At 39.2% G+C, this 121,896-nt stretch overlaps 7 protein-coding genes and 1 long non-coding RNA gene across 8 annotated transcripts; 5 read left to right on the plus strand and 3 right to left on the minus strand.

Moving 5' to 3' along the window:
* Nucleotides 1-12,504: 12,504 nt before the first annotated feature.
* Nucleotides 12,505-24,786, minus strand: LOC128366424 (basic helix-loop-helix transcription factor scleraxis-like). The gene is made up of 3 exons (XM_053327133.1): nt 24,398-24,786; nt 23,907-24,123; nt 12,505-12,650 (listed from the first exon to the last, which is right to left on the minus strand). The coding sequence occupies exons 1-3, from the start codon at nt 24,784-24,786 to the stop codon at nt 12,612-12,614; spliced, it is 645 nt and encodes a 214-aa protein (XP_053183108.1). The 3' UTR covers nt 12,505-12,611.
* Nucleotides 24,787-44,302: 19,516 nt separating this feature from the next.
* Nucleotides 44,303-53,257, plus strand: si:dkey-33i11.1 (B-cell receptor CD22). The gene is made up of 17 exons (XM_053327624.1): nt 44,303-44,351; nt 45,269-45,367; nt 46,017-46,128; nt 46,216-46,361; nt 46,591-46,711; nt 46,828-46,964; nt 47,518-47,640; nt 47,902-48,048; nt 48,698-48,803; nt 49,050-49,213; nt 49,401-49,550; nt 49,721-49,852; nt 51,528-51,609; nt 52,167-52,215; nt 52,365-52,451; nt 52,543-52,676; nt 53,155-53,257. Exons 1-17 carry the CDS (start codon nt 44,303-44,305, stop codon nt 53,255-53,257), a joined length of 1,941 nt encoding a protein of 646 aa, XP_053183599.1.
* Nucleotides 53,258-56,701: 3,444 nt separating this feature from the next.
* LOC128366857 (B-cell receptor CD22-like) lies at nt 56,702-59,461 on the plus strand. Its single transcript, XM_053327625.1, has 4 exons — nt 56,702-56,843; nt 57,367-57,645; nt 58,246-58,554; nt 59,457-59,461. The coding sequence occupies exons 1-4, from the start codon at nt 56,702-56,704 to the stop codon at nt 59,459-59,461; spliced, it is 735 nt and encodes a 244-aa protein (XP_053183600.1).
* Nucleotides 59,462-59,473: 12 nt separating this feature from the next.
* On the plus strand, nt 59,474-60,210 carry LOC128366717 (uncharacterized). The gene is made up of 3 exons (XR_008321882.1): nt 59,474-59,621; nt 59,722-59,831; nt 60,147-60,210. It is a non-coding gene; the product is annotated as an uncharacterized LOC128366717 (long non-coding RNA).
* An 865-nt stretch (nt 60,211-61,075) lies between these two features.
* Nucleotides 61,076-76,079, minus strand: hpn (hepsin). Its single transcript, XM_053326687.1, has 13 exons — nt 75,606-76,079; nt 74,221-74,362; nt 67,209-67,316; nt 66,950-66,991; nt 66,399-66,528; nt 66,195-66,314; nt 66,003-66,043; nt 65,587-65,752; nt 65,094-65,284; nt 64,121-64,216; nt 63,726-63,868; nt 63,416-63,580; nt 61,076-63,042 (listed from the first exon to the last, which is right to left on the minus strand). The coding sequence occupies exons 2-13, from the start codon at nt 74,255-74,257 to the stop codon at nt 62,998-63,000; spliced, it is 1,284 nt and encodes a 427-aa protein (XP_053182662.1). The 5' UTR covers nt 74,258-74,362; nt 75,606-76,079; the 3' UTR covers nt 61,076-62,997.
* Nucleotides 76,080-76,540: 461 nt separating this feature from the next.
* Nucleotides 76,541-81,814, plus strand: LOC128366534 (cell adhesion molecule 4-like). The gene is made up of 8 exons (XM_053327269.1): nt 76,541-76,622; nt 76,993-77,135; nt 77,324-77,418; nt 77,535-77,740; nt 79,787-80,050; nt 80,347-80,655; nt 81,151-81,319; nt 81,636-81,814. Exons 1-8 carry the CDS (start codon nt 76,562-76,564, stop codon nt 81,697-81,699), a joined length of 1,311 nt encoding a protein of 436 aa, XP_053183244.1. The 5' UTR covers nt 76,541-76,561; the 3' UTR covers nt 81,700-81,814.
* Nucleotides 81,815-84,106: 2,292 nt separating this feature from the next.
* Nucleotides 84,107-90,342, minus strand: cd22 (cd22 molecule). The gene is made up of 9 exons (XM_053327626.1): nt 90,255-90,342; nt 90,110-90,179; nt 86,831-86,886; nt 86,005-86,355; nt 85,689-85,910; nt 84,906-85,199; nt 84,479-84,560; nt 84,330-84,363; nt 84,107-84,249 (listed from the first exon to the last, which is right to left on the minus strand). The coding sequence occupies exons 1-9, from the start codon at nt 90,340-90,342 to the stop codon at nt 84,166-84,168; spliced, it is 1,281 nt and encodes a 426-aa protein (XP_053183601.1). The 3' UTR covers nt 84,107-84,165.
* A 17,793-nt stretch (nt 90,343-108,135) lies between these two features.
* LOC128366462 (FXYD domain-containing ion transport regulator 3-like) lies at nt 108,136-120,509 on the plus strand. The gene is made up of 8 exons (XM_053327182.1): nt 108,136-108,264; nt 115,931-115,986; nt 116,834-116,866; nt 117,167-117,190; nt 117,352-117,426; nt 117,554-117,590; nt 117,861-117,904; nt 119,730-120,509. The coding sequence occupies exons 2-8, from the start codon at nt 115,953-115,955 to the stop codon at nt 119,747-119,749; spliced, it is 267 nt and encodes an 88-aa protein (XP_053183157.1). The 5' UTR covers nt 108,136-108,264; nt 115,931-115,952; the 3' UTR covers nt 119,750-120,509.
* Nucleotides 120,510-121,896: the final 1,387 nt, after the last annotated feature.

Below are 121,896 nucleotides of genomic sequence, written 5' to 3' on the forward strand. Positions count from 1 at the left end.
ACAGTAGTGAAGAGTGGGATTCATATGGAACATATTGTTGGTGTTATGAGCAATGGAAGCTGTCCAGCTGCCCACGGAGGAAGAAATGTACAGGATCTTATGCTCGAAAACCACAGCGCTGTTACTCTCCAGCACAGCTAAAGTCTCCCTCGCTCTTGCTTTCTCTCAGTCACACACACACACACACACACACACACACACACACACACACACACACACACACAAATCTCACACATAAACAAATGGATACACACAAGGACGCCCAGCAGGAACACATACAAATCACCCAAACACTAGGCGCACTCGCTCACATGCACGCACAATTAATGCTGATATAAATCAACTGCCCAATTTTTTGTTGGAGAGGGAAACAATTTTTTCCGAAATTCCACAAAATGATCTGCTGTAATTTATGGTGTGTTTTCCACCGAGGGGAGTGATACCGGGTTCTGGGCTGTAAACGTTGCTCCGCCATGTTTATTTTCATTTCATTTAGTTCTGCCTATACTAACACTTTACCTTGGTGATTTAAGGAGGCTGTGAGTGGTTTTGGACTTGAACCAGCTGGCAGTCAGTGAGTGTGTGCGTGTGTGTGTAGGTGTGTGCATGTGTGTGTGTGTTTGTCTGCATGTGCATGTCCTCTAAAGCATTAACCTACTAGCTCTTCTGTTCGACTTCTTTACTCCATTCTGCAGCATGTTTGTAATGTTAAGGTGAGACTGAACAGTTTCACCTGTTGTACTATACACCTGTCATCTCCATGTGCTGTTAAATCTAAGTAAAGCATCAACGTTTTCTCCTGCTCTTAAAGCCTTTGTAAAGGTAAAATTTCAAAAGAGATTTTGACATTTTACATGTTAGAAAATAAATTAAAACATAAAAAGACTGAGAACTATACTGCACTGAACTGTGGAATTAGACTGTTTAACCATTTTTCACCATGGCTGCAACATGATGTAGAGGGGTGACTTTAGACAATACAGTGTGTTGGCAATGGCTGGGTATGTAGGCTGTTGTTCACTGATGACAACTTGCAATATCTTCATTGCAAGCTTAGCCATAGCATCCTGATGTACATTAAGATAGCTGATGAGGAATTAGCCTTAACTTAGCCATTTGTTTACATTTTCTCCTGGTTGGTGCAGCCAGGCTAATACTATTAGCAGTCATTAATGGGGTCATTTCAGTCATTGGCCAACAGTAATCTTAAACCCAGTTGATGAGTGCAGTTGGTGTTAAAGCTCTGGTCTACTAAGAGGAAATATCAATGTCGTATTGCCTGTTTTGCAAATGCTACTCCAGGCCTTCGCCATGACTACAGACATACTCCTGTGGCTACTATATCCACCCCCTGCTGGCGCTTTTCAAAGAAGCGAGTAACATTAACACTGAACTTGATTGAAAAAAATGGACAGTTTAACATTATGCCAATTGTCATGGGTCATTTGTTAACAACTCATTTAAGGTACATTTTTACTAAAATGAGTCCTATAAAATAGGTACTGAACTAAACAGTGGCTCCTACCATTACTTTATTTTTGAGGTATCTTCCATGTTTGTTTGAGGTAGTATGGAACAACCATTGTGATGTTCAGAGGCTCAGACTGTTCAATTGAGGGTCGGTTTTAGCACCTTCAGCAGACATGCCTTCAGCGGACATACCCCCACTGCTTCAGAGCTCAGAACACTACTTGTTTTTCCATCATTTTGAAACCTGATTTTTTTAATAAGTCAAATTTGGCTGGGTGGTTAACAACACATTTTTCTATGGTGAACTCAGAACACATTTATTATTGCTTTACACAGACTTGAGGAGGACACCTCTATAAAGTTGTTGTCACTAACAGATTTTTTATGTTTATAGCTGGTGATCCTGTTCTTCTGTTATGTATCCTCTGTTGGATAAATGGTTTAGCCACAGAAACTCATGCATGTGCTGAATAAACTGTACATACTGTTGTGTAATTTGTATGTTCATATGTAGCTGTGCTAAAGCTAATTTATTCTTGATTTTTTTTGTTTCATTTGAGAAGTTGCCATCCTAAAAATAATTAGGTAGTGTAAGGATGGTGTTATTCTGTATTTGTCTTGTTGTCATGCAAAACAAACAAAACATTGATTTGGGGGCCCTAATCAAACTCAATATAGGGTCTCCTTCATGCCTTATTTTCACCCTTTGTTAATGTTGGCACGGGTAGACACAGTACTCAAAACTTGAAACCATTAATACCCCACTAACAATAGTCTGTTAAAAGTAAAAGTCCTGCACTCAGAAATGTTATGAGCATAATGGACTTACATTTACTTAACATCTGTTTATGGAGTTCATTACTACTTTATATACTGCAGGATAGTAGGATACTTTCTATTTGATCATACAGTACTGTGCAAAAGTCTTAAGCCACCATTAGATTTGTTGTTTTAGCAATGCTATAATGACCATATATAATTATTTCTCAGTCTCCTTAATAGAATACAACCAGAAAATACAGGAAATGTGTATGCAGTATTAAAAAAACAGGAGGGGGGGGGGGGGGGGCAAAGAAAACAGCTTCTATTGGCTAAAGTGGCAAGTATTAAGTGTGAACCTGGCTCTCTTAAACCTAAATGGAAAGGAAAATTAATTAATAATTACTGTTACATTTTGTGTGCATAATTCCTGTATTTCCTGTTTGTATGATGGTGGTGGCTTAAGACTTACTGTATATATATATACATATATAAGTACTGTATATTTTGTGTATAAAATCTTAATCTGTAAAGTCTCCAGTAACAAGCAGTCACATTAATAATAAATAATAATGAATTACATTAATGTAGTAGTACAGTAGTAGAGGTACAGTGTTTCTCCTTGAAATACAAGGAACTGAATCATCCTACTAAAAGCAGTGGAGAAGTTCACAGTTGCATGAAATGGAAATATTGAAGTAAAGTATATGTAACTCATAACTGTAAGCATAATACTTGAGTAAATGTACTTGCTTACTTTTCATCATATGGTATTAAGGAGGTTGATGGTTTCCATAACTTCAGTCTTTAGCCTGGTTTTTCCTCTACTTCTCATGAACTGTTCACTGAACCGGTGAAAAATAACTCAAGTGTTACCCAGGGTACTCATACTTTAGGCTACTGTAATATTTTTCATTTTCTACTTATACTCCGCTACATTTACATGTTGCTTATAAGGTAAAGTGTCTTAAATAATAATAAAAGCAACAAGTCTCATATCTTAAGAAGTTTTATAATGACTGCTTTACTATGTGCACTGTTTCACGGTCTGATGTTGTGTTGAATTTAACGTTACCTCGAAGAGTGTCTGTTACCTTAGCTCATCTAAGTCAGAGAGGCTCATCCTTTTCCTTGAATTAATTAATTGGACAACTAAAAAAGAATAGCTGAGAGGTTTAAGATTCATATCCTATGATGAGAAGTATAGGGTGGAGATATAGATTGAAAAGACAACACGGCTGCTGACTGACCAGTTGTCCACTCAAACCACTCAACATTTATTTCAAATGACTTTTTTTACACAGCAGGTGAAAGAAAGAGCTCATTAATCTCACACACACTGTACGCTGCCAGCTGCCACTCACTCAGTCATTAAGTGTCGCTCATCAGTCAGCCAGTCAATCCCTCATCCTGTCAGCTACGTTAGCCGGCTTGTCAGCACCCAACTAGCCAATCAGTTAGTAAGTTAACCAAACAATCGAGAAAAAAAAAACACATCCAGTCACTCAAATCAGATCCCATCATGCAGGTTAAGACTATTTTTCCTTAAGGAAATCTGATTAAGCATGAAATAGAAAGCAAGAGAAACAGGAGGCTGCATGAGCCATGTCTGGAGTGTCGCATGCACGCAAATGTGTGTGCGAGAGGTTGAGGAAGATATGTATCTGTGTGTGTGTGTGTGTGTGTCTGTGTGTGTGTGTGTGTGTGTGTGTGTGTGTGTGTGGAGGCAGATCCCGGAGTTATTTTCTGTAATACCCCCAGTTTCATTTCAGGTTTGGTTTGGGTCCAGGTGGTTGGCTTTAATGTAGTCCAGATGGGAGACGCAGAGCGGAGAGTGGCCAGATTTTTCCAGAGTTTCGGTCGAACCAGGGCTTTGCTAATAAAAGCAGAGGAGATTTTCACAGTTCCGCAGACAAAACCTCGCATTCTAATTCTCCAGGGAGAACGGAGAGCGAGCGAGACCGCAATGTTATACTTTGTTTTTATTAAAGGGGGTGATTGACAGCTTGGAGGGAATTTTCCAGCATTAAACCAGGGGTCTTATTGGAGAGGACAGAGCAGAGAGCACAGGGACCTGGCGAAGCAAAGCAACGCTCTGGCAAGCTGCTACTGACTGAAGGCTTGGCTTCTCCTCTAATAGTCTCTTTCTTAGCATCTCCTTTCTCTCGGCCTATAGTTGAGGAGTGGATTATTACAGTCTGTACCTGCTCCTCCTCCTCCTTGCCACACCCAACCTCGTCTTCTCTGCTCTCCTCTTCTGTCTTTGACAAAAGTTATCTTTTTTCTTAATCTGGCCTTCATATGCAAGCATAAAACAGTATTGCAAATGGGATCCAAGGCTAGTTCACTCATTCACTTTTGTATCCCTCTCCTCCTTTTACAACTTCCTTTTCTATTTGATTTCTTGTCTTCTGCCTAATAACTGTGTCTAGGGTGCTGAGAGTTTTCACTCTGGGGAGGTTAGCACGTGTTCGTAGTTGGATCTCTACACGCCTGCTTAGAGGCTAATAAAACCTAAAGTGCCTCCTGATTCACACAGCTTGTAAAAGGATGAAACACTTGCAGCTCTGTGTGAGTGCAGGCCTATATACGTGAGTGAGAGCACCATTGGCACCTTAGGGTGTGTCTCGACCTCTATCTATCTCAATATCCATCTACCACCAGAGATCAAGTAGAAAAGCCTGTGTAGGTCACCCAATGTTTCTTACGAATGACAACTTAATGCAGAATGGAGGAAGAATCTCAGGATCACCAGTTACCAAATATTCTGTTTTCTTTTGGTTTCTAAGATTTCACACATCTCCGCTGATTGTCAGCTGGCGGTCATTGAGTCTGTACTTGGTTAAAATCTGGCTCTGTTTTCCATCCCAAACAGCTCAGAGCTGTTATGTCAAATGTAAATCTCTTTAGCACAGTGTAATATTCCCATTTATGTAAGATATGAATTCTTTTTTTCCCTTCAACATTCAAAAAGCCTACTTTCTACTTGACATTATTGTTAATGTTTGAAAAATACCATTGATCAAGATTTGAGTGTGTGGATCAGATTACTGTTGTACAGCTGTACCTGTGCTGGCTCTGGTTTGGCTCAGGATAAGAACTGGTGCCCTTTGGTTCTCCATTACACTGCTGAACATATGAGACCCTGTCCAGATTGCACATGTGAAACTACAGCAACGGCACAGCAGCCAGTTAAAACATCATTAAGAAAATTAACATTTAAGCAATTTATCATTATTATGTAAATCATTAATATCATAAAGTAATTTGTGCTTATTTCAGTCCATTTCCTGTTTCTTCGGTCTCTATCCACCAATTTGCTCATGCTACTATTCTCTTCTTTCGCTTACTCTCCACTCTAGGTGTGTTTGTTACAGTAATATTAGACTGTGTATTAAAAGGATATTTACGTTATTATGTTTCTGTACATCAAACATATTTCCAGAAAGCGGCAATTCAAAGCATAGCATAGATTCGCATATCAAAAGCACCGTTCTGGTAATGGCAACTTGAGCCATCAATGCTCTGCTCACTATTTATTTCTCCTAAACAGATGTACAAGGAAACCTGAAAACTATACTGATATAAGATGATGCTGTTGCAATTTCAACAACATTTCACAAGGTTAAACACCAACAGCCACGGTCGGAGTCTGGTTTGTGCTCATTGTTAAGACCACAACATGAGCTAACATGCTCACAATGAAAATGCTAAAATTATGACATTAAGAAGATTTCTTGATTTAACATTTTAAAAAATATGAAAAAACATTACATATTAACAAACGACAGTACTGGGGTGGATATGGCTCAATTGTCCACTAATCAGAAGGTCAGTGGTTTGATGCCAGCTCCTCCAGTCTGCATGTAGAAGTGTCTTTGAGCGAGTTGCTGAACCCCACATTGCTCCTGAAGGGTGTGCCATTGGTGTGTGAGTGTGTGTGTGAATGAACATTAAAAACTCCTTCTGATGAGCAGGTTGACACCAGCTTCTGCCATCAGTGTATGAATGTGCGTGTGAATGGGCGACTGTCAGCATGTAATGTAAAATGCTTTGCATGGTCAGAAGACAAGAATGGCATTACATAAATACAGTCAATTTAGTATTAATATTTAGACTTGATGGTGGTGCAAGTCCGTTAGTCAGCAAACTTTGAGGTAAATATGTATGACATTTCATGGCAAACCAACAAAAAAATGTCAGCAGCAGTGGCTGAACTCACTCTCTATTTATTATATATTTCCCCTCAAAAAATCCTCAATGGAACAATAAAACTATTGTCCATAGCTGTCCCTACTTTCTTTTAACAGTCCCACAATGCAATGCATCAAATTTTATAGAAACGCAAATCACTGCTGTCGACTCTACAGCTGTTGATTTGTAAGTGACCAAAATGATTATTTACTGGTCATTATTGAGTGAAGTATTGGGTGAGTAATGAATTAGTGATTAAGTGATCAACACACTACAAATGCTGTACATATCACATAATAATCTGTTCAACAAGAATTGATTGACTGAACTATAGTTTGACCATATTCAATCCTACTGCATTGCTTTCATTTTAAAAGGTTTCTGAGCTGAAATGATTAGGCCTACTCAATGTATTGATTAGCCAACTGACGACTGTTGGGATCATTTATCAATAATTTCAGTAATTTTTCAAGTAAAAATGGCAACAACAAAAAAACAACAAAAAAAGCCAAACAAACCGGTTCAAGCTTTTCAAATATGACTGTGAAATAATCATTATTGTTAAATTAATCAATTAATTTAAAGTTTACAGGTAACATGACACTTGTCGTCCTTTGAATATTTGTAGTTGTAGTCTCTTTGTTCATAAGGGTATTTTCCAGACAGACATTCATACTGAGTCTAGACAGTCACTGCAAGCTAACAGTGAGAATTTTTATTAAAGAAAAGTGGGGAAATCCAGAGGAATAACAACAGAGGAGCACAATGGGGAAACAATCACTGGCATGAGAGAGAATGTTGTTACCTGGCCAGATAACTCATCCTGTAACCACAAGCTTCAATGTAAGAAGAGAAACGACCAACCTCTTTAAATTCAGCAAGTAATTAGGAGATAAAATATTCTGCAAGGCCCACAACTGTTCAGATGATGAGAAATTCTGGAGAGCCACAAAGTCATTTCTCCTCATGATTTTGTCATGTAACAGTACCTCTAGTGCAGCCCAACCCACTGCTCTGCTGTCAATTTGGCCTTTTTAAGTGTCACATAAAGTCCTAGAGGCTTCGATGGTGGTGTCCTCATCAGGAGGAAATGTCTTTTTAACAACCAATTAAAGGTGATCCTGGCTGCAAGCTAACAAGAGGAATGTTCGCACAGAGGAGCTGTCAGAGAGAGAGGGGCATAGGGAAAGATTCATCGAGGGTGAGAGAAGAGAGAGATAGAGAGAGAGGGGAGGTAGGAAGAAAGCAGGAGAGGTCGATGGAGAGCTGAACGAGGTAGAGTCCAGGATTTGGCACTTTCACAGGTGTGCACAACAGGGGGTTTGAGGAGGAAGGAGTTTGTGTTCATGCATGTATGTGTGTGTGTGTGTGTGTGTGTGTGTGTGTGTGTGTGTGTGTGTCAAAGTGTGTGCATGAGTGTGTGGAGCTGCCAAACTGGCCACCTGTCTTTCCCTCGTTGTAGTTTTAGTGTTTCCTTTCATCCGGCCCTCAGCAGCACAGCTCCCACTTGGAGCAGTTAGCCTCCTGCCGTGTGTGACTGTGTGTGCGTGCGTGTGTGTGTGAGTGTGTGTGTTTGCGTAGCTCAGATCCCAGTTGGGTTAGAAAGACTAATGTTCCTAAAGGTGCATTTCCCTCTTTCCTCCACTTTTTTATATCTTTGTTCTTTATGTTTTATTGAGACAGTTCGAGTGGAGGCAGGAAGTTGGCCAACAGGCCTACAGAGCAGGAGAGGACACCAGAGGAAACTTCTGCTCCAATGTCAACAGGAGGTCATGCTTCAGGAAAAGCACTGCTACCTATCCATCTTTAATTAATAGACTTATTCAGCTGGGTACCATCTGAGCGCAAAAACTTGGATGACTTGGAAAAAAACAGGAAGTGCTTCTGTCTCCTCCACTGATTCTCATGTTATGACAGTTGAAAAATGTAGAAATAACTCGGACGTTCTTTTGAGAGTAAGTCCGTGGGCCTGTCTGGCCCCATTCATTTAAAATCTGCGTTGCTAAAAGATTTGAGGATTACAAGTTTCCTACTCATCACACTCAACAACTACTCAGTCAGTATATAGGGGGGTCAAGTGAGGAACAAAAATTTTAAATACAAGCCATTTTATTCAAGTGTCCAACAATTTCATAATCTACTGTATGTGGCAACGAACAGCCGAAAAGCAGGCAAGCAAAGAATAAACACATGCTGAACCAAAATATAGTGCAGCTTTGGAAGTGTATTAGAAACAGAAAAGGAAAAAGTATTTGATCAAATAACACTCTTAATTTTAAGGTTTTTAATTAATCAATTTGTGGGAACCACCTCAAAACTGCTAGTGTGCTGTTAACACTGACAGAGCTGGTCATCTTTCTGAACACATTGGTGATAATACAACTATAATAATAAAATGACTTATTTTAAAGGTGTCCTTAAATGTGGTTTTCAAAATCTGATGAATTATGTATTGCATGAATTTGTCAAAACTAAATATAAGAAAGAACATATGATTGATTAACAAGCTTTATTTTAGTCATTTTCTAAGGACAGTTGTATTCTATACTTCTTCACTGTTTACCTGTGAGACATGTTAGCTAGATTGAAAGGTAGCCCACTGTCACCTTCTGCTGTCTCCATCAGTTATCCCAAGCAGGTTGTAATGTTATCAATATAAAGAGTTGAATGAAGTTCAACATTAGCATAATATTGAGAACAAATTTGTGCACAAAGCTTTGTATTACAAATGTGTGTGTCTGCCTCAGTTTCATCCATTAGCCTTTCTTATGGCAGTTTCTACAGAATCACGGCTAGAGTAAAGGTGGGTCAGAGAGAACATAAGATCTTATTATTGGGATTTAATCAGAAAAGAAGTTTGCGTTGCGTTTTCAAAAATGGTTTAATTTATCTAAATTGTTTTCACGCTGCTTCCTGCTCAACTCCCACCCCTCTGCTACCGCCTAGACTCTGTAAATACTCGGATAAAAGCTGCAGCACGTCTTTGACTTGATATTTTATGACTTCAGCTATCAGCAGCCATATGCCAGATTTCCATGGGGGCATCTTCGTCAGAGACCATTATATTGATAATAAGAGCCAGCCGATCGTCCAACCTCCGGTTCACCTAGGTCCAAAACCGCCCACTTAAATACGGCAGTCTGCTCCTCAGCTGATCTGTTTTCATCAATGTAAAATACAGAGATCATTAGACAGCTAAGCTATATCACAGATCCCTCTGCTTAGTGTGTGTGTGTGTGTGTGTGTGTGTGTGTGTGTGTGTGTACGCGCATGTGAGTGTGTGACTACACGAGCATGCATATGTTCATCTATTTTGTGCATATGTAAGTTCATTGGCGCATGAGTGTGTAAATGGTCATCTGTGAGTGTGCTAAATTGTGTGTGTGTAGGCGTAGGGGGAACCTGATCTGGTCTGTGTGGGAGGAACCAGTTCCTTTTTCCCCCCTCTCTGCTGCTCAGACAGACGGCCTGCTAGAGAGATCAGACTCTCAGACTAACTGGACCAGAAGTCATTAGGACACACTAGACACACAGCGCTTTTTCAAAGCTATTGCTTCCTTTTAAAAAACCCTCCACAGTAAGATTATCTACGTCTCATCGGCTCATAATAGAACTGAGATCTTTTAAACAAGGCACACTGCGCTTTTCAAACCTTTGTCTCAGGAACCCGCGAGCAGCAGGGACCACTTACACTGAAACGGTGTCTTGAGATTTAGTCTTTTGTTTCCCTGTGTTAAAGCACTGGCACTTGAGTTTAAAAGGCATTTCAAGCATAATGTGCCAGAACTGCATTGTGTCTTTGGTACTGTATAAGTGATTCTCCAGGAAGGATTTTGCAACTATCTTTATGTTCTTTTTGCTGGACTTCCGAAGCAAAGCTATCAAAATATACATTTTGTCCATTGTATTCTAATTCCAAATTCCAATCTTCACCTTTTCCCACTTCATCACCTTGATGAGCTATTTCATTAAAAAAGTTTCCTCTAGATGACATTACAATGAGGACAAGTCAGACTCATTAACAAACCGCAGGTGTTGGGGAGCTGTTTATAGTTTTAGGGTGTTTGTGAAATTACACACATTTTAAATCAGCTTTGTTTTTTTAGTGCCCCTTCCACTAAAAAATGTGTTTTGGCAGTGCAATCAGGTGACGTTTGAATTTTTGTTGGTTGCTTTTCTTCACCAGGCACTTTGTCATATTCTAGGAAAAAGCTCCATAGTCGTCACCTCAGTTACAGAAACAGCTTATTAGCATTGTTAAAAAATAATTTGGAAACACTAAACTGGTGCAGTGCAGGAATTAGCCTCCATTACTGTAAAGCAATGGCTAGTTTACATTTCACTTAATGGGGGAAAATAGCTTGAGGAATACTGCTTGTGTGGTTTAAAAATGCTGAACTAGAACATTGAAGAGTGGGTATACACTGCATGAATAGATTCCTAATGCTCTAAAGCATTTATACTGATAAAAGTCATCACCACATGATGCAACATTTCCAGCTAACTGCACTGGCTTTGAAGACAGTATCACAGCTCATGGTGTGGGAGAATGGTGTGGAAGTACTTGGGAAGGAAGGTTTAAAGAGAAGAAATCTGTATGTTTACAGTAAAAAAGTAGCGGCGACATTCCACATCAGTAATGTCCTGATCATTTTCCATAAAGGCAGTGGACAGTGGAGAGAAACGGCATACAGGGATATTCAAAGAAAAGGACAGAGGGAGCGATGGAAATAAAGTGGCAGCAGATAGATAGATAGATAGATAGGTAGATAGGTAGATAGATAGATAGATAGGTAGATAGATAGATAGATAGATAGATAGATAGATAGATAGATAGATAGATGAAAGCGAGGTAAGGAGAGGGTAAGTAGTGCGTGGCTAAACACGCTGGAAAGCCATCACCAACCAGACGCTGGCCAGTGGCACTCCAGGGAAAACAGAGGAAGAGCAGAGGAGGAGAGAAGAGAGAAAGAGCATGTGGAAAGGTAAAGAAGAGGACAGCGAGGGGACACAGGCAGATGTCCAAGTAGCCATACCTGCAGATTCAATTCTGCATCCCCCCTAACCCTCCCTTCTCTTCTCTTCGCCTTTCCTCTGCTCCTCAAACCTCTCTTGTCCGCCTCATCTTCTAACCCGCTCTGTCACACTCTGGGAGTGTGTGTGTGTGTATGTGTGAGCAATGGTGAAAGAAAGCCAAAAGTAAAACTAGAAATTAAACTGATGTGAGCAACAGCTGCAGCCACTGTGGAAGCTTCACTTAATGCCCGATGCTCTGTTGCGTCTTTGGTGAAGGGATTTATTTGACACTCTCATAATTGTCTGTCCTCTAGCCGCCTGAATGAGCAAAAGTATGACAAAAAAACGCCATTTGGTATTACTGTAAAATATCTGTATGGCGCAGGAGAGATTCACAGTGGAAACTTTTATAATGTTTATTGGGTGGAACTGGGGAGAATTACGACAAGGTTGAGAGTACAATATGTTCAAAATACAACCAACATATGAATGAAATTTACTTCCAGATATACATAAAATTTATTGGTCATCTTGAGTTATTTTCCAGCATGAGGCACTTTCAAAATGATTAGTTGAAATATCAATAACACATAAGTTCCAACGTTTTTTGTCTGAAACCATCACAAAGAATGCCATAAACTGTGTGAATAGCCAATGTTTTGCATCTTGTCAAGAATGTGATATGCCTGTTAAATAACATATTTTCATTATATAATGTTATGTCACATAAATATACATTTATATTACAGTTTACACATTAATAACACACAGCTTTTGATGAATACAAATTTGTCTTTCATAGGTTTTTGTGTTTTTCGATTATGTGCCATAAGCTCTTTAGACTCTGAATAAACCATTGTTGAGTCTTGGAACAATACAGTAAAAAGCCCCTTATAAGTGTTGGTATAAAGGTTCTTCATGGTCTTGATAAGCATGAGAAAGCCCCTTAAAAGTACCCTTAAAAAGTTCCTGTAAAGCACTGTAAAAAGTCTACACAAAGAATTGCTTTTTAAAGTTTATTTTAAAAGTCCTGGAAGTGCTGAAGAAGTCCATCAAAAGTCTCTGAAACGCATCACAAGTCTGATAAGTCTTCAAGCTGCAGTATTTAAAAAAAAACTGCCAGCGATGTTGAAGTGACGAGCATTTTCTCCATGTGGTGTGTATCTGCGTTGTTAGCTTCTGATGGCTGTCTTCCTGTCTCTGTCTTTATTCTGCAAAAGAGAAGAAACAACATCTCACATCATTAAGAGCAACAATGACATCTTCATAATACACTCAAGATTCACTTACAGGCTTTTTCCACTTTCACCTTTGTGTCATAATACTCTACTTATTTGCTGGAGCAGGACAACTGGATTATGTTTTTATTTTTATAAAAAATAAAACTTTGTTAATTAATGTATTTGCAAAATTATGCTGGCAACATATTGGATTTGTTTTCCTACAGTATCCAGTCTTGCAATACAACACTCATAGTATGGTATGAGGAAGTCTTTTATTTTCATGTTTAGGAAACTCAAAGCATTAAGTTAATGTTAGGGAAAGGTTTTGGCATTACAACAATGTTGTCTTTACCTGGATTTAATCAAAACAATTTTTCCCTGACCAAATGTGAACCTTGATCTTTAGTATAAAATCACTGCTCTCTTTCTACGCCCATGATACAGCCACCACCTCAAATGACTCCTGTGCTGTACATGAGCGTGTCAGCCCTTCCTGCACTAGAAAAGACTATCCGTAACCGTAAACAATCCAAAACCAAAAAACAATGTTCTTCTGTCATTAATGTGATTTTGAAAAGCAGTGACCAAACCTGCATCTAACCGGACGAAAGTTACATTTTCAGGTATGTTTACGTGCTGTTTAATGTTCTACAGCCAAAGAGCTAATAAGACATCTGGCCTAACTGCTAAACAACGTATGCAGTGCAGTTTTCGTTCGTTCAACAAGCTTGGGTGCAGGACAAGTGTGGTCATGTTTGTACGTTAGATAAGAAGGAGACTTTAGCAGGAAAGCTAATGTAGGATGTTGTTGATCTGTGGCTCTTGTGTTGCATAGCGGGATGCTATCTGGCTCAGTGTGACCATCTGCTCTACCTATGACAGAACACAGCATTACTTTCCATACATTTCTCCCTTTTGGTTCCTTTCTTCTTCTTCTATTTTTAATCAAAGGTAAACACAAGACAAGTGATTTATCTAGCAGTAGTGTATGCTGTCGTAAACTAAAAAGATAATTTAATTTCAGTTGGACTTTAATGGAACTTGCACAGGAGACCAAGTACAGAACTTTGCTCACAAAAACGGTCATATGTGGGAGGAGGACTGCAGTCACTAGCTCAATAAATATATGTGGTTTTATATAAACGTCGGTTCTGAAGTTGAAAACAGTGAATGAACCTTGACTTCATGCAGTTAAGTCATACAAACACAGTCTGTACAGTAGATTATATGCACTGGTAGCAGAGATCGCTGATAATTATATTATAGTCTGGACACTGAGCTGATCTATGACAGCAGTGCATGATATGCTTCTCATTTATCTGTGGTATCAGAACAGAGAAGCCTTGATTTCCTGGCTGGTGAGGAGAGTTTCTCTATCTGGCCAGGAAAATAACATCACATTTTCCCCCCTCACCTAACCTCTGCTTAGCTACCATGAGCTCTTCAAGCAACAGTCATCTGTTATCGAACAGCCCACTGAATGATATGCAACGTATGTCATCCCTGCTGATTACTTTTCTGAGCTAATGCTTTCATACTGTTTTCGTACTCATAGTTTACAAAGGATCTAAGGCTGTCATAACCTCATTTGTAGTTTTCTTTCATGGACAAATAAGTCAAAAAAACAACAATCTTTTCATAAATGAACACAGGCAAACTTCATTTCATATGCAGTAGAAATACACACATAGCTAGCTCAAAAGTGTCACTTTAAGTTAGTTTTTCTTCCACCAGTGTTCCTCTGCACTCCTGTCCTCTCGTGACTTTTCTCTTCCCCTCTCATATCGTCTCAACTAACCCTCCCGGCCGCCCCCCTTTGCCTTCCTCTCATCAGCCCAACACCTGTTACACATTTCCTCTCAGACCGTGCATAAGGTGTAGGTGTTTGGAAAAATCTGTATGACTGACATCAACAAAGGTGGGTAGGTGTTTGGAAGGGTATCAGGCGGTAATGAGAGAATGAGATCATAGGATTTGGACAGGAATCGGTCCTCCCACTGATTGAGGTGAGTGTGAGGAGACACAGGAACTATTATTGTCAATTCTTCCTCCAGCTGGATTGAGAGTCCAGGATCATTATTGGATTTCCTTTATCTAAACACGAACCATTACCATTGTCTCGTTGGCTACGTGTGCACACGCTATCATTTTTTCTATTATGTACGCAAAGAACTCTTTTAGCTATCTTTAAATATGCTGCATTTCTTTCGGTGCCATTTAGGTGTATTGCCTTTTTATTTCCAGGTATATTTATGTATGTGATCATATACTGAGATGTTTTAAGCAGTTACAATAACAGAAATATCTACACGATTGGTAAGAAATTATACAGCAAGAAATCTAACAAGGAATCTGCAATCATTCACTGTTATATATCACAATATGAAGTATAGTTCACCGAGTGTCTTTACCACTTTGAAGTTGTTTGCTGTATGAATGTCTAGTGAGAGTTCTTATAACCTACTGTATGTAACAGACCTGTCTCTTAAAAGTCACATCAATGAACTAATTACATGTTCTAAAGAGTGTTCTTGGATTTCTTGGCACCTTTTGTCTTTATTGGACAGTTACTAACCTGACACAGCGAATGGTTTGTTACATCTGAGAAGCCATCCTTGGAAACTCAAAGGACAGGTACTTTCAAAAACTACTCCAGCAGTAGACTGGATTAACTATCTGTCTGTCACTGTGTATCTTACCTTGTGAGGCCGCAGGAGTCATGAGATCATGAGATCACAAGATCATGCAAGAATCTCATGCCGATTGGTCCAAACCATTGTTGGTTCTCGTGATCTCATGATGTCGTGATCTCACAAGGTAAGATAGTAACTGGTAACAGGAAACAAGGGGAGTGAGACATGGGTATTACATGCAAGAAAAATCCCATGCTAGAGTCAAACCAGTGACCAAACCAGACCATTCAGCAACCTGACTACTCCCTGAAGTTGTTTAAACATCACAACAAGGTATGTAGATAAATGTTAATTAAGTACATAAAATATGTTTCATGCTTCAACAATCGTCTTTGCTTTTTCACTGACTTTAACCAAAGTGCTTTGTTGCCTAAAAGTGACAATATGCAGGACTTAAGAGTGCAAACAGCATTGTCAGTTCAAGGTCTGCGCTTTGTACACTCATCTGTCCACCCTGCCTACTCCAGCCAGGAAATCCCTCCAAATGACTCCAAATTGACAAACAAATTAGTGACACATGGAACGGAATGTCTAGGAGACAGGGTTACATATAACAGACTCAAATTATCCCACAGTTCAACCATCACGCATGATAGACAACTATGATATATATGATAGACAAGAAAAAAGTCAATTTTGGCTACCAAATGAGAACAATAATCAGTAGTGTCCAGTCCAAGATTCCCTTGTGAGTAGTGAATGAGTAAATAATTTCAAATACAGCCAGAGACACATTTGGCCTCACTATACTATTGCTCCCATTACTGTTACTGTGCTCTTTACTAACACATACTTTATCGTATGAGTTATGAAACCAACAGCTGGATGACACAATATAGCTGTGTTTATTATAATGCTTTTTTTTTTTTTTTTTAAATTTGGGTATCTATCAGTAAAAATTAAAGTCATTTAGGCAGGTTTGAGAAACTGGGTACATGAGTAAAACTGGGCATGACAATTCGATGATTTACCAAATTACATCAAATTACCATGAAATCACCAGGAATCGTCCCACAGCGTGCTCTGAGTGCTGAGCGATAGTATTAAAAAAAAGGCACAGCTGTAGATGATGAAGGCGGTTCAGCTGGAGTGTAACTGGTTCAGTCAAAACAGGAGGAGGGGGGCGTTAGGGCTGGCCTGGTAGTCAAAACAATCTCCTGAAGACTAATAGAGCATGGTCGGATGACATCTCTGCTCTCTCTCTCTCTTTCTTTCTCCCTCCAAACACACCCACACACACACACACACACAGACATACCACCGGCTTCCCAGGGGGGTGATTTGTCCGACACTAATACGATTACCTGATGATGTTTACTTTAGATACGATATGATGATATTACCACACTGGACCAATATTATTGTTTTATCAAGGTGAAAGAAGCCTGTTTCAACCTTAATGTGAGGGTAGTAAACACTCTCTTTACGGCATCTTATCAACTTTACAAATTCAAACTTTAATATCGTTTTTCCGAAACTCAATCCGGGCCGTTCCTTTACCTATAACTGGATTTTCCATGCACTCGCTCTCTCTTTTCCTGCGTTAAGCCATTCTGTCAAATACAAACATCTAATTTAGTTTCTGGCTGCATGAGGAGAGGAATGACTGGTTGGAAAAAATAATTCCACTTGGGCACTGGCCGACAATCGTATAAGGAGATTGGTATTCAAGCATGAAATGAAAACTGGTAATATCCCTTTAGTTTATCGAGTGAAAATATGTGAATAAGCATCAATGTCTCGAGTGCCTAATAGAAGCTGTAATTACCCTCATAAATGATCAGCGATGACACTGCAGAAAAGTATAGGCATACATTCAAACGGTGCAATAAATAACACATCAGAGTTATCCAGACATTTAAATTAAGCTAACTAGCACACCAAATAAGCCGCAGTCTGCGATTATGTGGCTTGGATACATCAGACATGTACTTCATGCTCACTGTGGTTTGCTAATAAGCATCCTGATGGCTTCTGAAAAACACTTGATTTATCTTAGATTGCCTAATCAGATGTAATTCGCACCAGCCGGCCACACATGCATTTAATTATTCCCACAGTTTAATAATCTGTTATAATGACTCCCTGACTTCATTTTCATCGGCCTCAGATGACTTAATTGTGCTACTTTATGCACTAAACAGCACTTTATCATCGTTGCTAAGATATGCACCTTGCATCAGCCAATATGCCATTAGCTACAATGAATATTGTTTTAAGAAACTGCACAATTTGAAACTGCTCAGGTTTGCTTTTCTGTGTTGTAGATCCCTTTTAGATTTGCTCTGTGCCTGGCTCAGTTGTCTGTATTTTTGTTTTAATTTGCTCAGCGAGCAGCCCTCTCCCCGAAGACGAAATGACAACAGAATGATAGTTTTACTAATAGATTTTGTTAGTTATCTGACCCGACTTCTTCTGTTGGTGTTAAATTAGGGTTTAACTGCTTCCATCTGGGCTGAAAATATACAGACAGGCCCACGCATGACGGCAATCCAGGCTAACACACACACACACCAAACGTGGGCGAGAATATATGTGAAAATTAAATCCAGTATATTAGCCACCTTCGATGCACCTCATTAGCATAGCTGGAAATTAGAAACAAACCGGTGAAGCTTTCACTCATGGGGCACAAAACATTAACTCCACGTCAATAGCAGCATCAGTAAATGAGGGTAATTTAGTTTTCATCTATGACCTTGAAACGTCTACTCCATGCACACAAGTGACGTAATGCTTTTTTCCACTGAAAACAGACTAATAACGAAATGACTGTAAAAACCACAGTCATTAGTGTGCTCCTGCACATGTCCTATCCATGCATTTAAGCTCTCATAGGTACATGGTTCATTTGATCTCTATAAAGAGGCAAAGTGTAGTTTCAGCACAGTCAAAAAACCAACTGTCCAAACTGGAGGATAAATAGCTGAGTTGATTATCCCGCCAAGTCTCTGGCTATTTCTCGCTCTCTCTTTCTCTCCTCTCTCTCTCTCTGTTTCCACAACTTCCTGCACACCATTAGTTTAGAAAGTGTTGAAAGCAGAGTCGTGATCCAGGGCTCCTTAACTGAGTAATCATATATGGTTTCTTTTGGGTGTCTTGAAAGAAGCAATGATCCGCGTCTGGCTGAAAAGACTAGAAAAACCAGAATGACACGATTTCGATAAAAGTCTCTGAGTGTGGTGCTGTATACGAGCGTGTGTGGGTCCATGGTCATGCATGTATTCCAGCGCGTGCTCGTATGTGTGTATATCTGTCATATGTGTGGGTGTGAGTGTGTGTAAGAAGGGAGGGCGTTTCACTGAGAGCGGTTTCCAGGCTTCTTTAAGATCACCATCAAAGCTCAACGTCAATGTGTTTCTAATAGCAGCAGCTGAATTAAACACCGGCTTTACAGGCCTCAGCAGAGGATAAATCATTTACAGAACAATTAGCTCATTTGTTGCTCCGCTCCACACTGCCAATGACTTCCAGACACAGAGAGCCAGCCAGTGTGTCTGTGTGTCTGTGTGTGTGTGTGTGTGACTGTATACATACATAGTTATATACAAAATTTCACTAACTGTGTTACTCACATCCATCTTATACACATCTCTTTCTCTCATATCCACACAAAATGAGTCTCTTTCACTCTTTCACATTGATTCACTCTCTCACACACACGCATGCACGCACGCACACACACACACACACACACACACACACACACACACGTACAAGTAGAGATAAGTCACTCCAATTGCACATTGCAGTTTTAGTGCCACTGTCTTTCCATACGCCCTGCTTTCCAGCCACCCACAGAAATCATCAGGAATAAAATTTTTCCTGCAGTCCAGATGTAAATTAGAGCTGTTTGTATAATTAGGAACACTATACATAATTTGTTATGTTTGCTGTTTCACTCAATTCACACATTTCTTTTTCATTTCTAGAAAATCCAAATAAATACGATTCCTTTAAGTCAGAATTAAATCAGGGTTGTGCCTTTAAATGCTTGTTAACTAAATTTAACCATCTCAAAGGAACAAAAGTCTATTTACAGCAACCGCACTATAAGTATAATAGTAGTTAGATTTTTGCCAGAGTTTTATTTGGTTTCCAAACATATAAATTCTCTTTCAATTCATCAAATGAGCTTCTTTAACTTTTAAATATTGGAAAATGTTTGGCATGAAAGCCCTGTCATATCCAGATTATAAGGAAACATTTCAGCATGACGCTGTTATTGGCAGATGAATTGACATTTCTGTTTATGTTTGCCATTGAATTGAATTGACCCTCTCTTTGCTTCAGGCCAAAAGGAATAAGCCAAAGTTGCGGAGGAAGCTGTAAAAATGCTCCAAGTGTTTAGCCGTCGGATGAAAAAGTACATAGATGAGCACATTTGAGCAAGCTTTCTGTTTTTGTTTTGTATTAGAGAATTATTGAAAATACATCAAATATGGGTCCATGAGTAATATTAATATGGCCAGTTGCAGTTGTTTGTGGCCAGTGTTGCAGTCTGATGTCACCAAACCACTACATCAGATGCACAATTTGTACTACACATTTCAAGGACATTAAAGGTGACTCCTAGCAGAGAAAGGCTGTACATAATAAAGCTGTGATAATTTAAAAAGCCATGATTGTTCAGTGCTGCAGCTGTAGGTTGAGTTCAGGCACCTGACAGTTGCACTGATCAGCAGAGGCAGAGAGGCCTAGCACAGGATATCTGCATCAATCAACCAGACAGCGAAGGGATTTAAGCAAGCCTCAGCACACCTCAATCCTCGATCCTCAGCCCTGTACATCTCATTTACAGATGTAGCCATCATTTTTTAAAACTACATGTATCAAAGGCACCAGCATATGAGGGCTGCGCTCCATGTTTGTCCATACCAGATTGCCGGTGCTCCATAGCAGACTTTTTTTTTTAAAAAGTCAAAAATGTATATGATAAATGTGGATGCTCAAGGCTTGGCTTCTGATAAGATACAGTATGTGGCTCTACCTGATGATGGGAAAGCAAGCTAGCAGCAGTACAGCAGAATAGATTTTTTGTAAGACAGCCTTATTGAATTTCAGCAAAGTAGATATTAAACAGGTCTCTGTACGTAAAAAAAATCTAATATTACTCCAAGCTTACACTGAGAGTTCAAAGGTGACATTTTACCTTCAATATCTGAAAAAAACATCCCACTATAACAAGAAAATAGGACTTCACCATACATCCTTTACCCATATGAAAGACCTCTCCGAATCATGACGACAGTATAATGAAATCACATTACTAATTCCTCTGAATATGTAAAAGTTTCGCACTCAGAGCAGTAGTCATCACTAACAAGACTGTTTGTTTTGAAATAGTTATACTATATGCACACATAATAAGAGGAAATGAGCGTATACTTTTCTCACTTTCACCCTCTCCCACATTGGAAATAGCATAATCGAAGTGGCTGGTCTAACCAGACTTGACAGCTGTGATGAACCTCAATGGCCATAAAAACATACAAAGAGAGTACTCAGGACACAAAGTCTCATTTTACCTTCACAATCGTTTCCTCTCTGTAATCACCAGCACTGATTCTGCCCTTTAGCCCACTTAAACTCACTGTATAGCCACTTTTCCAGAGAAAGTGAAAGGGTCTCGGATTCTGCCAATCATAGTTAACCGTTTAAACACCAGGTGAACCTGGGCTTCCCTTATTTTTCTGCTTAAATATCTTTCAAAGTAATAATATGTGTTTTATTTGGCAGTTGTACATTCAATATGTTCACAGGGGGGATATATGTTTATTATAAAATGTGTCCTTCATTAATGGAATAAAATGAGGAACAAACCAACAATGAATTGATTCTGCATGTCTGTGTAGCAAAAGCGTGATATATCTTATTCCTCTGTGTCATGGAGTTCCATTATTGTCCAAAAATGATTAAAAACTCATAAATGAGCCACACCACTGCACTGGGTGGCACGTTCCTCCATTTCCATAAACATGGGCACTATAGTTTATTTTAAATAAATCCCATATCCACCATCCTGCTGCTGTAAATACTCAGAAGGGCTCCAAATGTGTATTCATCCACCACAGAAAATAGTGCCCAAATTCACTATTTACTCCCGTTTGAGTAACCATGGCTAAAACCTACAGTACTCAGCTGTTTTGGGAAACTACTGAGCTTTATTTTTCTTAATCAAACTGTAGCTGTATTTGTGCTCGTCATTTTAAAGATTTACATCCTCAGCTGAGTTGATTTTCGGCTCCTTTTTTATTTAAATTTTTTACAGTTGTTAATTCATCTAATCTCATATCTTTTCTTGTCGTCTTAGCTCATTTGTCATTAGTGTCAGGAGATAATGTCTTTCATCTGCGCTCAACTCTGCAGTGCACTAAATGAAATCAGTAAATGCACGTTAACAATAAATCATAAAGAACAGAAAAACGGTGAATTGTTATTGAGCTAATAGAAAACAGCTTCATGTGACTTAGTCAAAGTCTCCACGTTTGAGGCTCTTGACACGAGAAAGTTTCACAATTGTTTTTTGCCCAGCGTGCATTTACAGGTCAGTCATGCATCCTGCAGCATAGGTTGACAGCAGCAGATAGTATTACACAGCTCCTACTGACAGCTCTGACCTCCACCAGGCTGATCGATATGTAGACACATAGAGCTGAGGGAGGGGCGGGGGAGCAGTGGAAGCTTGGGGGAAGAGTTGAAGAGGAAAAAGTGAAACTGGGTGAGAGGTAGTTAAATGAGGCAGAGAATAAGAGCAAGGACCAAAGAGAGGACAGAAGCAGAAAGAAAAGGAGACAGAGGAAAGCTGTAGAGAGAACGAGACAGGTTTCAGGCTAGTTATCTCGCAGCCGAGGGTGTCTGGGTTTAGACACCAAGGACGTCTAGGCTTTCACGCACAGAGGTACAGAGGGGAGGCAGGAGGGAGGAGGGGGAGGCACTCACACACTGCTGAGACTCAGGTTATCCCCTAGCTAAAGGGTCTCTGGGTTTAGACACTGAGGAGGGTATTAGCTTTCACACACTGCTGGGGTAACGGGGGAGTCTGCCAGATGTCAGCTCCTTACCCATAAATCCTGCTAAATGGGCAGCAGCTAGGTTAGAGGGGGAAAGTTGAGTGGACGTCACCTCTCTATCATCTTCTCCACAGACTGGCGGTATCCGCAGAAGAGGAGCCGGAGTCGTATAAATTTGATGAGAGAAATTCTTCATTGGCTGTTATTCCTCATCAGACTGACGACTTTCTTATGCTGAGAGTGTTCTCGATTACATCTATTTCCTGCGCTAAATCAATCAAACCTGAGTTGAACCTCGCACTAGATGAAGTTCTCCTTTTCTTTATCTCTATTAAGGAGTTGACTGACAGTGCAGCAGTGAAGGAAGTGTGTAAAAACAGTCAAAATGGCAACAAAAAATGCTATCTCTGTCACTGAAATGAAGAATCAGACAGTTTGTGGCTTTCATCATTAAAGAATGATAGAATAGTTTTTTGCTGTTTTAGTCAACGGACTTTGTTTCTGTATTTTAAAGCTACGGATAAACTTATGAGTAAGTAAAATAATAAAGTGGTTTTGGAAAGGGTCCTTGATACATATAATATGTGGTCAAAGTGCACATATAACATTGTCAGTGGAATAAAGCTACTAATCTTTGTATCTCAGGTCAGTTCTTCAGGAGTTATGATTAAAACCTCATACTCAGGCTGACGTCAATGCATTCTTGAAATTATACACATGGTTTTGGATGGATTTCATGGGCTCCCGGTCATAAATCTCACCCACTGTATAAATACCCTTGTAAACTTTAAATTCATATATTTAAAAAAAGAAAAGAAAGAAATGCCAAAGTTTAGGTTAAGACAGTTTTTACACAACGGTCATGCACATTTTGACGTTGTCACAGTAAAAAAGATTTCACGCTGTTTGACCTTTCACATTTGAGTTTGTGCACCACCTCTCTACCGAGCTCTCTCTTAGGTCCGCTGACCGAAAAACAAACACTTCTATTCACTGTAATGTCCGGCGAGTTGCAGAAATCACCTCAAACTTTCAAGACACCTGCTCGAGTAAAACTAACCCCCAACAGTACAATAACACACAGTCCTTCACCCCAAAAGAGGACTTTAAAGAGTTTCTGCTTTTAATGTCCCTCAGGGCCAATCAGGTTTACAGGCACAGTCACTGATCTCAGGTCAGCTTTAAACATCAAACTGACCCTAAACCACCACACAGTTTCCAGAAAGAAGCCTTTCCGCTACGATTAACTTGTCTTTGACTTGCTTTGGTTCATTTATTTTTCCTTTAATTCTGGGAAAGAAACAGTTTAAGTGGTCTGTTTATAGCATTTGAAAATTACATTAAGAAATGTATTGGTTATAAATGTTGTTGTTTTGCATATTTCCCTGCATTTAATGTGGTATTAAATAAAATGCTGATTATACTATTTATTAGAAGGCTCACTATTTGCATTATTTTTTTTTTTTATTTGACCTTTTTTTCCACCGATGTCTCTCATTTATTTATTGCTTGTTGGATTATTATTTTTGTACGCTCACCATTTTCCTCTGGTTGCTGAGGCAGAAAGTACAGATGTGCTTGGGCTGAGGTGATTGGTCAGATCCTCGGGGAGGGGAGGAGTTAACGTGGAAGAACGGTGGTGAGGGGGTGTGGCAGGGCTGTCCGTCATGAAGCCCCTCGCCCAGGAGCAAGACGTTCCCCAGATGACTGATGTAGCTGCTGGCCAGACGTAGTGTCTCAATCTTTGACAGCTTCCTAAACATGGAATAAGAGTGAGATTTATTGTATTAATAAAAAAAAAATATCAGAATTTGATTAAATTGATCATGCATTGGCACAACATTGTAGCATTAGTAATATATTCAAAATGTCATTTTTAAATATGGATCTAACACTTCCTGGACACCGACTCAAAGACATATAGAAAGATACTGAGAGACTACTTTTTCTTTAATTAGTTACTTAAATTCATTTTCAGTATTGTTTTAGTTATTTTTTGCATCAGATACAGTTTTACTTTGCTTTGTACCTGTCTGCAGGCTCAGTGGGGATGAGCGTGCGCAGCGCTGTGAATGCTGTATTGACAGAATTGGTGCGATCTCTCTCACGAGCATTGGCTGCGGTCCTCTGGCGGACTTCACCAGTGCCAGATGAGCCCGAGGGGCCGATCCTCCCCATAATGTCCCCTATACCTCCGCAACCGCCCACTCCAAGCCCGCACAGCTTCCTCTTCCTGTTCACCTTGATGTGAAAGGCAGATGGGGATGAGGAGGACAGGCGGAAGTTGGAGGAGTTGGTACGGTCCTCTGAGCCTGAACCCTCACTCCCGTTCTCCTCATCATCTTCAGAGAGGAGGGCAATGTCGCCGTACAAGAAGCGGCCTGCGGGAGGTGCCGTGCGCAGCATGGCGAATGTCATCTTCACCGTAGCAACGGTTTGACAGCTACAGGTCAATCTTGGGGAAACTTTCCTGATTGGCTTGCAAGTTTGTTGTTGGAAGCTGCTTAAATAAGTTGATGGTGCTGCCTAAAGATGTCAACCACCAATTGTTTTTTGACCCCCAAGTTTTCTTTTTTTTGTAAAACTTGTTAAGCCAGGTGAGTCATACGTTGAGTGAGGCTTGGTTTATAACCTCCCTTCACTAACAGTAAAGTATCGGCTGGTTGATCCAAAATCAGCAGATAAGAGCGACTTGATCGCAGAGCTGCTGTGTCACAGGTGGCTGCAGGTCCCAGGTTCCTCTTGTCTTTCTCTCTTACTTCATTCACAAAAACACTTCACATCCCCAAAGTTCCTCTGTGAGTTAATCCTTTGGAAGAGAGCAAAATTATAATGGCATGTTGAAGTCAAATGTGGAAGTCAAAGTTTGTCCTCTTTTTCTTCACTTCTCTAAACCACTGTGTTGGTCCTTTGTTTCTATATTTATGTGTTTCGATCCCAATGGCAAAAACGACTTCCAGGCTGTGGCAGCAGTTTGACTCTCTCTCTACTGGTCTCTCTCTGTCCTCCTCTCTCTCTGCCTCTTTGCTACACGTGTGCCTGCTGTCTGAGTGTTTCCGTCTGCCTCTGGGTTTATAGCCGGTGGGAGGGCCAAAAGACTCTTCTGCTCCTCCCTCTGAGCGGTGAGGGTCCCTCGTCTGCTGTCTAGAAGCAGGCCACAGAGACCGGAGGCAAGAGGCAAACCATCACTGGGAGTTTGTTTTGGCTGCACACTGGTGGGTTTCAGGGGAAATCCACCCTAAAACAGAACTTGCATCATCCTGATTTGTTTGGTGGGCTTGGTGACCTTAGAGGCCATAGATCGCTCTGTAAAATACACTTCTATCAGTATGAATATTGTATGCATATAATTCACTTTCTTGGAAGGTTTCTACAAAAGGAAATGAAGCAGTGTTGTCATCTGACAGGAATAATATGTCCATGATCTTGGACGGAACAATGCCTTAATTCTAAATCTGTCTCTGTTTTGGGTTTTGTTGCTGCAAAAAAGACGCCAAAACTTTGTGCACTCCACCTTACTTAATTATTTTTGGAAGCCAGTTGTTCACATAACAATGAACTTGATTAAATCATCTAACATAATTTAATGTCATATTCTTCTAAAATTCTGTGTTTCAAAACATAGATCAATTGTGCAGACATATTAGCAGACGTCTCCTCCAATTGTCCAGTTTTCCATACTGAGTAACTTTTCCTCTCTGCAGATTAATCTGTCGGAGCAGGCTACCAGCAAGAGGTACGACTGGGACTTGGCTTTGCAAAAACGAATGTTTTGTTCAACCATTTTCTTGACAGCAAGAAGCTGAGAAGCTTGAGTGGTGAAGCAAGAGTTTGCCTTTCTCCCTGTGTCTTTTCCTCCCTCACACCCCCCCCCCCCCCCCCTTCTGTGCTGTGTTTGTCCCTGGACAGCAGGCTTGGAGGCGGGCAGCCGCAACGCTGGAAGCTGACGGTTCGGTCTGGGCTTGTGGCTGAAGCCGGGAACTGGGTTTATTCAGCCATGGCTGAAGCCTTTTATGTGTAAAAGCTGTGACGCTGGAGGGCCTGCAAGTAGTTTAGCCTCAAGGGATCGAGATTTTTGGGTGGAGTGTTTTGGTGATGAAGGGGAGGCTCAGGGGTTTGTAGGAGGGGAGCTGCTACTTTACTCACTTACACTCCCTTTAACAATCTGTCTTCCTCTGAAAGAGAACACAAAATGAGATCAGACAGCAAAGGGAGCAAAGACAGAGGAGGCAAGAAAGACACGAGTGGGAGGAGACCAATAAAAGACAGAACATAATGAGATTGATCTATCTATCTATCTATCTATCTATCTATCTATCTATCTATCTATCTATCTATCTATCTATCTATCTATCTATCTATCTATCTATCTATCTATCTATCTATCTATCTATCTATCTATCTATCTATCTATCGAGCAGGATAAAAATTTGTTCTAGCAGATTGAAAATCAAGTTTGTCCTCAGACTCAAGTCTAAATATTATACAGCCTTCATCAAACTCTAATCTGCTTTTCCTACTTAAAGTCTTTGGGATTTTATTAGCCATGATCGTGCAACTTAAATCTTGTTTCCAGGGAACTGACTGACCTGGAATCTTTTTTTCCTGTTCAAATGTATAGTGGTTAAAGGTTGACAGCCTATGTAAAACACAAATATGTAGTCTGTTATCCTCAATAGTACATTACTGAAAACTCTCAACCCAACTGCCATTGCTGGTATGCATCTTTGTGTAGATTGGCAACAGCAAGCTGCTGCTGAAAACTAATAGCACAATGAATAATCTGTCAGTTACACAATGTTACAGTCAGCATTCATCACTCTCTGCCTCCTCTCTTCTGTATCTACCTCTACCCTTCAATCTCAGTTGCAGTGTTTATGCTGTGGTATTGACTGTATGAACACGTGCCAGTGTTAGTTGCAGTGGGTGATTGTAGTACATACAGAAAGTGCTTGGAGCAATCACAATGGAGGAAGCAAACTAATAGGTAGGCTATAGGTGGGGATCATACCACTGTTTAAATACTGTAATAAAAAGGCAGCAAAGTCAAATTCAAAACCTTACCCATGATATAATGCTGTAATTGCCTACTACAAAAAGAAACAGGGATGGGTTTCAATAGCGTCTTTGAGCTGAGCAGCATACGAAATGTATCTGATTTTTTTAAAAAAAAGGTTTGATAAGAGATTTCTTAGAGGTTATTTGGTTGACTGGGAAACAGATGGAAGTGGCTCACCCACTCCTGCTGCTATCACTTGACACTTCCGGTCACTGGATATCAAGCATGTTTGAAAACAGTAGCCTGGCTGTCAACTCTGAACATCTGGGACACAGTCTGGATCACATGACATCATGTCACATCAGACATGGAAACACCCTACCTCAATGTAACCAGTGCCTGAGGTTGTCTACAGTAACCTTTAACATTTAAAACCCTAAAAACAAGTGGACTAAAAATACTTTGATCAATAAATTCCAGACAGTGTTTTGATACTGTACTGTAAATATATTTTTGACTGCCCACTACTCTCTGCTGGCTTCACTGTGGTATAATACACTAAAACCTACTTCAATCACTGTGGTCCATCATTACATGCATTAGCATGATCCTTCTCTGATTTGCATCTCCCATGAGTGTGTGGCTAGTCTCACACAGTATCCATTTCTCTCTGAATTGTTGCCTGCAGGCCAGAAAACATTTGACTGGGTATATTTGTAGACTTTAAGTCTTTTCATAATCACACATGGCTGCATTTGCCAGACGAATGTTGTATGAAAAGGAAATAGCTACATTACAGCACGGTAATAGTGACATTTACATAAAACTACATAAAGTATTGACCTAAGTCCATAACACAGACTCTTTTACCCTAAGAGAGAGAGAGAGAGAGCACTGTCTGTCAAGTAAAGGTTATTCAAGAAATGTACATTAAGTATACACGAGATTGTACCATTTTTTGCTATCTGTTTACAATTCAAATGACTTAAATTGGTAAAAAAGTAGTAAAATAAAACCCCATTGTATGATACCTGCCCACCACCAAATGCCAGAAAGGCTAAGTTAGTAGCTAGATGGTGAATATGGTAGAGTATTTTGCAACTAAAGAATCTGATATTTCCTTCAGCAGTTGGAGGAGAACCAGAGACAAAAGGAAGTTTCATTTCGAAGTTATCATCATGTGACCAGACGACTCTGAATGAATGCAAATGTTGTTTCATATAGACATATAGACAAGCTGGATAGACAACGGTTTGCTAACAATTACCATTTCCCTGGTATGTGGGAAACATACAACTAAAAAGGACATTCAAACTCCTACTTAAATTCACCAGGTCATAAACAATATGCAACCAAATGCTGCACCTTATCTGCTGGCTTTGGAAACACCTTTTTTTTTAGCAAGCTTGCTTTGCTTTTTCTTGTTTTGTCGGTCAATGCAATTTTTAATTGTTGCTTTTTTTTTTTCCATTGTGAGCCCCAGGAAGACAAGCGATCCTTTTTGGAATCTAATGGTTATCTGAAGTAAAGAACGAAAACTTTTATAAAAGTTCACCATATCGACTTAAAGGTTCAGTGTGGAAGAATCTGGAATTCATTTTCCTTAGCGACACCTGTGGCTTTAAACTTGTATGCTTGTGGGCTATTGCAGGTGATGCCTCACCCCCCCCCCCCCCCCCCCCCAAATAAACCGCTGTTTTGTGTTGTTGTATTTCAAGTAGGTGTGCAAAGCTTTAGAATTGATCAAAGGCAACATTGATGTGACTATGTGTAATAAAAGCTATGTGATTAATTACCTTTAATGTGTAATTAGTAATGTATATGACTTTTTCAGTTAGTAATGAGTAATGGGTTACATTTATTATATCTGCAGTTATTGATTTTGTAAATGACACTATGAGAATGGACCAAAACATCTTTGCAGAGTTTAGGTTTCATCACTTTGAGTAAACTAGAAGTAGTCATGTGATCCATTGTTAAAAATATTGACCATAGCAGCTTTAAAGTAACCAGCCAACACTGGTTAGACAGTTGTTGACAGACAAATCAGTCCATTGTAGACCTTCAGTAACTCTTTGTCGGCTACCATGGTCATCCTCTTATCTGCCATCATTTGTATCAGGTTTAAATACCCTCACACATTAGACTAAACTCTCTGTTTGGGAAAGAGTTGTTTCTTTTCACAATGGTGATCATACCATTCCAGAAAACAATAATCACATATGAAAGTTTTCAAAAAGAGAAGTGTTTTTCTTTTAAAGGCGCAGCAGCAGCAGCAGCAGTGGCGGCAGCAGCACAGTAGTAGAACACCATCTGATAGTCATTACCCCTCCCCTCTCCTCCCCCCTCTTCTCTCCTCCTCTTCTCCTCTTGCTCGATACTCTTCTCTCAGCTCAGACGTATTATTCATTAGTCTGATGAAAAACACCCTCCAACAAAGCCAGGCCCAACCTTGCTCTCACACACACACTAACACAAAGACACACAGATGCACACACCACCACCACACCCACAGTCCCAACCCAGCTGAACTGCTCTGGCTCGGGTCAGGTACCTGTCAAAACTCGGAAGCAAGTCTGGACCCGATATGGTACCAGAGAGCAGGCGTCTAGAGGGGGAGAGAAACTGCAAGCAACTGAGCTATTTATCGTAGTCCTTGGACGCTCGTTTTTAGACTGTGCTGAAAGTGATAGAAGGAGGGGAGAGGGGAAAGCGTTTCTGGACTTGTTATGGTGCCACTGAGCAGACGTCTGGAGAGGGTCATTACCAAAAGTAATTGTCTGCTTTCCACGGCGAGCACTGAAAGAAGGACAGCAGGAAGAAGAATAGGAAAAGGAAGAAAAGAAAGGGGGATGGTGGAAAAAGGAGGTGGAAAGAAAGAAAGGAGGCACTAGTTGTGAGACAGAGGAAGAAAAGTAGGATGGAAAGGAAGGAAATGAAGGAGGGAGGGAAAGAAGACGAAGGGGAGAGAGTTCCCGGCGGCCTGCCAGCACTCCAGACTGCATGGTGTATTGCATGGGGAAAATGGTCGGAAGTGCTCGCCCCCCAACTTGCGCCCCCCACCACCACCACCGGCCCCAATTTCAGCCTCATTCAGCCTCAGCTCCAGCCACACTCTACTGTGTTTCCCAAGAGAGCCAGACTCTACAGCTGGCCTTATTAAACCGAGAGAGGCAGAGAGACAGAAAAAAGACGGGGAAGGAAAGAGAGGTCACACAACTGGAAGACATCAGTTGAAACCGTGCTCGCTCTCTTAGCTTTTTCCATTCATATCCCGTTTTATGATAGAGTTTCTCACAAACACGCTCGCGGTGCACTGGGTTCAAACACATAGTTAAAAGCCATTGTTTGATTCGACATCCCTCAGAATGCTGTAAAACAATGAAACAAATGCTGGGAAATTAAAGTCTGTGTGTCTTTTATCTCGTTTGTCTGAGTGTGTCTGAGAGCTGTCGTCATTCATCTGAGCTCTGCCGCATGATGAGGGTGTCTTTTCTAGTTTGTTTGAATCCAGCAGTGTTTGTGAACACAATGGGGCAATAAAAGAAACTTTGAGGGATGGAAGTCTGTTTCTAATCCATTAGCTGGTGTTCATTTATAATTTGCTTCTTGCAGCTTGTCTGAATTCAATTCAGCGTGCAGTTTTACCTCGAAGCCAAGCTCTCTGGTTTAGAAATAACACAATTACGCACATTCATACCTATGCTCACCACATCCACAGACAGCTACTGGCCACTGATCTGCTCTGTTGCGGACAATGAGAGTAAAGTGCATTGCTCAAGAGCTCCTCACCCAAAGAATTACTCATTCATTTTTCGTCTGGGGATTAAAATCAGCAGCACACTAAGAGATAACATACCCATATATGGTTTATCAACACCTTTTCTGAGGTCTGATGAGTGTCAGCATCGGGTGCCTCAACCCGGCGTTCGTTTCATCATGCAGCGCCATGTTCTACTTACCGAAACTGGCCTTCTAGACGGCTCACATTCCATGCCCGACTCCAAGCCAGCGAGCCAGGCTTCTTACCTATTTAAAGTTAACAGAAAACAGTCTTTTAGGCAACCGTGCCTCCTAGAAATGACATTCATATACTACTTAATTGTAAGCAAGGAGTGGGAGGCTGGGGTCTATAACTGTAGAACTTAATTAATTAGAAAAATGTTGCCTGTGAACATTATCCAGGCAGCAATTACATTTGCCAACATAGCTGGAAAAACAATTTATTAGTATATAAGTGTAATTTCAAGGAGACAGGATTGCTTTCAGGTGTCAGTGTGGGCAACGAACTTTGGAAAAGTTTTATTTTTTTCAAATTCTGTCAGCGTAATTGTACAAAATCATGACCAGTAGATGCCATTAAAAGCTGCTGTCACTCCTTAAACTAGATTTTATAGATAATTCAAAGTGGTCAGTTGTCCTGGTGTTTTACTTTGTTGTTGAGCATTGCATTTTACACACTGATCACACCACCACAACATGGATGTATTGTATGATATCCTGCTGTGTCTGACTTTCATTATATTTCCGTGTCGTGTGACTGTCATATTAATGATACTTCATCCACTCAGATGGATGATTGTGGTAAGCAGAGTGTGTGCAGTGGAGGTGGATTTGCCAGATGTGACTCCTGAGCCTCTTTTCAACTTGTTTCATGATATCTTTATATCAGCAGTCCCTAACAATATCAAAAACTTGTTGGAGCATATTGCAGCCTATGTTGACCGATCAAAGTCACTGCAGGGCCCATGTGGTACAGCTGTAACTGCTATAGCCCCAGTGTGTGCACTGAGGTGGCAGAAGCCAGGTACATTGCAGCTGATGTTTAGACTACACTTTAACCGCACCAGATGCATCAGATGTTCAATTGTTTCAGTTTATTGCTGTAATATTGTGTGTCTCACCCTACTTTAAGTCTATAATGCAGTCAATTATGAAGCCCGACCAATTTTTACAGTTGGTTAACTTCAGCATTTTAATCGAGTGTAGTTCTGTAGGTAGATAGGTAGGTCTGGTTCACATCATTGGATATAAAGGCAATAAAAAAATCAAGACATCATTTGCTTCTCTGCAGTCAATCAGAATCCAAGACAGCACTCAAACCTCTAATTTCTCATGTGTATTAGGCTTCTGTTTCTTGTTAAATGAATGTTGGACTCAGAAGATGATTGAGGAGATACATAACAAATGTAGCGATAGGTTAGGGTTGACTGGGCGCCAGTTGGGAAGCATAACTGGTCACTTGTGAGATATTTGCTTTCTTGTAGTATAAACAACTTTGAAAGCTTTCTATAAGCATTAATGTGAGCCATGTCCTCAAGGGAAACTGTTAAAAGCTTTGTTACAGCTAAATCAGCTGGATAGAGCAGCAGGAGGGGAATTACACTAATATAAAAAAAACCCATCTGAGCTGTGATTACTCAGCTCAAGAAAGGCTTCTCCAATCAGAGCAGATGCAGCCTCCTTTTTACTCGCTCTGAGTTATTGACGACATAAAAGCAGCTCCCCAGACTCAGCAGTTTAAGACTCTGGCCAGTAGCAGCTCTACCTCTCTGGTAATAGAGGAGTGGTGGAGCAGTAGTAGCGGACTAAAAGAGAAATCAGCTCTGATGTCATCGCCACTAATGAGGTGGCAGGAGTGATTTGACCACCTGACTCACTCACCACCTCACCTCTCTCTCTGTATTTTTAACTTTCTCTTAAACTTTCCCAATCGCTTTCTCACTCCCTTTTTCTTTTCCCTCCATCTGCCACCAGCTCCACCTACCAGTTATGTGTGTGTGTGTTTTTTTTTCTTCCTGGGCTATCCCCTTATTCCCTGACTGGTTATATGTGCTTCCGCCAGGCTGTCCTCCTCTGGGTGCTGGACCGGTCATTTCCAGAGCCACAGATTGAGCTAAATTGAGCTTTGTGCTTTTGAGTTTACAAGTGTAATTTAAAGGAGCAGTGTGTAAGATTTAGGGGATCTACTAGAAGAATTCTACACATTGGTCCTTTAAATTAAGTTTACTTGAATCCTATTCTTGTGAAAACAGATTCCTTTTGCAAAAATTGGATATCAGCTACAAGACAAAGATAAATAAAAAAAATCACACTATGGCTTTCCAAACTCTTAGGATGTGGGTTGGCTTTAGTGCGCTGTCATGGCTGGCTGCTTCAAATGCCAGGGAACTCACATCACTGAGAGACAGAAACAAATAAGGGGTCAGAGAGAGGTTTGGTACAGAGCTCACTTGCAGAAATCTGAAAAAAGTCTGAAAAATTACAAACTCAGTCCTCGTCCTCCTTCTCGTTATTTCACTGGAAATGCTTTATGATTTATGGTCCTTCATAAAGATTTATGGAGGATCAGTTCTTTTTTGTGTTATGTCTGTTTTTTTAAATGAAGGAAAGAGTGATGGAGAGAAGATCATTCAATAAATATTCTATATGAAACAACAACCCATCTGCTTGCTTGAAACTATACTGTATGTATCTTTGCATCAGTACACAAAGCAGGTCTTCAATATCACAGTGAGAATGACAAACTGTTTCATCCAGTTTGCTATTGTGAAGTCACATCTCCATCCACAGATGTGATGAATGAAAACTGTGCTGAAGAACAGAAACTCACAACTGTCTCCTGAGGCTGGACTTGATGAATTGATCAGCTGTTGATGGACATGTTAAAAAAAACATGTACACTTTACATCTAAAGTTGTATTTAGTGTAACAATAATATAAGCTATACCACAAGACAAACAAAAGCAGATATTAAGTGTTCTTCAGTGGTGAGTCTTTGAGTTTTCCAGTTCTGCAGCAGTTCTCAAACTTGTTTCAGATGTCAATTTTCCCCCTAAAAAAACTTTACTTCTGCTTCCAAAATCTGAAGTGGAGGTGTAATACAAACATTAAAGTGCAATAACAATTTTATTGTCAGGTCATTTCATACTTCATAGTGAATTTTATGACTGTACCACTATGGTGCAGCAGTGAAGCAACTTTCACAGATCAGGCTCTGAGAGGTAAAAGAAGAAAAAAAAACCTTTAAAAGATTTTCCTTCTTGTTTGGCCTGTCCCTGTCCAGTGAGGTCAAAGGTCATGGTCACCTGCAGATCCTCACCTGTTGAACTGATGCTAAATGAATTCTTTTTGTCTTGCGTATCCACCCATATATACTGGAAAACTGACATTTTACTGAGTTTCCAAAAAAAGTAGCGTGAGAGGTAAGATTAGTGGAAGAAGAAAGAAAGAGTTCATTTGATGAACTTGTTAAGGAAGGCCGAGGGTTGAAGTGAAAGATGTGTGAAGTCAAACCTTTGTGTTGAGTTAGTGTGTGTGTATGTGTGTGTTTGATGTTACAGTCTTGTAAAGCAGCAGCTGGAGAGGGCTGTCCCCTGAGAACCACCACAGCCAGCTAGTAAACCACACACACACACCCACACACACACACACACACACACACACACATACATACACACACACACACAGATGCAGTCTTTAATAAAGCTATTGCCAAGGAAACAGACCAGACCCAGCCAATCTGAAGCTCTTTTAAAGCAAGGGTGACACGGTCATACTCACATTCATATAGATTCATATCCTCTCAGCCAGAAGAAATGACGGGTCGCTGCAGAACAGAACCTCATTATTCTGTCTTTAAAACCTACAAGCCAACAACTGAACTGATCAGCCAACAGAAAAATAGAAAGATAAGAAGAAAGAGAGATTAGGCTCTTTTGTGTATGTTTCTTTACGGATGTATGGCATTATAAGTATTTTGTCTGCATATGGTTCTACTGTAAATCTGTACACGTACTGTAAAACTGTCTCGTCCAGATGTGGAGTTAGTAATACAAGCCACAGCAGGGGGGGACACCTAGTGAATGCTATGAAGTCAGTAGCTCAGTGAAACTCATTAGAGAACTGAAACACCTGGAAGACCCCGTGAAATACCAGACTAAGGTACATTTTTCATGTATATACAGTGTTTTGTATTTTTTTTTTTTTTTTACTATTGGGTTCTTTCCACGCTTGGAGACAGAATTTGGGAGGTTATTAGATTGTGATGATTTATTTGTTTTTCTTATTAAACGAAAAGTTTTTTTTTTCTTTTTTCAGCTGTTAATCCTCGGGAGAAAATAAGAGGCAGGTGCATGGGCTCAGGCAACAAGTATTTCTGTTTATGGCAAGTCTCTGTTTAGACAAACATTAGCTGCAGACAGAGTGCCGAATTAGTCTGCACCACAAAAATCTCCATATTTAAGGAAACCACTGTTCTTTGCACATTCACTTGTCATCAAATATCTGTTTTTTTCCTTGATTGTAGGAATTATATTGGATGACATCATGCTGCAGCTGACTGGGAGCAAACACTCCAATTTTAGAGCTGAGGACTGTTTCCAAGGAGATGATATAACACAGTCCAGATGAGTCTCTCCAAGGATTGTCTCATTATCACACAGGCCACAGCTGCACGACCACTGTGTGTATGAGTGTGCGTTTGTGTGTGTGTGTGTGTGTGTGTGTGTGTGTGTGTGTGTGTGCAGTCTGCGTGTGTCTTTTTGTGCGTATGTGTTTGTACGTGTGTCTGTGACCATTTAAACTCTGCTTGCAGTCAATTACCAGAAAATGACTTGTGTGGACCATTTTCCCTCCAGAAAACTGATTATAGGGTTTGGGTTAAGGTTAGGATTGGGGTTGGGTTTGCAGGAAAGGCCTGGAATGAGCTTGTTCCATGTGGACAACGTGAAACCAGGGGTGTAGCCAAAGGACTGCCAGGGCGGGATTGGACACCCTCCAAATCTGATTGCTCCCCCTCTCTGTGCCACCCCAAAGTTTCTAGTATATAATTGGAGATTTGACTGTCTGCACCATTTGATTTCATTGTTTAATGTCACTAAGTTAATAACTTTGATGGAAACAATTTATTTTTGTTGTGTTGAATCAACTCCTCTCTGAATTAAGGTCAAACAAAAATGGAAACAAAACAAGCTTCACAAAGGTACAGGATATAAATACAGCTGTGGTCATAATTCTGTCCTTGCACAGTTCAAACTGTGCTTATGTTACAGTGTTAAACTGTCCCGAAAGCTACAAAACCATGTCTTACCTACAAGTGATAATGTTTTTAAAGCCTTACAAACACTGCATTCTCCAGAAAATAAACTTGACATCAAGTAAAACCCAGAAACTTAGTTACAGAAACATTCAGTGAGTGTCTGCAGCTATTTTGGCTCAAATGAGGAATGTTAATTGCCAAAAAGCCATTTGGCAATTCAGTGAAAAGCCTGTTTTTGAACCACATTTATCATAACATTTTACACCACAGTGTTAACTGAAGTGCTAATGTTGAGGACAATTTAATTACTATTTGTTTTAGCAAAGAAGCAAACACTTAAAAATCAAGTGAGGACTAATGACATGGAAGACAGATTTTGCTTTTTTCAGTCAATAGTCAATTTATTGTGGATTGGGTTTTTTTACACACCTCTGTGAACTCATAGCATAGCTAATATAATTTAATCCTTTGTGACGTTACAACTAAATCCACATGGTGATGCCATTAAGAAGATTTTTGCTGCTAAATTATTTTTTATAACTATGCCGATATGTTTTTTAAGTATCCCAGGTTGTACAGATGAATCAGCTTTTACAGGAAACCATATATGTGTTCTGTATTAATCAAACTGTGCTTTTTTTCCCCTGTCAGGTTTATAAAAACAAGTGTCAGGTGACATCGGTGACGTTCATATTTTGTCTCTTAAAGTTCCTCTTAAGCACAGAGAAACTGAAACTCTACAGCGTCCCTATTACACTCTCCAATAGTTGGATCTTTGTGGAAAAAAAGAGAACTTGTAATAAAATTGATTTAGAATTAGCAGTGGTAAAAACATTTAACATTTTATCTTTTAATTTTTTTTGTTTTCCTAATGATATATAGTACATGTTTTAAAATATGCCCCCATGATTTGGGCTTGAAACGCCAACCATGAACTGCATGAACACGGATTCAAGTCTGGCTAGGGACCTTTTTCTTACTTTTCCCTCCCTCATTTCCTGTTCCTCATATCTCTCTACTGTCTGTCTGTATAAAAAAAAGCACAATGTGGCCATAAAGTAAGTAAAATATATGTGTGTATATACAACATATTAACTTATTGACAATATTTATAACCTGGTTCACACAAATGTCAGATGTAAAAGGTAAAATGAAAAGGAAGAGCAGGAAAAGGAGGAGGAGGTAATAGAGGGAGGGTTTCCGACAGTAGCCCAGACCTGACAGGTTCCTTCATATCCAACTTCAGTCAGTCCCATACAGGGACTCTACACATGGTAAAAGCATCACAGGCGCACATACACAACCACACAGACTCCCACACACTCATTCACATACAAAAGACACACATGGTCTCTCTCGTTCTCAACCAGGAAATGGCTTTTACTCATATTTGAGAACACAAGAAATACAGAGAGAGAGAGACAAATGACAGAGAGTCGTTTGGCTCATGGTAAAAGGTTTGTGCCACTGCAGGCTGAGAAAAAGACCAGCTGGGAGAATCTGGACAGTACAAGTGAACAAGGTGTGCTCTTCTCTTACTCACGATCTCTTGCCTGTGAAGAGTTGAGCAATGATTTTGAAACCGCTCCACAGAAGCTGCTCAGACAAACAGTTGAATGTGCTGTATGAAGTTTTAACAATCCTTTCCAATGGATCCACCATCCTCAGACCCACAATTACATTATTCAGTCACCTATCATTCTACAACCACCTCACCACACACATAAACAGAAACTTTATATTGGATGTTATCTGCTAAACCCTGAATAACAGGTTTGAACGTTCAATTGCGGTGGTTTTCTATTCTTAGACTACTCACACATGTCAACTACAGTATAGCTAAGGCTGCAGAAAGTCAAGAAGTCATGTCTCTATGAGTCTCTATGGCTGGGGTATTGCCCAAAGGTAAAGAGAGAGGAAGAGGAAGGAAACACCCGTGCAGGAAAGTTGGTTGGTTGGATAAACGTAATCCGAAGTATTCTGGTTTAATTTGTCAGCATTTATATGTCAATGTACAGATGGGTGACAAATTGAAGGAAGAAACAACAAAAAGTGTACTATGGAGACCACTCCCATCAGGATAGAAATGTTTCATCATAGCATAAAGGTGATCACTCAAAACTCCTTGTATTGGTTTGTAGTGACTTTTCACTCTAAGGGGGTAAGTGGACCCAAATCATGCCAGTAAAATGCCCCAAACAGGATAACAGAGCCACTGGATTCCCTTACTGTTGGGGTCAAACATTCACACCTATAGTGCTCTCTTGGTGTTGTTGAGAATAAGGTGAAGGATGACTTATCTGACCTCATCACTTTTTTCCACATCTCTGTTGACCAGTGTCTATCATTTTGGCACCACTGAACTCTCAAATGTGGATTCATCTTTGTATTGAGGAGTTTATGCACTGCAACCCTATTGTGGTAAATGGTAAATGAATGTTTTTCCAGTTTTTCTGACCCCTCAAAGTGCTTATACACAACAAGTCACACTCACCTATTCATACACACATTCATACACTGATGGCATTCATACATCTTGCCTAACGACACATCGACATGTGGATTAGAGGAGCAAGGGATCGAACCCCCAATCTTCCCCCAATCTACCTCCTGAGCCACAGTCGCCCCAATATAATTTAATATCCCTCTCTATGTAATTGTCAACAGACTGCTACCACAGTCTGACAACATTTTGCATTGTCACCTGAGTTGCTCCTCCGTTTTTTCCTAAATATCACACTAATGTACAGAATAGTTACATGTAATGGTAATTTTAACAATTACTAATCAGAATTACTAATCAGAATATTGGTTACAAAGGGTTTACATCTGAATATATTATTTTCCGTAAAAAGCTTTTTTGTAGAATATAACATTCATTTTGTTGCTTTGCATTTTTCAAATTTGAGTGCAATACTATCAAGGGTAGGATGGCTTACAAGAAGTTGTCTCTGCATTTAGACAATCTTGATCCATTTGCTGTTGATGCACCAACATTGTGGTCATCAAATGTACACTGCCGTCTACAATTTCCGAACCTTTATAATGATGTCTTTTCCATAGATCTAAATGTCACTTAATTTAACAAGAAAAGTCAAAGCTGATTTAGGTTCGTTTGGAAAGAGAGCATTTAAACTAGATCTCCTCTTATATCTCCCATAGCTCCATCCCAAAGAAAACTGGTTACTACAGTATGAGACTCTGACATACAGCCCAGATTTACATCTGCTAGTCTTTGGTCACCAAATCTGTCAATTATAACTGGTTTGAAGCTTTATGTTTAAAATCAAGACTTTAAGTACTGTAAGACATCTTCTTTTTCTTTGTGTTTAATGTTCAAATGGAAGCAGTTCTGATTGACCTGACATAATGTTAAATCAGCAGCTTATTCTTACAACACTAACCAAAAATGTCTACTTAACTCGTCTAGCCTGGTTAAATTCCAACCTGATCTTAGTCAGTGTGGTTGGAAGAGGCTCAAAAAAAGATGTAATTTTGTCTGCTGCCACTAGACGGGGTGAGAGATGGGGGGAGCCAAACGCCTGCCCATAATAACCACCAGACATGACTCATTCAGCGTGGAATACCACAGCAGCCACAGACAGGTCTCTGGCAGACAAGGAGCAGAAAGCAGAGTTTGTGAATGGGACAAGAATGAGAAAAAGAAAAAACAAAAGAGGGTAAATTTAATGGAGCTCAAATGGGTTTCAAAGGTTTAGATGTTTTAGAAATTCATCAAGAGTATGGTTTGGCTTATTTGTAAAAGTCAAGTGTTTAAGTGGCTGAATATTACGCTTTTTATTGATAAGTTCAACAAAGAAGAAACTCTTCTCTCTCTCTCTCTCTCTTGGTCTCTCTCAATTTCTTTTGTTTCATTCCCCACTGGTTGCATGGATTCTCTTGGCAAAAAACCCGCTCATCAAGTCATCATGTAGAGCGCCTAAAAGACATCACAGAAACAACATATCACCTTGTCAAATATGATTGTAGCTCTGATCATTGTCATTCCTGCCCAGACTTCCCCTGTGGAGAGCACCACTCAATTTGAAGACTAACACATGTTGGACAGTCAAATCATTATTTGCTTATGTGGAGTCCATCCAAAGCTTCAGGGCTTGGAGAGCCAAGAGTCTAATCTGTGGGCATAGGAATAACATAGAAATAACATATTGTACAACTTAAAGTATGGCAGGGGAGCAAACTGTGAGCGGTCATATTACATGAAAACAGCAGGCAGGAAGTGTTTTGCAACAGCGGAAAATCTTCAGGTCCAGTCTGACCACCAGACGGTCACACTTCATCTGGCCTGGAGGCTGCGGTCAGAGGATGGATACCTTCCCTGCCGTAAGGGTTGGATACGCTGTCATACATTTGTCGATGTCTCCCTCTCTTTCTCTCTTCTCTCACTTTTTTTGTTTCCATTTCTCCTCCTCTTTCTCTCCCCTCTGACAAACCTAACACTAATCTTCCTTTAAATCTTTCCTCTGCTTTTATTCTCTTTCTTCCTCCTTTTACTCTTAGCTTTCTCGCTTTTTCTTGCTCACTCTTTTCTTTCTTTCCTCCTTAGCAATCTTACCTCATCATGTTTTTGTCTCTTTTTTCCTCCCCCTCGCCTACCTTCCCCTTCAAACTCATTTCTCCTCCTCTCACTCTCTTTCTCTCTCTGTTTGTGGTCAGTCACACTTAATCTAGCGCCATCCATCTGTTTCTCTTCATTCGTTTAGTCGGGCCTGTTTTTGATTAAGATTACATCAGGCTTTGACCTATTAGTGTGCCGTGATCCTTTTGAAGTCATTCTGTGGTTACAGGTTAAGCTCAAACCCCACCACTCTTCTTACTCAACATAATACAGACAGTATTTGAAGGAGAAAAAAAAACAGTAGGTTCTTAAAACTTTTCAGCCTGGGACCAAAATGACTTTTTTTTCCCCCTGGGTCCATGATCATTAAATCATATGAGCGTTCCTGTCATGTGGAGACCCATAGAGGAGGGCCTGCGACCCATTTTGGGTCCCAACCCAAAATCCAACCTAGCAATCTGTGAACTGGAATATATTGTTCATTTAACCTCATATCCTGAGGATTTTGATTATATTTTGAAGGTAACCTTCCCAACCATAGGATTTCTGTTCCTTATTAGGGTTGCAGTTCAAAGTAAAGCTGAGCTTTCCCACTAAACATGATGCAGATGTCTTGTACAAAATACTGTTTTTAGGACCCAAATGAGGAACGCATTACCTATTAAAATTATACTCATTAAAACCACTAAAACTGCATAATGTTGTTACATGCAGCCCAACCAAAAGTAGGCTTGTGGATCCTAAAATCTAACAGGATATATATCCATGTTTTGTAACTTAAGCACTGATCCTTTATATTGCCCCCCTTCGTCATCTTTGATCACTCAACTAATAAGTAAAACGTCAGCATTTATTTCCAGATGTAGACCAAGATATCATCTGTAATACCTTGAAGTTAACTTCCCTTTTCTTTCTCCAACTTGGATGCCTGTGAATAGAGATTGACTGAAATGTTAAACTGTACATCATCATTACTCCTGGGTCAAAGCTGGGGTAAGTAGCCAATTGGCCGAGTCTTGACGCCGAACTGACATCTATTGGCCAAGTTGTGGCAGGGTAGGATGTTAAAGTCATTTAGACTCATCAGGCTAAGTGGACACAGTTGACTGAGAGGTCTCGAACCTCCCCACGTCTGGTTGCGGGTGGTTTTCTGTGCCAACAATTCTCAATTAGAGCAGTGGATGAGAGGACATCTGGGGTGCTGAGTCTATGATGGTTTGACTTATGTATATTAATGTATGCCAACAGGCCTGATTTCATTTCTTAAATGAACCATACATGTCTGTCTTTTTAGCAAGCACTCAATCATAATGGTCAGCAGCAATGTTGTGACAACATTAGAGTGTCAGAGTGAAGAGCGACTCGCTTTTACAGTGCCACAAGTTTGAACATTGCATTCTTTAAGTCTCTTTATCTGGATGAACATTTAATTAAAGTTGCACTAATCAATATGTTTGTATAAACAATCGGAGAAGTAACTACGTATGATGTTAAAGGTGTCATCAAGTGTGTGCAAACACTTTCAATACTAAGTCGTGTTTTGAGCATTGAAACTAGCTTCCCTGCTGCTGCTGCTGCTACTGCTGCTGCCATTGTGCAGTATGTGAGTGTAAGTGAGTGTGAGAATTCACTTAATAAACATTTTTATGTAACAAACTGTCAGGAATCTTGGACAATAGTAAAATTAAATGCCAATCATTCAAAGGTAATTAAAATCTACTCACCAATGAGTAAGTATGCATTCACCTCATAAATTGTGAAACATGTCATACCGTAGCTCTGCTACATGGTACTACATTATCCACTTTTACTAAGAAGAGCATCTGTTTTATGTTGATGATTCGGACCTTGGTATCAAATCAGAAACAAATATTGTATATAATAAGATGAAAACACATGTGTCTCTTTCTCTCCACAGGGTTTTTTTTAGCACCTTTCAATTCATTGTTTTTGTCTTACAGCTCATAACCTTTCTGTTTTGGATCAGGCTCATCACTCATCAGTGTTGTTTCTATCTGCAGCTATCTTAAAAAAATCTCTGATGAATTCACTTCACAGTACCTGTTCTGATCATCACCAAACAGCAGGCAGCAGTTGATGCTGGGCAGGTTACAGAAACCAAAAAAGTGTTCCATGATTGACACATTTTAATTAATTGATTATACTAAAAAACAAAAGGAGCAAACTACGTGTTTGCCCATAACTTAGAGCAAATTTTAAGCAACACGCAAAAAGTTTGGTTCACTGCCTTTGTTTTTTTAATGTAATCTGTTAATAAAAATGTGTCAATCCTAGTATCCTGGTGTGTTCTGGAATACTCTTTTGATTACAGCCGACAGATGACGTTAGTGTCTAGCTACTGAACACAGTGATGCATGTAGCAGCTAAAGAGCTAGATATTTCCCTCAAGAGTTGACTGAAAATAGATCAAAATGGAGCTAAATGGAGAGTGAAGATTGAACTGACATTCACTGGATGGCCAGAAACACGATTCTTAATGTTGCTCTGTGTCAGCTGGATGTGTGAAGCTGTTACTGTAGCTGTTGGTCACTGCAGCAGCTGTACAAACTGATAATATGTCAATGTTGTGTTAATAGCTTGTCGTTCTACATCCAAGAGGCCAAAAACCTCAATTCATGCAAGTTTAAAGAATTCGTCACTTTTTTTTCCTGAACAGTTGGGCCAACAGCTGATTAATTAATGCTTGTTTGAGACAGTGGGACACATGACACAAATTGGCCAACATTTTCCAAGATAAATGGTCAAGAGTGCTTGATTATGACTTAGGTCACTGGTTGTTTTCAGTATAAATAGACATATAAATAAGACAGACATGACCACATTGTGTCACATTTTCACAGTGAGGCGAGACTAAATAGGAAATCAGTCATCAGATCATTGACCTTAAATACAGGCACAATGATCAGACAGAGAAGTGGAAAATAGAAACTTTTTTTTTTTTTTTTAAAGATAGAAGATGGAGAAAGTCGCTGAAGCAAAAGCACATATACTTCCTCTTCCTCTTCATCCTCCTTCTGCCCCGTCCTCTCCTCCTCCCATCTCATACCACCTGATTCTGATCACTGTGCAGCTCTCATCACTATAAAAATCACCCTCATCACTGTTGGGGTCGCACGCATCACACAAGTCTCAATCTGTATGACTGGCTGAGGTGAATGAAGATACTTTAAGGGGTGAGTGCTTTTTCATTTATTCAGCTAGATGGCGTTTATTCCGATAAATGTTATGTTCACCTCTCTGTCTCCTGCTGCTTGTCTCCTTCTCCGGTGACATTACAGAGCTTGTGTCAGCGGAGATGTTGGCAGGTGCGTTAGTTCTGGGCACCATCCTCTCAGCTTTACCAGGTAGGAGAAACATTCAAATACATTAGAAATTCAAACTTTTTTCATTAATATGTGAAAATCTGAACTGAACAACAACTGCAATTATTTTTATATTAGTTCAGGTGATGAGAGATGAGCTTGAATTGACAGATATTTCTATTTTATTCCAGATTTCTCTATCCAAAATGTTTCACATGCACATACTGTAAAACAAGTGACAACAGTTGTTTGTTTTAAAGATTAACTGACTTATAGGATACATTATGCTCATAAGGCTCTGCAGCCAGGTGCCCTTGCCTTTACACTCAGGTTATTTATAAGTATTGATTGCCTTTTGTGCAAGGTAGTCACCCAGGCAGGCAGTTAGCAGCACAGGATGACACCATGGCTGCACATCAAGCTTCATTCCCACTGCTTCAATTTTATGCGTCGCTTTATGTGAGCAGAACTGCGGTTTGACAAGTTTTTCTCTAAGGGGCCACACTGAAGGAAAGTTTTTCCGTGTGTGCTGTAGAAATGTACAATTTCAGTCTCCAAGTATGTGTTCCTTACAATTTGAGTTGCCTATTTGTCAAGCATTTTGTGAACAGCAAGTCAGTGGTTATATCAATTTGTTTGGAAATCTGAGCTGGTCTTTGATAGAAAAGGCAATGAAAAATGTGAAGATGTGTAGATGATATGTCATTAATCTGCTTGATATGCTTTACGTGGCTTCTATGCCTTATGTGAAACAACAGTTTTAGAGAACAGGTACTGTAGTTACATGTTAATATGTGTTAGTATGAGTCATTTTTAACTTTACATGTGTAGGCCTATACATACATATTTGTCTAGGCATGTCAAGCTTCTTAATGTTTATGATGTTGTGTCCATACTACTCCATGTCACTTTCTGTGCTTCTGCCCAGTCGACTGTAAATATATGTGTCTTGTATGCAGGTATCCAGAGCAGGTGGAGTGTGTCATTTTCTAGAAGAGATATCTGTGTGTGGGCAGGAACAACTGTCACTCTACCCTGCCGATATGACTACCCATCAGGTATCAATGCAATACATATTTATTTATTTATTTATTGCATTTTTTAAATGTATTGTTTGAAAGGAGTGCTCCTCAGATTAAGCATTACATTCCTAAAACACTGATTGACTTGTGGGACTCGTGGTGGACAAGTGGAAAAAAATCTGAATTGATGTAGCAGAATTGGAAATGTCGTCTTGTTTATTCCATGATTTCTTCTTCCTTGTCCAGAGAACTGTGCCTACATTGCCCACAATATAACTCAATTTTATTATTTACCACTGTACTCAAAAACTCAAAATTTATTTTCCATTTTCAAACATGTGGTCTTCAGCATCAACCTCCACTGACTCAAGTGACATCTTTTGAGGCCTATAAACACACTTTGATGTGTAAAAGTTCTCCTTTAAATACCTGACATTATTTTATTACTTGCTGTACTGTTGTACTGTATTTACAGAAACATTTTATGATAAATGAAGATATCAAATGCAGAAAATAGAATATGTATCCAAGCTCCAAGAGCTAAATCCTCATTGTATTCTGTTTACATTTTTACTCATGCTTGATTATTGATTTCCTTTATCATCATGACAATTATTCATGCATTATTATCATTCTGAATGCATTTGAATGGACAGATTGGACATTATTGCCTCTTACTTCACAGGCCACACTGTGAAGTGGGTCATGTGGTTCCGTGTGTCTGCAGAGGGACGCAGAGAGTTCACCCACCACACTGACCCAAACCAGGTCAGCCTGTCATACCGCGGACGCACACGGTGGGAGAAACACACAGTGATTTTTTGGAAGCTGACATAAAAGTGAAATAATGTATAAATGCATGATTAATGAATCCTGGGTTACAGCTACATTGGGGGCAGCTATTCCAGCTGCTCAGTCCAGATTCGGGGTGTCAAGCTGAGTGATGCAGGCCAGTACCACTTCAGATTTGAGACAGACCAACCACAGGGGAGATGGACCTCTCCTGACACCATCACACTTGCTGTAACAGGTATAATAATAATAATAATAATAATAATAATAGGTGTGATTTATATAGCGCCTTTCACAAACCAAAGGACGCTTTACAATGGATAAAACAAACAAACAATATAAAAAAAATGTTTTTAAATCAAGACATGTGTCTGAGCTATGACAACAATAATGTGATGTGGTCCATCCAGTCCTGTACTGGTCCCAGTCAGGGTTTTTATGCAGGTGTGAATGTCTGTGTATTTCAGATCTCCAGGTCCAGGTTCATCCAGCCAGGCCAGCCAACATGTTTGGCTTTGGAGAGACAGTGTTTGTGGGCTGCCAGGCCAGAGGATGTGCTGCTCCAGGAAGGAGCCTTGCTCTGTACAGGTGGGTGAGTTACATGTTAATGTGGTCTGGGACACCAAAAGAGCAGCTCTAAACCTTTTGTATCAGTAAAATTGAAAAAAACCCACTACAGATATGATGTGATGCTCTGCACACAGGAATGGACTAAACCTTGGTTCCTATGAGAAATGGATGATTATCAACCGCTTTGACCTTCAGCATGTTGGAGAGTACACCTGTCGACCAATCCCACCACAGAATGTACAGTCACCGTCTCTTTCTCTGGCGCTGGGACGTGAGTAATCATAATTAATAAATCAAGTCAGACAAAGAGACAGTTTTCACCAAACGTGCTTGCTCATATGTTATTGTCTTCACATGCTTGCAGGAGAGTGCATCTGGAATACTAAATATCACTCTGATGTGCTTTACTGTTGGAAAATAAAACCCTGGAAGCAAATAATGTACATGAATGAGTTAAAAATGTATGGGAGCGCACATGCTTTTTCCAGATGGTAAAGAAAAAGCATATCTGAGAAGAAGGGGTTAATGTACATGATGTATGACAATACAAAACCATGAGTCGCTTAAACTCTGAATGCTGTTTATTTGAAATGTTCCAGTAGGAAATCAGTTTATGAATTATGTCTCGGCAAAATTGATCAGGCTTTGAAGGCCTTAAAATATCAGACAAATTATTTAAATGAATAATATAGCGTGTACTGGATTTTCTTTTTGCATTATTCATATACATCCAAACAAATTGTTGATAATTCTGCTCTCTTTATTCCTTCCTCATACTGTATATATTTCTTTTCTCTCCCTCCCACTCCCACTCTCCTCTCCAGATGGTCCTCGCTCCACCTCCATAGCAGTCTTTCCTGTTGGGGAGGTGTCAGAGGGGGGATCGGTCACTCTGACCTGCAGTAGTGAGGCAGCTCCGCCTGTAGAGAGCTTTGCATGGTTCAAAGGTACAGCACAGCATGTAACCATGGTCTGCTACCAACACAACAACTCTACACTGTACATATTCAGGCACTGTGTTGTAGATGTGAGCTGTAGATTGATAACAATGACACATCATGTGAATTGAAGGTCCTTGAATGAAATCTGAAAAAGCAGGATACAGATTTCTTCAGAGACTCTTCAGATTGTCTCTCACAAGCAATATTTGGTATATGTTGGTAATTTATATGTGTGCTCACCTGCATGTGTATTTGTCGGCTTCTCAGACATGGAGAGTGGCAGCATCCCAGACAGTTTTAGGCCTCAGCTCCTCCTGTCCCAACTCAAATACACAGACAGAGGAGAGTACTTCTGTGTCGCACGCAATTCACTGGGAACCGACCGCTCCAAACCGCTGCTACTCAATGTGACATGTGAGTTTGTTGTGCTATCAGTGGTGTCAAAAGCAGGGTATCTTGAGTCTCAAACGCTCACACAGTAAACTCCTTTTGGGTTCAGTGCCTCTTTATTGGGTCATGTTGTCTCTGTCAGAGGGCAGTCTAGGTTAAACTGGTTAGGCAATAGCTCCTATTTTAAGATGTTGTAATAATGGGAATATTCTGTCATCTGGATTCATCAGGAAGTGAAAGTCAAGGGGAACTGAAGAGATATCTGTCTGCTGATTTTTCACACTTCCGCTTTGCTTAAAACATAATGTAGCATGAAGCTGGTTTAATTGGGCTGGAATCCAATGGAAGAGTATTTAAAATCTAAATCAAAAAATAATAGATAAAATAAAGAAATATGCATACAGTATATACTGTCATCTGGTCATATAATCTTAAACCATGTTTATACTGCAGTTTTGTTATAGATTTAAAATAAATACTGTAATCATTTTCAAAGGTTGTAAACAGAGTGACCTTCAACATATCTTATCAATATTTGTTTATACATAATTTATGAAATATCACAATGTTTTAATTGTTTGTTGAACATAGAAAAAAAACTAAGTTAAGTTGCTCACTTAAAGGGACTGCTGCTGCTCACTGTCACTGTTTTTCTCTCCATCTCTCTGTTTAGACTCTCCAAAATCCACACGTGTGGTGGTGAGCCCTCCTGGTGACATCAGAGAAGGCTCATATGTAAACCTCAGCTGTGTCAGCCACGCCCACCCTCCAGCCAGCAGGTATGAAGATAATATAGCCAATATTGTTACCATTATCATAATTATTGCACAAGTGATTATGATTATTTCTAACTATCTTCTTATTTATCCCATCCTATTATTCCATCTACCCATCTGTGTTTTCTTGTCAATCAGTCTTTCACTATTTTTGAGGTTTTGTAAATTAGGATTCAGTCCTATGAATCATTTTCATCAACATCATCATCATCACTGTCATCATCATCTGCACCATCATCTCTCCTGCAGATATGCTTGGTATCGCATCCTAGGTGACCAGGTGTTGGCTAAAGGAACCATCCAGAACCTGACTTTCCCATCAGTGCGTGCTCACCACGCTGGTCAGTACTACTGCACAGCATGGAACCGACTAGGATACCAAACCTCACATACTGCAACACTCACTGTGCTGTGTAAGTAAGTAGAGGGTCCCACAAACTCCCTCAAACTACAGTTTCTCCAGACATTCACCTTTTCCATTCTCCAGTTTCTTTTTACTTCATCTGAATTATTATCACACTGGAGTTGCAGAACACAATTTACATTTTTTAAAAAGCCTGTATAGAAACAAAACTGTCTTTCTTTTTATTTTCACTCCAGATCCTCCCAAGAACACTTCAGTTCTGGCTCGTCCTTCTAGTGTGGTGGATGCTGGCCGACCTTTGACCTTGACCTGCAGCAGTCAGGCCAACCCAGCAGTAGACAACTTCACATGGCACCGCTTAGCCACGGACGGGGGCTCTATTCAATGTTAGCATCATAAAAATGTGGTTCCACTAAAGGTTAACATTATATACTCTATAACCTGTGGTAAATGTTTGTAGTCAGGAAGGTGTGATGCTCCATCTGTCGGTCTGTATCCTCCAACACTATCTGAAACAGTAAGTGGGTCTCCTCCCTTTTTGTGCTCTATCATGCAGCGTGGGGCACCAGGTCCGTTCCTGTCTTCACGTTCTCTGAGGTCAGCCCTGGAGAGAGCGGTCAGTACTACTGTGAGGCCAGGAATCGAATCGGAGTCCATAGTTCTCCTGTCCTCACTGTACGAGTCAGAGGTACACAAGGATTCATGAATCATGATTCATGACTACTTCTTTTTCTATCAGACTTCTTGTCTGTCTGTCTGTCTGTCTGTCTGTGTGTGTGTTTTAGGAAAATAGGAGAGTCTTTTTTGTTTGTTTCTGTAAATGTCGGCCACTTATCAACTTCAGGCCAAATTAATTTTGTACAGACATTCCTCTAGTTCACTTAGTTTTTGAGTTGCCATGAAATGTGGACTCAGATTGGACTCAAGATGCCATTAAGGAGGGTCTAGTTTTTTGATGATAACCCACAAAACTAATGACAATCTTATTGGCTTATTGAACATTCAGTTTAGCATTAATTAGAAAATGTTAGCATGATAATACATTAAACTAGATGGAAAACATAGGAAACATCTGTCTCCTAAACTTGATGTATTAGCATTGTCATTGTGGCATGTAAGCATGTAGCTCGAAACAATGTTGTACCTAAGTACTGCTAGCAGCTGACTCTTACTGAATGTTTAGCCATGAACGCTATGGTGTTTCCCTTGAAATCATTTGGCAATCAAACAAAATGGACAGTTCTTCACCATATTTTCTGCTGACACCCTTTTTAGGTAAGTAGAAATCTGTGTTTAGCCATGGTGGCTGTTGCTGCTCCTTTTAAGTTGAGTTCTGTCAATTCCAGATGCTGTTATGTAAAATGCATACTCCATGAACACTAGCCAATATTTCCTTGGAAAGATTTACCCTACACTAGGTGGACCAACAGATGAACATAAAACATAAAAACATTTATGAAGCAGTTATGCTGAATGTTCTGCTATCAACAGAAAGTAGCAACATTGGTGTTTGTTTGCATGAAGCTGTAATTGATTTCTACTTTAATAGTGAACTTTTTTGACACTATTTTGACACACAAAATGAGGCGACTTCATGCTGCAGCTGTATAGCAACCTCTGAGACAGAAATGGTTTACAATGGAATTTTTAATGTGGTGATTTTCATGAGTTGTGAAGGTGTCTGAGTTATATTCACACTCAGTCTGGAAGCCATTGTGGTCCATCTTTGCTCACAGCTGTTTTCTGACATTCATTTACTGTAGTGGGTTGTGAAATGACTTTTGAGTCATAATGCATGCCACTGTCACTTTTCAAAGTGTTATTGAAGAGATGAGGTGTCATTGATAAGCTTAGTGAAACACCCCGGCCCCCTTTTTAAAAATCTATGTTTCTGATTATCTCGGACAATGACCAGAAAAATTAAGTTTCAAGTGCTCATCTGAGATTAGAGGAGAGATATTTTTATGAGTCCCTCTGTGTTTAAAATGATGAGTGATGAAACCTCCTTGTCACTATCCCAGCAGGAGGTCTGGGCTCTGGTCTTTATTGTGTATGGTCTCATGATTTTCTGTTTTTCTATGAGTCATGGTGAGTCATGTAAAGCCCTCTCACTATGAGCGAGGAGCTGATGAGGTGTTGTGGAAAACTACTATTTGAGTCTAGACAGCCGAAGAAGTGGAGTTAAGTTTTGAAATCAGAACTGGAAACACAAGACACAAGTCTAGATGCCTACAAGATGATGCACAGCTCTTTTCCCGTTCCTCGTTTTCTCTGCATCTATTTTTATTTCGACTTTGGTCTTTTACATCACTACTTTTCTATTTTTATTGATCTTGTGTATTCTCTCATCCATGATTTCCTAGGTCGTCTTAAGGTGATTGCCTTGGCGTCAGCAGTAGGCGTGTCTGCTGGGCTCATCACTCTGACTGTGGCCATTATGATCAGGTGACAGAAAGCACACTGTGGTATCCTGCTATTTTTGTATTTTTCTACATAATTTTAATGTTAATTTTTGTCATGGATTCAGAAGGAATGTATATTGTAGCTTCATTTTGAACTCAGCGTTATTTCTTTGTTTTCTGGCTCTTTTTATGGAAGATTAAAAAGTCCTTCATTGAAACAAATCAAACACAGAAATAAAGTCAAATACTATACAGGATGCTATATGTATCATTTTCATGTATTTACTGTATTACAATTAAATATAATGTGTAAAAAGGATAATTAATAAGCTAGACCTGCCAGCACTATAAAAAATAGCTATAAAAAATTCATGTCACAATAAAAAAATTGATTATTTTTGGTATTAAAGACTGGAGGCAAGATAATTGTCCATCCTACATACCATTCCTGTTTGATTGTGACACATTAAATGCACACAAAAATATTTTACTTTGTTTCCATGTTGGTGTTTTATTTGGGGTTGATGACTGATCAGCCAGTTGTATGATGGATTTCATCACTAAGTTGTGTTTTTGATCATTTCCTCTGTGCCCTCACAGTAAGAACATGCACAGAGTGGACATGGAGTCTGTAGAAATAGCAAACAAGGTACAGTTATTATTGTTTTATTGTTTCTCATTCATCTTGAAATGACTCAACAGCTTCAGTTTTTTGCTTTATCTGTATATACTGCAGCAGTTCAAAAGACAAAGCAAACACTGATGTGCCATTGTTATTCTCTGTGTGTGTGACCCCAGCGTCCGTCAGTGACAGCTGACACCATGTTCTATGAGTCAGCCCAGCAGACCTTCCCAGTGAGAAAGGGCAAGATGTGCGACATACCAGTAAGCAGCTCAGTACACAATTCGAGACACTTATATAACTGTGTGTGGGGGGAGACAACAACTGGATGTGTTTGTGTTTGTGTGTGTGCAGGAAGAGCCAGATGACTTGAGTGACAGCTCCCACCCCACCATCGTTCCTCTTAAAGATGCTCCACCAATCACAGAAGTTGAAACTCACAGCCCTGCCCCCAACTACATCACTGTCCACTACTCCAGGTTGTCCAGGTACAATCCTCTGCCTCCACCTCCCCTCTCTCTCTTTGACCAATTTTAGCTTATTTTGCTTTCCTTCAGCCATTTTTATTTTTGAACTCTCTTTTCATTCTCTTTTCTTTATTCACACCATCTGTCTCCCTACAGTTCTGTTGACAGCCTCAGCAATATAGTGAAATTTATTTTACAACTATTGTCTTATTACCATCTCCATTCTTCTTTCTTCTCTATTCTCCTGTCGTCACCTTCTCTTGAGTCTCTTTCTTCCCTTGGCTCTGTCCACTCTTCGCCTTTTCCTCTCTTTCTTCTGCGATCTCCATCTCATGTTTACTAGAGGACAATAAAAGTCTTGTTCCAGTTTTGAACATGGAAAACATTTTTACAAAAAAAAAATTAGCGTCTGGAGCCAAATGAAGACCTTATGATTTCATCTGAGTCAGATGTCAAGATGGACTCATGTGGTTGTTGTTTGTCATTGATGTTGATTTAGTGTCGACCAGGTGCAGGTCCACAATCTGCCAGTGGGTGGTGATAAAAAAACAAAGGATTCTTCCAAAGTTGTTTACACTTTACTGCCCCAGACTCGCCACTGACCTGGAGGAAACGACCCCTCAGGTATGACGCTTTGCCGCTTTAACTGTTGTCTCTTTAAAACATTTGAAGTACAATCAGGTCTAGTCTTGTTGCTGCTCTGTATTCTTTTGTTGGACTGGTCTCTAATACAAAGTGTACACAGGCCAAATGTAGGATTGTCCTAATCATCCAATTTTTCATATCTGACACAAACTGACTATGAGGTGATAGAAGGTTCTGATACTTTGCATCCATACAGTAATTTAGCAAAGATGTGCCACTGAATATTACTTAAAATAAAGGAGAAAATAAAATAAGCTGAGTGTGGTGCAACAACAGACTAGTAAGTAAGAAAGGAGCAAGTAAAATTAAACCCAACCAATCACAGATTGCAATAAAATTTTAATACTATTCTTTTCTATTTTTTCCTCTATTCCTCCTTCCTTTTCTGCATGTGACTCAGTCACATTGCTCCTATTCTATCCTCCTATCAGGATTGTGGGACAAGCCCGAGTGAACTCTGAAGATGCCTTACGCTGCTCTGGGTCGGACATGTTGTTATAGGTTGTCCACGGATCACCAGACTGCAAAGGCAACATGCGGTCCTGCTGCTGAACTGTGTTGCATGTCTTTCCCTTTTTTCTATGCGTCTGACCTCAGTTTGCTGCCTGATCAAGTCATATGAAGAAAAAGTTTTAAAAAAATAACATCAACAGTGATAGTCATTTTTGCTTGCATCCCTATCCACAGCAAAATCTATATCTACTGTTGCTTTTTAGATTATAATTGAGTCCAAACTTTCCAAACAACTATATGTGGATTAAACAATATGACTGGTTGCTACAGTGATGCTATAGTAATGATCATTTGCATTCAAATTTCATTGTCTCCCATACAAAACATATTAGTGGGGAAAACATGTAGAGCATTATTTGACATCTATACTGAATATGAACTATTTGACACATCACTGTATTCATAAACCTTCTACTGTACAGTACATAGCTTATGGGCTTTTTTGATGGCTAATGCTAATGCTGAAATCAGTCTTTCCATTTTTATGTAGAATAAGCTAAATCAGCAGTAATGCCAGTTTGTTGCCTTGGTTTGTTACACTGAAGACAAAAATAGCAAACCTTGTAGCTTGAGTGAATGTTGCAAGTTTTATAGTTCACAATCACCAATTAAATTTTAAAAAATGATTTTCAATCAACCAAACATATGCTATACCAACTGATTTCACATCAGTTAATGTGATTTAAATGTTTTGGTATGCTGGACATGTCTAATAAGACAAGGGGTTCTGACAGTATTTGTTTTGTTATTTAGAAAGTTGTTTTTTCCCTGCATTAAATTCATAGCAGACTACTAATTTGAGTATTAAATGTTATCTTTCTCTTGCTTCCCTTATTCTTTTTTGTCATCTTTTGTCATTCTTTTTTGTTTTTCTATTTTACAGGTAATAATAATTATTAATAATTACAGCTAAAAATGATTTGACATTTTTGTAATGCAAATAAATCTATTGCAAAGAATTTACTCCCACAAAAATCTATTTAATCAGCCTGATTATGTCTTTGTATGTTAATGATTATTTCCTCTCCTGTGATTACAAATGACTGTGGGTTACACTGATTCTCTGCGTTTAACAATTCCCACAATGACGCTGATCAGCTCACCAGTGTTTCTACATTGGTCGGTTGGTGTGCTCATCGTCAAATGAATATGACTGCATGTTGGCAATTTCAAATTTCAAAATGATAGTGACTGACATTAACGTTATGAACTGCTGGCAGAAAGGGTTGTCCTTGACAAAAACAATTAGACAGTGATGCTGACTCATCAGCCTAATTCATTATATTTAAATTACATCAATCAATGTCAAACAAATCAATCAAACTTTAACCTTTTTCTTTTTTTGAAATGGTTTCTCTGTTGCTGAGGAAATGTTTGGAGCAATAAATGTGTCAATGTCGCATGTTTTAGTGACATTTCCTGTTAGAGAACGGAACACCTGAGGGAAGTGAGAGTCTCAGAAGTCACAAGTTAATATTAATAGCAACTGTAGTGTAATGGTGCAAAATGCAGCAAAAAATTTCCACAGGTAGTGAGAGTGAAAAATTCAGAGGTCAACACAGTAAGCTAAAACAAGAAACTCACTCATAAAATCATATCATCTACTTAAAAGTGGTGTTTATAAATCAGGCACATTTACAGTATGTAGTAATTTTAATACTCACTAATGATGTGCACTTTTACATCTGATGCACAGTCCAGTAACACCACCCAGTGGACAAAGATGTTGGTGATGACAATGTGAGACAACTGTGTGATGCTGGATACTGAGCATGTGTGTTGTGTATGACCTCACATCCCAGCTACTTTGCATAATCGTGTACATGTGTATGTTCAGGCTCAGATCATTAAAAAAAAAAAAATTCTAAATTTGTGTAATCGAAAGTCTCTGTAATCTATGGGTGACTGGTCGCTGACAGGAACCAGGGAGGAGTCAACCTCCCACTTCTGCTTTTCACTCACTAAAAAATGAACAAAAATTACCTCCTAGAATTTACAAAGGAATAAGTCTGCTTGCTTTAGTCGGTGAGTGCTATTACAATAAACTTTATAAGCAACATATCTGTTTTTTTAACATTTATCTATGTGCTGACTGAACAGTAATGAACTGTGTTACAGGATGAGTTTAATAATAATGGAAAGCTGGATTCTGATTATTCTGGTTGTAATGCCAGGTAAGGAAACACATTTTGTCTTAATAATGCTACTTTAATAATAAAAAATAAATACATTTAATACTGTCTCCTTTGAGTTTTTAGTCATTTGTAGTCACTTTATTACCAAATGTTCAGTAACGTTCTGTAACTCATTCTGATTATAATAATAATGACTGATGATATTGATAAAACACTTATTTTATTTTTCACTAAAGGTGCCTGGAGTGGGAACTGGAGGGTGACCTTCAAAGATCAATGTGCTTTAAGAGGGACATCTGTTGTTATAAAGTGCGAATATGACTATCCTTCAGCTTATATTGTTACTTCATTTTCCTGGTATAAATACCAGCCTGCATCTGGCCATTGGCCGCCTCTTCATCTACTCCCTTCACCCCCAAACCACTTTGAATATGTAGGTGACCGTAGAAGTGACTGTAGTCTGAAGATCAACAATGTGCAATATGATGATGGAGGATGGTACGCTTTTAGTTTTGCGACAAAATTTGGCAGCTGGAACAGCGAAGGGTCTGCTAGATTGGTTGTTACAGGTAAAATCTTTATAAAAACAAAAACACAAACAGCAAAAAAAATCTCTCTCCTGAATTGAAATGATTTGAATAAAATAAATATGTTTCTGTCTCTGGATCAGAGTTGTCCACGGTTGTGAAGCCGAGCACTGTGACAGAAGGAAAAAGTGTCAGACTGACCTGTACCTCAGGTTGTCCCACAGAGATGCCCATTGTCTGGTTCAGAGATGGACAACCAGTAACAAAGTCAGTCTTCCGGGCCAGCAGAGAGGATGCTGGGTGGTACCACTGCGCTTTACAAGGACAGGAGACAATCAGATCTGCCTCTGTGGTTCTGAATGTTCAATGTGAGTACATTACTAATAAAAATAATAAACACTCAACTTTTTGTCCTTTTTCCCAGCAGACATTCCTTTGTTATACTCTAACAGCACATGTGACAGTGAGGCAGTATGTACAATATCAAGACCCTGACTTTTTAAATTTGAATATTTACACCTGTGCTTTTCCTATGGCGACACGTCAGAATGTCTTCAGTGAAAAAGGTCTATTGCTGTATTAGAGGATGCAGATTTCCCATATCTAAAAGTTATCATGAAACTTGTGTCCTCCCTTGTGTTCACATCTCCTTATTAGTATTACCAAGAAAACATTTATTTTCGGGCTGTGTCGTAGAGATGTCACACTATTGTGAGATAAATAATAATAATAATAACAATGAACTCAACAGATAAGTTGGAATACAATTTTGTATTTGTCTTCACACTGGGACATTCTCAAATCACAGCTTGTTTTTCTTTCTCATCACGTTGCTCATCAAAGTGAATTTGCTAATTCTCTGTCTAAACGTGCTTCTCTTCTCTCCATCAGATGCCCCCAGTAATGTAAGATTGTCAGTGAGTCCATCAAGAGAGGTTGTCAATGGAAGCTCAGTGACTTTCAGCTGCAGCAGTGATGCCAACCCACCATTGGCACAGAGTAGATACAGCCTGTTCAGGGACGGACAGTTCGTCAGTTCAGGGCAAAGTCACACCATCGCTGTCATCCAGCCCAGCCACAGCGGACGCTACTACTGTCAGGCCTGGAATAATATCACCCGGGGGCGCGCCAAATTGATTAACTCTGACGTGGTTAACCTTGATGTCCAGTGTGAGTGTGCTGAGATGTTGCACTGAGCAGTCTTGTATGTGTGTGTGTTGACTTGTTTCTCATATTGTGCTGTGAATACCAGCTCAGACAAAAGATTCAGTTTTCATGCTACGTTCAAGATTGATGTCATCAATTTATCAAGACTCAAGGAAAAATACACTGATGTTTCAAAATGTTCACCCATGACAGATTGTGAAAGTTTCAGGGGAAGGAAGTGATACGTCAGAAACATTGCAGGCTAATGAGTGCTCTAAACTTCAAGTGGCTCCTTGTGAGGCCTTAAAATGAAGGAATGTCAAATTGTGATCTTTATTCACAGGCTGTGGCATTTAGTTGCGAGCAGTGTAACCAAATAGTGATTTTCCATGTCTCAGATGCCTCTATTAGAGACAGAAAGCAATATTTCACAAACAAAAACAAAATCCAAGTCTGGAAATGTATATATGTGTGTGTTTTCTTCCTCTTTTACCTTTTCAAACATCTACTTTATTACTCAAGTTTTCATGTGACCCCTAAAATTCACCTTTACTTCTCAACCAGGGGGCTCTTATTGATAGTATTACAAGAATAACTTAATAAAACTGTTGCACTTTTTTTCAGACCTTCCAATGAACATAACAGTTTCAATGGATCCAGCAAATGTTATGGAGGGCAGCAGTGTGAATCTGACGTGCAGCAGTGTTGCTAACCCTGCAGCTGATAGCTATACCTGGTACAAGAGAACAGATTCTCCCACCTCCAGCTCTTCTCCCAGCTCCAGCTCCCAGCTGCTGCAGGTGGGCTCAGGACAGGTGCTGTCTATTCCCTCTGTGGAAACATCCCACACCGGACTCTACCTCTGCCAGGCCAGGAACAGTCTGGGGGAGAACAACGCCCCGGAGGTGCTGCTGACAGTGGGAAAGGACAATGGTTTGTGTCACTTCACTGTCAAAAGTATAATTGGTATACTGTTAATTGTATTTGCATCTCATCTTTATCAACTACTGCTATATCTTAGCAGAACAAGGCAGACGTGCTTATTTATATCACATATTTCCAACCTTCCAACAGTAATCTAACTTTTTATGTGTTTCTTCACAGTCAGCCTGTCTGTCCAAGTCCTGTCTGGCATTGGAGTTGCCCTTTTTATGACTTTTTTTCTCCTTCTTCTTTTCTTCTGGTAAGTCGATGACAAAGAAGAAGTGTGACTGACTGACTGATCATTATGCTGACTTATATGTACTTTCTTTAACATTCTTCCAGATGTGGTGTAACTTTGTTGATCTGTCATGCCTAGTGGTGTCATAGCTACATACTGCATGTAATTCATGATGCTACTTTTATCCACTTCCTCCATGATTAGGCAAAATGCTGACACCTTTTACACAGTGAAAAAGAACTGTGGTTAGTGAAGATACCGAGTGTGGTAACTTCTGTAAAATGTGACGCTGCAAGATTGAGCAACATGTAGGACACTCCACTCTGTTCTCAGTGGGCTCTCTTGTATTTTTTATTCATTTATTTTTGTCATCTTGATAGGATGAAGCAAAAGACCCATGCAGAGAAGAAAGTGAGTACATCCAACTCATGAATGACTCCTTCAGGAATAGCGCAGCACTGACAAAAACCTTTAAATGGGGCATATAAATGGCGATCTTTTTCATTATGACGTATTATTTTTGTTCTGTGGTTATTTCTGTATAATTGATTTTTCATACTAACCTTAATGTTAACCTATTTTGCACAATGATACGATACTGACACTGAGATTCTAGTTGAATTACAAGCACATGTAAAAGAAAACCTGTTGACTTCTGTTGTGTTACCTCCAGGCTGACTCTCAGTTTAGTGGAAGAGGCTCCACCTTATCATCCAGTGAAGAGCCATCAAACAGTGTTCATGTCAACATCCACAGGTTCCCGTCATCTCCTTCACCTGCTCCAGTTGCTCCGGACTTCACTCCTTCTTCATACAGGAACTCAAACAAAGAGGATGATGTAAACGTGGAGCACAAACATGAATACTTAAACTACATCATTTCATTCACAACAATCAAATGTCTGCACATTTTGAATGAATTGACTCATCTTCTCTCAGGTCAACACTTTTCATGAAGCCGAGGCTACCTACTCAACAGTGACCATCAAACCCAGAAACCCCGGTCCTCCACGTCATAGGAAAAACAGCAATGCACCACAGGACTCCAGGTGGGTTTACTGTTCAAATGCTGACCTCATCACAACACTACAGAGTGGCTTAGTAGTGTCACATGTAAAGTACACACTGTATGTTTGAACCATTTTATGAAATAATACCTTTGACCTTCACAGGGGAAAAAAATCCATCTCATTCACTTCCATCTAAAATAAAGTGTGAAACATTTTGAATTATCATCTGAATATCCTCTTGTCATCATTAGGATGGTCACAGGAATGACTCATATAGCAGGGTCCTCAGAGGACGTTGGCACTGCCCGGTTGCAGTTTGATTAATATTCATTAATACTTTCATTTTCTCGTCAGGTCTGCAGCAGGAGAGAACGACAACTCTGTAATCTATTCTACCATCAATAAATCCAGTTGAGTCATGAACACTTTCATCACAGATTAAACCATTTATTGCAACAAATGGAATACAGTTCAACTTGGCGCTGGAGGCTCCACTCTAGATGCTCCCTGGATTAGCCAGCAGCATGCTGAGCTAAAATAGGGAGCGTAATGCGAAACCCCCAAGAGTGGGCTGAACAGGACAAGAAATGCAGATTGACCCGAGAGCCATGGTCAGACCTTGAACCAGAAAGGTGGAGGCTGGGGTGGTGGAGGCAAGTTTTACCAGCAGCAGTGTGAACAATGTTGGAGAGATGTTAGTGTAGGTGGGAGTCATATTTAAATGGTCCGCCTCGAGGTGTGGATGGCTGTGATTGGTGCGAGACTGATGGGGTGTGCTCATTCACTCAGTGGCTGTCAGCTGATTACAGCTGTGGCCTATGACTTTCGTGTCCTGCATGAACTAACGCGTTGCTTCACTTGAGTCTGAGTTCATTATCATCAAGAGAACTATGTTGCTGTATTCTCTCATGTGGCTTCTTTCTCTAAAGACAATAATGCAAGTTCAAAGATGAGTTTTTTATGGGGTTTACATTGCAAACTTTGCCTCCACAAGCATTAAAGGGTTTATTTGTTTATTTATGCTATTTATTACTGTTTTTCAAGTTGTAGTAGTTTGTACAGTAATACTTACTGAACATCAATGTAAATATTTGATTTTACCATAAATATTTTTGATACACAAAAGGTAAAATCCTGTTTTAATGTATTGTTTTCAGCAATTTCTGTCTTTATTTCTTTTCAATGTGTCTTGGTTACTGTATACTACAATATAATTATAGTTTACTGCTGTCTGTACAGTAAATATTACAAATATATAAAATAAATGTGGTGTCTGCACACAATCACTTTGGAAGTCATTTTTTAATTGAGGTTTTATTTCAATACAATACTAAAAGTACAAATTTACATTTTACATATAGCACTACAGTCAGTAAAACTGTTTATTTATCTAGTACACATTGTTGTAAATGTACATACATTCATATTATTTCATTGTTACTGAACAGTATGGGACTTTGTGACTGCATTTACACAACTATAGTTTCTGAGTATTGTTTGAGTCAGATTGGTCAGAATGGACTAAATTTGTGTGGATCCAATAAAAATACTTTAAATTCACTTTTAAGTCATCGTCTTGTAAAACAAAGTATATAGGCCTATTTCATCACAACCATACAAGTAAGCAACAATCCGAAGCTTAACACATTGCTGAAATGATTTTTGTGGTTTGTGTTAAATATGAGGAGGGACAGCACTTCTAATAGGCTATATAATACTATACTCATGGGTGAGTAATTCCAGGTACTGTAAGGGTCTTTTATGAGAGAGTGATTTGGGTTTTTATTGCACTGTTGGCATTTTCAGATTATCTCGACATCTATGACATAACTAACATAAAAACATCCTACATAAAGAAGACATTGACTTATATTTACAAACAACAAAATACTGATTCTGAATATGAGCGTCATCTTCACCAGTTCATCTTAAACATGTGAGGATTTGATAAAGAATGGATAATTATTCATCACAGTCAAGCTATTGCATATAAAAAACATGACATGTATCACACAAGTAAGACTTTAATTATAAAATGCGATACCTACTCTGTGAAAGAATTGTGTGTAATGTGTTGCAATCTTTCAATAAGAACTTGTCAGGATTTGTCATATAATACATAAAGTAGTGATATTTTCATAATTGTCTGAGTGTGTCTTGTATAAGCTAAAAATACTAAAACTGTTCCACATGATTGTGATGTTTATTATAAATTAAAAGAGCAGTCTGCTCTCACAGTGTCTCGTTCTGTGCTCTGGTATCAGGAGGTCTGACACTAAAGTAACTGACTCATGTGGAACTAAATCCTGAAAAATATCTTCATGGTGAGCTTGATTCTCTTACCTTAACAATATGTTGTGTTTTAATGTAGCTCATAATTTATAATGACAGTTATTTGATCTTTGTGAATTTTATGGATATAAATAGTGTCATGACTGCACAACTCTTTTTTTAATCAATATTTAACTTCATACTGTTCAACTCTGTGCTCATGACTTCTCTTTAAGGTGCAATATATGACAGTCAGCCCCAGTAGATGTCGTAATAGCACCAGCATCTCTGACCAAAACAAATGTGTGAGTCGTTTGATCAATAAAGTTAGGGAGAAAACAGTCCCTGAACAGACAGCTCACAGAACTCTGATCAAACTGTGAAACTAGGCAGTTCTGATCAAATATGGATCCACTGGATTAACTGTGAATTGCCTATTTATATTTTATATTTTAAATGTTTTCAGAAACATATTTAGTGTACTGTTTTGAGCAGGCTTGTGACATGGCCACCATGTTGGACATGGGTGCAGAGATCATGGAAGGACTCACATGTACTAATATGCACACGCTGCCAGAGCAGCTATCATAACACAGAACAGATAAGCTGTAATTACAACACACACAGAGGGAGTGTGGCCATTACTCCATCATATCTTTACATAGAAAATAGATGTTTGCTGACATCTAGTGGGGCTAAATGTCATATATTGCAAGGTTATCCATTTAAGGAGTAAGATATTGGTACACTTTTAACAATGGTACAAGAAAGTTAAATCCTCAGTTTTAGGTTAGTGGACGAATCTGGAACCATGATAAGAGGGGGACATCACAGGCTTTCATCCCCCTATTGTTGCACCCCCTGATGACATCTACAGGGTCTGTCCTTATTGTCATCCAAGAGTAGAAAAAATATAAACGTGGCTGTAGGAATCTCATGTCCGAGCCATTTTGTGAACCCCGGGTGAATTGTTATAGTTCTGCAGGAGAGAGATGAGAGCAAAAAAGTCACAAGAAGAAAAGTATAGAAAATCCTGAAGCATGTACATTTGTAACATTAATTTCAGAAATCTGTGCTTCATTCTTTAATAATCATTCCTCTTTCCAAGCTGTATATTACTGTTTTGCCAAAGGTCAAATGCTTTGACTCTACACTGTTGAAGCTAATACACCAGTAAAAAATCTACTTTTAATTGAAATCCAAAGAGGGACTTCTTCACAGCCTGAATATGAATACAGACTGCTTATATTTGAATGTGTCTTAGAAATGTCTAGTGAGGGTTTACACATAACATACAAGAAACTCAGGAATACAATAACAAACAGTCAAATAAAGAGCATCAGGTCTCTCACCCTCATAGCTGTAGATATCCAGGGCAGAAATCGTGACACTCTGGTGTACACACCAGGCTTCTTTGCCATGGCGCAGCCTGTTCCCCAACTCACCACCCCCAGCAGACGATATCGAGTGGTTTTAGACAAGCAGTCGTCTGCCACAAAAGGGCCGCCGCTGTCTCCCTGAAACCACACAGGATTATAGTGGATCACAAATTATCATTAACCATCCACTTTATGTGAGCATTCTCAGAATTAAAATGAACAGGGATGTCATTGATAAACCCATACACATACACTACACACACAAACACAGACACACACTTACCTGGCAGGCATCAGTTCCTCCTTTTTCATAACCAGCACAGAACATACTAGTGGTGATCTGGTTGTCATAGTAATCAGGAGCGTTACAGACAGCGTCACTGATGATAGGGATGTTCGCTTCCTGGAGAACATCAGCTAGATGACCTGAGAGTCAAGAACATCAAAGTAGTTAAAAACAACGACCTGCATTGAGATAGAAGCACAACTTCATGTTAAACTACAGTATGAGCTGTTGTTGTTTGTTGTAATGAGCAGAACACTGATTTCATTAACAACAAAATATAACTACAGCTGGTAAAGGATTTTTTCTTTTCAAATCAAAGAAAGTCAAAGAGTAATCCACAGGTCATTATCTGCAGTGTGTTACAGTAAAGCTGTAATGATACATAAACTCACCATAGTATCCTACGTTTCCCCAGCCAGTTACCGTTCCCATCTGTCCATCTATCAGTCTTTGACCATATGCTGGCAGGCAAATAGGCTGGATGTACTCTACACACAAGCACACATACATTTGCATGAAGCAAACACATGTCTATAAACACCACCACTTGCAAGTCAATGTGGGTCTGTTTGTTTGTGCCACAGAAAGCAAAGAACAGAGTGAGATACAGACAGATAAAGCACCCATTCAACCTTTGACTCTATATCACTGTTTTTCTCCAATAAATGTCATTCTGAGCTTGTAGTTATGAATCCCAACCACTAGAGGTCAGACATGACTGACAGTATACAGTGTATTGCATTTGCAAACTTTATGTTAATCAATTAGCATTTATTCAGCACTAATAAACAATGCATAAACACTAATTACACTATAAAGTATCACCACATTTTCAAAGGTGACAGTAAAACAACTTTCTCTAAATATGTGCTTATAACTCATTTAGAAATGTTTAATGAGTTGTGACTTATTGTAGATATCTATGAAACTCTCTCCGCCCCAAATTAAATCTTAAACTCTGGTGTAGATCACACTTGTAATTCCTATCATCTTTTCCCTTTCATTAACAGATTACAGTAAGATTACAGTGGATGACAGATGGCATTTACAGGAATTACTGTATTGCTCTCATTATTAGAGTGAGGATCCTTTACGAGGGGGGGGGGGGGGCTGAGAGGACAGACAGAGAGCATGAGAGACAAGGGGAACCTGTGGTTATATCCTGTCAGTCCTGATGTATTAATGTTCTTTTGTCCTGTTGACTCTAATCAAAGAAACACGAGACCAAAAGCATGCAAAATACTTTGATGAGTGACTCTCCTTTCCTTTGCTTCCTCATCTGTTATCACAGTCATCATGTTATCAATTACCCTGTGTGTGTGTAGACAATGAATATGTGTGCATGTCTGTGCCACTGGGTCCTACCATTGAAGGTGAGTGGTTGGGTGAGGGCCAGTACAGCAATGTCCCTGCTGTTGTCATCAATGTTAGCATCTACAAAGGGAAGGTAGCTGCTGTGGTAAACGATGGTTTTCACCTCTGCCACGTTGGCATTGACTGGTTTATTGTAGATGGAGCCCAGCAGCACACGCCAGCGATTAACAAACCGATACCGTCTAATATAGAAAGAGGCAATACACAGTGATATTCTGCAAGTTTTAAAGGCTTTTTCAGTTTTTGCACAGACATATTTAAAAATCCACACACATACACCATCCTAAACACAGATGATCATATTTAGACAAGAGCAATCTGATAATGAGTGTTACTGATGATGACAATATGTGTAGCAGAGACAATGATGATATAAATACAGTAATTAACATTAACAACTAACGTAAGATGAATCAAATTTGTCCATTATGTTCTTAAAAGTCAACTTTAGCTTACGTATATAATATCCAGATCAGTCACTTACTCTGGGAAGCAGTGAGCTGCAGAGACAATCCAGCGGTTGGAGATGATGGATCCTCCACATTGATGAACTCCATCATACTGCAAGCTGACCTGCCAGGGCCAGCTGCCCTGCCTGGCATCCACACCGCCAACTATACGGTCTGCCGCAAAACTACGCCTGCCACAATCTGTCAAGGAAGAGAGGTTGAACAGAGATAGGCAGATAAAGCCAAGGCAGATAAAGTAAGAGGGGGAGAGTCAGAGGAGAAAATCACAGAAAGGGAACTAAAGGTAACAGACTTCAGGCTTGTAAAATCACTCAGCACTTCCAAAAAGAAAGAATAAGAAGCACAAATAAGGTATGAATGTAAGGTGGTGAAGTTTAAAGTGTGCCAGTGTGTCAGACAGAGTGAGTGTGGATCTGGGCTCATGTCTTACCTTGGCACAACAGTTTGAGAACCTCCCTGCTCTCACAGTCACTGAAACAAAGACAGACAGAGTTAGCAACAGCCTGACAGAGAAAAGAAAACATCCAAAGATGAGTGAAAGAAAACTAAGAGGAGCAACAGAGAAGACTGTGTAGTGAAAGGTTAGACTGCTTCAAGGATCAAACAGACAGGTGTTTGTTACCATGGGAACAATGAGTCTTTGATTTTCTTGCCGTAGCTGAGCTCTTCCTGTCTGACGCAGAAGAACTCGCCACCGTCTCCACTGGCCTCTGGCACTGATGCGACTGAGAAATTAACCACACTACAACAAACACACACACAGTTAAGTTCTGTATCGCTCTGCGCTGCCTGAAAACACTGTGACAGGATTTTAAAACTATCTCACCTGACAAAGCCCACTTCCTCACAACTGATGCTAGCTAGCAGCTCATTGGCTGACGAGGAACACACCTGACGCCATCGCCTCTGGGCGGAGTCAAAGACTCTGAGACGCTGGTCAGCAGAATTTACCTGGACTGCAAAGGGTAATATCAAGATTTTAGTCCTTTTAATGTTACTTTACATCTCATGTGCAGCTGGACCTCAATCTGCATCATTTCTGCATATTTCTATCATTCAAGTAAGCGCAGCATTTAATAAGGAAAATTATGAAAATCTTTAAAAATTTCTGTCTATTGTTAAGAAATCTTTTTTTATGAACAAAGTTCAGATCAGAACAAAACTAATAATATTCGGCTTACCACTAAACTAATGGAACCAAAATCCTAACTTTTTGTATTGGAGGTAAAATATGTAATTCACAATTAGGTAGCATTTTTCTTATCTTGTTATATTACCACTTTATAAATGTCATGCTGTGAATGATTGTACAGATTATGCTCATGATATATGGCATTTATTACACTCTACACTATTACCCTGTCCACTGTTACTCACCATCATAGAGTCCTGTGTCTTCTTCCATTGTGCAATATGTAACTGCAGAAGGAGAATAAGAAAAACAGCAGCCACTTATTGAGAATAATGCAATGTATGACTGTAAATGATCAAAGATTTTGAAATATGAAATATTGAATTTTTTTTAAATCTTAGATTGTGACAACTGAAAACATTAGAAACATATTTAAATATCAGAAACAAAAATACAAAAATATGACAAAAATGTAAGTGTGTGCAGTCTGACATGTGGTCTGACCTACGGCCCAGGCTGCTGCTCCAATGGCTCCCAGGGTCATCAGCATCACGCACACTCCAATCACACGGCATGGGGTCAACACACAGGTCAGAGAGATTCCCCTGCTCCCTGCACACACACACACACACACACACACACACACACACACACACACACACACACACACACACACACACACACACACACACAAATGTATTTACACACATTTGACACTATGTATACACAGACAGAGACACAAACATACACATGAAAGCATACATGAAGGGCACATAGATTGGCTTTTAAAAGTTAACTATGAATGAATATCTGTCTGTCTATGTATGTATGTATGTATGTATGTATGTATGTATGTATGTATGTATGTATGTGGGTCCTTAGCATATCTGGAGAACTGTTCATCCAATGGGCTTCACACTTGGCAGGTGTATTGCTGTGGAGCCAATAACGTGCAGTGTCAAAGTTTGAATGTGCAACACATTCATATTTTTAATATAATATTAATATGTTCATATTACAGCAGGGCAGGACTCCTACTGTCCCAAATTCCCCCAAAAAAGAAGAACGAGAACAGAGGCAGTAAAACAAGGCCAATAGGTGTGCAGACACTTTTGATTGTCAGCAGAATTAACAAACTGATTAACTGCTTCTATAGTTCAACCTCGGTTTAGTCTCACTAATGAAGTTTCTGTCAGTCCAATTAATTGATCAATACCCTCATATACATATATGGGTTCTTGAGAAATAATAAGCAATTCAGCAGTTCTGAGCAAGCATGTTTGTATCAGGTTCTGCACTAGTTACATAACAACAGAGGAGGCGGTTTAGATGATGAAATTAAAAGAGTAAATATTACTGAAGTAAACTGTGTTCTTCTTCACATTCATACATACCCATGGATGTTTGACAAAATTATGCATGGTAAACATTCAGACAGCTAGTGTTTCATTTGTGCTCTTTTTTTGATAACAAATATCAGCACCATGACCGCTGTCACCACACTGTCCCATGTGAGGGGCATAACAGCACATTTCCTGGCATAGACTGGAAAGTACAAATGACATTGATTAGATCAATAGTCCTAAGTCTAACATTTCTCCACAAAGCCAGAACAAACTCTTAAACTAGGATATAGTACCATGGCTGTCCTGTGTATCATCTGCTCTGAGCAGAGTTTGTCAACTTGACCCAAAATTCAAAAAGTTAATGAACATTTTGCACTGCAGACAATTTGACATATAACTGGAATAGCACAGGTGCAATTAATAACATTAACAATGGTTTAATTCCATCTGGATGTGCCAGCTTCAGGGGCCTGGTGTTGTGCATACTGGCTTACTCACATGGTTTACTGGGAGTTTTTTGATGGTTATGATAGAACAAAACTGTATTTAGTCTTGTTAGATGAGAAGAGAAGATTAGAGAAGAAAAGAGAAGAGAAGAGAAGAGAAGAGAAGAGAAGAGAAGAGAAGAGAAGAGAAGAGAAGAAAAAAATGCCAACGCTACTGAGCAAACACAAATTATCTTTTTATGTGAACTGTCAGCCTGCCAAGCACATCCCGACCCTTATCACTAAACACAGCTTAGCTTATTTCATTAACCATCACCGACCACTTTACACCATCATCATCATCATCATCATCATCATCATCATCATCACTATCAATGTTAGAGCAACAGTGCACACAAAAGCAGGAGGCAGGTGTTGCAACTTTTGACACACCGATTGGGTCAGGTAACATGAAAAGGAACATCATGATATCTGTTGTTTTAATGGGAGAGGGCCAATGTTTTCATTTTGTAAGGCTATATGTCATGTCACACACATGAAATGCAAAAGTGATTACATTGCTGAATATATCCATCATATCCACCCACCCATTTATTGTGGCTGATTAGACTTCTGGCCAAGTTGAGGTTGGGTGAAGCTGCAGTATGATGGGAATTAAGATAGATGAAGGTGTTAGTTGTCTCACCCTAACAGATGCAACACAACAATCAATCAGGTGTTATTGATATCATTAACTATGGCTCTGGTCTATTCAAGTGCGAGTAAGTCATGTGACAGTGTGACAGCATGCATGAATATGAAGCAGATATATGCAATTCAACCATTATTCATTTCATTCTTCACTCCTATGTTGTTCCTGCTTTAACATGTCAAAATATCTTCTGTGAAAAAGACCTGTGTAAGAGATGTCAACCTGTACACACACTCACAAGGTCCTTCTAAAAGATATATTCAAGCAAAATAAGCCTGTGTGAGCGTGGGTCACAGGTAGAAATCACAGATGTTAGTAATAACATTGACAATGCACAATAGCAGGACCCTGGAACTGTAACACCTACATTGAAAGCAGCATCATTAATGTTATTGATCACACCTGTGTCTTTCCAGCTATGACATGTCAAACAGCTGTTGGGGTAACAAGTTGAACCTAGGCCATTCAAGAATTTTTTGGGGCCACATGTTAGCTGTCTTTCCTTCCTAATACATTAAAAAAATGATATAGGCGTTTGTTTCTGTAGTTAATGGTGGTTTAAAAAAAAAAAAAGTAAGAACAGCATGTTCTGTTCTGTCAGTGGATTTTCTGTTCCCTGCAATGCATTAGATAATCACGAATGCAACACTGCTACCATCCATCAGCGTGCCAGGAAACAACTGGAGATACTGTAAGTCTGTAAGCGTCCGCTACCAAGTTGGTCAAAACACTCTGCATGCCCTGTTTCCTTCCTGGCTCTGTTTCCCTCCCACATGTACCCTGCTCTCTTACACTTCCACCTTTCTCACTGACTGACACACGAACTTTAAAGAATTGATTCAAACTAAACTGAAATAAGTTCGTTATAGATTTAAAAGTAATTAATGTAGAAAATAAATTTAAAAAATATATATATCTAACACATTTTTTGTTAATAGATAAGAAATATTTATAATAACTGTTTTTTTACATTTTACCATCATTAAAATGAAATCAATAATGAAAATAATTGTTATTTGCATCCATACTTTCATAGAACTGTGACTACAAGGCCAAAAAAAAATGAAAATGGACATGAGGTGACTGTTGCCTCTCTTCCACACATACAACAACAGCAGTTATTGAGCAGGCATATTTAGATCTGCTTGAAAGCTGGGTGTCTGGATGCAGAACCACAACAATCCTACACAGTTACACATAGTCAGTTTGGCCCACTGGCCTAACCCTAACCCTGATCTGAGGAAGTAAACGGCTCAGGACTGACAAGGACCCAGTGTTGTTCAGAACGCTGCTCTGCATTTCTACTTTATAATCAAAGAAACTTGATAGCTGTGTAGACCTGCTGATCCAGTGACCTTCTTCTCTGCTATCTCTTCACATCTGCTCCCTCCCTCTGCACCAAAACCTCTCACTGACTGCATTTACCTTTTACATGGCTCTCCCTGGTTAACATTTCTCTTCCTGTCTGTGTCTCTTTCCTTTGTTGTGCCTCATTCCTCTTCTTCTTCCGTACCTCTCCTCTCTTTCTCCTACTTCCCTCAGACTTCAAACTTCCAATCAGTACGTTAATGGTATTATTGTTCCTGGGATTGTAAAATTGTGATTACCAACAGCACCCAAAATATGAAAAAAAGACAAAGACAAAGCAAATGCAGACAGAAAGAAGTAAAAACTATGAAATAAGAAGACCTGAATGTGGTTTCTGATCAGACATACTATCAGAGGGACATTCCAGGCTCGTGTTCATTCTTACTGATTGTGGTTTCCAGGAAATACCCCAATCACACTGCAGGACTGAACAAGTGCTCTATTGTATCCACTTCTACCTGAGACCACCTTCCCCTCCCATGTGTGACTCTATTATGAGGTATGGTTCTTCTACAATCACAAGTATTTCATGGTATGGTTTAGGTTGCAGTTTGTGGTATGTGAGGTATCTGAGATTTTAGTGCAGATATAACACCAATTATATTATAGAAAGGTTTGAAAACAGATACTGTTAATTCACCTACAATCGAAGAAAACTAACAAGCATCATATATTCAAGCATTGAGTCACAATGTAGAAGGTGATGTTCTGGGTGACATGATAGTAGGATCAGCTCACATGATTTCTGTAAGACAGGTCCAACACATTTCACCTTTTGCTTCAGTCATAATCTTCTCTTTGAAATCCATTACATGATTGTGTCTGTATGGATATTGCAATTTGAACAGATTACTAGATCAAAACTACTGTGATCTATATATTTTATGTTTAACTAAAAGATTTATTTTCAACAGATATTCATGAAGCAATTGTTGAAATATTTTACAATACAGACCACATGATTGACTGGGTAGTTTGTTGCTATGAGTCATGGGTCGTCGTAAACATGACTGGCATTAGACATAAGAATGAATCATCAGACTTATTTGAACCATTCACCTGATCATAGAGTACACATTTTATTTGTGGGTTATTTCTGTCCTCTTTCTCCATGAGTAAAGTGACCAGCAGGGTGGAAAAAGGGTTACTGTGTCATGACTCATTCTCAGGGATGTTGTGGGATACACTTAACTTTGCACGCATTACGCCTTTCCACAGAAGCACCTCACTGGTGGCCAAAGAGAAGCAGCTGTGTACCAGATGAGACACGCAAGCGCCAAACCAAGCTGGTCAACACAGCCTGTATTTAGAAAACAGTCCCCTTTGGCCGTCCACATCTGCCAAAATTTCTACTAGATTATAATTAATCTGACCTTAAATACGCACAACATACAATATTTCTAGAAATGTAAGCAGGATATTTCTAGACTAAACTACTAGGCTAATATTTGATATATCAGATCTACATAACTGCCAAAAAGTGTTCTGATAAACTGTAACTTCATGAATAAACTTTTCCACAGACTTATAAATAGAAAGAGTGACTCATAGGTCATTTTTTGTTGAGGTAGTCTGTTCCTCTGAAACTATAACGGATAATCCTCTGAAACTATTCGTTATGACACCAGTGCTCGTATGGGTTGATCTGGTAAAATAATTTATACTCAAGGTTTGCGTTCTAGCTTTCCAGAGCTTCCAATCATATCGCACAGTTTTCATCAGTGGACAAAGTTTGCTTTGTTGTCTTGAGATTTGATCTGTGAGCTCAGTAGCTGTTAGAATTTCATCAACAGTGCTTTTAGGACTTCTTGTCCATATTAGGTTAAGAACCCGAGAAAAAATGTTTTTATGTTAGGCTAATGTTTATAAGGTCCCCTGATTCACCTCACACCTCTATGCAGAGTCAGCGTATCATCCTTTGTCCTCTTAGAAAGACAAAGACATTTGAACTTTAGGAAACACATTTCTATATATTGGTCAACTGAAAACAGTGATGTGCTTAAACCAATATCTATGTTAATGTCAACAGGAAAAAGGGGGTTTGAGAATACATACTGAACACTGTTATTCCTGAGTAGACTGAATTGAACGTAGGTGCAGTAAGAAAGGGAATAAAGCAAAGATAAAACTACCGAAAAACAAGGAGACCTCACACACATAGTTGAAGACCCAGCAGAAGCCGTGACTCATACTGTTAGTGGTTGTCATAGCTGAAAAGTAAAAATAAACACATGTACTAGCTTGATTAAACAGATGTGTGTAACAGGAGAGTTTGTGTGTGATCATGTGTATTTGTGTTTCCCTTCTTGTTCGGACATGTATGATGTATAAGCATGTCATGATTAAGGTAAACAGCTTGTTTCTGAAAATAGATGATGTCACACCTAATCTTAGAGCATGCATAAGGTGCACAACATAAGCCACAACATATGAGTCACTCCTGGCTGTTTCTCTTGTAATTATACACACTAAAGACACAGAGTGCTTTATTGCATCTGGGTGGACTCCCTTCAGCCAAGCAACAGAAACTACATAACCAAACATCTAGCAGACCATGTTTAGACACAGAAGCAACAGGGCCCAAAGACCAAGAGGACCTACTGATGAAAACGACAGAAGATATGGGGATGATGTCAATTTGAAGCTGAGGATAATTTCAGTTTACGAGAGACTATTGGCTTCTTCGTTGTGCCAACATTCAACATGTTCCTGATACAAGGTAGGTACAGTAGTCTCTGTACTGTTATCTGGTGGGTTTAGGTGATAAAAACAAATTAAGGATCAGTTAGAATTAGTTAAGTTAGAGTTAGAATTTTAAAGATGTTATTCTGGAGAAAAAAGTTGTAACATTATTTCAAAGGTAGGCACAGGCTCTTCACTCACTACAGGAGTTTTTCAGCATCTTCATATGTTTCACAGTACACACTGACATAAGTGCTCTCTAGCAGCAGTGTGATAATCTTATCTGTAATTCCATAACAGCACGGTATAATTTGCTCATTGGGAGCCATAAAGCTGTGAAACTTTGGCCCATTACTTATCACAACAACACCTCATTACAGCTGATGCCAAGTGTCAGGGAGGCAGACGTGGATTGTCGGGTTTCCTTTTAAATGTACAGTCCCACTGATGCTGATGGAATATGGTATAGTAAGAGAACTTTAAATTGACAGTATGTGTTATTTGGTGCTGTATATAATATAGGAAAGTACATACAATGTAGTGTTACAAGTTACAGCAGTATGATGGTGATGGTGAATAGTACTATCTCCTCTCTTACCACAAAATGTATAGATGTAACAAAACAATGTGTCTGAAAACAACACATTACCTGCTGCCATTTAAGCTTTATCAAATCAGAAGGCAGAGAGATGATGTATGAAAATCACTTTCACATTCCTACAGAAATATAAGTACATGTAAATAAACTATAAATGTGTGTACTTCCAGGCTGAAAGACAAACCTCAAAAATAAATCAAGACAACATCAGAGGCACAACCAGCCAGTTTTGAGCACACTAGTTAATGGTTAACTGTCAAGTGGACTGATGTCTGGTCCCAAATACAGAAAACAGGCAGTCTGACCAGCACAGCATTTTATGTGTGTGTGTGTGGGGGGGGGGGTGCAGAATGAGCAAGACAGTATATGTCATATGTGCACTCACCCATCTTCCCCTCTGTCACAACTTTCTCAGCATACATCTGTGTAGAGGAGGCAGAGGTCCACCATAGACAATATGTCCTCCCCCTTTCTTCTCTCCTTGATTCCTCGGGCAGGTGGTCTAAGCCCTCACCAATCCCTTTTGCCTGTTAAAATAATACTGTGTGTCATACTGGGAGATACATCAACTTTATTTTTCCAGTACTTTTTTCCAAGACATATACACAAAAAGACAAGACAAGACTTTTACCTCGTAGTAGTACTAGTAGAATCATATGTCATTATGTTCCTTAGATACTCACTATACTTATAAATACACAGTTACTAAGTAATATTACTTTCTTTGGATAATATTATGAATATTTTTACTCAATATGCCCTACAGGTTCCATCAGATGTAGAGCTACAGGGATTAATCGATCAGTTGATCAAAAGTTGGTCAAAACAATTGACAATTGTTTTCTCATTTAGGTACATTTTAGAGCCAAAATACCAAAGATTTAATGTTTTTTTTTAAATATGAAAATGTGTGCTTTTCTTGGTCTTCTTGTTTTTTTCAGTTTTCTGATACTTAATGGATTAAACAAAGACTCAATAATTCAATACAATAACAGATAATGAAAATAACTGTTGGTTGCAGCTGTGATCAGGTGTTTGTTTCAAACACACACAAACACAAGACCCACCCAATGAAGGGTCCACCCTAACTTCTGGTCTACTATTAAATTGTCACTCTAACTAATTATGTCTGAGATGGAAAACTGATACTTAAAAATACAAATGTATTAAGTCTCCATGAGAATGAACTATACTAATTGAGCTACAATTGCATCTTAATTCTATATAAACAAGTTTCTTGATAACACCAGAGAAGTCTGACTGCTGGTTTAATTAATCATCAGCAGAGGTTAAACCAGTATTCACTGCTCTGTAAACAGCAGACATGAAGTCATATGACACCATTGTAAAGCCTTCTTATATATTCAGTTTAGTCATTTTAGAAACGTTTTGTCTTCTGTGGTATTATATCAATACACATTATTATATAGGGATACTAAAGTTTCATTGTTGCTGTGATATTTGCAGTTTATAAACCCTTTACACTCCAGAGGTCTTGAGACAGAGATGAAGTTCAACGGACCAAAGGGCATTAAAAGCTTCAGGACGATAATCTAGACTGGAATAATTAAATTGCCTCTTTTTTTTCTCCACTGTATAAAATGTTTAATTTCAAGCAGAAAGTTAGTTTTGATCCCCTGCAGCCTAACGCCTATTGCATGTATAGTAAATAACAATGGAAACATGACAACAAAGCCAAGCTACTGATAACTTTTCAGACATGCCATAAAACTAAACAGCTAAAGTAAGATGTTAGATAAAGTGACTCACCTGTCTGCAGCAGGTGGAGTCCTGGCCTTCCTTTAGGGGAAATGTCTTCTTTTTTTAGTCCACTGGTAATAAAATAAGAAAAAATAACTTCTATGTTGATGTTAGACGACAATACTGATGAGACGACGGCACAGATAAATCCCAGTTTTTTCAGTAAATCCTTGTTTTGTTCCTTTCACAGGTTACTGACCCCGAGGAAGAAGAAGTGGAAAAAAGGTAGCCAAGTTTTCAGCGACAGTGTTTTTTCAGTCTTTCCTATCAAGCAAAAACCTCCGGCGCCCGCTTCTAATAAAAAAGAGAGAAACATTTGGAAGATTGGACAAAACTGGGACAAAGTTTGTGAAAGTTTATCCCAAGTTTCTCGCTGTATGTGTGTGTATGTGAGCGTGTGTATGTGTGTGTGGTCGTCCTGTGAGCGGTCAGCTGCGCAGAACAGAGGGGTACGGCTGACGTCAAGTTCTCTCTGATTGGTCACACGAGACACGAGAGCACTCACAGGACTGTCTGACCCTGCACACCTGCCACAGGTGAACACACTGTCCTGCAGGTGTGCAACAGGGTCCTGATGGGAAATGAAATTGGTTTAATGACGTCAGTAAATGTTTTGGTACTGACAGCATGCTCAGAAAAACCGTGCGTTGAGACTGATGCCTCACATGGTAATCAGAACACACATACTGTACCAAACATACGAATATAAGCACATATATGTGTGTGTGTGTGAAGTAAGTTCCCCCTGCTGACATTAAAGCCTAGTCATCACCTTCAGTTCCTCGTTGGCAGAAAAAATAAAAGGGAAGTTGGACCATTTGACATATATAAGTCTTAGTTCTGGTGAAAGAGAAGTACTTACACCATTAACTGAAGACAGCTCTGGTGAAGACAGGAACATCCAGGGTGAGGAGAGACAAGGGGAAGTCAAAGGTGAGCAGGAGGTGAGGGAGGAAGGTCAGGAGATGAAGATGGGTGCGGACATGACATGGAGCTGCTGGCTGCTGTTCACACTTTGTCTGAAAGGTAAGATCCTGATGAAAGTACAGTAGCTACCTGTTGCCTTCATGCCAATATTCATACTGCACAGGCAAACATCCAGTATTCTGAATCATACATATGTGGAGTATATTCAGCACTGGAACCGTCCATAAGAATCAGAGGTCTGGTGTGTGGTCACAGAAATGGTTTGAAGGATGTGACATACTGTAGTCAATCTGAACGGTCAGATGACTCAATCCTAAGAGAAAAAACTGTGTAATGTCCAAATAAGCTGTAACACATAGAAAACAATTCTTAACAGTAATGTCACATAATCATATTATTTAAATTATTGTTTTGTTGTTAAATTATTAATGTAGTAATTTCCTTCATAAACACATTATGTGCCCTTCAGGTATTCTTGCAAGTGAATGGTCAGTTAATCTCCCTTCTGAACCTATCTGCGCTGTGACTGGCTCCTCTGTGGTTCTCCCTTGTTCCTATGACTACCCCCAGACCTCTAGTGGGACCAAAGGAGAGGGGCAGCTCTCAAATGAGGTAATTCAATAAAGAAGGCATTGTTTTAGCCCTCACAGTATATCCTCCTGCAGGTTGTCTGTAACCAGAAGACTTTCTCTGCAAAGTCTGAAATCCCTCATCAGAATGAATGGAAGTATGCAGCTATAGGGAGTCATAAACATATAACAAATATCTGCTATTTTACAGTACTTTATTTCCTGTATTAGGCCAATAGGCTCGAGAGTGGAGGAGCTGAAGGACAACAGTACCATGTTTTGTCTGCCATGTGGTGTCTTGAACAGAGCCGCTGTATCACACCAAGGTACTGATTAAAACACAAGACCAGATCTGCTCACCCTCTGATTATAGCAAAGAGCTCTCAGCACAGAGTTGAGACAAATATAAACATATCTGTGTGTGTCTGTCTGTCCATGTCAGATATGTATTCCACAGTGCCGGCATCGCCCCAGATCTAGCCTACCGGGATAGGGTGAAGTACCTGGGAGAACCAGGAACAAAGAACTGTACTCTGAGGATTTCTGATCTGAGAGAGTCAGACAGTGGAACCTACGTGTTTTATCTCATCACCAGCCATCCGACACAGAAGATGCCAGCACAGAGCGGCATACAGCTCCTTGTGGCAAGTAAGGGAACATTTATTTAAATTATATCATAATATAAGTGATGGTGTAACAGACCACAAATCTTGATGTTTTAACACTTAAGCGGTTCTCGACCACACAAACATCACTGTTTTAAATGGCGCCAGTAGACAGAGAAGTAACCCTAAAATGATACATAATAACATAGAAAAGAAGAAGAGTCTTCTCTGGAGTCTTCTACCAAGTACTTCACAATCAGCTTAATGTCTTAAATAAATAATGTCCTGTCATGTGTATCATTCATTAGCACACAGCTTCACAGCACTACAGTAGCTGTTTTATAGTAACTGTTCATGAAACAAACTAAAAGTAAAACTTAAGAATAAAACTAAGAATAATTGTACCTTGCTCACTTATAGCATCAACACATAACATAAGTGTTGATGCTTTAACACTTTTGGATTAACCACTTCCTCAAGGCAACTCTCTGTTTGATATGTGTGCTATTTGTGAGAAGTAGAAGTGAAACTGACCACTGACTACAGAAATAGTGTATAAACTCAGCTTGACATAATAATCTGTTTGATAAAGTAAAGAACAAGTTTGATTTTTTTCAAAGCAAGTTTTAAATTGGTGTTCGTATCCAAATCACCCACAAGCAAACACATTAGGACAAACTGAATCTTGTCTCTGCTGAACTGAGAAAAAGAGGATTTAAGTTAAGTTATGCTATTAGTCATTGCTGAAAAATCTGGATGGCACATCTTGGCTGTGAAGAGTGAAGTGGTTGGCACTGGGAAGTGTATTCTTGAGTAATTATTGAGAAACGTGAAGTCACATTTTGTTGTCTTCTTGTTGTTCACACTGTTGCTATGCTGCTAAGATGTATGATTAACAAAACAACCAAAACAGTAAAATACAATATAATTTAATTAACTATCACACAGCTGTATATTTGTATTTTACATATATGTAGAAATGTATTCAAACTGCAGTTGTCCACAAATATTCATGACACACACTCTTCATGACAACTGCACAGGTTGAGAGCATTCATCCAGTTAAACTTGTAGTTGGCTATTTAGACCTGCTGAATGCTCAAAAAGTCAGTTATTAGAGGGCTAAGCAAAATTAAAACATTCCTTGAAAACTACATGAAATAGGAGACTGGTGATTAATCGGAAGCTAACATACTATTTTATGGCCAACTAAACATCTTGTTATCACTGGTATCACAGGTTTAGTGCTGCCATACATAGGCTAGATTGGACTTTTAGGAGACAGGACTAGACAGCAGTGAGGACACAGGACTTTTTTTTAAAGAATATGGAGACCTGAAGAGCATCTTTGCTTAATAAGTTACACATAGTGGGTTTTTAAAAGGTAGGTAGCAATATTTCTATTTAAAAAATATACAAGAGAAACATAGAAATTAATAGATATAAGTATCTAACCATTTTTCCCACTTTTCCCAATGTATACCTTGTGGGGTAGAAAATACTGCTAAAAACAATCAATAGACCGTCATACACTGGAACGTCAATCTGAGACATACACATACACAACTATACATAGACATTAAATAAATTAAACATGGAGAAATATAGAAATTCACAGGAAACTTTCAAAATTATATTGGGACGGTACCATATATTTGATGGTTTCAGCCCACAAAATATTGTGTAAACATCTGGAGGCAATCCTGCAGAAAGATCATGTACATGTATATGTTAGCAAAGTGCTACATGGCAGTATCTGTAGTCAAGCAATTTCTTTTTTCTCTGCTTTAACACAAGCAAGTACTAAAAAAAAATAGATATGAAGTAGTATGTATAAAGGAGTAACCTCTTATGTATTTAGATTTGAAGAGGAATTGTTTTCACATTTCTGAAATCTTGACACTGTAGAACTGTTTCTGGGTAGGACTGGTACATTGTAAGTCTACAGTCACTATGACTCAGTTCACTGTCTCAGTACTTCATTGTTTTGTATAACCACAATCATCAGTATGCAGGGCATTTATAGTTAAATTACCTGCTATCAACTCACTCTACTTCTCATCTTCCCTACTCCTTGTTTTTTTTCCAGACTCCACCAGCGCAGTCGCAGCGTTAGTGAGTCCCTCCCGTGACATCACTGAGGGGGCAGTCTTACGTCTAGGCTGCTGCAGCCCTGTGACCAGTCCAGACGCCCATTTCAAATGGTACAAAAACACAGACTCTAACCCAAGATATACTGAACAGGTGTGGAACATGACTGCAGTTACATCTGCTGACTCTGGCAGCTACTACTGCCAGATACATGCTGGAGATAAAGAAGAAAAGTCAAATATGGTGGCAGTCGATGTGCAATGTAAGTGATTACGCCTGATTTAAGTCTCCAAAACATATGAAATCATCTTCTATATTACAACAGCTTTATGTTCTAATGTCAGCTCATAATTTATTCGTTCATTCATACAATCATTTGTTGACCTATCAATTTGAAATGAAACCCTAAAACTAAGGTTATTTCTGTGCAGCAACATCCTGCTGTTATACAATTTCAACAGATAATTTATTAAGAATTGTTTGGCATCATGAAGCAACTTCCCCATACAGTTTGAAAATGGGTTTAAAGGAATATGACTTGACTCCCTTCTCCTCTAGACTCTCCTCGAAACACAGCTGTCTCCATCCTGTCTTCTGGAAAGCTGGGAGATGGTTTTTCTGTGACTCTGACCTGCAGCAGTGATGCTAACCCTCCTGTCCGCACATACACATGGTACCAGGGTGCAGCGTGCCTCCCTACAGCAGATAAAAGCTTTTATCAGGGAATAAGATCCCGGGTTGACACAGTAAGAGACCAGACTTTCAGCAGTGTAAACTTCACCACCGACAGAGACGGGAAGCACTGTTGTGTGGCACGCAACAAACACGGAGCACAGACTTTTGTTGTGAGCCTCGGAGGTTCCAGTGGTAGGTTTATAAAGATTTAATGGCTCCAGCTAAAAAAGGTGGTGCTTACATAACAGTAGTGACAGATTAATACTAAACATATTGAGGTAGGTGGTATTATTGCACACACTGCCCTTTGACTATGATGCTTATGTTTGGCCACTATTAGGGACACTATTTATAATAAAAATATGCTATCAGGCCAAAATGACCCTACATCTAGTAACATTATCTTTCAAATACTTAAATAGGTAAAAAAAAAAAAAAAAAATGTTGTTGTTGTTGTTTTTTTTGTTATTTGGAGGGAACACTAAAATGTTGTATAAGATGTGTAAGAAAGCATAGATCAACTCCCTCACATTACATTTTTCCTCAAACACATGAAGTCCAGTCAAACAACTGAACCCCGGGATGTGTTTTGTCCAAAGTCTATTCATATTGTATTGGGAAAAAACTGTTTCAGACTGTTTGACCTGTAGTAAGTTCTGGATCTCACCACTGGTCTGTTCATTTCAGCAACAACCCCATCAGCCCCAAGAACCCCATCAGCCCCAAGAACCACATCAGACCCAAGAACCACATCAGACCCAAGAACCCCATCAGGAGTCATCATTGTTCTTATTGGAGTGGCCATCACCATCATCCTACTTACTATTATAGCTATGATAGCCTTAATCATAACAAGGTGAGTTCTTTGCTTCTCTTATAACCACACTGTGTTATTATATTCTTTATCAGTAGTTGTATTTATTAGAAATCTCGAGGGTTTGTCAGATTAGTGGAAAAATTAACTAATAAGGCAATCGAGTATTTGACCTACAGTAAAAGCCTTCGCTTCAGTACATGTAATGCATCACAAGTGTGTGTTTAACAGGATCATGTGACACATGATGATGAAATAATGAAATCACTTCTGAATTATATTTCATATTCTTATAAACGAACAAACATAATTATCTAAATGTCAGTAGGTTTCATTCAGTATTTTTTGTTCTTTTCAGAAAACAGAAGTCGTCCACGCACCAGTCATATGTCCTCACTGAGACAAATAATACTGCACCTTAAAGATCCGGCAGGACCTATTCTGCACCAAGTTATTTCCACAACACCTTACAGCCCCCAAAAGCACATTTTTTACTATATTTGAGTAACTCCACTTGGGTTGACTTGGTAACTTGGAGCTTTCATCATCAATAACTTATGTCACTCTCCAATTCACCCCTCCAGTGACCAAGAACGCAGACATCTTAAAACCATTTTCACCTCATACAGTTTGATGTAGCACATTTGCAGCCGCTTAAGCAAATGAAGACAATATGTACATAGAGGAACAGAGACATCCGAGAGTCATTGTCAACACAAATTCAAACATTTATTCATGTATGCATCACTGGTTTCCTGTTTATTTCCTGTATTTTAAGGCCATGAGCTGAACAGTGATTAACTCACCTGACTTATGAAATCAACAGAACCCAAGTGAAAGAATAACTGTTGGAACATTTTTGCCCTGTCGGTGCAGAATTGATCATTTCTTTAAGTGTGATTGTGCTGCAAGATAAGCTAAATGCTGCTGCCAGGAATTAACAAAGCAATTTTCATATAAAAACGTATTTATTATAACTAAGAAAATAGACCCTTCTTTTTGTTACCACTAGTTATGTCCATTTTATTTATGCTCTAGTTGGTTGCAGGAACAGACATGACTTTACAGTCTCTACAGTTCATCAAGTCTCCAGATCGTAGGTGCCATCCACAGTTATTGTTATAACTGACACTTTTACTTTACTGATTTTATTAACATACCTCAGTACAGAGTGCACCAAGTACTGTGTAAGCAACACCCAGAACACTGAAGAATCTGTAACTGTAAGCCTGTTGGTGGTGCTGATGATGAGCATGAAGATGACGGAAAATTCAGTCATAATGATCCAATTAAATGCTGTTAGCAGTTAGGACTGGGTCATATTTGTGTGGTTTTCAGTAAACTCTTTAGCATGATAAGACACCAACAGATATTGACCAGAGCCTGAGGAGTACTGGAGGAGGGTGAAAACCAGGAGGACAGTGACTCTTTAAGAACAGGATACGCATTTACAAAATATACTTGGATATCTTCATCTTGAGAGTTTATTTCTGGAATTTTGACTTTGTCTGATTGATTAAAATGTGAATAACTGTGGAAAGTGGTGCAAACAGTATCTATTTTTAAATGATAATTAAGTGACCCAGGAAGTACAATGCTTAATTTCCCAGCAGTTTAAATCTGTGTACATCTGTTTAAGATCCTGTAATCAGCTGTATTTACATTTAGCTGTGTTTAGCTTGTTTGTGTTTTTAATTAATACAATGCTGCACATTTTGTAATGCCACATATGTGAGCTTCCATCTTATGTACAATGCTTCAAATTTTCTGTACAGTATATTATTGTATATTACAAAATGTGTATGATCTCAGATTGAATAAAAGCTTTTTGTGGAAGGAAATTTTTCTTTGAAACAAATTAGAGTGCTTATTGCACAGCTAAACATAATAATGACACAAAACAATAATCACAACATTATGATAATGAAGAAATCATGATAACATGTTTTACAAAACATACACAAACACAAACACAATACTATTAATAAATAGGGATCACTGGCTTAATAATGATAATAATAGTTTATTTTTGGATAGGGACAGTGCATATTAATGAACATAAATGTTAGACATCTTTGTAAATATGCCGGATTATAGCAAGTTGCTAATTTGCATCCCTAGTCCCTAATGAGAGAAATAAATATAAAAAAGAATACAAATTGAAGAGATAGCAAATAGCTTATCATCAACTGTTACATGATGCTAAATTCTGCATGTCTATCTGTATGAGGCACATAATCTTTTTTAATCAGTTAACTGTGTAAAGTGAAAACCATAAACTATGCTGTTTTCTCAGCTACTGTTAAAATAGTGTTCGGTCAATAATAATAATAATAATAATAAAACTGTAACTTGAAAAACAAGGGTAACGTTGAGGTCTATAAAGTTACTAAGTTGGTAGACTGATGCAATATTACAATTTTATCAAACAAAATGTACTTCTGTATTTCAAACTCAAGGGGGCACCATATCCTGGTCTGACCATAGTGGTGCTGGTGACAGCAGTATGTCATATAGACTTAAAAATGAAATACTGGCTTAAAAAATGCATGAAAAAACATCTTTACTTAAATATACAAAGCATATTCACTATAATAATAACACTGACTGCCATAAGATGTGAGTCTATACTCAAAACTAAGTCAGTTGTATTTGACTCATGAAATAAAAAGCAGCATAACAGTTCTCTTGCTAACATTATGGTCCCTAATCCTTCTGTCAATAGAGAGCCATGAGAATGAATAAGCAAGAGGCGAAGCTCAATTTTTCAAGCAGGCAAACATGTTACTCTACTGTAACTCCAGCTGCCAACATAAATACAATCACATTCTTGTGCCAGTGTGCCAAGTCATAGTGCAATAAAATGTCATCATCCGTCTCTGATTTCTTTAAGCAGGCATTTTCCTCTGTGTAACCCTGTTTTTTTGACCCGCTGGCTGAGTGCTGACATTTTCATAATCGTGGCTGTGCTCCTGAAAAGTGAAGAGACAACATGAGAAATGTGAGAAACTGTAATGGATTCATTTTAACAGACCTAGGTTGTCCTCCTTACCTCTTCGTCCACAGCAGACTTAAGGCAACGCCTCCTTTATGTGAAAAAAGACAAAACTTTTCACTGAACTCATCAACATTCATGACTCATAATAAAATTACCCATGACTAACTGATGCAAAGTGAAACTGTTGTATAAAACCAACTTACCAAATCCATACAATCACCAGTGGAAGTAACAGTAGTATAACAACTTTGACTCCAATACAAACAAAGAGGATGACACGCTGAACTATTAGTAAAGAGAGAAAAAAGTGTGAGAAAATAAACTTCAAATCTACTAAGAAACAGATAAGATTAGAAATATTGACGACATCATAAACAATTAGTCCTATTTTTTAGAATCCGTCAATTTCAACAAATTTGACATTGTAACATCCTTCCAATCTAGTTAGTTTTCAGCATTTGAAGTTAGCAATTTTCCTTTATCTGAGAAGGTATAATCAACGAATGTGGGTCAAGTATTGTATGGAAAAAATAATTGTTATATTAGATTAATTATAATCTTATGCTGGATACTTAGAAATAATCAATATCTACGTAGATCCTCACTGCTCTGTGTGTAAGCTATACTCACTGTCTGATGAGTCCACTGTCAGCAGCACCTTGGTTGAGTTGTTCTCCCCCAGACTGTTCCTGGCCTGGCAGAGGTAGAGTCCGGTGTGGGACGTCTCCACAGAGGGAATAGACAGCACCTGTCCTGAGCCCACCTGCAGCAGCTGGGAGCTGGAGCTGGGAGAACCTGTGCTCTTGTACCAGGTATAGCTATCAGCTGCAGGGTTAGCTACACTGCTGCATGTCATATTCACACTGCTGCCTTCTGACAGCTGTCCAGATTGACTCAGCTCAACAGAAACATTCAATGGAGGACCTGGGTAAAAAACAAAACACCAGTACGGTCACTTACTATATAGTCTGCATTTTTCGCACAAGTAACTTAACATCTAGTTTGACAAACCCTTTTTGGTTGAAATGTGTTTGTTTGTTTCAAATCTGCTTAACTTTTAACACAAAAATGTGATGTCACAGGGCCCTGCAGTACAGTTTAAAGGTGCTGTGTAGAGTTGTGTAACCAGACAAAAGTTTCTGTTCACTGTTGCGCAACAAAACTCATTATCTCTTTATCTGTGATCTAACAAATGTGCTGAATTAATTTCCTTCCTTAAAATATTTGTATTGCTTAAGTATTTAAAATCAGGCATTGTTCACTTCTATGTTTTCTAGCTTGCAGTCTTCTCTGTGTTTTTCTGGTGCATTGCTGCATTTGTCTGCACATGCAATCAAACTCCAAATGCAATCATAAAAGTATAATGTTTAAGAACAGCCTGTAAGTCATTCATAGTCAACTTACTCTACTTACTCTGAACATCCAGCACCACAGAGTCTGACTGCACAGCCTCCTGTCCTTTGACAGCACATGCATATTTCCCAGCATCCTCTAACTGGGCCTGGAACTCTGGTTTGGCTACTGGATGTCCATCTTTGAACCACACTGCGGTGGGAAGTTGGCAGGATGTCCCACATTCAAGAGTCACATTGTCTCCTTGTCTCACAGGGTTTGGGTTCACTCTGGCTATCAGGTCTGGGCATCAATTAATTCAAGGAACAAAGAGCATGATGATCAGAAAAGCTGATTTGAACTGAGCAGAGAAACAATCAATGTAGGAGAATTTTACCTGTGAAAGACAGATACACTGATTCCTTACTTCGCCATCCATATCTCTTTGTATCAAACCTGAAGTAGTAATATCCATTGTCATTATCCTGCAGGTCATGAATTGCCAGGCTACAGTCGTGCAACTGGTCTCCAAGATATTGAGTACGATTTTCATACGAAATTAGTTTTGAGAGCTCAATCCGTGCCCACACTCCATCTTTTAATTCACCCTTGGACCATTCAGTCTTAAAAACAGTTTCCGAAGCCGTGTAGTTGTACGAGCACCTGAACTCCACCGATGATCCTCTCACAGCACACACATTTGGGGTTTCAAAAGTCACTGAATAGTCTGAATAGGCACTTAATGTTCCTGCAGACAGATCATGAAACATATGATGTGTTTTATTAGTTATTAATTTAATGCCGTTTTAAAAATCAGAATTCTTCTGGGAAAATGAAATAAACAATAATACTTTTACATTTAAGATGTGATTTGAAACAATTAGAGGTCAAATATTGTTATGCTGTTATGAGAGCATTAAAAGCAAACAAACTCGACCAAACTCCAATCTGTAAAGCTAAAACAATGAGCTGAAATATGCTAAAATGCTCCTTAGAGTGGAGAATTCCTCATCATCTCATACAAGTAGTCATGTGATCCATTGGTTATTAAAAATATTGGTTATAGCCACTTTTTGTCAGTTAGAGGATTTCAACCAGATGTATTTCCTATAAATGTGGCAACTGCGGCTCTATGTGTTCTGTGTCATACTAATTTTGCTCTCACCGGTCCCTATAGATTCAGCAAGTTTCCCAAAGAAAAATTAAGAAATGTGTTTCCTTACCTGGAATTACAACCAGAATAATCCGAATCCAGCTTTCCATCATTATTAAAATCAACCTGTAACATGATGACACAGGACATACTCATTACTCATTCAATCTACAGACAGTATAACACTGAGATGAATGTATAGTAGTATAGTGTTTTATTCAGTAACAAAACTAAACAAAAGACATGTTGCTTCTAAAAGTTACTGTGATAATACTCACTGACTAAAACAGCGTATCCCTTGGTAAATTCTAGGAGACATTTTTTTGTTGACTGAAAAACAGAAGTGGGTGTTTTTTTAGTAACTTCCCTGCTTCCTGTCTGCAGCAGTCACTCAGACAGCTGCCTATGTAAATGAAGTCAGGGGGGAACGGAAAAATTAATAAATTAGATCACAACCATGTACTTCTTTAAATGAAAAGAACATTAGTTAGAAGTGACATCCAAATTGATCTGCCACTAAGCTCTAAAATGTTCAGTTTTTCTGTATCAAGCCTGCTCTCCACAGATCACATTTGATTGGATATATTTATGTATGACTACAGGCTTTATGTGCTTTATAGGTGGGGTTGGGGGTGGGGAAGGGGGTATAAAATGACATATTAAGCATATCTAGGATAAGAAACTCAGATACACAGGATCATCAGGATTTTTGAAAATAAATGTTTTTGCTACAAAAAGAAACACAAACTGTAGTCAAATCAAGAATGTGAGGTTAACACATAATGTGTTCATCATCACTGCACTCAGCGTTGTTGCTTCCTCTCATAATGTTCTTCACATTTCTGGTGAAAATCCAGTTTCATTTCCTCTATCAACATGAAGGCTAAAGAGACAATGTTCAACAGTCTGCAGATTCATGTGAAAGTCTTGATTGAGTCAGTCAACCAGGCACTCCATTTTTTTCTATTTTTTTTATTCTTTCTCGTTTTGGTGTCGCTTGCTCTGTCGTATTATCGGCTTGTCAATCAACTAATTGTAAAGCACTTTGAACTACACTAGCCTGTGTCAAAGGTGCTATATAAATATAGTTTGATGGATTGATTTAAAGGAACAGTTGGAAAATATCTTTACTTGATGTTGGTACACTGTAAATGCAAACATTGACCTTAATTAAATTACCTTACTTAAATAAACTTAATTTATGGCAGTTTTTTACTTTTACTTGCTACATTGAGTTTTCTGTACTTTTTACTGGCTTACTTGTTTTTTTTTAATAATGTGAACTTGATTTTTCTGACTGTAATAGTTGACTCAAGTCATAGGACTGTGCGCATTGACGCTTGGCTCACATCTACCACCGGAACCAAAAGCAGGCAGCACTTCACCCGAATAACTCAGTACACACTACTGAAACTCTTTCATACACACACAACTGAAACAGTCTCATAATATTGTGGAATATAACAATTCTGTAGTAAATTATTATTGTAGTAAAAGTAAGGCTTTAATGTTTTGAAGGAAACAGGAAGAATTCATACTATGGGTTGGCTCATGATGAATTTGAAGTACTCACTCCTGTTGTCCTCAGGTCATTTTTGACTTAGGATGACAACAGGCATTAACTCAAAAATGAGATATAGTTTAATTTAAATGAGGTCTATTGACCATAATTTCCAAAACTATGTGTGAAACCTGTGGTAATAAATGAGAATTAAGTTGAATAAAAACGTCTTACACAGAATTGGGTGATAATTTATACTTTATAAACCACAACAGGAGGGTTAAACCACAGTGCATGTTTGACCTATAATAGTTGTATCTCAAATCCAAATGTTATGCATTGAGCTTAAGAGACAATGGAGAGGATTTATTTATTGTTTTTGTTGCATTTTTTTCCTGTAATGTCTAGAGTTTTAATTTATCTATCATATTGCTGTGCTACTTGGGGAAGGGTGGGGGATTGTCCCAAAACTTGCTAAAAAGGGGCCAGATCATTTGCATTTGATAATCGACAACCAATCGGGAATGTGATTGGCATATGCTCCTTTTGGAATTAATGTAGTATGAAAGATCTCTTGTTAGGAATACCAATTTTGCATATTCTTTTATGTAAGTATTGAACGATGACTCGTGTTCATTTGCTTCCTGGATCCTGATTTTGGAGCTATTCAAAAAAAAGAATATATGAACTCTAACTGAGTTGTGATACTGCATTTTACAAAATCAAATACACACTTTGGAATGGCTGTCCATGCATTTCAATTTACAAATTAGAGAATGAGATCTTTTTGTAAGGGCTGTACTTTCGGACATCTGCAAGAGTTTATAGGCCACAAGGGTAACAGAACTCCATAGAGACACAGGGAAAACTGTTCCTGGTAATCTTCAGTCCACACTACCAGTTTGCACCAAAACCCCCAGAAACCAAATTTCATAGCCCCGGCACCCCTACCTAAAATTGTCACCATTTTGTCCCCAAAAATCAGTTCAAGATGGTCTGGGAAGCTAATACTCAAAGAGTACTGTGGGTTGGGAAGAGGTGAATAACTGTAGTTAACAATTATTGATGTACATGTTATATTAATGAAGTTACAGCATGTATAAAAGCCAGACGACTATCTATCTCTATTTATATAGCGCCAAATCACAACAAAAGTAATCTCAAGGCACTTTACAGAAGCAGGTCTAAACTGTACTCTTCAAGTTTAATTTTAAAGAAACCCAACATTCTCACATGAGCAAGTACTTGGCGAAAGTGGCAAGAAAAAAAGAAGAAGAAAAAAAACTTTAAAAACAGGAAGAAACCTCAGGCAGAAACAGGCTAAAAGTGGGCGGCCTTCTGCCTCAACCGGTTGGGGTAGAGGAGAGAGAGGAAGGATAGGAGAGAGAAGCACATTGAAAATCAACATTGAAGTTAGAAGATCTGGGACAGGAATCTGTCATCCCGATGTCTACAGGCCCGGATTACCTGTGAGATGAGAAAGCACAGACAACTCCGGGGAAGAAGTTTATGTTGAGTCAATGGTGAGCAGGAAGAGGTATGCTACTGTAAAAGCAGACATTAGGCCTGGAAACTGCTTTTGTCTTTGCTTTTCAAATAGCATCCCCCTACTTCTTTATCCCGTTGAGTGCACCTCTACAAAAAGAAAATAATCAGTCATGATGGCCATTCTTCATACTGTAGTCATGAACATTTTGAAAGAACAATTACCGCAGAATCTACAACAGCTGCTTTTGTGTCATGAACAATGTTTTCTTCTCCAAGCATATGGACGAGGGGCCACATCATCAAATGGCTAATATATAAAATTGAGTGTCTTGACCAGGCTTTTATGGCAGGAGTAATTACTGGATGAGCACCAGGTGTGCCTTGTAATGAAGGCACTGCTCAGCCAGCCACTCCCTCAGCTGCACACACCCTGCCAGGGAGAGAAACAAAAGGGGGAAAAAGGACATCAAACCCCCAGAACACAAAACAAACACCATGACATTACCCCCCTCAACGGATGCCACCCGGCAGTATTCTGGGCTTGTCTTGAAAGGCCGATAGAGGTCACGAAGGAGGTCAGGGTCCAGAATCATGGTGCGAGACACCCAAGATCATTCCTCCGGACCATATCTCTCCCAGTTTATGAGGTACTGATACCCCTGACCCCATATGCACACAGCCAGCAGCTGCCAGACAGAGAAAACAGGATGGTCGTCAATAAGCCAGGGGATTGAGTGAGGGGGTATGGCTGGAGGGCACAGAGCACTGATGGAGACAGGTTCCAACAATGACATGTAAAAAGCAGGGTGAACATTCACGTAAAAAAAGCAGTCGAACCCGCTGGAGTTTCATTACACTGGGATTGATCACCTTCTCAATTTCATATGGGCCAATGTATCTGGGAGCCAGTTTCTTACTCTCTGTCTGCAGAGGGAGGTTGCGAGAAGAGAGCCAAACCTTCTGGCCAGGCTGATAATGGGGGACAGGAGAGCTATGTCGGTCCGCCAATCACTCATTCTGGGCAGCGGTGCGCATGTGGGCTGCCCTTGCCCTACGCAAGGCACGGCGAGCACGCCCAAGATGTTCCTGGATCGAGCGGACTGCAACTTCATTCTCTTGGGCCAGAAAGAGGGGAGGTTGAAAGCCCATGGAGGTCATGAAGGGAGACATACCTGTGACACAGCTGACCAGGGAGTTGTTGGGGTATTCCACCCAAGGTAGATGGGTGGACCTAGAGGCAGGATGTCTTGAGGTGATGCACCGAAGAGCTGACTCAAGGTCTTGATTGGCCCACTGCATCCATTGATGGTACCCAGATGAGAGGCTGGTCAATATCACTAATGCCTGGCAAAAGGCCCTCCAAACTTGGGAGAACTGAGGACCCCGGTTGGCAATGATGTCTGGGGGATGCCATGGAGTCTGAACATGTGTTGGATGAGGAGGTTGGCAGTCTCTAAAGCTGAAGGGAGTTTGGACACAGGGACAAAGTGCACAGCCTTGGAACAACCAACTATGGTTAGAGTAACTGTGTTACCATCAAAAGGTGGGAATCCAGTCACAAAGTCCATGGCTATGTGGGACCAGGGACAATGAGGAATAGGCAAAGGGCATAGGAGGCCAGCAGGTGTTTGATGGGAGGATTTGCTACAAGCACAGATGGAACAGGCGGAGACAGGCAGACAAGACAAGACATCCAGTTAGGTGGACAGTCACATTGAGCCACCAGCTTGATCTCCCACCTGGCTGCTCCAACCACACAGGAGGACGGTTTCTTCAGGCAAGTCTTTCACAGGATGATCAAACTGACAGGGTTAGGGTTAGGGTTAGATTTAGGGTAAAGCATTGGGTTTTGTGTTCCTAGACACAGGGCGGTAGGTGAAGGTGAACTGAAATCGGCCCAGGAACCAGGCCCACTGAGCCTGGCGTGAGTTCAACTGATGAGCTGATTGCAGGTAAGGGAGATTTTTGTGGTCCGTCTGTGGTGAGCGGAGGACCTCAGTGTGAATTTGGTTGGTCGACGACGACATCTTGGCACCCAAGAAATGATTTACCACTTATCAGAATCACAGGTTCGTTCAACTCGATAGGCAAGACACGTGGTTCCCAATTTATTAAAAGACACTTCATTACAAAATATGAGGAAAAGGGAGCCTAATCAGGGGCTGAGGCCTTACTGGTGGGGAAAGAGCTAGTGGAGGAGAAGGGGACTCATCAAAAATAAATAAATTAAAGAAAAAGGGTTGACCCAGACATTTACTTTGTGATAAAAATCCAAGGAAGCACAGCACACAGGAGGAGGGACACCACCACCCACGTCACCACCAGCACCATCACCACCACCACCAGCAGCAGCCTGCAGCAACTGAGAAGGATAAAAAAAAGTTACAATGGAAATAATTAACCCAAAATGTACAACAAAATATACAAATTAAAGCAAGTGACAGTTCACAACAAAGAATTTACTTAATCAAGTAAAGAAAACAAAATTAGCATGGCTAAGCTAAATTTACAAAGGCTTTTGAGAGCTAGATTTAAAGTAGCATACCTGTTTTCAGAGTCAAAACCTACACAGGGAGAGGGAGAGGGAGAGAGAGGGACTCACGCTCCTGTAGACGTCTACCTGTGACCACACTAGCGTTAGCCCCAGGATAGCATTCAGTGTAACTAGAGAGAAAGGACACTATAGCGTTTGGCATTACCTGCATGGGCAAACACCTTAGACACGTCAGTGGGAGTGCAAGAAGGGAGGCCATACTTATATACTGCCGCCCTAGTGGTTTAGAAGATAGTGCCTAAAATTAAAAGAGACTGAAGTAGGAATAAGTGAGGGAGGAATAACAGGTGTGTGTGTATGTGTGTGTGTGTGTGTGTGTGTGTGTAAAAGTAAATGGCCAACAGAAAAATGTTGCATGATTAGCTGACATTCCCCTACGCAGCTATTATTGGTTCTGGCTGGCCGGGCCTGCTCAACCTGTTTGTTTTTCATTTATAAATCAGGAAGACGTCCACATTTCCTCAGGTGCCTTTTTGTTCTTCACTCCCCCCTTGAAAGAGAGGGATGATGGAGTGAGGTAGATCGAGAGCTAAAGAGAGACCCAGAACTGTGTGTAGAGAGGCTGATGGCCTTGTTTATTGACAGTTCATTTAGACCACTAAAAAATACATTTTTAGAGGAGCACCAACATCACCAATAAGGAAGCTGCCTGCAGACCTGTTGGGGGAATTCCAGTTCCATGTACAGTGAGTGTCTTTTTACCATTTAGTCTTATTTTTCTTCATTTCTTGCGTTCACAAACACCCTGTCAGATTTGCATACTCTGGTTGACTAATGATTTGACAAAATGCTGTTAAAAGCCACAAAATACAAGGTTATGTAGATTGGTGATTGCTTGTTCATTTTCCTAAGCATGCTGACTGTGCAAATGACATTGTAATATTAGTAAGGTGAATGATTTTTGGAAGGAAATACAACATTGTTGTGCTTTGTGTCTTTCCGTAATATGAGCAAAGTGAGCGTTATTCAGGATTCACAGCTCATAGCACTAAAGCTTTGAATCAAACAATTAAAAGTGCAGATGTATTTTGAGAAAAATACAGTGTTTTCTGTAAAGTTAGGGAGTGTTTTTTTAACATACAGACACCCTTAACATGTGTGAATGCTGCTTTGACAACTCTATGTTTGGCTTATACAGTAGTAGCTCATCAGGTATCGACACCAACTTATAATACATATAGGCTATGTGTCATTGTTTCATATGTGCTCTTGTTTTTATTTCACCCTGAAGCACACTGAATGTAATTCTATATTGTTGTATGAAAAGTAACATTATATTATCCAAACTTTAACAGATAATAAGTCAAATATATGAAATAAGAGAGACAGAGAAGAGAGGAAAAAAAGAGAAGAGGAGGAAAGAAAAAATGAGGAAGATGGTTTCTCATATCTACTTATTACTGTTGGCTCTTCTCCAAATCACCACACCCTCCTCAGGTAACTAACCTCATCCATTATTTCAAAATATAAGATTTCTATATGTTGGGTTTAAACTTTGCAGAACATGCTCACATTAAAAACAATACATCTCCAAAATGACATTTTTTGTCGTGGGTTATAAATGAATAAAGAAATCATAATAGAAAATGATTAGGATCCAAAACTGAATACTGCAGCATACAAGAAGCTTTCAACCTGGCCGTGAACAATGTTTTTCACTTTGAAAGACTTTCAGTGCAACTCTAGTCAATGGATAATATTTGTATCACACTTCCTCATTCCAGGTGTAAATCTCTCCTCCTTTCCAAGACAATGTGCCAAGTAAACATGGTTTTTCAGTCAATAGCACATTTAAAAGTTAATGAGGGACTTTGCTTGAGGTCACATATTAGATATTAAAGTCATGGTGACATTTAGTTTCTGATTTACAACACACAATAAGGATGGATGGATATTTGTTTTTGCATATAACAACTCAGAAATAATGTGGGTAGACACTGTAAAATGTTAGTATGTGTGTATATTAAGGATTATGAATCCGACTTGATGAATCTTTAACCATAACCAAATGATGTATCCTTTATACAAATAATTATGCTTTTAATTATCTGTAAATGAAACACTAAATCACACTAAATCCCTCCTCCAGCCCAAACTGCCACCACTGCTATCCCCCCCGTCAGTGCCACCACCACCACCACCACCACCACCATGACCACCACCATTTCAGCAACAAACCCTGAAGCTCTCAGTTACAGCATACGGCCAGCTGGCCTCACTGTGGCTGTGGGAGAGCCTGCCGTGTTTCGCTGTGGAGTTCCCAAAGCATCTCCAAACCTCACATTCACCTTCTTCGGGAGTCATGGCAACTACAGCATCACCTGCCCACAGGGCCACATGGAGGACATCCCCCAGGTGAGGAGGAGATCGTCTGCTTGTATTTATTAGTACATTATCCGCCTGTCTTGCTGAGTAACTCTATAATGTTGTCACACACACAGACACAGAGCTCAGAGTCAAATATTGGACTGTCCTGAATTTTATCATACAAGAGCCAACAACAACTACAGTATATTTGAAGCACATTTTGGGAATGTATCCTGGTTTGTGGTTTAGGTCAAGGAGAATAAGAAACAGTGAGCCCATGAAGGCCCAGCTGGTGTTAAACTTTTTAAAGAAAAACAATGTATCACTGCAGGACAGTGCAGCAACAACAAAATATTCCTAAAGGTTTTTAGTTACATTAAACCTCATTTGTAATGTTAATAGTGTTTGTAATGTAATGCATCTTTTTCAGTGATAGCCATTGAATGTTTTGGCCTTTTCTTACCAGAGGTTTTCATTGTTAGTGGCAGGGTCCACCTTTCCCTTATATAATTCAAATAGCATGTAAAGATATCCACAGAAATGTTGCATGCATGTACTTAATATAGAAGACAAAAGACTGTAACTTTGCATTTCACCAAATGCAGAAGACAACACTGGACCGTAAGTTAGGGTTAGTGCTGCCCTCAGCCGCAACTGAAATCTAAAGGATTATAACTAAGTTAAATTAGAATTTAATTAAGTATGAAGTATTAAGATTGTTATCATACATTTGTACATGGTGAACCTGTTGTTCAAATGGATGTTAATGCCTTTAGTGGCATGTTGACCACTATTAATTCTGCAGCTGCTGCAGCAACACTCCAACCTTCATTTAATCACATATATGTATTCCTGTGAAACACTGTTCATTCTTCCATTACCCATTTTTCTTTTCTTGTCGATTTCTTATTATTTTTTCCTGTCCTCTTTTCTTCCTTTCTTCATCTCCTTCTCTGTCTCTCTCCTCAGGGTCTCTATGGCAGTTGTGATATGAAGAAAGGACAGTCATTGGCTGTGTGGACCCTCAAGGGAACCTCTTTTTCTGACAACGGCACAAGAGTTGTATGTCAGCAGTCGAACAATCCTGATGCACCTGATGCCATTCTACATGTTTATGGTGAATACTAAAATAATATTAGTTGATTATATTAGAGCTGTCCTCAGCTGAAAAACACGATAATAGATCGTGATAATAGAAACACCACACCCCACCACATTCTTTCTAATACATCCAGTTTAATTATTTCAAAGAAGCAAAAGGGTACAAGTTACTGAGCATGTTGATTACAGGAAAACTTTGCATTCCTTTAATTCTGAACTTGTTGATTGTCAGACTTGAGGCTTTCAGTCATGCAGACACTACTGACTAACTGAGGAAAATCCTGAACCTAAATAAACCCTGTAGCCCACAGGCTGACAAACAGGCTGACAAACAGTAGTGGTCTCAGAGAGGAAGTTCTAGTTCCTGACTTGGTTTAGAGTTGGTAAAAACTCAAATTAGTCATTCTCTACTAAAAGATCTGGGTGCTAAACATTCCTTTGTACGTGTAATATCACACATATCTGCTTTTTTATGTTTTCTTAGTGTTTCATTTTTGCTATATTTCTGTAATGTAAATCTCATCAGTGTTCTCCTTTTCCACAAAAAAAAAAAAAAAAGTTTGAGATCGTCCATTGTGGTAAGACATTTAACCTGGAAATATCATTCACTGTGGGAGACTGCAAACGCATAACAGCTTGTCCTCATTCCACGTTTCACTTCACTCATCTTCTTTTTTCATCTTCCATTTCCAGTTTTTCTTGTTATTTCCCTGCCACATCACCTTGGATTTTCTGCTGCTTTAATAAGCCAATTCATACTTTCTAACTGACTCTAACCTGCGTCATGTTTTCTTAACTTTTAGATAACGGCGCCAGTTATGCCACTCTCATTGGCTGCACCATTGGAGGCTTTTTTGGCATCTTGTTGGTGTTTGGTTTATCGTACACCATGCTGCAGAGATCTGATACCCTCCAGAGGTGTTTCAGTAAGTTGTGGCTCAAATTCAAATACCTTGACACTCTGATGTACCCTGTGAATTAACTTTCAAGAACCATGCTGTAGAACTGCTCTACAACACCTTTTGCATTTGTTTTCTCCATGTGACATCTTCATAATCATAGAAACACACTTACTCTGTTGTAAAAATTAGAATGGAAATCAAGTAAAATATGATGGTTTTGTGCCTACAGGGGGAAAAGAAACAGAAGATGATATGACCGTAATAATAACAAAGGACTAAAAGAAAACATGAAGCCAAGGAAGAGATTATGAAGACGTTGTTTTGTTACATAAGTGGAACCGAGCTCCATTATCCTTTCAGAGCAACAGAGGATAGAAAAGGGAATTCACTGTTTCTATTTTTAAATTATCTGACCTATCGTCTCAGTGAAATGAAAGCTGGACTGAACACGTCTGGAGATCATGTCTGAATATCTTGTGGGTGGATCCTGTCTGACCACTAATATCTTCAGTTCCTTGTTCTGGACTCAATAATATGGACCCTGCATGGATTATTCAGATCCTAACAGTGAATGATATAGTACTGAGCACAAAATATGATTTCTGTAAGGTTCACTGGCTTTTCATACTTAAATTATGGAAATGTCTCCCCTTGTGATGACTAAAAACAATTTAACATGTGTGTAGGAAGCAGTAGTCATACTTTATTTCATTTTGAAAAGCAAGTGTTTATTAGATAAAACTGTCAGCTGCAGTTTCACAGTTTCTCCACTTGAGGGAAGCACCTACTCTACTGAGAACACGCTGTTCAATTCTCTTTAGAAAAGTAAATAACGAACACACAAACAATCTCTATGTCCATGAGAACATGTTGCATGTCCCTGTCAACTTAAACTACAGTCAAAAAATCATTATTCCTTTATTTGGGATTTAGTTAAAGAAGTAAGTTAGATGTAATAATGTTCTCATTAGTGTTTTTTTTAAGAAAATTGTCCCAATGCATCTGCGGTTACTCAGTCACTGTACTTGGATGAAGGCTTATTAAAGTAGTTAGATAGGTAGATAACAATAACAAGAAACAAAGCAATAAGCATAATACCAGCAACCAGTGGCGATTTTAGACCCTTTTTATGGGTACTCAAGCACTCCTAAATTTGATCTCAACACCCCTAAAAATAAATAAATTATTATTGTATTTTTTTCCCTAAAAATGATTTTATACAAATGTTATTATTTTGCGAGCCTGTTTATTAGAGATGGGACAAACACTTATGCTACAGGTTCAAATGGTTTAATTTTAACAGCTTTAACGTACTTTGGATAGTTCTGTCATTAATATATTATCTTTCCCTCAGGGTTCATTAACTATCTCAGGGTCTTCTCTGTAGAAATCTGTGATTGTTTATTCTGGACCATTATTATCATACACTATAGTAGACCACTCTACTATATTAATATTTCTTGTTGTAACTTATGTTATCCAGTGAAATGTGTAATTTAGCAGGGGTTGGGGCTGTTTGAACACTTGCAGGACATTGTATGTCATATTCTCATCAGGAGCTGAGCCCCTCTAAAGGACTGATCTTAGAATCACCCCTACCAGTAACAAAGGTAATCTCATTGGTATGTTTGTGTTTTTCTGCTGTTGTTGATGTTTATTTTCCATGCACTTCATACTGCTTTTTAAATTTTTTTAGGTATTTTATGATTGACTGATAGAAATATGCTCTTGTTTCTTGTTTGTTGTCACTTTGTTTTTATTAACGCCGTCCAGTACATGAGGTACACTCATAAATCAGAACTTGCTGTCATTATGTGGCCTATGATCAAATAAAAGTTAAATGATGAAGTTGAGTGCCCTTAAAATCCTTAAGAGGAATGATTCAGTCACTTCTGTCATGTGCCTAAATCTCACTTTGGGTTTGCTGTTTGGATTACTGGATGATTGGGGAAGGTGCAATGTACGCCATCACCATAAAGATACAGTAACAGAAACTATTTCCAATCTTTTGTATGTTTTTGTTTTAGGGCCATGAAAACGCAGCAAGGTACACCAGAAAGTTCTACAATCCCAATATTCCCTTCACTGTAGACTATACCTGCACTGACAGATATAGTGTCAACATGTAGGCAAATGCAGAATTTTCCACACATAATGCACACAATATAGATTTTGCAGTTCTCTCGTCTGCATTAGTATCAACATTAAACTGCTACATGTTTGCATTGATGTTGTTTCTGGACAGAGTCACGAAAAAGTTATTTTCCATTGTGACTTGGTATGTTATTATTGTAATGTGCAGTAGAGTGGCCACCAGAGTAAATAGACACACATGGATCTGTGTTGCGCTTTTGATCACATGACAAAACTTTGTCTCTTGCTTCCCTCTGGTGGTGAGCACTTTAAATGTCAGCTTGTGTCAGGGCTAAGACCTCCATAGTCTTTTGGTGTTTCTCTCCTACATCCTTCTGTGTTTATGTTGTGTTACTTGTGGTAAATGACACAAAGTAACTTTATAAGGAGTTATTGAGTTATTAGCAATTCTAAGAACTCTAGCCATTGCTGAACAAGTACAATTTCTCATTGAAATCTTTGTTAATTAGTTTATATTTCACTATGCCATCCACTTCATGTTATTGTGTTACCACATTTTAAAGAAACAGACTCTCTACTTTACAGAGACTGAGATAGAATTCAATTAATTAAGCACTAAACAATGCAATATTACAACTGGTATTTGACCTCCATCTACTGTGGTCTTCATTTCCCTAAATGCCTAAATGTGTGCTGTGACACCTGTTGTGAGCAGCACGGACAGCCAGAGATGCACACACACACACACACAGTCCAATCAGCAGGAGAGAATTCTGCCTCGTCCATTAGTTGATACAACAGAGGTAGTATTGAGCAACGTGTTGACTCAGCTGCTAAGCTACACCTCGGTTCACTCCATGATAGGTTTCTGTCATATTTTAGTGTCTGTTTTCTTCAGATTTTCAACAACTGATTAAAAACACTGACGGGCATATGTTGGGATAGAATGACTAGAGATGAAATGAGAATGTGGTTTTAGTAATTGGCCAGCTCCCATCTCCCTCTCCTTTGATCCTTAATTTTGTAGGTTAGAAATGACCTTGCAAGTGGGCAGTGTAGCAGTAAAAAAGAAGTAAAATAAATACTCTTATCATCTGTAACATGTTTCACATTCTTTTGTAAGATATTTCCAGATCTTGTAGAAGCTCTCTTATCAGCTGCCTCACTGGATTTCACCCATATTGTAAGCTCAACTGTTTAGGGACAAACATCCTGAATACCACCATAACCACTGTGTGTGTGTGTGTGTGTGTGTGTGTGTGTGTGTGTGTGTGTGTGTGTGTGTGTGTGTGTGTGTGTGTGTGTGTGTGTGTGTGTGTGTGTGTGTGTGTGTGTGTGTGTGTGTGTGTCTGTCATAGGCTACTTCTAGGGACAAATTTCAGACTTAGGACTTGTTAACTGGAGACCGCTTGTCCAATTGGGGACAAATGCCCTGTCCCCAAATGAGAAAAAGGGGGTAAGTGGTTAAGGTTAGGGTTAGGCAAGTAACCGAGTAACCGTGATGATTAGTTTAAGGTAAGTCTCAAGGACATGTCCCCAAAAGTGACCATGGTCTGATAAGTGTGTGGGGGTGTGTGCACATGCTTTTTGTTACTTTTTGGGACTGTTTCCAGCATCAACCTTACTGAGACTAGTACTCCTCATGGGGACCAAAGCCCAGTCCTCATAAGGTAAAACATAATTTCTGAAGTTCTGGTTAAGATTAGGGTTTTGGTTAGGCTGTTCTCAGTGATTGAAAGTCAATGCAATGCCCTGATGTACAAACCCTGTGTGTGTGTGTGTGTGTGTGTGTGTGTGTGTGTGTGTGTGTGTGTGTGTGTGTGTGTGTGTGTGTGTGTGTGTGTGTGTGTGTGTGTGTGTCGGTGTCGGTGTGTGTGTGTATATCCACTGATAACCTACTTTGTTCTCACGATGACCTTTAACTGACAAAGGATCAGTTTAACTTGTGACAGCTATCAATACCTGAGGAAACAGAGGTTAACTATTAGAATTAAAGTTAAAGTATAACAAGATTTGACAAATATTGCATTTGGCAAATAGGTAGACCTAGGATTTTGTTGATTAAAGGCTTAAATACATTTACAAATGATTTTGCAGAACATGTAAATGACAGGGTTGCTATTATTCTCATAGTGTTCCCCCTTTACCTAAAAAGTCCAGAAGAATCCCCAAAACACATTAAAGGTATCAATTTGTCACCTTGTTGCAAAAATGTGATCTTTGTTTCTATTTATTAAAGCTGGAATTTTGACAGCTGTCATTTTAATTTGATTAATTTGACAGTTTGAAGTCTTTTAAAGTACAAATCAGGTTTAGACTGAGCTTAAAGCTTGTTTGAAGGGACTCTTTATCTAAATACAATGGCTTATTTCATAAACAAGACATGCATGATGGACTGTGCCTAATAAGGTTTTCATGGACATGATTGATCAGCAGTAGAGATTTGATGATGTCTGTTGTTTTACATCATAATATTGGTGACATGTCATTAAAATAAACAATTATTTTTGCTGTGGGGCCCCTTTACTGTTCACACTGTGTGTTTTAGACTCAATCTAAAATGGAGTCAATCAATCAATCAATCTTTATTTGCATAGTGCCAAATCACAACAAAGTTATCTCAAGGCTCTTTACACATAGAGCAGGTTCTAAACCGAACTCTTCAGGTTTTACCTTTAAAGAGACCCAACATTCCCACATGAGCAACAGTGGCAAGAAAAAAACTCCCTTTTAACAGGAAGAAACCTCAGAACCAGACTCAGAGTGGGCGGCCATCTGCCTCGACTGGTTGGGGTAGAGAGGAGAGAAAGGAAGGATAGAGGAGAGAAGCACAATGAAAATCAACAATGAAGCTAGAAGGTCCGGGACTGGAATCTGTCATCCGGACGTCTCCAGGCCCAGATTACCTGTGAGACCAGAAAGCACAGACAACTCCGGGGAAGAAGTTTAAGTTATTGAATGCAATTAATAGAACATGAATGATAATGGATATAGATGGATGGATAGAGAGAGAGAGGGAGGAGGAGAGAGGAGCTCAGTGCATCATGGGAGTCCCCCGGCAGTCTAAGCCTGTAGCAGCATAAGCTAAGAGCACTAAGAGCCCTAACTATAAGCTTTATCAAAAAGGAAAGTTTTAAGCCTACTCTTAAATGTAGGGAGGGTGTCTGCCCCCTGGACCAAATCTGAAAGATGGTTCCACAGGAGAGGAGCCTGATAGCTGAAGGCTCTGCCTCCTGTTCTACTTTTAGAGATACTAGGAACCACAAGTAGACCTGCATGCTGGGAGCGCAGTGTTCTAATAGGTACATAAGGTACTATCAGCTCTTTAAGATATGATGGAGCCTGACCATTAAGAGCTTTGAAGGTGAGGAGAAGGATTTTGAATTCTATTCTGAATTTTACGGGAAGCCAATGCAGTGAAGCCAAGATGGGAGTAATATGATCTCTCTTTCTAGTTTTTGTCAGAACACGAGCAGCTGCATTATGGACCAGCTGGAGAGTCTTTAGAGACTTGTTAGGACAGCCTGATAATAATGAATTACAGTAGTCCAGCCTAGAAGTAACAAATGCATGGACTAGTTTTTCAGCATCATTTTGAGACAGGATATGTCTAATTCTTGCAATAAGTCAAAATCAGTTTAAGGTATTCATGCATGTTTCAATACATTTAAGACAAGCTCTAATCATAGTCATGAAACATCCATTAAGTAATCTCTTTAAAATAAGCCCTTAATGTGGAATAGTATGGACAATGTTAAGCCACTGTAAACCTACAGCCATCATATCTCCAGTGCCTTTTTCATCGCCAGTTACTCTCTGTCAAATTGTTGTATTATCACTTTCACACTCACCACCACCACATATATCTTGAACCATGTCTCTTTGTCTCTGCCATTCTCTATCTCTTCTGGCCCCACAGCATGTGGAGAGACTGATATGTGCCCCAGCTTTGTCAGAGTTTGACAGGAAAAAGTATAAATAGTCGCAGATCACCCCTGTGACACACACATGCACTCATTTTCCTGCACATTGCAATGCATTGCTGACCAACACATCTACACACATTTAAACAGACCTTGCTTTTACATACTTTACAGTCTGCAAACAAAGCTGCATGTCCATTAAAGGGAATTTAGTCAACATGAGCATCAATGCAATTCTAAAACCGCCCCTCTCATCTAAGGATGTGAGTTTGAATGAATCCTGATAAGCAAGTGTCAATACAAAATTTAAAAAGTCACCCTCCTGCCCTTGTGTAGTAAAAGGAAAATGCCTGTCAACCATCAAACCAACACAGCACAGACAGGAGCATTGGGGAACACCTGGATACCTAACAGAGCCCCAGAGAGCTAGCAAAGAGCAACAAAATCAGTGGAGAGAGATAGAAAGAAGGAAAAGAATCAACAGTGAAGTGCACACTTCCTCTCACTCCCTCTCCTCCCTCTTTGTCACACTAAAAAAACACTTTGAAAACACAATTAAACAAAAACAACCAAAGAGGGAACACATAGTCTTGTATCTGTACAGTTTTGGCCACTTCAAGATTTTTAACCTTCAAAATTCAAACATTGTCATCTTATCATCTCATAGTTTGTCTTCTCTGTATGTTTTAAATGACTGATATCCACTCTGACCTTGCAGAGACAGCCACAGAGCAACAGAGACAATACAAGACTCAGATTATGCTACTTTATTATACTGCTTAGACACAGCGTAGAGCCTTCATTGAGCCTCACTGTTGAGTCAAAGCTATTATAGTTTTTATATGCTGCTCAGAGGAGAACAGATTGAATATTTTAATCATGAACATGAACATTTGAGCATGTCTGAGTGTGAGATTAAGTGTGTAGTACGTACAATGTGGCTTCCTCACAGCCATTTACTGACACATACACACACGCTGATGTTTATGGAATAACACCGCCACCATGTAGAGTCACCCCTACAACGATGTCACATTCACACTGGATACGTATACACACACAAAAGTTTATACCCCAAACAAAGAGGAGGAGCAGGCGCTACTTATTCAGGTAAAATAGAAAAGACAGTGTCTCCAAAGATTCACACACACACACTCCTCGGCTCCTGAACCCGACAGCTCAGGTAAGAACAGGTGTGGTGCAGCAAGGCAGGATGGGAGTCAGGGTCAAGGTCACATTTTTTGTGACATAAATTGGATGCCAGGCGTTATGATTCTTGTTTCATTGTTAATAATGTGGATTAATAATGTGGAAGGTTTCACTGTGAGGACAGAATATTTTATAAAGGACAAGGTAAAAATATGTGTGGTCATTTGAGGAATTTAAAGATGTGCTTTTGAAAAGCTTTGCAGATTTGGAGACAAATTGAATAGAAAATATGCTTTTGATGATGACTCAAGGTTGAAGACTAACAGATGATAAAGGAATTTTGGATATATTTTGATCTCCATATTGGACTTCTGTTTATAATTAGTAGTGTTTGGTACATGTAAGACAGAGCCAATAATGGTGCAATGTTGTTATTTCTAAATAAATGCATTGCCTTGCTATCTTTTCATTAAACTTTTTGCTGTATTACAATTTAAAACATTTTAGAAGTCAAGCATGGTGGTGTCCTGTAAAGTGTAAACCACTTTTTTTATAAAAAGGCAGTGTCTATTCTGTCTGTTGCTGTTCTTGTTCTTGCTGTCATGTGAACAATGGGAGGCATTTTAAGACATGGGATTTGAAAGACAATGGCCTGTTTGACCTTTAATAATGTCACACTAACTGATAGCTGCAAAACCCCTGACAGAGTTCATGACAGACAATATTATAAGATGTGTTTCTATATTGTCTTTGTTTTCATTTGATGTCTATTTCTTAAAAAGCTGGTGCATACTGAATATACCTGCAAGATGTTAGATGCATCAAGTCAACTTTTAATCTGATTCTCAGACTTATCAAACATGCACAGAAATATTGGTAATGTGTCTGCTGCGTATTATTTAAATAATAGGAAGGCTAATAGCTCGAGGGCAGGCACTATGTTTGCAAAATGCTGTAAATGCTCCACTCCATGTCAGGCTCAAGGATATCCAAGGTTAGTTAGAGGTGACAGGGAGGTTACTGAAAAGCCCTTTTCTCACAAAGCTAGTTCTTACTGTTCATTGCCAATTTATTGTAGCAATAACATTTTATGACCAGTCCAGCCCAATATCCTAAAAAAATACTATTTTATAAATACTTTAAACAAAGCAATGATTGTTTTTTTCATATAGATGTTCCATATGAGCTCAAATTCAACCAATAATTGAAGGAGAAAGAAAACCACAGGCGCAGAAAATATCTGTAGATACTGTAAAGCACATGACAGTGTTTGTCTCAATGTGATAAAGGGAGTTTGAGAGGAGACTGAAGGAAAGTTGTCGGGTGACCTGCTGAGTTTCGCCCCTGGACAAAAAGTGATCCGCTGTTTACTCTCCAAACACACTGAATGCATCCCTGCTGACGAGACACTGACCTCTCACACCACAAGGACATTCCTCCTAAGGAGAGGGAGAAGTGTAGCGTGTGTGAATGTGAAACAAGGGAAAAGTCATTGGGGGAAAATAATCTATTTTACTCTTTTTATTCTCTCACACACTCATGTTTACTTTCTTGATATTTGTCTCTGTGTTTGCGTCTCTCAGCTGTGTTCAAGATGAGACATCTCACCCTCCTGCCTGTGCTTGCAGGTAAACAAAAGAGATACATACTGTATGTCATTTCATCATCAGTGTATTGTTGTAACAAAGCCAGATTTTTTATCAAGAACTTTAATTATGTCCCTTTTTTATCACATACTTCAAACACCAGTAAAATGTTTTCATAATTTTGGTCTCAAGGTCATCAATCATCCTGTTTTCTCTCAGCTGTTAGTTACAAAATGGGAAATTGTAAGCAAAACAGTATTCCACCGACAACTGATACAAACTAGGGAAGGGAACAAATATGTATACATTTTTCATCTTCTTGTAGTTGGAAATGAAATAGCTTCCCACTTCTTCGCTCCTGATACAGATACAATGTGATGTAAGCCTTGTATATGTAAGAGTGCTTTTCTAATAAATAAGATGAAGTCACAGAAGTGTGGCCTGGTGGAGATCACATGACGTTAAAGCATAACCTGCGACAGAAATAGACATGGATCATACATAATACTCTTTAACTGTACTAGCAATTTTAAGCAAAATGTATTTTTACAAGAATGCAAAAGTTTACTTGTACAGAAAAGCCTTCCTTGACCCTAACACCATGCAAAATTATCCAAGAAAAAGAAAAAAACATCTTTAGTGTCATCTTCAAAAAATACCAAATGGTGACCCATGCTGTAGTCTAGCAAGAACTGACTGTGTATTTGAGACAACTCCCACTTAACAAAATTAACATTTCAATTTTCTGACTTTCTTTCAGTCCTGTTCACCCTTTTCGTGGAAACTGAAGCAAGTAAGGTCAAAACTGCTTTCACCTGATTTTGTGCTGAGAATGTTTTGTTGGGGAACTGGTTTGAAACTTGACACATTAACTGCTTTGGTTCCTCGTAACAAAGGCCTGATAAATCCACTGTTGTAAACAATTTACCTTACACGACACAGGGACTGCAAACCTCTCAGTGTCTCATGCTTGTTTGTCCCATTCCAAAATAAACGCTTTAAACAGACCAAATGTATCCCAGAAACATGTGCCAACGTGTTGAATGTACCACCTTGTTGAGATTTTCAAGAGCCTGTCAGTAATTTTTCTTTTCCTCTTTTCCATTTCTCCTTTTGCTCTTGTGTTCTGTCTGCAGATCCATTCGTTTACAGTAAGTACAGACACTTTTATCTCCTAGTTATAATCACCAGTAGATACAATGATAACATTCACCTCAGTCATTTGTACAGATTATAGTGAGATTATGTATCATGTATCATGTATTCAATCTGATTTGTGATATGGAAATTGCAAAAAGAATCAAAACTACTCTAAAACTATCTATTGCGCAATTCTTTTAGATGAAGCATGAATCAAATATTTGTTGATATTCCATTTCACTCTGGGACATGTTTGCTTTGGAGTTGTAACGTCAGTTTGTCGAGTACACCAGGTTCCCTTCAACCTCTGCTATTATTGTCTAACAGACTATGAGCGGCTACGAATCGGAGGTCTCATCTGTGCCTGCTTGCTGGTGGCTGGAGGAATCGGTGTGATACTCTGTGAGTGCTACAACTATACATTAAAATACGATGCATTCTGTTGACCACATGTTTATGAGTAAACATTTTTGTGTGAATAAAATCTTTTTAAATCCTCTAAAAATGAAAATCATGGAGCTACTGTATGTCATTATAATAATTAGAGAAGTAATGAGAACGTGGCTGTGCATTAAAGTGTGTAACACATCCTGGTTTTCCTTTACAGATAACAGGTGCTCCAGGACTGACAAGTAAGACTTTCTCTTTGACCTCCTCACAATCCAGACTATGTAAATACTTTCTCACCTTCTTCCTTCCCACAATGCAATGCTAACTGTCACCCCGCCCTCCTCTCCTACCTTCCCTTGTAGAAAAGAGGAAGATGACAGCAGTGAAATCTGATAGCTTTGCTGCCAAACCGGTTTCAGCCAGGGAGAAGAGCAGATGATGAGAAGATTATACCTGAACAGACCTGTGCAAAGAAACACCTTGAATGCTGCTGGAGTTCTCCAAGAGAACTTTAGCAGCATCTACAGGTGGACATGTCATGAGAGAGCCCCCATTATGTTTTCATTTTGCCAAGGTCTGTGATTTATCTTCACAAAGATGTTCATCCCTGTACACTCATGTGGAATTATTCAGTCTGTCTAACATCCGTTGCTTAGTTTAGTCAAAACTCAAATTGTGCTTCTTTATCAGGAACATGATGTGATGCTTTGTCATTATTGCCTGCTGTGTATTGTTATGCTTCAGAATAAACTGTAGAGTTAGATTATACCTGTGGTCAACCATTTCAATATTTAAAGAATTAGGAGGTAAAAAAAACTAAACAATGCTAGAAACTTTTGGTGTGCACATCCAATTCAAAATAAATGTCATTATTCAAAACCATCCTCATTTTTTCACTGTATTACCTTTAATGACATAATCTCCTTGACTAAAGGAGCCAATTGTATGTTCAGTTACCATTTAACAGTGAATATATGCTGTTTTACTATATTATTGTATTATTAGGCTATATTATATTCTTAACAGCCTGTCATTTATATCCCAGCGTGGAAGGAAATCAGCTCAATTGAACAAACTCCCTCGTATTCGTTCTCGACAAACAAAGATTAAACCAGCTCTCCTCCCCTTGGATCTCAGTCCTGGTCCTGGATCAGCCTTCACGCTCCTCTCCCTCCAGTCATCAGCTCTCCTAGCAGCAGCACAAACCGACCCCGGGTCTGGACTCACCAACTAAAATACCCAGTATTTTAAACTCAGCCCCCTTTTCTAAAACCAAGCCAACCTGTTGAGAGTCGCGGCAGTGAAGGGTGTTGGCTGTCTAAGAGAAAGTTCCTCATTTCTGCCGCTGCTGAAACACAACGTGAGAGAGGTGAGTGTTGAACAAAGAGATGAGATCTATTTCTCAGAAGACTGGTTCCCCCCCCAATAAGTGTTTTTCTTCAGTTTAGACATTTTGTTATGAGGTTCAAGTTTTTACAAATGGGCATCTTTTTAGTCATGAGGCACAGTTTAGCTGACGTTAAAAGAACATTTAGGCTCGTGTTTTTTGGATAAGTATGAAGGAAAACTGTTGTGAAATATTTTATTCATTATGTATCATCCGGTTAAAGGAGCAAATTAAGCATATAAACTTTATTTTTTCCTAGATAAAAATATATTATTAATTTAAAAAGTACAATGTATAGGTCTATTGTACTATTTACCATTGTAAATATGTTTTCTGCTAACATTTGTCCTCGCGCTCACGGACCACGCGCTCTGTTGTCACACTGTTCATGTCTAGTGAATATTTTAAAAAGTACACAGCAGGCTTAAAGCTTAAAGTACACTGATTGACTTTAAGGTTTCACTCTGCCTGTTTGTTCTTTAATCCAGATAAGAGAGAAACTGACTCAATACACCCGTGACGTTGCCTGTGCAAGTTTATATTTCGTATCAGACCATTTGTTTTAAATGAATGTTTTTAAATACCTTAATTAGATAACCCAGTCATGACTACGGGTAGAAATATTCAAACTCACCAATTAACTTTATCTCACCCGGTTTATTTCAACCCGTGAAGACCTCCTGCTGTGAGGCTTTAATGATGACATGCTGTTTGTCGGTGTGTGTGCGTGCGTGTGTGTGCGTGTGCGTGTGTGAAAAGGCCAGCTGATAAGGGCAATGGTGGTAACAGTTTGCTACTCTGTGGTCCAAGGACAGATTCAGACAAGGACAGATACTGGAGCTTTGAAATACGGTTGTAATGGAGAACTTTACACTATAAAATGCTCCCAATATTTTAATTTCAACAATCAAGACCTAAATATATATTGGATATGTATTGGATTTACAATAGTTGGTAATAAACAGAATAGAGGAGTTGCAGGACTTTATAAGATGTTTACTTGGATGAATGAATCAGTCAAACATTATCACATTGTTATCCATCAATTTTGGATCAGTTTAATTGTTTTAGCATTATTGGAAGTGATATTTCTACATGACTTCTCTTACACTTATTCAAGCACTTTAACAAATCACATTTGGCAAAGTGCTTTCAGCAACTGACTGATCAGAAAAGGATAGACATGGCTAAACTTTTCAAACAGCTGTTGGCTTTATTAACATGGTCAATCTGTTAATGCTGTATAATAGAGGAATCTCACCAGGTGCTGGATGTAAATTTGGAAGTTTGTTTGCATAAATATGGAAATAAGGACTTCTGCCTAAACCCACCGATAAAGAATGAATATGATTCCTTGGTGACGATCAGATTTGACTTCAATTTTGAGTAACATCATGAGGTCAGAGGTTATCCTCAAACTGCCAAATGTACTTTTGGATATTTTAGTGTTCTAACATATTGGGAATTTGTTTCAGCAAAGACTGTTTTTCTACATTATGAAAAAAGGGCCACATTTCATAGCAGTAAGGAGATGGTTCCTCTGATGCATCTGCAAAGCATCATTGACTAACGAGAAGAGAAAGAACGATACAGTGACACATCCAATTCACACCTGTCCAGATGTGAACCATCTATTTTGCTTTTGACTTAAATAAAGCTCAACTCTTCTCATGTGAATGTCTCAAAAGAGATGCTGGTTACAAGGTGAAAGGCAGAGACAGAGAGAGGGCGAACGAAGGTGGCGACAGACAGAGTTGTCTTTCCTTTCTCAGGTGAGACAGACTTAGCTCTCTGTTCTCACCTCTCTTCACATGACCACAGATCTGAAAAAAGAAAAGAAAAGGGGAGCGGGTGAGAGAAGGGAAACAGTGAGGAGAGATAGAAAGGAGAAAATGACAGACACACATTCTCCTCACCTTTCCTCGCAGCACTTTGGTGGCTCACTGACACAGATTTAGAAACCTCAACAAAAACACATCGATATTGTATACCAGAGATGTGACTGTGACCTTCACCTTCAGTGCATTCACTGTGTAACCATGAAGCTTTTGTTTACAGCTCAGCAGAGAAACAGATTACCATTTGTAACTTGTTAACCAGTCCAAATGTATTATTTACTTACAGCTCACAGCAATGTTACAACTGTAATACCATATCTTTAGCTCTATTACTTGTCCATTAGTGCAACTTTAACAGAGATTTATGGAAAGATGGTGAGATAAATCTACTCATCTTTCACTCAGTTGATTCCTGTGAGACTGCAGAGTGAAGAACATGAAGGCTGTTGCTAGCTGCTCATTGCTAGCCTTGTGGTTACCATGTGTGACTCATGGCTCTAGTATGCTCCACTCCCTCTTACCCTCCTGTCTTTCTGTGTCCCTCCTCATTCCCTCTCTTTCCCAACCGTTCTCTCCCTCCTCCTCCTCCTCCTCCTGCCTCCCTCTTTCATTCCCCCTGGCTTGAATTCTTCCTCCTGCTTCTCTTACTCGCTCTTATTCCCCAACTTGATATCTTGTTTGTGTTTTCCTATCTCTTTCTCTTTCTCTTTCTTCGTCCCTAACCTACCCCCACACACGACCCGCCTCACGCTTCTTCCTTCCTGTCTCCCTTCCTTATTTTTGCTTTAATATATTAATGGATCAGCTGGAACTCTGCCACAGAGGCAAAGAAGTCTAGTTTTTAATAATTCAGGAACACATCTGCAGTTCACATGACGCACTTTACCCATCACCTTTTCAGAGACATCACGCACATTAGTTGTAAGATGACACGTTTAGTGAGCGGACTGATAAAGTGAAGGGAGGAACAAATTATAAGTTCAACTGTGTCTCAGGCTCAGCTGAGTTAAAAAAGCAAACGTCGTCGTCACCGAGACTTTCCTGTGTGTGCGCATGTGTGTCTCATAAAGGATGTGGCGAACGCTGGAATCCAGTGCTGCTAATTTAGGAATAAAACACATGCCACTGAGAATAGGCAGCTGTCTTTGTAGTGCAGTACAGGAACACACACACACACACACACACACACACACACACACCTCCACACACAGACCGGTGTCCAGCTTTCAAGTGGGTGGGTGTGTTGGAAAAATAGAAACAGAGCAAGTGACAAATATACACTGTGAACACCACATCCCATAACACACATTGTCATGTACACACAAAACAGAGAAGGCAGGAATCTAGTTTTTGGTAGGTTTTGATGATAAAGTAGCATTAAGATCATACACAATGTAAAATATGTTGAGTTGATGCGCAGTACTTGATGAATAGTGCATGTTGTTCAAAAACACATATACCTGATATTACATATGATACTAAACAGGATTTAAAGAACAAATGGATGAATGAAACACTCAGACATTTTGTATCCTACTGCAACAACTCAACAGCTTAGACTGACAAATGTTACTACTAACTAAGTCACATGGGAGTAAACACTAGTCTCACATTTAAAGCCAGCTGGTAGTCTTTCTCGGTATGTCTGGACTCTTTTTGTGGCCCTGTATATGTGTGTCTGTGTGGGGGGGAGGGGGGGGGCGGTTCATGTGGGTTTGTGTGTGCGTTTATTGGTGGAAGTGACTGAGAGAAGCAGTTTCACATCCAGGACTGCAGATCAGTTTAGACATTTTTTGTCCATTAACATGCAGTAGTGTCACTACAATGGTTTTTGCCCTGCTAGTGGAAAGAATTTAAGTAAGAATTGTGATATTGGTTGGTTTGTTGGTTCATCGTACACTTTGGTCCAGAGTAGTGTAACGTTTTTTTAGATTGTCAGATAACATTTGTTGTTGAACTTCATAGACACCAGTGGATCAATTTTAGTAGATTTGATGATTTTGTTACCTCCAGTACAGCCAACATGAAGAAAAGTTCATTTATACATGAAAAAATAAGATCCCTTCTCGCTTTGGATACTCCACAAGTTTTTCTCTGATGGTATCTAGCCAAGAAATAAGAGTTAGGGGGTATTTTGCCTAATGTTTTAGTAGGTTTACAGGCACACAAGTAATTAGGTTAATTCAGGTCACACAGGAAACTGGACAATGTGTTTGTTTGTTTGTAGTAGTAGAAGTTGTTGGGTCCTTAAAGGATGTGTCCATTTGTGGTTTTTTTCCACTTTGTTCAAATGGAAACGCCCATTCAGCCTTTAGCAAAACGCAATGATGCAAGTTAGAGCATGCGCGCACACACACACACACACACACACACACACACACACACACACTCAAGAAGACTAATGACTGAGTGGGTGTTTCCATTTGAACAGAAACTTACATCAGGTCACATGGAAAATGTTTTCATAAAGTTATGGAGCTACAGGCAAGCTACAGAATGTTATTAAAACCTTATTTTTAAAAAAAACAATGAAATACCCGTCCTTTTAAGAGTTGTGACAGTTCTGACAGCCCCACAGCTTATTGTATAACCTCACTAATGGAGTATAGAGGAGGAAGGCTGGGATGGAAAAGAGGAGATGATCGTGTATGAGCGTGAGATGGGCAGAGGGCCTAGAACTGTGCTGCAGGGAGTGTACAAAGGAAGGGATAAATGAGTGGAAAAAGCTAAAACAAAAGGAGAGGAGAAGGGATGGGTGAAGGAGCAAGGATCTGCAGAAGTGTGGTAGAAAAGGGAAGTTGTGGCAGGGAGAAGAAGACGCTGGAGAGGATTGGAGAGGAGACAAGCCTGACAAAAGCAGAAGAGCAGTGTGAAACAGCGGGTTCAAACAAACAGGCGATTCTTCAAGCTTTTCAGATAAGTGGAGGGGAGTATCAGACACAGAATGAGTCTCAGACTCAGAAATGGAGGAAGCAGAGGGTGTAAAGAGACACAGAGCAAGAGACCAATAATGTGGAAAACAGCCTGAAAGACAGGAAGAGAAAGAGAGATGTAGCAAAAGCTGAAAACAAAAAAAACAAGAGACAGTCGGAGACAGGCCGAGTAGCGTGACAGAGCCAGAACAGAAAAGTCTTTATCTCTGGACCAGGCGGAGCTGGAGAAGTGGCTCTACAGGGAGTTTGTACCCGGAGGTTGTGAAAATGCCCTCCATAATAATGGCTGCATTTATAACAGAGCCTTCTGTGGTATCAGCCTCTATCAAACTGTTGATGTTCAGTACAACTGAAAATGATTTCTGTTTTGCAAAAGCTTGAACTTGTAACTACATAAAGGTCAAAGAAAATCAGATGTGAACTGAATATTGTGTTGTAGAGCTGCAGCGTTCTTAGATTATGGATCAATTTGATTGCATGATCTTACATATATGAGAAACTGGAGTTAGCTTAGTTTTTGCTGTTGGGTTGTGGGGCTCCAGTGTGAAATTGCCCCTTTTCTGTAATGATGAATGTATTTTGCCATCTGGTACAAATGAGCACTCAGCTTTACACTTTGCTGTACTTATCCAACAGTGTTGTGCCATTGTCCTTTTTACAATGATTTGAATACACACCTCTAGCACTCACCTCTTGGCTCCACCTTAGACTAACATTTGCTTTAGAAACCGATCTTTAAATACAAGCAGGGGGGGCGCCACCTCTTTTACACCCTCCTTCTCTCTGTTCCTCACCCCCCTTTGCTCTTCTCTTTCTCTCCTGTGCTCAACCTTTCCAATAGTCTAACCCTCATTTTACCATCTTTGTCTTCATCTCCTGTCCCTGTCCTCTCTCTTATTTCTATCCTCTTCCTCTTCTCTGTCCTCTCTACTCTTTGCGCGCCTGAGGTAAACATTCCTGTAGTGGTTGTTGGCATGTTTCCCGTCCTCTACATTCCCCCGTCCTCGCTTTGGGTTGCTGTGGAGCGGTACCAGGAGAGAAGCACTCGTCCTACTCTTCTCTTTCTCTCTTTCTGCCAAACTCCAAATACCAACAGCAGAGGAGGCACATTTTCTTACAATCTCATCATTGTGAACCCCTTAGTTTCAAAGGTTACCGTCAGATTCCTTTCACACACAAAATGCTAGCTGGGACTTTACTCTAGAAGCTCAATCTTTACTGTGGTATTTTTCATCACTACAGCATTACATCATCACATTTTAACAGTTTACAGCAGTGTTTTCACTTGTGTGGCCTTACATGACTACTGCCCTTATTCTCAAATAGGCAAAAATGTTGAGATAAAAGAGAAGAAAATGTTTTCCAAAAAAATTGCCATAAAGTTCACGTTTGAGAAAACAGAGAGGACAGACAGATCATACTGCTGCAAAGACTAAGCTGTAGCTTCAGGAAGAATTCAGACCAGTACAGTAGTCAAGCTAATTTGCTTAGATACTCCATTACTGCAGGTGGCCAGGACAGGACGTGTTCAGATCACCTCATAGATAAACAGTCAGTCAACTCAGCTTGATGCATGCATATCTGTTTGTGAGAGTTTTTTACTCACACGTGACTGTGTGTAAATGCCAGTTTGAAATTGGCATGGGCGTGCTTCCTTTTCACTGTGGAGAGGTCTGAACAGAAAAGTACAGTAAGTGGAAAATCCCTGCTATGTAATGAAAGGTGTGTCACTTCCCAACACATACATGTTGCCTCTGCTGTTGCTGCTGCTGCTGCTGCTGTTACTTCTTCCAAATGGCAGCCAACACAACGTGGACGCAGCTCAGAACAAAGCGTGGGATGTCATTGTGGCTGTCAGGAAATGTACCATATTCATTAAGGCTGATATAAGTGTGATTATTGTAAATCTGCTCTCAGTAAAAGGACAGATCTTTAAGATAAAAGAGCTTTTTTTGTGTTTTTAATAATGACATTGAAAAATAAAAATATCTCCAACAAGGGATAGCCTTACCCTCTATACACTAATGTACTCTAGGAATAAGACTAAAATGACATTACAGACAAGAATAGCTTCAGAAGGGTGAGCACATGTTAATAATGTTTTGATGGATTTTTTTTGTTTTCTTTTGCAAGTGAAATCAAATCAAATAAATAGATCCATATGGTCCTACTGGTGACTACATGTATATTGGGACAAACATATAAATTATGTTTAATGTAATAAGCCTGCAGTAGACATTATAAGGGTTTTACATGGCAGCAGTGTAATGCATCACTCAAAGAGATTCACTTCTTCTGTTAAAGCTCCATTAGAGCACTTTGTACCCACCAACATCAGATCAAGTTTCTTTGTGTCTGGGTGTGAAGGACAGCAAGAGAGACCACTTTGTGCCTATCTGAGTTCAATCTGATTTCTTCCTTTGTGTGCGCTTCAGAGAGAGCGGATGTGTGCTCTGTAGTAGTGATAAGTACGTCTTTGTGTGACGAAGTCCCTTTAGTGCCCTTCAGAAAACACAGAAAGTATAAATGTTGCTTCAGGTCTCTCTATTGACTCTATATGAGCCAGTTTCTAACATGCGCACAAATTTAAAATTTGATTATTTGTGCCATTGGGACTAGAGATAATTCAATTTACCCCATGTTAACACAACTAGAGCCTTCGTCAAATGGCCAACCAACCCACCACATTTAGTTAATGGTTTCATTCTGCATGCACGCATTAGTCAAACATAATACTGCAGATATCAAGGTTATACAAGTCCTAATTGTTTAGTATTGTGGCTATGGCAACTAAGTATGCAGTGAAGACTAATTGCTGCACATCAGTCTAACTGCCTTCTTAGTAGCTGATATCACTGACTGCTGTTATCTCCGCAGGTAAACAGCCTCAAGCTTGAAGATGTCAAAGATCTGTGCTTTGGTGTTGATGACACGTGAGTAAAACTCTCTAAAACTACTTTTTTATCAAACTTTGTCACAAGTCTGTATTAAGTTAGTTCATCTTCTTAAAAGCCATGAAGCTACTGGGTTGCATATGTACTCATTCAGGTTTTCATTACTCAGACACTGTAATATTGTCACATGGCTAAGTTCTCGTGACCTGTTTGTTCCACTTCCCATTTACAGAGGAAATACTGCATGAATCTGTTTGTTTTCCATCAGCACATTGCTCCACTATTTACATTTTTGTGACACTAAGTAACACGTTGGAAGGGAGAGAGACGGCAGAGGTATCCCATAGCGATATACTGTTGTCAGGAAAGCAAATTCCCCATTCCCCTGTAGGTAAAGTGTCTCTACACAGTGACAGTGTTGAAAAGGTGAAAGTAACAACATCCACAGCTAGCTTTGGGTGTTGTAAAGGAAAAAAAGAAAGGAAAGATGAACCAGACAGAGGTATATGTAACTTTTTTTAAACAGATCTGGTTTTCCAATGAACACATCAAAGACTGGAGGTTTTTAAGGATTACTTTACTCACAGACACTGACAGTTCATGGCAGTTCCTCATACTAGACACAGCACCTGTCTTTCCTCAAAAGTATCAGTAAGATAACAGTATGAAAAGCTACTACAATATGAAGTTAATGAAACTAATAATAATAATATAATTTATTTTTTTAAATTTTGACAGTGTTCAGACCATGTGAATCTATACTATTTGTACATTTTCTGTACTTTTATTGTCTATCCAAACTTCACGAAGTCTAAAAGTCTAAATTGGACTCATCCAGCTGTGTTTCACTGTGGTAATGTGTGTGTCTCTCTCTGAACTCCTGCAGTTGTGTCCCTGGTGTTCGCGGAAGAACAGAGCTGTAAGTTCACCAGCTTCTCACGTTCACAAATTCCTTTCAATCCGCTTCTTCACCTACTGTAAATATTTGAGTTGTAAGATTAAGATTAGATTTTATCCACAATTTTGTAAGTAAGTTGAAACGTATCGATCTGATGTTCAGGCATGTCAATCATTAGTGAGAAAATCAAACTAGGCCATAGCATGTGCTCCTCTCACTTTGCACTGTTGACTTTATTATGTCATTGTTTGAGATGTGGATGCTCCTAATTTATCTGATGTTGAGACCAGCTTTTAACCCATTTCATTTGTGTTTCTATAGCTGAAGATGACCCATTTACCTTTGGTAAGTCTTTGTCATTCATTTGACCTAATTATTATCATTATTACATATGAATTATTGGGTGTACCTGGGTCATTTGTTTGTATGTTTCTAGACTGTGGTGACATTGACATGACTTATTCATATTTAACTCATTTTTTGATAACCATGATCTGTTTGTGCAGACTATCACAGACTGCGTGTTGGAGGCCTGATTCTTGCCGCCGTCCTCTGTCTCATTGGCATCACCATCCTGTTCAGTAAGATGCAAATTATGTACACACTCGCATCAGTGCATCCATAATCCTGCCATAAAACCTCTCAAACAATGTTCAAATGCACTCAGATGTCATAAAAAGAGGTCATGATTCTTTTCTTTTGCTCCAGGTGGCCACTGCAGGTGCAAGTTCAACCAGGACAAGAGGTGATCTTCCATACCATCTAACACATAACACATTTGTGTGATTGTAGAGGAATATTATATAATATATTTAATATTGTATTGCAAAAGTTTAACTTATTTCAAGTTTAGCAAGTGCAAAAGGGGGCAAATATTTAGGCAAGGAAAATATATTTGTAACAACAACAACAACAACAAAACAATTCAAAGTGCTATACATAAAACATAAAATGCATCAAGACTGCTCTCTTCTTCTCTTCTTATCACTTACCCTCTCATCTCTTCTCTTTGCAGAAGGAGGACAGGAAGCAATGCTCAGCAGATGCTCAATGACCAAGGTAGTGTATATTCACCTGCCAGCAAACACCTTTTTGCCCTATTAACTGTGGTGGGTGTGAGACCTGATCAAAACATTTATATCCACCCTCTGATGACGAGAGCAGCTGACTGAATCTGAGTTACCCATCAGTTTAACTGCAATTGACTGTAACTAAGTCAAACCACAGTGTTCATTTACCCACAAAGGAAACTGTGTTTGTAGATGTGGTTTTCTGTAAATGTCAACTGACGAGAGCACCTGTGACCACAGATACATGCCAAGAGTAACAAGGGCAACCACCAAAACCAGTGCAGTGAATATTTATCTTTCAGATTCACACATGCTCGTTATTAAAAAAACAACAACTAATATTTCCACTTTAATTGTAATTTAAAATCAAATACTGTATATGTACTTGGCATTGTCTTCCAAGTAAACATTTCTGCATCCATGAAGCAGAGTGTATGCTTGAATGGAACACGCTGAATAATTAGTGTTCACAGTGAATATTCACACTTTACACAAACACCCTTGTGTAACTGTAATCTTCCACTCATCTGGTTCCACTCACTGATGATACTAGCATGAAGAAACACTACCTGCTGATAAAAGCACTCAATACTGGTATTCTTAGACACATAATCAATGTTAACTGACCATGAAGAACAAAATGATCTCTGCTTTCTGGGCTCAGAATAAAAGCTTTCTCGTAAGACAACACAGACTTGTCCAGAGATTTTCATTGTAGCAAACATGTATGCAGACATGTATACAGACTAGTTTGCCGCTTCTTTCCCTCTGAAACATTTAAGATTTCATCACCCGCTTGACGTCCTGCCAAGGTCTAAAGTTATATTTACTCTGTCCATCTGTTTCACTGTAAACGGCCTCATGTCATTCACACTCACATACACACTCACGCACTGACACGGTATGGACAGCACACACAGTGCTGGACTGAAATGCCACAGACCTTGCTGTTCAACAGGTGGTGGCGCTCAGGGTGGCTTGCAGAGAAAGATGATGGAGGGAGAGGAAGAGTGGTGTGAGGCAACCATACAGACGCTTTATGATAATTACACAAAATAAGTGTGATACAGCTGCATTCATACTGAAACAAGGAGACAGAATATGTATGTGATGTGATATACTGTACAGTGTTGGGGGTTTTTTAGGTTCAAATGATTAAAACAGTGCAGACTTCAGAAAAACAACAACTAAAGTCAGCCACTAGAGGGCTGTATTTTATTTGCTCCAGGATCTTGTAGATGCATGATGTACCTACACTGTACTATAGATACTGTATGTACTACAGTAAAACAGTAAACATGGATGAGCCCAGACACCCATAACCCCAGTGACTTTCTGTAATGAAAGTCTCAAGCTGATGAAACCCCTGATGGCACTGATGATGTCAGATGCTACTGGAAAGACAAGCTAGTTAGATTTTAGCAGCCTTGATGTAGATAGAATACCCAGGTGGCCCATATGGAAAAACAGTGTGTGTGTGTGTGTGTGTGTGTCTTATATAAGCAACTCAGCAGTGGCCTGCAGGGACTTGCTGCACAAACTCACTGACTGTTTTTCCACCGTTCATTGTCACAGAATGAGTGGCATCATCTCAATCTTATTCATGCATTGATTCTTACACACAGAAATGTATTAGGGTTATAGAAGTTAGATGATCAATGAAAGACCAGTCAAAACATGTAATAAATACTTCAACAGAGGCATCACTCATCTTCAGTTTGTCACATGTGCCTGTTTGTATGGTTTTATGTGACTGATTCTCAGAAAATTAGCCTTTGTATTTAGAAACTCACCCTCTGTGTGTTTGTCTGTAGGTCGTTCCTGCGATTGCTAGATGTCACCCCAACTACAATGACTTCCCGAACCTGCAACCGACAGATCACAGGGGCAGAGGAGGGCGGTCGCACGAACACGATTTGTGACATCCAACGAGGGGCTTTTGTTTTATCGTTACAGAAAGCAACAGGAAGTAGTGTGCTGTGTACCTGTTGTGAGTTATGATGCTTTCTGCCTGATGAAAAAGCTACTGATCTGCGGCCTGCCCCTCCACACACACACACACACGCACATGCACACACTTACACACTATACACACATTTTTTGTTACTTTCATTTCAATCAATTGAACGTTTTTGTTATTTAGAAGTTGAAATAGTTTTGACATGAAGAAAGAGTCAAACTTTTTGAGAAACCCTCCTGTAATGCAATTCAACAATTTCATTTGGGTTAAATAGTTTTTGATTGAACTGAAGGCGACTTCAAACAACAGTAACACAAACCTATTACCAAAAAATTCCTTAAGTGTCCATATACTGTAGGTTGTGTCAATGTCTCACACTACTTATGTTGTCTGTATTGTAAGTGTAAGATAAACATAGATGTAGATATTAGTGGCTTTTACTGTTGACAGCCTAACCTGCTGTCCTTGCTTTCATGTCAGATACATCAAGTACAAATAGTCATTTATTTAGAGTGGTGTTGATAATTCATGATAATCTTCCCATATTTAGCTTTATGGAGGAAGGTAGTGGACTGCACTGTTCAGAGATACAGAATAAGTCTGTCACGTTTCTATAAAAGAACTATTAAAACAACGTGAGTGATGAGTCTTTCTTTAAAAGTGTGTGTGCGTGTATGCGTGCATGCATGTGTGCGTGTCAACATTTCAAGCAAACAGTGTAGGAAAAAGTATTTAGCTCCTTAAGTAATTGTACCAATTCCTAAATATCAAAATACTCCATTACGTAAGTAAGTAAGTAAGTAAAAGTCCTGAATGAAAAATCTTACTTAAGTAAAAGTACATAAGTATTATGAGCTTTATGTAGTTTAAGTATTACAGTAAAAGTAGTGGTTTGGTCCCTCTGACTGATATATTATTATATATGACATCATTACATTATTAATACTGAAGTATCAGTGTTAGAGCAGCATGTTACTGTTGTAGCTGCTGGAGCTGGAGCTAGTTCACACTATTTTATATTCCCAATCTAGAGGTCGGATCACCAGTGTAATCTGAGGGGTTGTGAGATGATGAATGTGAGGAGAAATATTGAATCATTTGAGCATTTATTGAAATGAAATCACGTGAGAAGTTTAGAGGGAAAAATCACTTGCTCCATTTGTTGGAGCTGTTAACTCATAGACATCTGAAATGTGAGCCAGACTACACACTGCTTTTTGTAAGATGTCAAAAGACAAAGAGGTTAGAAACCACTGGTTTCATCAACAATGAATATTATCCATTGTGTCATTTCTTCATCTGAAAAGTAAATAAATGTAGTGAAGTAGAAAGTATAATATTTCCCTCTGAAATGTAGAAAGCACATGGAAATACTACAGTAAAGTACAAGTACTGCAAAATTGTGCTCAAACACAGTACTTGAGTAAACTTTACACCACTGCATGCGGATATGGATATACAGAAAGACATAAATAGAAAAAGGAAAGCAAGTGATTTTCTTCTTTTCTTGATATCATAAAATATCCTATTGACAAAATATTTTATGATGATCAAGGGAGACAGGATTTTATAACAAACAACAGGCAGCACAAACAGGTGCATAACCATAAAATTACCTTTAAAAAGGGAGCACAGGCGAACAGATTTAGAGAAAATCACAAGTACACTGTTGTCCATGTCCATTCAGATCTTAGAGGGCTGTTCAGTGCTCAGTATTTTCAGTGCATTCGAGAAAGGAAACTTCTATCCTAGAAAAGTGCTTCTGTAAAGTCTCGACTGACTGGATTTTACATTCCAGCTGAGCAGCCAGCACCTCACAAAGCAAACCAGACTGTGCCAGTCAGGCCAAAAAGAAGAAGAAGAAAAAGTGTGAAATCAGACTGTTTTTTAACTGATTCAGAAAACCACTCTGCTGCTGTCTGAAGACACAAACTGAAACTATTCCTCAATTTTATTGTCCTGTTGTTCATGTTAATATTTATGGTCAAAATAAATATTGCAGTCAGTTTCATTTATTGTAA

This window comes from Scomber japonicus, chromosome 10 (assembly GCF_027409825.1).
Source record: "Scomber japonicus isolate fScoJap1 chromosome 10, fScoJap1.pri, whole genome shotgun sequence".
Lineage (NCBI taxonomy): Eukaryota > Metazoa > Chordata > Actinopteri > Scombriformes > Scombridae > Scomber > Scomber japonicus.

Bases quoted from the DNA above. Each gene is read 5' to 3' on its own strand.
- cd22 (XM_053327626.1), bottom strand. From the start codon at position 90,342: ATGATTCTGGACCCTGACCTCCTTCGTGACCTCTATCGGCCTTTCAAG. The intron at 84,364-84,478 runs GTAAGTTGGTTT...TTTCACATAAAG, and splicing joins CTGGTGATTGTATGGATTTG to GAGGCGTTGCCTTAAGTCTG. The intron at 84,250-84,329 runs GTAAGGAGGACA...TTCACTTTTCAG, and splicing joins AGTCTGCTGTGGACGAAGAG to GAGCACAGCCACGATTATGA.
- LOC128366462 (XM_053327182.1), top strand. From the start codon at position 115,953: ATGTCAAAGATCTGTGCTTTGGTGTTGATGACAC. The intron at 115,987-116,833 runs GTGAGTAAAACT...GAACTCCTGCAG, and splicing joins TGCTTTGGTGTTGATGACAC to TTGTGTCCCTGGTGTTCGCG. The intron at 116,867-117,166 runs GTAAGTTCACCA...GTGTTTCTATAG, and splicing joins GTTCGCGGAAGAACAGAGCT to CTGAAGATGACCCATTTACC.
- LOC128366857 (XM_053327625.1), top strand. From the start codon at position 56,702: ATGCCCATTGTCTGGTTCAGAGATGGACAACCAGTAACAAAGTCAGTC. The intron at 56,844-57,366 runs GTGAGTACATTA...TCTCTCCATCAG, and splicing joins TGTGGTTCTGAATGTTCAAT to ATGCCCCCAGTAATGTAAGA. The intron at 57,646-58,245 runs GTGAGTGTGCTG...ACTTTTTTTCAG, and splicing joins GGTTAACCTTGATGTCCAGT to ACCTTCCAATGAACATAACA.
- LOC128366534 (XM_053327269.1), top strand. From the start codon at position 76,562: ATGAAGATGGGTGCGGACATGACATGGAGCTGCTGGCTGCTGTTCACA. The intron at 77,741-79,786 runs GTAAGGGAACAT...TTTTTTTTCCAG, and splicing joins CATACAGCTCCTTGTGGCAA to ACTCCACCAGCGCAGTCGCA. The intron at 80,656-81,150 runs GTAGGTTTATAA...TGTTCATTTCAG, and splicing joins GAGCCTCGGAGGTTCCAGTG to CAACAACCCCATCAGCCCCA.
- LOC128366424 (XM_053327133.1), bottom strand. From the start codon at position 24,786: ATGACATTCGCCATGCTGCGCACGGCACCTCCCGCAGGCCGCTTCTTG. The intron at 24,124-24,397 runs GTACAAAGCAAA...TTCCATGTTTAG, and splicing joins CCCACTGAGCCTGCAGACAG to GAAGCTGTCAAAGATTGAGA. The intron at 12,651-23,906 runs GTGAGCGTACAA...TCTCTTTTGCAG, and splicing joins TCAGCAACCAGAGGAAAATG to AATAAAGACAGAGACAGGAA.
- si:dkey-33i11.1 (XM_053327624.1), top strand. From the start codon at position 44,303: ATGTTGGCAGGTGCGTTAGTTCTGGGCACCATCCTCTCAGCTTTACCA. The intron at 49,853-51,527 runs GTACACAAGGAT...ATGATTTCCTAG, and splicing joins CCTCACTGTACGAGTCAGAG to GTCGTCTTAAGGTGATTGCC. The intron at 52,677-53,154 runs GTACAATCCTCT...ATGTTGATTTAG, and splicing joins CACTACTCCAGGTTGTCCAG to TGTCGACCAGGTGCAGGTCC.
- hpn (XM_053326687.1), bottom strand. From the start codon at position 74,257: ATGTATGCTGAGAAAGTTGTGACAGAGGGGAAGATGG. The intron at 63,869-64,120 runs GTGAGTTTATGT...CTTGACTCTCAG, and splicing joins GGGAAACGTAGGATACTATG to GTCATCTAGCTGATGTTCTC. The intron at 63,581-63,725 runs GTAAGTGTGTGT...GTGTGGTTTCAG, and splicing joins GAGGAACTGATGCCTGCCAG to GGAGACAGCGGCGGCCCTTT.